The 116,333-nt window shown below is 39.5% G+C and overlaps 2 protein-coding genes across 11 annotated transcripts; one reads left to right on the top strand and one right to left on the bottom strand.

Annotated features, from left to right (window-relative positions):
• The first annotated feature begins 6,163 nt into the window (after window positions 1-6,163).
• Window positions 6,164-63,235, top strand: NFKB1 (nuclear factor kappa B subunit 1). Of its 2 annotated transcripts, none has more exons than XM_088057154.1 (24): window positions 6,164-6,354; window positions 17,643-17,695; window positions 18,815-18,899; window positions 25,819-25,856; window positions 28,266-28,364; window positions 35,340-35,488; window positions 37,028-37,191; window positions 37,982-38,140; window positions 39,734-39,838; window positions 41,683-41,774; window positions 42,375-42,513; window positions 44,948-45,070; window positions 45,995-46,084; window positions 46,962-47,159; window positions 50,265-50,406; window positions 53,590-53,704; window positions 54,999-55,200; window positions 56,874-57,043; window positions 57,871-57,973; window positions 58,869-58,984; window positions 59,835-59,901; window positions 60,223-60,395; window positions 60,530-60,704; window positions 62,366-63,235. In XM_088057154.1, exons 2-24 carry the CDS (start codon window positions 17,651-17,653, stop codon window positions 62,551-62,553), a joined length of 2,937 nt encoding a protein of 978 aa, XP_087913280.1. In that variant the 5' UTR covers window positions 6,164-6,354; window positions 17,643-17,650; the 3' UTR covers window positions 62,554-63,235. The 2 variants fall into 2 exon arrangements, with proteins under 2 accessions (XP_087913280.1, XP_014117319.1); XM_014261844.2 differs by having other exon boundaries at window positions 25,816-25,856.
• Window positions 60,711-113,196, bottom strand: MANBA (mannosidase beta). 9 transcript variants are annotated; one of them, XM_088057157.1, is made up of 20 exons: window positions 112,989-113,196; window positions 104,581-104,675; window positions 103,904-104,009; window positions 101,787-101,957; window positions 99,084-99,207; window positions 96,505-96,680; window positions 93,809-93,919; window positions 88,558-88,709; window positions 87,336-87,453; window positions 85,151-85,237; window positions 84,489-84,656; window positions 82,358-82,576; window positions 81,020-81,184; window positions 79,112-79,256; window positions 72,828-72,970; window positions 70,833-71,090; window positions 65,094-68,657; window positions 63,580-63,818; window positions 61,824-61,956; window positions 60,711-61,354 (listed from the first exon to the last, which is right to left on the bottom strand). In XM_088057157.1, the coding sequence occupies exons 1-17, from the start codon at window positions 113,169-113,171 to the stop codon at window positions 68,433-68,435; spliced, it is 2,646 nt and encodes an 881-aa protein (XP_087913283.1). In that variant the 5' UTR covers window positions 113,172-113,196; the 3' UTR covers window positions 60,711-61,354; window positions 61,824-61,956; window positions 63,580-63,818; window positions 65,094-68,432. The 9 variants fall into 9 exon arrangements, with proteins under 9 accessions (XP_087913283.1, XP_087913282.1, XP_087913284.1 ...); XM_088057156.1 differs by having other exon boundaries at window positions 60,711-61,351; XM_088057158.1 differs by lacking the exon at window positions 60,711-61,354 and having other exon boundaries at window positions 61,556-61,956; window positions 65,094-65,193; window positions 65,903-68,657.
• Between the last annotated feature and the right edge of the window lie 3,137 nt (window positions 113,197-116,333).

The raw sequence follows: 116,333 nt of genomic DNA, 5'->3' as shown, positions 1-116,333 counted from the left end.
CTGCCTTGCTTTCCATCAGCCTGTTGCATTTTAACACAACCTTAGGTAGTGCCTGTATTGCTTCTGGTGTTGCAGCTTTAAGTCTGGAATACATTGCTAAAAAACAGTTCAAACCCTCATAGCTTTTGAACAATGGTTAAAAAACATGAACTTCTGACAAATCAAATCTAGGAGATAACCTGCCTTTTTTAGTTGAGGGGCAGGTGCAGGGGAGTTAATTTAGCAGACTTAAATAAAAGAACCTCCAAATTATCCTTTTATAATCTTGTATTTTTTGGAAGGCTTGATCCATTACACTAATGATTTGTCTCAGTTCACCACTGACTGTTATTAATGCCCCATCATTACAAAATTATAAAGTCCTCTAAACCCACAGGATTTGCCTAAAGAGAATCACATCAGTTTAAAAAATACCTTTTGAACATTGACACTTTTGACTTTTTAAAACATAAGGCTTAAGTTTTCATCAAAAACTGAGAAAAAACTAGCCATATCCAGATATTCCAGGGCTGGACTTTCAAGAAGAATATCACCAGTTGTGGTAAAAGCTTAAAACTTGAAACAGAAACAGTTTGGGAAATCAGAACTTGCTTCTGCCAACAATTTAGCAGAAGACTTAAATTAATAACTGCATGAGTTCAAACCTTAGTGAATGTCACTTTGAGTTTCCATAATCTATTTCTCATTATATATTTAGATCTTCAAATTTCTGTGGAAGAAGAAATCTCTTCCTTATATATTTGTACACTGCTTAGCTATCTGGAATTTTCCTTGAGCTGCAGCAATAAAACAGCAGCAATATAAATCAAGTTAGCTAAATTCCACCTTCTATAATGTGTTAGCATTGGTCCTACTCAGTACACCTGACCCAAAATGACCTCATAAATTGAACTGAGCATGTATTTAATGAAAGGGGCAAAAGAAAGTGACAAAGACAGCAAACAGCTGCTTTTGTTTGCATTAGCTAACTCAGTGAAACATTGCTGAGGCTCTAAAGCCATAGCTATGTAATGGAAAGAACATATGTCCCTTGGGAAAACAACTGGGTCCCTGAACTGGGTTCTGATGGATGTAATCAGATAGAAGTTAAAAGTACATATCATTCAGATACGCAAAATACTATGAAGAGAAGTCATCTACTAAATACTGACTATGGCATAGGATATTAATCATAAAACGGGGACGTGGGAAGAAAAGGGGGTGAATGCAGTGGCCTTGTAAGAACCTGCTGCCTCTGAACTCAAATGGCAAAAACCCTTCCCTTTAGCTTCAGTGGCAGATCAAGGTGTTATATAGCCGAGTGACAGATGAGTGAATCACTCACAATCTGAATTAGGCCCAGATTCTGGAGAACTGACTGGTAGTTCATTAGATTTATTGCCAGACAGCACAACTCTTGACTGTAACACCACTTGCTGGAGCAGTTTGCTTTGGGCTCTAAGCTGCCCTAACTCCACACTGCTACAGTGCTTCACTAATGGTTCTCTAAACAGTTTCTACAAACACAACCATTTCTATTCTGTCAATACACACACATACTTTTGTACAGTGTTACACTGCTCGGCCACTAAACCTGGGCTGCTAAGTAGGACCAGCCTAGGCAACACTTTTGGAACAGAATGTATGTTCTGCATCAAGCAGCTTCAAGGCTCTGAGGAGCTGGTCAGCTCACAATTCCTCACAGTGGTCTGGGTAGCTCCACTGAGATCAGCTACTTTGCAGCAAGTTCACAGAAAATCTATAAACCATTTTTGTGTGAGGTTTGCTTTGAAACTCTCCTTACTATCTGCCAGTGTAAAAAAAAAGAAGGAAGAAGGCCTAGCATTACACAGACAAACTGAAGGGAGTTCAGCTGTGTATTCCAAAAATTATATACATCCAAAAATGATACACATCAAATTGCCTTCTCTGGTTGGTTCTTTCAATGTCTTTTAGGAAGTGATACACTATACCATATCACAGCTATAAGTAAATGTTAGGCAGTGTTCCCTTTCTGGTTTACTTCTAGGTCTCTCTAAAGGTTCTCCTTTCTCTATTAATTAGACACATAATGTGGTTCTCTTATTTAAGTCTACTAAATTAACTCTCTTGCACTCACCCCCAACAGTTATTTGCTACTGAAAATTCCTGCTTCAGCTCTGGTACTCTTAGCCAAAACACCAAAAATTCAATCTTTCAGCAAAGTTACATGCCTGAGCCACAGTGGAGGAAACATGAGATGCCATGTCTGATTTGTGGCTCTGGAGGAAGCAAGCAAGAGGTGCATTTGGGATGTGACCTGTATAACTACAGGAGACACCACACTGTTTGCAGCTTTGCAGGGTGTTGCTGTGTCCATCTAAGTCTGATGAAATAAATGTTGAATTGAGTCCAGTTCATCCTCCACCAAAAATGACAGAGATGACAGAAAGTACTTCTTGTGAATTCTGCAACCTGAGGATTCAGCAGCGTGGTTGAACTCTATACCCTGCTAGCTGCAGTTAAAATGGTTGGCTTTGCACATGTACTTTGGCTATTTAGAATGTTTTTTAAAATATGGTTTCTATGGTCAACTTCATTAGGGCTTCATACATATTCTCATAATGACAACACCATCTTAAAAATACCACTTTTTTTTTTTTTTTTAACATATTATCTTCCTGTGTTACTGGTGGATTCAAGGTTTAGGAGACAATGGCAATGACAACAGCAAATATTGTCTAAACACTGACAACATCTATGAGACTGGAGGGTATTAAGATGATCACAGGCAAATCAGTTTTTAAGTTACAACTTCTGGATTATCTGGATGTGAAAGAAATAAAGGATTGACCAGAAATAGATTTGGATAATATGGCATAGTAGTTAAATTAAGATGGGCAGTTGAAAGCTTTAAAAGGAAGAGTCTCTCAGTAGCTATTTTAGACTTTCTGTCTTGGTTTGAAAGACTGGTGTCTGCTAAGGAAGGCAGGAGCCTTCCTTGAAATGGAAAATGTAAACCCCCTCCTTCTGAGTTATTATAATTTTCAAATGAAGGGGTTCTCAGGCAAAGATATGGGAGTAGAAATAACAGTTCTTTACTAGGAAAGTTAAGATAAAAATGCACTAGTACAAAGAAACCCACTGACAGAGTCAGAATACACCCTGTTGGTCAGGGTGTTGGTAGCAGTCTGACTAAATGGTGGCTGCAGCCCTCCTGCAGTGACAGACGTGTTTCTGTTGAAGCAATGATCAGTTTTCCTCTGAAGGTCCAGTGGTGGCAGAGAATGGTCTGGCCTTCCTCTGGGAATCCAGTGGAGAAAGGCTGCCTGTGGTGTTCCGAGTCTCAGATTATATCCAGGTAGGAATGCTTGGCTCCTCCCCCTGGGTGGAGCATCTCACAATGGGATGATGTAATTTTATCAGTCATGTAGTGAGACTCAAAGGACCATTTACAGAAGATCTCCCCCTGGAGGGGGGATGGGTCATGGAAGAGATAAAGAACACTGCCCCACCTGGTTTTAACAGCTGGTAAAATGTATGTATGGTATACAAACTTTTGGTTACGTCTTGCATTGCTACCTAAGACACTTACCCTTATCTTTTCCTGCTTCAGCATCAAACCTACTACATCAAAAGGGATGAAAAGAGCCTATCCTGGTTCCAATACTTACCTCAGAAACAGAAGAAAAATAATGTAAGAATCTTTCATGATTTTTTCCAATCCAGGCTTGTCAATTAAAGATTGTTATTTTAAAAAATATCTGCTTGTCTTACATGTTTATCTATCATTAATTACAGGATTTAAAAGGAAATAGAAAAGGAATAAAAAAAAAGATGTGTATTCTCAGAGCAAACCTAGCAGGAAACAGGCTCAGCTTCTAAATTGCACCCGCATATCAGGAAATTTAAATGTACCCCACCTGACTGAGGTGGAACGGACTGGTTAAGTGTACAGCTAGAAAGCCTTTCCTTCAGTTTACCTGTCCAGCTACCAGAGACCCGACTACAACCATTCCACAGTGCTCCCCTCAGCTCAGCAGCAGGCATTTGTTCCTTTGGGTTCAGGTCTGATCACCTGCTCTTCATCTCTGGGCTGATATTGTCCAGGTACTGAAGTAACTTGATGGTAACAGTGGAAACCAGTGTTATTCAGGAAATAGGCAGCACTTCAACACTGCAAACCACTAAGCCTGTATTATCTGCTTGATTTCCGCAGTGGTTGGAACAGGATTATTTGCCTCTTCAAATGGGAATCCTGTGCTATAAAGCAGTTCATTTATCTAGAGTGTCCTGTGAAGATAATTTTATCAAAGTATAAAATTATAGCCTGGCACCACTGTGGGTTTTCAGTAGAAATAACATTTCAGTTGTAGTATTAAGCTCTAGAAAAGGCAAATTTATGCTTTAAATATAATTGAGAAGAGGATTTTATTGTAAAACCTAGATCTTTGTGGGAGCTGCTTAAGATTTCACAGGGAAAACTAAGCCTGTGTACTTGAGTATGTGTCCTTTTAAAATAAATCCACCAGGTAAGTCTCCTTAAGTTTTGGAATTTATCCACGGCGTCTGATTTCCTGGTACTTGTTCATACAGGTTTTGCCCTGTGAGCACACCTTTGATTAGCTGTGACATGGCACCTTTCCTTTCAAATTAATCTTATTTTGAAACTTCTTTGTATTTAAAATCGATCTAGACTTCCTCCTTCAAGGGCTTTGGGACACAATTCTTTCCTCACTTCTCCTATTCATTCAGTGTATTTTCTTCCATTTAAAAAAAAAAATAATATTGGGTCTTGAATGTCTGGGAATATCACCATATAATAAGGAAAATATGTTTTACTTGGAAATGCTGAGTCATTCTCAACTCCCAGTTTTTACTGAGAAGAGGACGGGGGAGTGCATTTTTAGAATTGCATCACAGAGCATGAGTGGCAATCCAAAAAAAAGGGAATTACTCTCTCTTCATACATATACATGTGTAACATGTAGGAAATTTCACTTCTCAAGAAAGCAGAGAAAATCCTTTGCATTTCCAAGCTCTCTTCTGCACTCTCAGCACTCATTTTAAATAGTTTCTCTCTGTTCCAACCCAGAGATGTGGCACGAAATGTAACATCTGAATCTACTCTTTTTACTGGTAAAAATACCCCTTTCATTTGTTGCAGTCAACAGGTGGCTTATGATTTGACTCTATTCCTTTTGAACATATTTTTGCTCTAGGTTACAATTCCTTGCTTCAACAGAAAAAAAAGCAACAGTCATATACTTTGGTTCCTTTATATGTTTGGGGTTTTTTAAATCCTTCTTTTAAATTATGATTTTTCTTAGTCTCATTCATGAAGCCCCACGTCATGTGGTCTTAGCACAACAAAATTCCCCAGAGGTGTGCTGCTGACTTTCTGTGCCAGTGAGCTACACTGGATGCTCATTTGAGGCACTCTTCCCCCTTAGCAAACCAGACCTTTAAGATTCAGCACAAAGATACTTGAACTTGTTTTACATAGCATTTGTGCCAATTAAACGTGGCACTAGTGACTCGCTTCAGCCTTGGTTCAGTGTGTCTGGGAGACTTGGTTTTTGTGTTGCAAACCTGGATTCTGGTATTAAGAAGTGCATTATTGATGCTTTTGCACTGTTTAACAGAAGTCAAGTTGCCTGGGAGCCTGCTCTGTCAGAAACGGTGTAAATCTCTAAAGAATGGTGCTGTGCAGCCTGTACTCCCTGCTCAGCGATGTTTTCAGGCATCGGGCTGTGATCAGTGGGTAACTCTGCCTCATTGAAGTGCCTGGGAAAGCCAGCCAGCAGCCAGGCACTGCGCGAGGGGGTTTAAATTCACTCTATGCAGAGTCCCTCTCCCCTTCCAAACTCTTTTATTTAGAGGTCAAAATAAACCTCGGCAGCCACCGGGTCGGGCCCGTCTCCACAGAGGCGTCGTCGTGGGCCAAGGAACGTGGACAAGGACAGGATTATTCTTGACTGCCCCGGGATGAAAGGACCTGCGTTTCACCCGGCCGGGAGGGCCTGTCCCCGGCTCAGGGATTTCGTGGCCAGCGGGTGGCTCGGTGGCAGGCACTCCCCGGCCCTTTCCCCGCCGCCTCCGCGGGAGCGCGCCCGGGGCGCCGCGGCCGCGCCTCCTCCTCCAGCCCCGCCCCGCCCGCGCGGCGCTCCGCGCTGCCGGAGCGTCAGCGGGAATTTCCAGCCAGGAAGTGCGGCGGGCCGGGGGCAGGGGCGGAGGCTGCGCGGGCCGGTGCCGGGTGAGTGCCCTCGCCGGTGGAGCGGCAAGGAGGGGGAAAGTCCGAGCGGAGCCGGCACGCCGGGGTACATGGCGCGGCGCTGAGGGACCGCCGGCGGCACAGCGCGACCAGGAGGAGGAGCCCCCGCCAGCTCTGCCCCGGTGAGCCCCAGGCGGCCCGGCCCCTGGCCCGCCGCTCGCTGCCTTCTTCCACCCCTGCCTCGGTGTCCTCACCGCGGCGCCCGCCTGGCTGCGCTCCCTGAGTCCCGCGGGAGCGGGGATTTGGCTGGGCCGGGCTGGGGCAGCCCCCGGAGCCCCGCAGCCCCCGGAGCCCCGCAGGTTTGCCGAGGGAGGCTGTGCCCGGCTCCAGCCCCGCGCCTGTGAGCTCGGCCCGGGCGCGGAGCTCCCGCTGGAGCGCCGGGAGGGATTGCCGCGGGATTCGCCCGCAGCCAGCCGGGGGAGCGGGCGGGATGCCGGGGACGGCTTTGCTGCTGCTGCTGCTGTGTTACAGGGGTCTTCCCAGCCAGGGAAGGGGCGTCCGTGACAGCAAAGTGAACAGCAAAGAGAAAAAAATTTGCAAGCCCGGCTTCTGCCGCTCGCATAGCGGGTGCTCGTAGGCAAAGGAGGCGCTGCTTTTGTCGCTTTTGGTTTCGAAGGTGACACACGCACTGAGTGAGACACGGCCGGGGCACACCCGCCGGCCGGGCTCGGGAGTGCAGGTGGTCACCACGAAAACGTGGGTTGATGCTGGCAGCTCTGGGTGTCCTCGTCCTGGGTGCAGCCCGAGAGTGCCGCAGACTGTATTGGAAGGTACGAAGTAGTGAGGTTTTTAAAGGTAATTTAGTTTTTAGTGATGAAACCGAAAAGTTCTCGTCGCGAAGAGGAGTATTACTGCACTGGTTGCTCGGTTACATTTGGCCTTGAAACCCAAGAGTATCGAACTTCTCATCATCACAATTATTTTCTTAATCTGTTGGTGCGTTCTGCTTTGATGGTAACTTCGGTGAAGGAGTGCTACTAACTTACTTCACGTGAATGTGAATCGGAGTATTGTTTCTGTGACATGAGCTATGTGCTCTTGAGCCATTATCATCGCGTGTGTACTGCTGCGTATTTTCATTCAAGTAAGTAAATCTGAGTGCCTGTGAGCATTTGGAGGCAAGGGACCATCTGCTGCATTCAACTTCCTCTCTTAAAATGCTCAAAATATTTGCTTAAAAATAACATTTTAAAGGAAATACAGATTATTGTTATAATTATGTTTTTAAATGGTTTTGAAGTGCTGATTATATTTTGCGCTTCAGAAATCCTCACTTTGTTCACAGAGAAAAGTGGATGAATTCTTTGCTCTGTCGCCTTGTGCCTTACATGCTGCAGGGTGCTAGCAGCAGCATTGTCAAACTCGCAGAACAGGGCTGAAAATAGAGCACTTCGATTTTATTGACCCCCGGAGTCTCTCAGCTATGTACTCTGTAGTATCAACTTTTGAAATAGTATTTCAGTCAAAGTATTTGTGTGCTTTCATGAAAGAAGTAGCTGCCTGTTCTAGGAAAGCGTTAACCAAAACGTCATTCTAAGAGAGCATCCTGTCTGCAATGTTTTGTAATCTACAGCAATTACTACAGCTCATGAGAAAAATGAAAGAGAAAAAAGCAGCCTGTAACCATCCAGAAGCAGATGCTCTGTTTTGTCATTTTCCCTGCCCTGAGAATTTAACTAACAGTTATGCTGAAATACTATTGGCAGGATGTGCCATGGAGTGGGGAGAGTTCAGGGAATCTCAGTGCTGAAACCTCTGTTAAAGAGTCTAATTTGAAGTACTAAACAGAAGGGAAAAAAATCTTTTTTTCTCTCCACCCTTTGTCCCCTTTATAAAGAAAGAAATGTCAGTCAGTGGTAGAGTCATCAAAAAATGTAGTTATTTTCTCATGAGAGAAATGAATACATTTAGAATTAAGGTTGTAAAACAGAACAGTTTTATATCACTTTGCATTGTGTTGGAGCAGATAAATTTCCTATCTACTCACTTTGTTCCAGCAACAGCTTGTTGATGTTTTTGTTGTATTTATTTTGAAATCAGAGAAGTTTGCTGGATAAAAGTACTGGGATAGAGAAAAGGGCTGTCTTGGAAGAGGGAGAGAGGGTGGAAAGCAGACAGTGGTGTTCCATTTATGTGCACATTTGAAAATTTCCTGCTTCATTTGTTGAAAAATAGCAGTTCTGGTTGGTTCTCTGTTACTATGTATTTTACTTTTGAAAATTAATTTCAGTAATAAATGTAAGTTTACTTTAAAATTTTACTTCTAGAAAGTCAATAAATTTAATTTAATTTGTTTCCTTGAGGTGGCATTACATGACTTCAGTAATAGATATCTACAGATTCGTCTATTGATTATGAATTAATAGATAATGAATTAATTATTAATCTATTAATTAATAGATTTTTGAGTTTCTTTTTCATTGTTGCCTTTTCCAAAACCTTCCCATGCCACTTTCTCATGAATACATGCAAATTCCAGAAATATGTTCAGTTAGGAATTCGTATTATTGTGCAGATCGCTGTCTCTGGAAGGACAGGAATTAAGTTTGAAGGACTCTGAGTCTTCTTTACTATCGAAAGTGCTAGTAATGCAAAATAGATGTTCATTTTTGAAGTTGCAAAGATACAGTGAAAGACAATGTATCTTTAATTAACTTGCAGTTGGCTTTCTGATATAGCTTGTGTTGAGAAAATTCACCTGTGGTCTTCAGAGATGCTGGTTAATTCTCCTGTGTTTTCACAGATTGCTTCAAACTTGTACTTGCTAAAATACTTTCACCTTTCAGTGCTGTGTTTGCCAACTCTAAGTTCAAAAGTATCAGTCATAAAGAAAATTGTTACTCGTTTATGTAAGCAACTAATGAAAACTCTACAATTAGTTTAAAATACTTTTTTCAACATGCTGATAGCTTTACTTTGGTTTTCTGACAAAGTAGCACAGCTGTTGTAAAATAAAGAGAAGATAATGAATGTTTCATGCAGGTAATGAAAAAAGCAGTTCCTGGGTTTGGTCATTTTTAGCTCTAACAGAGGCATTTTAGAAGTGGAAGTTGTAATTTGATGTCCTTTAAATAAGCTGTGAACATTTTATGAAGTTCTATGTTGATAAGAGCATAATTATGGTTGTCGTTAACTGTGCCCTTAGGTCAGTCAGGCACTAAGTTTGCATCTAACTTTGAGCATAGAAATCATTTGGTGAATCTTCTTCAGTGTTTTCATTTAAACTTGTATTTTGATGAAGCACTGTTGACAGTTTCAAAAGTAAGGCCTTAGAAGATGTTTCAAGTTATTATAGTCTCAAGGTAAAATCCTTTGTTTAGCATTTAGGTGGAGCTGACAGATCATGTGTGGGGAGGAAGCCACTACTGCTACTCCAAGCATTATTTCCCTCTTTCAACTTCAGTGTTCTTTTGAAAAGCAGTGACAGATAGATACACTTTTTTTCTCCTTCATTTAAAATACTAAACTGAAATACCCCCTTGCTTCGTTGTGCCCTCCCAGCAAACTTGGAGGTCAAGAGCAAAGTCAATCTGAGCTGTGGGGTTTGGATTTGTTTGGGGTTTTTTTGCTTGGGTTTGGCCTTATTTTTTTGTTCCTTCTAGAGATCATGTTTCCATCCGCCTAAACACAGACAGCTTTAACACACAAATAAAGTGTAAACAGAGGAAGCAGGTGGGTTTTTTGGTCTTGTTGGTTTAGTCCATGTGAGTTTTGTTGTGCCATAGGTTACTGTACAACACTGAGACTGAAGGAGCTTTACAGTTTCTTTGGAACAAGCAAAAAATTAAACCTTAGTTAGCCACTTCACAGCTGTAGATTTGAAAACTGGCTATAACTGTGATGGTACTGGACTCAGATCTACCTGTTTGGTTCCTCTTACTGGTGCTATTTAAGCATTTGTTTCTGTCATGTTACAATTTCAGTGGCTGCTTAGGAGCAAAAGGACACTGAGAATGCCTTAGCTCAGCTTTATGATTGCAGTGGTAACAGCCCTTGGTATTCTCTGTTCATGTAGTGAGGGACTGTGTCTTCAGGAGGAGCCCAGAGCCTGTGTGACTGTACCTGGTGATACAGCAGACCTTGTGTGAACTGAACTTCTGCAGTCTGGGGGTTATGTGTTACTTGACTTCTCAGAAACACTGTTCTTCCTGTGCCCCCTTTGCCCCTGCCAAAAACAAAACAAAACAAACTTTGCAGTCTAATATTAATGATTCATTACACCTCTGGCTTATGAAATGGGTGTGTGTGGCTTCTTCAGTTAAAATTTTACTTCAATGAACAGCTTTTATATGAACTAGAGCTATTTGTAAAGAACATTCAGTGACTCATCTTAATCTGGAGGAAAAAGTAACAGCATTTTAACATCATATTCAGGTTAGTTCAAGTAACATTAGCACCCCACATGGCTAAAATAAACTGTAGTTACTACAGCTGTTTTTCTGTGTTGAACCTCAGTATTTTTACATCTACTTAGCATTATACATGTACCAGAATATGTTTGCCATATATTTGAATACTGTTTATTCCTTTGGTTTAAGTTGCTTTGAATGTGTTTTAACAAAAACATTCTTTATTCCAACAATATCATGGAAAAACAGTTTATATGTTTATGGCATTTTAGTATTTCCTCTTGACATATTAGTTTACTACTTTGATACTTGGGAAAGGAATAAAACAAAAAATTCTGTTTGCAAACATAGTTAATAGAACATCTTTTAGGTAGTCCAGTTACCCTTTGCCAAGGAAATTTTCTTATGCTATGATTTATTTTTTTTTCCCCCTCGGATTTAGTAGTTCCCTGCTGTAATAAATTTGGTTTTAGAGTTCATCAAATAATTATGCAGCCAACAATTCTGATTTAGAGCACCACACTTGTGAAATCTCAAGTACTTGAGATTGATTTAAGTTCCTAAATATTCTGTAGTTTTTATGCTGTAGTCAAGTAATGCATCTGCTCGTGACTGAAAATACTTGAAAATCTTAACTTCAGCAATTTTGAAATTTTAAAAATACATAAACACAACTGTCAGGTCCCACCCAACAGGAAATAATAAGAAGGCTTAATTAGTCACAAGAGGAGACAATTTAGGTTGTTATATTAGGAAAACAAGCAGTGTCGTTTAGGGCTATGTAGTGTTATTGCAGCTGCAACAGTGTGCGGATGACAAAAACTCCGTGGAGGACATTAGAATCTTTGATCAAAATGTCTCTCTGCACAAACTTTTTCACACTTGATTACTGAGAAATTGCACTCAAATCTTTATTGAGAGATTACACATCTTTGAAGTGCCAGAAGGAATGTGAAAAATACAACTTCCTTATATGCTGCTTTTTCGGAAATTGAGTGTTGTTTCCTTAAAACAGCTCCCTACACCCCCGGGTATTGAAGTTATAGTTGGGAGAAGAAATAGTAAACATTTCAACATTTGAAGGCAAATATCAAATTATTTCATTTCTGACTTAAAATCCCTTCAAAATAACATAGTTGATGGGGCTTTGTGTCAACATGAGTGAGTTAACAATCGCGTCTTGATGTTTTTCTTTTCTATTTGTCCTCAAGACATCTATGCCAATATTGTGGGTGAAAGTATGCATGATGTTCCCTTAATATTTGAGTTCTATTTACTTTGTATATTACAGAATACATTAGCTGTTTATCATCTCTTACTTTGAATTAAAAGTTTTGTGCTCTGGAGCTGTACTTCTGGCACTCTGGGCAGAGTACCTGGGTTCCAAGGGAAATGAATTGCTGGTTGAAGTCGAGAGGTGGCCAGAAGCAAGGTGACAAGGCTGTGCATTGTAAGGGGCAGGCAGCAGCCTGACTTCGAAGGGACTGCAGTGGTGAAGGGTTGAGACTGAACAGCTGGGATCAGTATCTCTGTTCTGGCCTCCAGCCAAAACCATCGCAGCAGTTCTTGTCCTGCTGCCAGCCCTGACCCAGCAACCCAAAGACTCTATTGCACAATACCTTTCCCGGCATCTCTGTTTGGGAAATGCAAATCTCTGAAACAACTGTCCCTGTACAGACACAGATTATGTTTTGCAAAGGGTGGAAGACTGAGGCTCAAGGATGAATAGTTGCCACCTAAAGTTGAGGAAGCAACGGCAGGTAAAACACATTGACCTGTCTGCACAGTACAGCAGTTACTGTTTGTACCTCAGTGCTTCATAGCTGCTACAGGAATTCTGAAAATTTGGTGCTGTTCCTAAAAATATAGTTCTCTGTAATGAGGTCATCTGCCACGCTTTATAGCCCTGATGTAGTAAAAATATACTTATGATATATGTAACAGACTTGCTTCATTTTCATCCTTATTTTTCTCTATTTAGTTAGCAAAATAAACAGGCTGAAAACATAACCACACTGAATTGAATTACCTTCATTCAGTGTCCTGTTAAAGAAGTTTATTTTTAACAGGTAAATTCCAGTGAAAGCCAAGTTAAAGAGAGAAAGTCCCCTGCTGGAAAACTTTCAGGAAGAATTGTTCTCTCAGTTTATCAAGTCAGCTGAAGTATAGTAGTTGAGTTTCCCATTCAGAGGCTTGTGAAACATCTCATGAAGTAAGAGATGGTTGAAATAAATTTCCACATGGAAGAACATCCATCTCACTAATTTCAGTTCTCAAATGCAATGAACTGGGTGATAAAGATCACATTTGTCTGTAGAAAGGTAGCGGGGAGAAGTCCCATTCCAAATTTGTAGGGATTGGATTGGATACTGGTTTCAAAGACAAGAAGAGTTTACCTCATGATTAAAATTCTGGCTGGAAAGTTGAAGATAAGTAAAGGGAAGGATCTGTACCCTTGAAAAAATCAGGGGAGGGCTGAAAACAGTTGGGTAGGGAAAGTTATCTTGCTTTTTTGAAAGGTAAACACAGTGGATGTGGGAGAATAACGAAGAAGAGCTCTGAAATCAAATTATTGAGATAAAGAGAATTGAGAATTCTTGTTTGTGGATTGCAGCATTCCTACATTAATTATGTTGTTTTCACTTTAAATGGCTGTGCCTTTTGAAGCTTTAGAACAAATATTCAGAATGCAATAAATCATGTTATTCCAGCTGTGTCACTTGTTTCTTGTATCATTTGGTTATTAAGGAGGAGCAGTGGTGCAAAGTACCTGCTGTTAGATTTGCTTGGTTGTTTGATGCAACACAGTCATCTCCTATATGTGTATATGTGGCTTCTTAGGTTTTTTTTTTCTCCCAATTTAAGCCTTTTTCACAGTGGCAATTGACCTGCTGTGAGGAGAAAGCAATATGTATGCATATGCACACACATCACACACACTCAGAAGGTGCAGTTTTGTGGGTTTGGGCAAGTTTTAGCTGGATTTTATATTTTCCTCTTGCACTAGGAGCTAAATGAAGTTTCTTTGCTGACCTTTGAATTTTCACACTTACAAATAAATACTGTGAATTGAAAAGGCAAGCTTCCTGTGCCCCATTATCTGAAAAACGTCAGACAGTCTCCAGGGTGGAGACTGCTGTGGTTGATTGTGGTCTGCAGGTGTTGGGGTATCTTTTTATTGTAGATTTTAGTTTGCAGTACGATTTGTGGGAATTGGAGCTTATGCAGGAAGCAGGCATCTATCATAGCATGAACTTCCACAAAACAATTTTAGTCCTGTCATCTTCAAATGCGAGAGGTGGCAATCTCTGACCCACAATGCGGCTCATGTAATGAGAGAATGAACAAAGCTACCCGAGGTAGATGCTAAGCTTTCTATCTGATGTGAATGGGAAAGGTGCTTAGAAACTGGAGCAGTAAGGGAAAAGGCCAATTAAAGGTCACACAGTTATTGTTAGTGTCTATTTTCCCATGTCTTTTTAGGGTTTTAATCATGTTGCTGACTCTGTGGATTTGCATCAATTTTCATGTAAGAGAAAGTGTAGGAATTTGTTAACTTAGTAAGTCCTAAAGAAACAAATTGTTATTTGAAGGTAGGGCTCCCAGAACATTTTTGCTTTCTGTTTGGCTTTGGAGGGGAAAAACATAGTGAAACTGGGACTGTTTTCAGTCATTCAGGGGGTTATTTTAAGCAGCTGGGTTAATCTTTGTCTAGGCCCTGATAAGGCAATTAAGTGTGAGTTTACATGCACAAAGGTATGTTTACACATCTAAATTATAATCTGTTTATAATAAACTGGCTTAACATTCTGGCCAGAGAGAATGTCTTTAACCTCTCCCCCAAGCACTGCAGCCGACCTGAACACAAAAGATCTCAAGTAAGAGGCATCTGCACTTAGGATGTGAGAGAGATTATGTTTAATTCCTGCTTAGACATTCATTACCTTCGTTACTACCTGCAGCTGACTGGGTGGTATGTGGGTAGTTACCTTGCTGCTTCCAAATGTAATGTTCATAGAATATTGGAGTAGTTTGGGTTGGAAGGAACCTCAAAGATCATCTAGTCCCAACCCCCCTACATAACCTGCGTGGAGACACTTTCCACTACCAATGGAATTAGTAGTCCAGATTGTCCAGAACCACATCCAACCTGACCTTGAACTTCCAGGCACAAGGCAGCCCCAGCTTCTCTGGGCAACCTGTTCCAGCACCTTGCCACCCTCACAGTGAAGGATTTCTTCCTTATATCTGATCTAAACGCACCCTCTGTCAGTTTAAAGTCATTCCCCCTCATCCTGTCCCTGCACGTCCTTGTGAAAAGTCCGTCTCCAGCTTTCCTGGAGGCCCTCTTCGGGTACTGGAAGGTGCTTTAAGGTTTCCCTGAAGCCTTTTCTTCTCCAGGCTGAACAGACCCAGCTCTCCCAGCCTGTCTGCAGAGAAGTGCTCCAGCCCTCTGAGCATCTTCAAGGCCTCCTCTGGACTTACTCCAGCAGGTCCGTATGCTCCTTGTGCTGCGGAGCCCAGAGCTGAACGTAGCACTGCAGGGGGAACGTCTTTAAAGGCTGCTGGTTTTGTGTCATGACATTGTTCACTGCATCAGCCAAAAAGCCATAAATTGCTCTTTTCAAAATTTGAAACTGGAGGACTGATTCAGATGGACGTAGGAGGTTTATTTTTTTCTATATTGGTTCTAATTTTTACATCAAAATACTTTAAATGAAAAGTTTTCAGAAGTGATGCCTCGGCTCTATTTTTGCACTTTGTTGGAAACTCATGTATTGTATATGTGACCAGGAAGTGTGTGGCAGCTGTGAGGACACTGTCTTTCACCCCCAGAGTTCTGCTGGAGGGAGAGGGGTCAGTCTGAGGAACTAAAATAGGGCAAAGAAAATTGAACATACTGTTAAATTTGTCCTGTGGCTTACAGAAGCAGCTGTGAGATGCTTTGTTTAAAAGTTAAGTGTACATTGAGCTAACAGGCGAGTGGGCAGATGCCATTCATGTTAGCTCCTCAGAATATTTTATTTTTCTGAACAAGCATGTTGACCATGTCAACTGGAATGTCAGGATTTTGGAACACAATTTTGTATATGTGACTTGTGAAATTGTTAGTGTTTAAATATGAGACATCACAAGACAAGACTTTTAGGACCAGTTTTTATTCTATTTATGCAGAAGAAACCTGGCATTTGCACTCGCAGATACCTAATTAGGGTGTAGCAAGAGGGTGGGTATTTTCTGACACTTTGTAAAAAAATAGCTGGCTGCTGAGGTTTTCAAATTGTCTTCTGTAATATCTTCACCTTTCAGTAAGAAGTGTTTGACAAAAAATGTTACAAGTTATTTCAGTGATTTAAGTAACTTGTCAGTTGTTGATAATGTTATTTTTATTTTTTCTGTGGAACAGAAGTCAAATAAAAACATCTTAGTAGATTTTATTGTATCTTGAAGGTTTCATCATGCCTTGTATGTTGACTTTTTCCATAAAGATGAATAATAACAATGGCAAATGGTTGATGAAAATAATACTTTGCAGAATGTGTCTATGGCATAGTGTGATTGACTGGTGTTTTTTATCTTGCTGAAATCCTGTTGTATTAGGTGATGAAGTACAGCATTGGTGACATTGACTGCTGGTTATATATGTTATTAATTTTTGGCTGAAATCTTATGACCAGTTATTTGATATTTGCACAAATGCTACAAATAAATAGTGCCCAGTAAATATTTCTAAAATAGATTTACAGTGGTGGTGGGTGCTTTTATTTCCTAGGTTAAAAAATAGTTGTATCCACTTAAACATATTTTTCATTGAAGTCATCTGTGTATTAAGTCTTTCCTATTTCTCTGTTTTTAAATTTACATTTTCTGTTTTGTGGGAATGGGTGACTGTGTTGTCTTTGGGGATGAACAAGCAGAGTTGAGCCTCCATCAAGGTGAAGTACCCAAGTATTCCAATTTTCCTTTTGATAATTGCCTTTCTAGTTTCTGTAGAGGGTACATGGTGACTCAGTTTTTCTTTAATGACTTACTGATCTCTTGCACCTCTCTTTGATACTGCAGTAGGTTTTCACAGTTCTCTTTGCTGGAAAAGGTGGCTCACATTCACACTCACTGGAATATGAGGGACAGTGACCTGTTTCTTTGTTCTGATAGTTATTAACCTTATTTAGTGTCTGTTGAATGCAGACATGAGTCTCTTGAAATAGTCCTACTGTTATTTTCAGATAGTCCCTTGGGGAGCTTTATTTAGCAAGCTCAGCATAGGTGAAGTTTAGTTATTTTAGTAACATATACATGAAAGAAAATAATACTAATAACACTATTACTAACATCTTCTAATAAATTCTTCAGAAAATTCACAGGTTCTGCTACTGGCCCATTACTGGTCCCAGTAAAACTAAGCCAAGCTAAACTTCTCCAGTTTCCAGCACTTACATGTAGACCTGTGAGAAAGAGTTGTGATGGATGCTGTGCATCCATAATTGTAATTTTGAGCACAGAGTTGTTGTGTGTGTGCTAAGCACTTGTGGACCTCTAGAAATAAAGGTGTCCAAAATTAGTCAATAATTGATTCCTGGTTTTATTTACTTTTTGTTTTTAAATACTGTCTGTTTGTTCTTGGGCATCTTTTTTGCATTTAGTAATGCTTCATAAGAAAGCCATTAGGGTTCATTCATGAATGTTCATGATGTTCTTTTTATTGGATAGAAATGAGGAGTTTTGCTGTTTCTATGGTAAAGATTTTGCCTAAAGTCTAATGGCAGAATAGTGAGAGCAATGACAGAAACAATTCTTGATTTTAAGAAATTTTGACTTCTGGACTTTGACTGTAATTTTTAATTTCTTGGCAATAAGCAATGGAGAATCTTAGTTGTAGCCTATCTTGTCCTTACATTGCCCCTTCCAGATTCTGAGGAATTTTAGAAGTATTTTAGAAATCATTAATGTTCTGAGTAAAATAAAAAGTGTCAGAGATTGGGCTTTTATGTTTTCCAGGCTTCTCTATTGCTCTACAGTGGAAAAAGAATGGGGGTTCTAATCATGTTTTTGTGTTTCAGGACTTAAAATGGCAGCAGAAGATTCCTATATTATGGGAGTATCTGATCCCCAAGTAAGTGAATTTCTGTGTTTCCAGTATCCCTGTATTCTCTCCTAGCTGTCTATTTAGGCCTTCTCTCACATTGTCCTGTAATTTCCTAGACTTAATAGGGGCGTAGAAAATCATTCTGCATTGGCAGAAATCAGGGCTTTTTTTCCCTAAGCTGGTTTTTATGTGACCTGTAAAGTGCCTTGCCACTGGTCAAATGGCTAAAATGAGAAGAAAGGTAGGCCTGCTGAATTAAGCAGTTGAAAAAAATAGTTATTTTTATGCCCTGCATGCCTGTGACACAGTCTCTGAAATTTCTTCTGTGGTGGACATTGGAGTCTTTCTGAAAATAAAGTCCCTTATGTCCTAGAAGACCCTTTCGTGTACATTATTGTGATTGCATTGACAATGATGACTAAGATGTTCCTTCACTTGCCCAGATCCATAAGCCTAGCTCTTCAGGAGGTCTTTCTGATCTTCTTAGATAATTTCATAAATTACTTGAACTGTGAGAAGGGTGCTTGGGTGAAAAGTTTCAATGAAGAACAGATGGTTCCTACTCACCTTAATTTTCAAAAGGCAACTATTTTCTCCTTTATGCTTGGTCCACCTTGGAAGAAGATAGATTTATACCTGACAACAGTTAGAGTAAGTTAAGACATGTCAGAGTTTAAAAAAAATAAAATTGAACTTTAACCTGGATGTACTGTTTTCTTGCACTAGAGCTTGTAAATATATTTACATAAGGAATGTAGTCTGGTGGGGTTTAATCAGAGAAGTGGAAATGAAAACTCGCAGGTTCTTAGCAAGGCCTTGTCAAGACATCTATGGTCAGATTTTCAGAATTTACTGTATAAGCTCTTTAGAATTTATAGTTGTTAGTGCATGTAAGCAAAATAGGTGTTTAGAAACTGCGCTGAGGTTGGTGCGGTCTCCTGATTCTGGTGAAACTTGGGTCGGTGCTGTCAGCTCTGCTTGCAGTGCAGTTGCCAGGAAAAATAAAATAACTATAAAATGTTTATGTAATTCAACGAGGTGTTTGCAGTCTCAATATTTGCAGAGAACTTTGAAGTTCTTTGCTGATAGATGTTTTATGCAACTATGTGTATATGTAATAATGAAGAGTATTTTCTTTCAATATAGATGTTTGCAGTGGATCAGTTCATGGGAATGAATGCTTTATTTAATAGTACAAATTACATCACTTCAGACTTACCACTACGAACAGGTAGGAACCCTTAGTATTTGATGGTGCTATTGTCCTGCTGATTCTTCCTGTTTCTTCTGAGAAGTTCTTTTCAGAGCCCTTTGTTGTTTATCAACTTGTGTGTCATAATAGTAGATTGCAAAGTAGTCAACTAGATTTTTTTATTACTCCTTTTTGCATATTTCTTCCCCTCATGAAACTTTCAGCAGTGAGGCAAATCGGATTTTCTTGTGGCTTGTACAGAAACTGAAAGTTTCAGCAGTTTCCCAGGTGAAACAAGGACAGTGACCAAAGAGCTTTGAGTGACCCAATTTTATAAATTACTTTGTTGAGGTTTTTTTTCTGAATTTGAACCTTCAGAGAGTTAACATGTTTCTATTGCCAGTTTGCAGACTGCAACATGTGCTTCTTTTCCTTTTGAATGCTGTTGCATTTGTTGTAGTAGTTCTTAAGGTGCTTGTTTTTTAGTAATAAAATGTAGAGAATATTGACTTCCTGTACCATTCAAATGTGGTTTTTTCTTCTCGCTGTCTTCTCTGTTTCCTGTGAAGTGGCAGTGTGGTATTAGAAGCACCTGACAATTTCCTGAACAATAACACTAGTTTGAAAGCACAGACAAATTTTGCAACCACTGAAAATAAGCAAATAGTACTCTGCAAAGGTCTGATAAGCAGTTCTTACAGTATGCTTCCAGAGCAGTAAGAACAAGTACAAGTCTTTTATAGCTCAGTCAGTATCAGATGCTTGATCAACCTTGGTTCTGCTTATTAAATATTTTTATAAATACTACTTCTTACATGAAGTAGTATTGTTTTCTCCTGCTTAGTCTATTAGAACAACTGATACAAAAGGAAGAAGGAAATAAAATTTTATTTCACCTTGGGAATTTTTTCTCAAAATATAGCTCCGATACAGCTCTTTTACCATGACAGCTTTCTCTTGTTATCTGTTTGACTCTGTTGTATCAGGATGTAGCTGGTATCTTAGGTATTGCAAATCACTTTCTTTGGTTGAAAGTGCAAACCACTTCTGCTTCCAATATTTGATACACTTCACAGCAGTGAAGGTGTTAAGGGTAAAATTAAGTCAGCATTTAACGTTTTCCGTCATAGGTAAAATTACACCCTAAAGTAACAGTAAATATAGAATATTTACTGCTGCTTATAGAATAAAAATTAAAGCAGGCTTACTGTTTCAGTGTTTCCTTGTTTTCTTAAAAGAGTAGTAGCAAGAAGGGATTGAAAAACACATGGTACAGATAATTTTGTTTCAAGATAAAATGTTCTCATGAGCAAAGCTCTTGACAAATAAGGAAAAAACATTCGACAAATTAGTGTTGTAATAATTTGTTTACAGCATATTTTTATTAAGGCAGATAAAATTATTCAGTAAGATTCATCTGTGTAGGATTAAAGGTCTTGTGCATTGTAGACCAAGGGGTTTTTATTCCCAGTTTCTGTTGAAGAAATAAGGTTATTGAAATTTCCCTGTAATGAGCTCTTTTATGTGTACCTTTTAAGCTTACTCTGTATTCTTCATGCCAGGCTCATTCCATACAGATTATTCAGATATATAAAACTAATTTTCAGATAACTATGTCTCATCTAAAGTAGAAAACAGCTGCTTTCAAAACCATGTCAGGGAGTCAAGGATTCACTGAGTGCTGCAGCCACAGAAAACTCTTACTGGGCTAATTTGCAAAATTGATTTGAAAAAAGCCTTTCTTTCATAAGTTCCACTGCTCTTATCAACTGCTGCACTATAGGTGAAAAGTTCACTATGCACAAAATGGGATTCAATAAAGGATCGTGGATTTCAGGTTATTGCAAACAAAAAGTTAATCAAAAATTTTCAGAAAAGGTTGATCGTTTCAGCAGCATCTGATGATGCCACGGTTGGTTTGTTTCTTAAACAGTATCCCAGTAATGCTTACTTGCTCCCCTTCTTGAAAATATACTGCATTGTTAGTATGGACTGGCTCTTCAGTTATAAGATAATATAATAATTTTTATATTCTACTTTCGTGGTTTTCAAGCAGGGACTAATGATTTCTTTCTACTCAGCAAGGTCAATTAAAAAAGTCATGTGGGATTTTCCAGAAGTACTTTCAGCTGAGATATGCAGAGAGTGAAATAAAAGGATTTTTCTCAAGGACAGATGGATGATTAAGGCAGAAAGAACGAAAGACATTAATTGTTCCTCATGATCTGGCTGCGGTGCATACATCTTTCAGTCTGTGCATCCATAAATGCACAGTGTCAGACCTGTTACATCGGCAGACAGGTTTAATGTATAACCATGGATTGCCATGTTGTGCCAGCGTGGCTGAATCAACAAGTAGCTGGGGAATTTGGGGACTTCCTGGTGATAGATGTTCTGCTGTTACATTAATCTTTACAGAAACAGTAGAAAACCTTTGAGACGTTGGGACATGTATTTTCTCAACATCATTGCCACTGCTCAAGTGTCTTTGCGTGCATCTTTTTCTCTCTCATACGTCTGTTTTAAATAAAAATTAGGCTTTTTTCTTACTTTGGCTCTAAAGCTGTAGTAGTTAACATGGTTCAAGTTTTACCAGCAGAAGGGGCAGTACCTCATGAAGTCAGCCTCTTCTCTGGCTTGCTGGGAAGGATGCTGCCTTTGATTAGGCAGGTTAGGTACTGATCCTTAGTGGCACTGGGGATGGAGGGAGCATTACCCACAACATGTATTTAGCCAGAGAAGAAGCAGGTGCACATCAGTGGGACGTCCACTGTGTAGTCCAAAGTAATGGCCTACATTGGAGAGGAAATGGGCAGAGCTCTGAGCTAAACACTTTGTAATTTTGGATGTTTTGTACTCCCTCATGATGATCCAAAGCCATCTACAACCATGCAACGTGCCCCAGTTAGAGGTGGGTTTTGGAGCTGCGTAGTTGTTTTGGCTTTGAGAGGCTCTGGCCTAACTAGCTCTTGGCATTAAGGTGGTGTTTTTTAAAACTTTGACGTTGAAGCAGAGCCATCAGGAGCTGAACAGTATTGCCTGGAGGCTGTGAAAATTAATTTTCTGCTGTTTCTTTAACCTCCTCTGTCCAACCCTGTGTGACACTTGCTGTGAAAAATGAGAAGGTTCTAGAGGGAAAAAGAAGGCACTTAAGTTTTTTCATTTTCATATTTTTTCAGAGAGAGACAATGTTAGAGGTTCAAGAAAACCTGACCACCACCAAAAATGAGATGAGTGTTAATTTTCCCTGTTCCACAGTAGTGGCCCTAAATCTTGGGAGCCTGGGCAGACTTGCATACAGTTTCTTGTGTTCTTTTTAGATATTCTGCGCTCTTGTTTGAAAGAGTGAACCAAGGGAAGAAGTTAAGCAAAGTCTCATGTGCCATTTGCTTTAAACATCATGCTTTGAACACTGAAGAGCTGGGTTGCCAGGCTTGCAGGGATATCCCTGCAAGCCTGGCAACCTGTTTTTCCTTGATTTTGCTATGGTGGGAAGAAGGAATCAAGGGGGAGCCTAAGATGGGTGCTCCTTGGAAGTGTGCATGTGTGTGTGTGTGTGTATGTGTAGGGTGAGGCCTGTCAAGAGGAAGAAAGAATGCAAGTTGTAGGAGTATCAAGGGGCAGGAGGGCCTCTGACTCAGGCAGGAAGGAAAATGAAGAAACTTGGCAGTTGAAGAAGACGTGGGGAAGTGGGACTGTGACTCAGACTGGAGTGGCTTGCGAGTCAGTCTGTGGCAACCGAGGCGAGAAGACAGAAAAAGAAGCCCTGAAGCATGGCCAGGATGTGGCAGTCTGCATCAAAGCCCCTCCAGGCTGGAGGATCGCATGTTGTAGTTGCAGTTCTTGGCCTCCCAGCTGTAGCAGTGCCAGGCAAAGTGTGAGGAGTGCTCCTGTCAAAACCTGGCTCTTGGCACCATGAGAGCCATGCCTGTGTAGAGGCAGCTCCATGACTGTGTCCTCCAGGCTCTCTGCAGGCAAAAGTAGAACGTAAGTTATGCATTAAGTCCTTCTTGTGGCTGTTTAGCATTCAAAAAGGGGTTCCTCCTTAAACGAGGACTTGAAGCAAGCACCTTCCAGGTGGGAACAAAGGATCATCACAAACCTCCTTATTGTTAGTTCCTCTTACAAGGTGTTCATCTGCAGGTTCTTGCTCTTTGTCTGCTTAGACAAAGACATGCCTACTAATAGAAACAAAATATTAAAAACTTCTGTGTGCAAAACACTAAATGTGTTTTCCCCATGGGAAAGGATAAGAGAAAGAATGAACCACACATAGCCAATGTTAGGCTGTGTAATGTGCCTCTGGGAAGTATTTAGAGTTCAGTAAAAACAGCTATATGAGATCTTTCACTAAGTAAAATCCTTTTTATAATCAAAATAATATGCCATTTATGTCTGGATGTTTTCTTGAACATTGCTGGTTTATTTTTAAGTAGCATTTCAGATATTTTTATGTGCTTTGCCTTAGAATGCCCTTCTCTGTACTGTTATTTCAGTCTGGTTCAGATGCTGTACCAGAGAATTACTTAGTCACTGTTAAAGAAAAAAAGGAAAATCTTCAGTCATGGAACCCAAAGGTTAAAGTAAGACCTCAAAAAACTGTTCTAAATGCATTGCTATATGATTTGTATAATGTGGGTTAATGATAACAGATATCTAATTTAGCTTTGTACTTTTACACTTCATCTTTTCTGCACTTTACTAGTGATGATGTATAAAACATTTTGATTTTTTTATCAGCATATTTGTATGCTTTTTAGAAACTTTTTTTCCAAGAGGTCAGAATAACCACAGTCCTAAGTTTTCAATTTTCCTGGGTTTTCACAAATGCCATGCAAGGTGGTATGCCATTTCAAATGCCATTTCAGTGGTATGAAGCATTTTCCTTTAGTTTTTCAGTGCATATCTATTCCTCTCTTAGGAGTTTGAATTTCCTTGTGCTGAGGAAAAGCTGGAACTTGGGTCTGATGTGTCCTGGGGAACTTTTCCAACCATTTAGCCATTGGATAAAAACGCTTCCTTTTCTGGCTAATGTTTGAGAGAAAGCAGTAGTATTTTATGCTAACCCAACACACATGTCTTGAAAATGAATTCCTAAGAGGAGAAGAGCCAAAGAAAGTTGTTTGGTAGATCATGCCCTGGAGGCTTGGTTGAAAGTTGAACTACACACTGTTGTATTATTTCAGGTGCATTATTTCTGCCAATGCCCAGAAAACACATGGCTTCTGGATTGTTAAAGTATAAATTTTCAGGTGTCTAAAGCATGAGGAGGATTAGAGGTCTGTGAAGAGAGGTCTTAAATTTAAGTGCTGATGTATTGCTTTAACTCAACTCACCTCATCTTGACTCTCTTACAGACAAAAACTGAAACACAAGGCCAAAGCTAAATTTTACTCTACATCTTTTAAAGTTTCTGAAATCCAAACTGGTTTTCCTGCTTTGTAATGCAAGATGATGTGGTCTTGAGGCAATAATTTTTCATGAGTTCAAGTAGCACTTACTTTTAAAGAAAAGTACAATTGATGGACTTGGGAAATAATTTATCTTTAAATGTGAAATTGTTGTGACTGACATTTGCAATATAACTTCAAGATGAAGTTAGTTCAGTTGCTGAGTCAGCTAACTGCAGCAGCAGAATACTAATTTCATCTATTGTGTATTTATTAAAACTTCCATGTTGAGAGACGCTTGTTCAGTAAAGACCTGTGCTTGATTCCTTAGCATTAATACCTGTAATGGAGTAGAAGTGATGTTACAGAATTCCAACAGGAATATGGCTGGAAAAATATTATGTAGGTCTTCCCAGTGAAGCTGTCATTTGGGGTCTACTTTGAAAGCAACTGATCTTTTAGCATTGAAATACAAATCATCCTGACTGCTTAGGAAGAGAGGAGGAATAAATCATAGCTCTTGGAATGGTCATTTTGAGAGTGGCTTGCATTTTAAGAGGTATTTCACAGCCATCCACCCAGAGAGTTTTCCTTTTTAATGCAAATAATCTAAATTATCAGAGTTAGAGCTAAGCTTTGATCAGGTGATGAATGCTTAACTCTGGCGGCACTGAATTCTCATTGGATTTGGGGCCTACTCAAAAGCTATATAAACTGGTGAATTTTGCCTGAGGTTTGTAATAGGAAGTTAGCCACTGTACAAGACTGAAAGTTGTTTAATGAAGCCTTCTTTGAAAGATACAAATAGAATTTTAATAGAACATAATCCTATGTATTGGCACCGTGCTCAAGATGGATCAATATAGTCTGTATTTGTAGTCAAATTGAGTGTATTCAGTGTTTTTAGATGCTCAGCTGTATTTAAAATGTACTTTAAAATGTTCATTTTAAAATGAACACTGTATTTAAAAATGTACCTGCAATTACTAAAAGAATGTAAATTGTTTAGTCTTCTCAATTCCAGGATTTTTTTAAAAGCAGTTCTGACTGTTTGGGCATGTTGAGACAGCTTGAATTCCTTCTGTATTCCCATGCCTCAGAGCTTCCCATTGGCTGTTCCTTGACTTTCAAAAGCACCTATTCCGTAGGAAGCCCTAGGACCAAAAGTTGGTAGTATAGTCTCTAGAGCCCAAGGGGTTTAAATACAAAAGTTAACCTTAGCTCAAGAAACCAGACTGCTGTCAGTGGCAAGGGGAAGATCCTGTTCTTATTCACCATTGCAAGTTTTAACTGAGTGATCAGTTGCCCATTTAGACTCTCTGAGCTAAAATTAACTTTTTTGACTTAATCTTTCTATTCTTATTCCACTGGTCTTTAGTTGGGAATGACAGACTGCCAAGTGATTAAATAATTTATTGAAATTTAAGTTCTGAAGAGACTTAGATGCTTTCAAAAATTTTATCTCAAGTCATTCAAGAACATAATCTTACCCCTACAACTGATATATTAATTATAGTAATAGAAATAGTTTCTATTAATACTTTTCTTTCTTTATTTTATGTTAGCAGATGGACCATATCTTCAAATCATAGAACAGCCAAAACAGGTAAGTACAAGATTACATTTTGAAAATGTCTGAGGTAGCTATATTACTGCATTCAGCTTTGAATAAACTTATTACTTAAATAAAAAAGAGCACAGAAAACTCTGACCTCTCAGAACAAATGCAGCACTTGAACATGAGGAGTTTTAACTCTTACTCTTGTAAGCATTTCCTGTTTTATTCAGGAAAATATTTATAAAGTTTTCGTCTTTATCTCTCTCTGGAAGTGTCATAATACAAAAAACCCTAAGGGTTTTAAAAAATATGCCTTTCTAGTATACATGTATACAGTATACATGAAGTATACATGAAGTACACAGTCTTCATCTTAGAAGTGATTGTCACAGTACCCCAGTATTTGGAAACATAAACTAGTAGATCAAATATGGAAGATTTTTAGGATTTGTTTCATAGTTTCTGAAACACAAGAAGTTAAAAGTAAAAACACTTAATTCCCAAGTTACAGGAACTTCTGACTTGTGTTTTGTTGTTGTAAAGAAACGCAGCTGTCCTTTGAGATTCTTTTTGTTATGGTTGTCTGTTTTGAATAATCAAGGAAAAATGAAGATAAGTACTTGAATGAAACTTCTTTTTCTGTTATGTAGCAAACACTGACCTATGCTCCTCTGACAGCAGAGAAGTCATTTCAGTGCAGTGGTTAGTTTTCATGCAAGTGATGTACAAAGTAATTGCTGGGTAAAGATTGCACTGAAGTGTGCCTGGGTATTGTTCCCCTTTGACTGGTGGCACCAGCAGTTACAAGGATTCTTCCTGAAGCTGTTACAGTATGGAGGTGCCTTTCCTGTCTGTCCCAGTGAATTGCATAAAATCCTACTTTACAGAGCTGTTCAGTAAACAGGGGAAGACAGTGGCTAAAAGCTGTCCTATCCTCCTCTTGGTCTTCTGCAGAAGCATACTGCAATCCAGTCTTCCTGGCAGGAGGCGGTGGAGAACATTGGTTTCAATCACACACCAAAGACATTTTTGTGCTTGAGCATCCCTCCAGGAATAGGACTCTTCATCGCATCTAAGTGAAACAGCAGGGTACTGTGAACTCTTGGAAGAATATGCTGTATCTTCCTCATTGTTTTAAGTTCATCCCAAATCAGGCCATGTCTTTGCATGGTGGGGCCTGCAGTGCACAGTCGCTAAGGAGAAACCATTGTTTCCATGTGTGACTTCTCAGCAAGTGGCTCCTCTCGTGGTGTATCCATGTGGCAAGCTGGGCAGGGGTTTACAGCAGGGTGATGAGGGTGATCCATCAGCAGAGCGATGTGTCCTGACTGCAGAGGTTGATTTGCCTTTTGATCAGCTTGAGTTCAAGCTCATCATAGCTGGGCACTTCACGCACAGTACTCTGGGTCACCCAGTTCACCTTAGGAAGGCAATGGGTCAGGTCAGAATAAAAGTCATAAAAGTTTACATTTGCTTGGTAAACAAGTTCTTAGCCTGAAAAGTCTCTGGTGAGATAGGTATTGAAGCTACTGCTTATGGAGTAATTTTAAGGCATGTTGTTCACTTTCAGCTAATACAGACTTTGAATTCAGAGTTGTCTACTACTAGAAAGAAGCTGAATGATTCTTGGAAAAGCTACAACACTAACTGGTGCTATTGGGAGCCCTATATAAAATGGGGATTTTGTCAGAAATTGGAGGACTGGAGAGTAGGTCTGAAAGCAAGATTGAGGACCACATATTATATATTATTAAGTAGAATTTGAGTTACCAGACACCTTTGCTTCAGAGTTGCATCTTTCGTGCTTTATGGATCGCCGTGTAAAATAAAGGGGATGTTCATCAATGGAGTCAATGGAGAGCTGTGCTCTGGACTGGTTTTCAATATGCTGCAGTTGTCTGAAGTATATTTAGATGTCTATTTATGTAGCTGAGATGAAAATCAGCCAGAGTCCCCTGAAGCTTTTGTGCTGTTTCTGGATTTCACTCAGAGATACAGCTTTCATGCATTTTTCCCAGAAGGGGGAAGTGTTTCTGTTTCATCCCTCTACTTTCCTTTATGCTTTGGACTTCCTTATTATTTGTTTCATTTTGTCTACTTAGCAGCAGTCTTGGGAGAGGGTATCTGCTCTTGCATTCTCATGAGAATTTTTATCCTATTTTAAGTGTATAAATAGTTCGCTGTTTGAAAATATCTTAACAATAAAAAAAAAAAAGATGAGATTGCTGCTGTGTGTTAAAGTGAGAATAGGACAGGTTCTCCCACCTACAAGTTCAATAGGCTACAGTTCAGTGATGCTTTGTTAACCAGCACTAAGCATTTCACAGATGAACAATTGTAACTTTTCCATTTGGGTGAGTCTTGTTTGTGGGTGTGCATGCTCATCTTCATGTGTGCTATTTCTCTTTTAGTTTTGTTTCTGTACAGCTTTCAAGTTTCTTTTCCTTTATTCTACAGAGGGGATTTCGTTTCCGATACGTATGTGAAGGGCCTTCGCATGGTGGACTTCCTGGTGCTTCTAGTGAAAAGAACAAAAAATCATACCCTCAGGTCAAAGTAAGGACTTTACTTAATAAAGCATTAATTTTATGAAGTCACTGCAAGTGTCATCATATGTATGTGAATAGCACCTTACTGCATAGCAACATAAATTTGTATGAAGTTGCTCAGGACAGGCTACATTTCAATCCCAATGTTCAAATTGATTTTGAAAATAAAATGTCCTAAGATACGTGGGTTTGTTTTGTCACCTTTTTTATCTGCCAGCAGTTGAGCAGTAACTTATCTGTACCTCCTACCTCACTGGCATTGTGCAGACTAATGGAGCTCTTCCTTAAGATGCACTTTTAGTGAGGCTTCAGCTGCTCAGTTGCTCCATTTCCATTGCAAAGCATGAGTCTGCTTAGTTATTCCACTTCACTCTAGGATCCTATTTACCAAGTTTTCCTTTGTTTGCTGTTCATACTACTCTTTATTCAATATCTCTTGGGTACTCCATTCCTAGGAACATAATTCCTTTAAAGTCAATGTAGAACTTCTCATTTTAATAGGAACAGTGTTATGTTCAGGTGTTCACTGAACTTTTTTTGTGGGTTATTTTTTCCCCCCTGGAAAAAATTTCAAATATGGTAATCAAAGAAATGTTCTATGGAGGCACGGTATGCAGATTAGAAAAGTGATTAATCATTCTGGGATTGGAGAGCTGTCTTTGCCTATGGTTCTTGCAGCAATTTTTTTTTTTTCCTGTGGAGTCTGGAAAAGCTACTCTGTGTCTTTTCAGTATTCTTTTTAACTTAAATACAAGCCTTGGTCTTGTTATTGCATTACATCTTTGAACTGTTGCACTGCAAATTCTCATGAGGAACAGGGTTAATGTATTCTAATTCTTAATGTATTCTAATTCTGGTGCTCTCTTACTCCTTTATGGGGAAAGAAGGGGAGGGAAAAGTGGCAAGCAATAAACCTCTGCCTTGGTGTGTGCCACTCCTGGTCGTTCTCCTCAGTCTGTGTGTAGTTCATCTTGGGAAAGGCTAGAGTTTGGAACAGTTACATCTCCTAATGAATCAGTATAAGCATAACATAATGGAAAATAATCAGCACTGACTGAGGTAGCCTAGGCTGTTAGCTTTGTGAATTGAGAAGCCACTGGGAAAGCTGATTTCATATAGCCTTGCAAAACCCTTAGGAAAACTTTCTAGCCCAGGCAAATAATCTCCTTACTTTTCTGTTTCCTATTTTGACAGTAATGATGAACCAATTAATGAAATTTCACTGGTATGTTCAGATATAAAATAATTCACTTCGGTTGAGCCAGGTCTTTGGATTCCAATTCAATCTGTAATGATGATAACACAAATGATACTTAATAAAGGTGTAGTAGGTCACACAATAGCATGACAAGGAGTTATACAGGAAATGGAATTTCTCCTTGGGTAAACTAGAAAGCAGAATGATCTTTGGCTTTCCATTAAATGTTCTAATTTCATTGATCATCACTTTTTAATTTCATCTAGAGCTTACATATACACACACACACATCCCTTCCCTTCCCTGCCATCCTACTGTGTGCATCTGGGCTTTCTTTCCTAGTACAAATCCCCACATGGCAGCACCTGCTGGGAGAGGCTGGCAAGGGAATACAAGTAAATTCCTCAAGGCCATTGCTTGTTAGTGCCTGTTCTTGATTCAAGTGGTGCCAGTAAAGAGAGAAGTGTTTCACACGTTTTCCTGTAAGTCTTCTGTGTTTTGTCAGAATGTGCTCAGCTTTGTCATAACTGAGGGGAGCACAATTGAAAACTGCAATTTTTTGTTGTGTTGGGGGCTTTTTTTCTGTTTTGTTTTGATTTTTTGGTGGATTTTTTTCCTACTCTTGTGACTGTTTTCATTATAAAACCTACATTAGTTATCACAGTGTAGTGAAAGGACAGTGGCATGAGCTTTGGCTATACTGAAAAAAAAGGAAGTTTTGTGACAGATCTTAAAACTCTTGGCCATGGTGTGGTCACTGCAGCTCACATTGGGATCTGCTTCAAGCTTGGCCAACTGTCTCAAAATTTACTAGTAGCTACAATGGGATGCCCTGAAAAATAGACATCCTCAGTGCACAAAAAGCCATTGCAGTCTCCCTATTCTGTTTCCATAGGATTACATATTGGAGGCCAAAAGAAAACACATTTATGGGGTGTGACCTCTTGCATAATGTGGACTATTCCATTTTACCCTTCTTTTTTTTCCTCCCTGCACTTTCACTAATTTGTAATTTAGCTGAAACACTTCAAGGCATATCTCTCACATAAAGGCTGGAGTGTTGAAGACATTGCTATGTCTCTAAGTAAAATGTTTTGGTGTTTAATTACATGTTTAACCTCTTCTTGTATAGTGTATTAGTAGATGGTGTAGGTCAGGAGTTATTGTAGCAGTTCTGCAATGCCAGTCGTTACACTTGAAACAAATCTGCACTGGCCAGCAAGGTGGAATTGATGTAAAACCTTTAACAGAACAGTCCTGACTAAGGGAGTCTAGAGCACAGTGTATATTTTTCTATAATATCAAAAATGGGATTAATTTATCTTAATGATATGTGGAATTATGTTCCTTTGTTTAGCCCTGTCTTTGCTAATCCTAATATGTAGAAAACATCTTGCATATTCAAAGGATTCTACATAACTTTGCATGTCATTATAGAGAGCAGAGAAGTTGTAGGTAATAAATGTTACAATGAAGTTATGTTTCATGATTGCAACCTAAAATTCTTCATTTAAATTTCATTTTCATCCACTTAGTGTAAGTAACACAACGCTGAAAGATTTTACTGTCTAGAACAATTCAAATCAAAACTGCTGAGCTGCTTATACATCATTACTATTTTGTCCAGGGGAAAAAGCAATCAGTAGTATAAAAAGAAAGGATAAAACAGCAAAGTCTGTATCAATCACCAGCATATTTAACTATCTAAATTTTTTTATTTGTAATTTGAAATTCTGAATTTGAAAAGCTGAAAAAACTCACGCAGAAAATTTCCACTGGCTTTACACGTTTGTGTGTCCTGATCTGTTAGTGTGGGCAGATCTGTTTTACGCTGAAGTGCTTGATCCAGTTTTAGGTGTGACAAGAACTCGCTGAAAACAGTGGAGTGAAGGAAATGTCCTGAATTTTCATTTCCTTGGGGGCAAATCTATGTGGGTGGCTGCAATCTCTAGTTCAGTGTTCTTTGTGAGCTGGATGTAAATGAGCTCCAGCCTGGAGTTCAGAGGTGTGCCTGAGCTAAGGAGCACCATCTCTTTGCACAAGAGTTTGGGCATGGAACACTTTGGCTTGTTGATTGAAGCAGCACACCAGTTAGCCCTGAGCCCAGGCACAGCGACAGGACTGCCCAGCCAGTTGTGTCCGGGGGCTATCCCAAGTTATACCTTGGTTTGGGGATAAGAGTTCTTGAAATCAAGGATTTCAGCATGTTTACTTTGAGTTCAGGAGGAGAATTTCTGGAAAATTAGTCAAGTTACTTTGCTGATAAGCCTTGGTGACAAAAGGAACATATTTATTTGCTTTCCCCCATGTCCCCCCATAGGAATTAAAAGTTAAAAAATTACCTATCAGCTGAATTAAGGAATAAACATGAGACAAGGATTAAGCAGACTTTTTGGTATAAATCTTTATCCCTCTTAAAATCTGTACTGAATCAAATTCAGCCAAAACTAAATTCTGTGAGATCTGAGTTTTTTACTGGTAAGGTTGATTTGGCTGAGTAGGAGGCACTGAATCGCTTTAGTTGGGCTTGTAAAGCAAAGCACCTAGCTCCGTATTTTTGTCATTAGAGTGACCTCACAGTCAGAGGATCAGATCTTCAGCTCCCATTGGTTTAAATTACTTAATTTTCTTAAGACTACTAAGTAAGAATTCAGTTGCCTACACAATTTGTACCACATCAGAAATATTTTGTCTTTAATTACCAACTGAAAAAGAGATAGTGCTTTGTAAAAACAGGCTGTTTATAAAGAGTCAGTGATACCTGATCTTTGGAACACTTCTTGTTCATGTGTATTGAGGACAGCAGTAGTCACACTCTAAAGGATAGGCAGGGCTGCAGTTGCTCTAGCAAAGGGATTGGAAAGAAAACTAGGTGCTTTTGTAATGCTGGTGTTGTAGGTTTGACATGGTCTTTTCCATCATTTGCTCCTTTGTTGACCAATTGGTTTCGTTTCTTGCTCAGTAAGAGTAACTGGAAAAAACATCTTTGAAGTATGAAAATGTTCTTATAAAGTTTTTGTAAGGTTTTGGAACTTATAAAAATTGGCTGGGATCTGGATTGCAGGACATGAAATAACTGAAAAAACTTTCTACTCTTGTTTTGAAATTGACTCAATTTCAAGTTCACAGGGTCTTTTTAATCTTTCAGGAAAATTTCTCAAACAGAGCAGATAAATGTAAACCTGAAGCCTTTTAACTTTATCAGATCAGTTGATTGCCGCTTCAGTACAGGATGTAATCAAGTGTTACAGCTATACTCTGCCCAGGAACTCCTTTTCTTTTTAACCTTCAATTTTAATTTGAAGTTCAGTTGCTATTTTTTGGATCACAGCTCTGATTTTGAGCCATACAGCACCCACATGCTATCTCTCCCTCATGCTGAGTCTATTTGTGTGTTAAAACCATAATCCCTATTCAGCATTGTAACATGCCTTCTACCTTTTCAGGCCTTTGACAGGTTTTCCTAAGTTCCTGTGAAAAGCTGATAGTTACTTGTATACTTTAGTGCCAGAATTAATTCAAAGTTGTTCTGAAATTGTGGCATCATTCAAGAACACTGAAAAGTTACTTCAGACTTAATTTATGGTACATAAGGATATTTAACCACTCTGTTTTCTTAGGTACCAAGTTACCCTGAATGACTCAAAATCAAGTAGGAAAGTCTGTCTATAAGAAATAAAGGTAGAAGACAGTTCAGAGACATTCTGTTCCCTTTGCAGCATAGGACATCAGCCTGGATGACAAAAGTAGTCCTTTCTTGCCTTATGACCTACATAAGGTATTTTAAAATTTTAAAAGTCCTTTTGTTCTTCCCCTGAGAAAGAGAGACTGCGAAGATCATGCTGAGCTGAGTAACAGGGGTAGATTGAAATCTGGTTACCACTGCAGTTGTGTTCTGCTTTCAGAGGCTGGAAAGTCCTTGACGTGCAGCAGTCCTGCCTCCAGTTTCACTGTGGTTTTTACAGCTGATGAAGGATTGTCTTGAACTTTTCTGATGTGATTCTAGAACATTGATGTTATTCATAGTGAATATAGCACTGCAGGTATGCTGGGAACTTTGTAGTAAGGAAAAGCTTATTGAGTGAGGCGTAAAATGAAAATAATTTTTTTGAAGCTACCTTTTTGAAAAGTTAATTGTAGCAGTGATGGTGACACCAAATGTAGTCGTTTTTATTTTCAAATGACTTAGTGAAAGGTACATAGGAATTTTCTCCCTGCTGGTAAATGACAGAAATAGTCCAGCAGTGATTATTCTGCATCTCTGTACTGTTTCGGTCCAGGTTTCAATGTGGAAATAGGAGGGAACCATGAAAACCCTATGTCTTGTGTTTTAGAAAATGCTACTCGTAAAACACACATTATGCAGTATTATGCAGTTAACTATCAGGAGAGGGCTTTTGCACACCTGCTTTTTCTGGAACAACTTTTTCATAGTTGGGATTTTTTTTGCTTTCAGCAGTGAATAGGAAGGCAGGGAGGGCACGCATTGTACATATGCAAAGTGTTTCAGCTGTGATGGAATGGGTTCAAGAAAGGGGTTAACTGGAGTGAAGGAAGCTAGCAGGACTCAGTAATGTGGTGAAATCGAGGCAATCCCTCACTATCAGCATTTTATCAACAATATAACCTTAAATATTCAGTTCATCACTGATTCATCACTTTAATGTTTATCGTGATCCTTTAATACCTTGGTTGATTAGATCTGTAAGCTGCTGTAATACAAAGAACTTGGCCCAAGGCAAATTAGAAGAAAAATTAGAGGAGGAGGGGGAAAAGCCCAACATTGATAAAAGGGTTAATTAAGTGAATTGGAAGAGAAGGTAATGTTTGCTTTTTAAAAAGTGGGGTAATTTTATGTTCAGCTTAATTTGAAAGTGGTGCATAACCCATAACTGCCTTGGAGTATTGCTGCCTTGGAGTGAGGAAAGAAAATAAAGTTCTGAATAATATATGTAAAGCAAATAACTTAGCAGTATGTTATGTTATTAGTAATTTTAGATGTGTTTTTGAGGCATTGTTTTTTATTTAAAAGCTGTTAAAAATGTATGGTGGTTAGAAACTGTGGCAAGAGGAAAAAAAGGCTTTGTAGGCTTTCAGAATTGGGTATGTGAAAGAAGGCACACAGTTTATCATAGTTCTAGTCCAGTAAAATCTTAGGTGGGAATTTTACACATACCCTTGTGTACACTTAAGGGAGGTATTTACTGGACTGGGTAGTATGTGTTGATGAAGTACACTGAACTAACAAAATGCCTATTAATATAGAATTTATTCACTGTAAAAATCTCTACCTGAAGAGTCATTGTAATGTAGCCAAAATGTTTTATAACAATCATAATGTTTAAAAATAATTTTAAAAGTCTTTCTGGATTGGGCAAAACAATGCAGAGTTTTTAGTTTAGTACGTACATTTTCTCTATGCTTCTTAATGGGTAACAGTGTTTATTGTGAATTCAATATACTGAATGAAACTTAAGGAGAGCAATGTGGACTGAATGGGCAGAATGTAAAACTGAGATTCATGTTTTAAGAAACAGATGAGGCTTTCCTTTAGCTTTTTTGGTCAGTACTTCTGCCATTTGCATGTCAGGTTTAATTGCAAAAGAAAGTGATGATCTGGTACAGTTAGTTTGCCATTTGTATTTCTTGAAGAAATGCACACACATTTCTCCTATGTAAACTTGATTATACTTAACTGACAGAAAATACTCACCTGGAATCATTACTTATTCCATTTTAAAAATAGTAAGCAAACTATCCCACATTTTTTATATTTATTTACAGATCTGCAATTATGTTGGACCTGCAAAAGTAATTGTCCAGTTAGTAACTAATGGGAAATATGTCCACTTACACGCTCACAGCTTGGTGGGAAAATTCTGCGAAGACGGAGTGTGCACGGTTAACGCAGGACCTAAGGACATGGTTGTAGGGTAAGTCAGGGGACTACTCTGGAAACCTGAGCTGTGGGGGAAGCATCAAGACTATAAAAAGCAATACAGAAATACTACTAAGAGGCAACTCTGTGGAGCACTTGTCTCTGTGCTCTGATCTCTTGTTCTTTTGTATCATAAATAGAAAACTTACTGGTTTCTGTTCACCTTTGTAGAATTTGCTTTAAGCAAGCTAAATAAATTTAAGTAACTAATTTTTATTTAGAATATGTACAGTTTTAATCTCTTGGTGTGCAGTCCAAATTTGTATTGTAAATCCATGGTAAGTCCATTCTTTAAAATGCAAGTAAAAGTAATTTTGATCAGAGAAGGGATTAAAATTAGTGTTACCATTTTGTTACCTCTTCGGTCAATATTTTCTTTTTACTGAAACCTGTAAATAGAAATGGAATGAAAAGCAGTAAGAAAATATGATTAGTAAATTTGAAATTAATGCAGGACAGGTATAAACGTGAAAATACTGTATAAGTCAAACTTCTAAAGTTTAAAGCAGAAAGGTTGTAGTGAAATTGTAGTTGGCCTGTTCTTGTTTAATTTGAAATAATAATTGTTTATATCAGTAAATGGAGCTGAAGCTCCCAACCATGTTTTGAAGTTTAGATCAGGTTTCATGCTGGCTGTGAGTTTTAGTTCTGTGATCTCAAGAATGTCTTTGTTGGTGAAGATGATGAAGTTTAAAAAGCTGAGAAGGTTGGGAGAGAGAGATTTTTTTTAAACTGTAACTTTTGATGTCCAAGCCCAGTGCACTGACTTTACCGGGTACATCAATTTAAATAGCTTTATTTCAAATACTCCTTTTCATCTTGAAAAGTTTGGCTCATTTTCTAACCTGTCTTGTTTTTCATGAGATGTTTAGAACCAGCTTTCCTGTCCTCACTTGACCCACATGAAAATTGAGTTATTGTCATGTTTTTATACTTACAAATCTAATTGATTTTTAAATGTGCCAGCAGCTTTTTACAAAAGCACACCTTGTATTATGGAAATTTTCATTCAAAAAGACACCCAAAGTGTCTTGCAGAATAACCAGAACCTTGCTTAAAACATTTTATTTGGAAAATACTGCACTGTTTTCAGCTTCTTAGCTCGCTCTCCAAAGCATTTTCAACAGATGGAGCAGACTCTGATCAGTTGCTCTGCTTAACAAACATACATAATGACATACTGATGTCATTGCCAACACACAGCAAACAAAGTGTGACTAACAGATTTTCCAGTGTTTTGTAAGTTGCTTTCCCAGTGGAAGTCTGAAACCTCACAGATGACTACTTATGCCATATGAAAGTGCACCCATACGATTGCTGTCATATAATGGTGCACGTTTTACCCATTTTGTGATCTTGACTGAATTTTCCTTGGTGGAAAATTCTCCCTCAAACACTAATAGGGCCTAAGTAAGCCTGTAGAGTCCTTCTGTAGACTTGGGTTGTGTAGCTGCCTCTGGTAAGAGGAAGGCTGCCTGCTGCAGGTCTGGCCTAAAGCATTAAGAAAATACTTCTCCCAATCAAAATTTGGCAGATTTGCAAATCTTGGAATACTTCATGTCACGAAGAAGAAAGTGTTTGAAACTCTGGAAACACGCATGATAGATGCTTGCAAGAAGGGATACAACCCAGGACTCCTGGTGCATCCGGAACTGGGCTATCTGCAGGCAGAAGGATGTGGAGACAGACAGCTAACTGGTATGTGGAAATGATGGTCTGGTTTTAAAGGGTCTTTTATTAAAAACAGGCTGAGCTTCTGAAAACATAGATTCCTAGCTAGGAAAAGGCCTTATGAAGGACAACAGCCATGTCTATGGGCTTTTAAGAGGTGGTGCATTGTTACCATGCTTAGGGAATCTGAAAGGAGTCTGCTGTCAATGCATACGTGAGAATGGAGAAGCTTCCTTCCACAGCTGCCTGTACCAACCTCTGCACCTGTATTCCACTGCTCTTATGCTGTTTAATAAGATCTTAAATAGAGTAATTTTGCGTTATTGCAGCAAGACATGATATCCTTAATTAACTTAGGAACCTTCTTTTGAGAACACAGTTTTGTTCAGCTGCATTTCACCCATATTGCTGTGAAACCTGTGGTCTATGTTGCTTTTACATACTGTATAGAGGGGCCAGCTGTCTTCTTACCACTCTTAACACCAGGAATTCTGGTGTCCTTAGGGGTGGCCTTCATCCTTTTCACAACCTTTATAAATTGAGAGCAGAAAATAATAATTTTCTGTCTGTCTTTTAATTATATAACTTAAATAAGATCTGATGCACAAACTGCAAGATGAATGCAGTATAATTTGAACACCTGCTCCACTTAGAAAGGGAACAGCAGCTTTCCACTTAGAAAGGGAAAACCCAGTGGATGCTAAATGTAACAGAAGACATTTCCTCACTATCCAGGCCTTTGGATGTTTGTTTGTTCTCTCTGTTTTGTTAAGGATGCCCTACCCTTTGTGTTAATTCCACTGTCTGTCAATTCCAGAACGGGAGAGAGAAATCATCCGCCAGGCAGCCATACAGCAGACCAAGGAAATGGATCTCAGTGTGGTGCGGCTCATGTTCACAGCCTTTCTTCCCGACAGCAACGGCAGCTTCACACGGAAACTTGATCCCGTTATATCAGATGCGATATATGACAGCAGTAAGTATATTTGGCTTTAATTACTTTTTTAATAAGGGACAGGCTATTGTACACACAGAAATGACAGGTAGATACAGACTTACCTAGTCCTGCCTGCCTGGTATTTGATGAATAGCAAGTAAGTAGCCCATGGATGATTAGCCCCATGTCTGTCCAAGTACATACAGTATCATTCTGGTTTTAATAGATGGTGGATGTAAGCCATAGAGGAAGATTTTATTTTGCTGTTAGCATGTTTTATCCTGCCACTTTTATTATAAGGATTTTGTAAGATCTTGTTATATCCATAAGAAGGGCTTGAATTTTACAGTTTTCAGTTGCTCTCTGTGACAAAGCGTTGTTACACGAGGTGTGAGGAAAAAACTTACTTTGCCTCTATCTTTGTTGAGAATTTGACACCTTTCAGTTTTGCAGACCATCCGCTTATCCGTATTTTAAACAATAACACAGCCAGAGTTCTCAATCCATTTCCTTTAGATCTGTCAGTATTTTTTAGAGCATTCCTGTGTCTTTTTTCTAAGAGAATTTTTTCACTTTGTGTTTTCCCCTGTACTTTTAAATTATACTGACTCATCTTATTTGAACCCTTTCTGCTGCCTGAGTTTTCCTTTCCAAGGCTGTGGATTCCCATGTTCTTGATAGTCATTCTGTAATGACTCAGAAAAAGTACCTTTTTTTTTCCATTTGTGCACCAGTCATGTCTATATTATTGCTTTTTAAGGACAAAGTCTAGATCAAAAGGTATTAAATGCAACTGTTCTGCTATAGTCTGTGCCTTGCTGTTAGCTGGCAAATGTAATGAGGTCAAAAATTTTGTCCTAAACTAAAGAGACAAACAAAGGGGGCATTTTGTATGCATGTTTCTGTCAGTTACTAGTTCCTGATCTCCCAAGGCGAATTCTTGATTGCTAATTTCAGAAGATTTTTCTTGGGTTTTGTTTGGGGTTTTTCTGGAATACTTCATTGGCACCATTCAAGCCTTCGCAGGACAGACATAACTTGGGGTGGCATAACTTACCTGTCACAGCTGCTTTCACTTCCCAGATGAGAGTTCTGTGTTGAGGACCAATAGTTGTCTATTGATGTCTCTACTAGGATCTGTGGAGGTGGGCTTTTTTATCACCGTCCAGTACACTGGCCAAAACCTGTCATGCTTTCAAGTAAGCCACATTGTAAAGCAAAGCACTGAAGATAGAGACAAATAGGAAACAGCTCTCAAGAGTGAGTGTCACTCTGTCAGAAACCAGGGAGGAAAAAATTACATTCTTTTGTATGGCCCTGTTGTCATAAAATGAGTACTAGTACAGGGTGCTGGATGCAGTTTGCTGCTGGGTTACCTTGCTAGTGAAGTAATTATGCTGCAATGACTGGGACCTTCTTTTGTAGTTCAGTCAGTGCTTAGAAGATATGATTGTCTTTCATATGAAAAGCCCTTGATTTGCTTATGTTTTAAAAAACGCAGACAAATTCAGGTAGGTTGTATTGGAAGCTTGTCTTTCTATTGCATTTCTGTGTGTTGTTCTTGATTTGGTTAAAGTCCTAAATCTGTTACCAAAAGTAAGTAAGTTTTTTTTTCATCTTCCCTTTCAATAGAAGCTCCCAATGCCTCCAACCTAAAAATTGTAAGAATGGACAGAACAGCAGGGTGCGTGACGGGAGGGGAAGAAATTTACCTGCTCTGTGACAAGGTTCAGAAAGGTAAGAGTCACGAGTATTGTAAGGCACACCAGGGTGTTCATCTGGAGTACACATGAAGCCTGCTGTGCTGTTGTTAGTGTTATCCCACTCTGATAGTGCAGCAGGATTTGTAAGCACTCAGGCTTTCTGGAAGTCAAAGAAGCAGTCCAGAGATTTAACAAGTCAAAAGTCTATTGCAAAGCAAATTCAGCTTCTCTTGCCTCCAGAGAGACCATGTGATCACCTTTGTTTTTTTTCAAGTTGCTACCCTTCTTCTTCTGGAATTTTGGGGAGTGGGGAGTACTGGGTGATGTTTGACTCCATTAACTAACACCTGCTCTGAATTATTCTAAAATTTCTGATTTATTATTAATTTCCTGATTGTAGAGAGTAAGTATGAGTATTCTCTGTTAACCATGGATGGGAGCTTAATGTGTTCAGCACTGCTGCTAATAACTTTATTTTTATGTATGTGCTTATGGTAGAGGTTACTCAGTGTAAACAGATACTTCTCACAGGTTCATTTTCAATCTCTGTTCATGGCTTTGAATGTGTGAGAATTCAGCAGTGTGGATTAGGATACTTTTGGTTTTTTATTGGAAGATAATGGCTAACTGTGGTTGGTTATATGTAGGTTAAGTAAAAAGAAAAAAGATGGGAGTGATGGGAGTCCTTTGTATTTTTCAGCTACAAGTACTTGGGACACCCTGGTGTAGATCACATGGTAGAGTGGGTGCCCTGTTCTCATCTGTTTGGAATCGGTCTCTGCACATGTTGTTAAAACCACTGACATTTTCTGTTGGTGCAGGCTGTCCTTTTCCATCTCTCTTTCTTGTAAATGCCCTTTGACCACTTAGGGAAGAGATAAAGCTATGGGGGCTTTTTGGGACTTTGAAAGAACTAATTTCCTTTAATAGTGCATCTACGCTCTGCCATCAGGAGGACTGAGATAAAACATAACTCTTATGCACAAAATAAATAAATAAATGTCTGACTCAGTGGAAGCCCTGAGGTGGGGTTTCCCCTCAGCCAGATTGGGGTTTCCCCTGACCTCACTGCCTTCAGAAATCTCCTGCCTGAAGGAACTTGAGCATGCAGGACAGCAGGACTGGAAGTGATGGTTCACAGTCTTGAGACTAGCAGGTGGGGGGCCAGGGGAAGCAGTCTGTCTACCACAGAGGCCTGTCCTGCATCAGTCGGCTTTTTCTACTTTTTCTAGCTGGGAGTGCTGTGGAAGAATTTACTAGTGGGATGCTTTTCCTAAAAATATAAATAAATAAATACAAAGAGAATGAAAGAAAATTTGTTTAGAGGAGCAGAAGCCAAATGCCGTGTTTCTGTGCCATTTGGAGGGTTAAGGATCCCTGCTGACATGCTGCTGGCTCACACCCCGGACATCTCTGAGCCGCAGCTCCACCATGGCACTCTGCCAGCAGCAAGCGGAACTTGAACTGTGGCACTTCAGGTTTTGCTACAGTTTTTTGAACTGAAACTGTTTGAGGAGTGAGGGTGGTTTCTACATTTCACGCTTCAAGTTCTCCCCTCCTTACATGTTTGTTCCAAATAAGGCTCCTCGGGAATGTTTTACAACCCTAGAATTAGGAAGATGATGTGAACCTAGTTCTCTTTTTACAGCTCGGTAAATAGCAACTGCAGTGAACTCATTTGGATTAGGCTGATGTAAACTTGATGTTGAAAATGAGTTATTTCTGCTGTTTTCACAAAACAGATAAAGGTAATTGATGTATTGTGTAGTATTTACATCCAGGCAAAAAGTAACCATGGTGATTTTTATCTGAAATAATCATAGCCAAAGGTTAAACGAATGCACAAACATCCCAGAGTGTTTATTTCATCCTTTGCAGATGATATTCAAATACGTTTCTATGAAGAGGATGAGAATGGTGGTATGTGGGAAGGCTTTGGAGATTTTTCTCCTACGGATGTACACAGACAGGTAAGTAACAGAGCACAGTAACAAAACAGAGTAACAGAATCATTTGTTAATGATTCTCCCATTTCTGTAAACTAGGATTATATTATAGTCTGTAAATTATGTAAAAGCATCTGTATCCTGTGCTGACCTCCTCTTTGGTTCGTTGCTGCCTAATAATAATAAAAACTTAAGTGTTCCTTAAAGACATCTGTTAAGTAACTAGGAATACAGTGCAAGGAAATTAGGAGAAGGCCCCATTGCTTTAACATGCACCCCCTGTAAACTGGGATAGGATATATAAACAGCTCTGAGAGCTTTTGTGAACACACTGAGAAACCCACAGAAGAGATGCTAAAGGATGAGGAGACAAATAGTGCAGTCACATATGGGATATGGTGGCACTTAGCATGTCTTTCCTGTCTTTCCCCAAAGGCTTTAGGAATCAGCCTCTGAAATGAAACTGAAAACTAAAATGGAAATTTACTGTTGTAACAGTCCTTTGCTCTGAACTTTTGCAACCCAATCCCTAAACCAATGCCTTCAAAATAGCTCATATGTAAAAGCCAAGTTGTCAAAAGCCATGCTCTGTGATAGATATGCTTATCTTTGTTTCCCTCACAGTTTGCTATTGTGTTCAAAACACCCAAGTACCGAGATGTCAATATCACAAAGCCAGCATCTGTATTTGTACAACTGCGTAGGAAATCTGATCTAGAAACAAGCGAACCAAAGCCTTTTCTCTACTATCCAGAAATCAAAGGTAACTCATTAAACCCATTTTATAGATTGGGAGTGGAAACTGTAGGGTCCCTAGGAATGTTTTTAATAAGATAGAACTGGTTGGGTGAGGAATTTTTTGTTTCAGTTGTTATTTTTAGAAAATATATTTGCCTCCTTGTTTTGGGCAGAGTCAATATGCAATGTGGTAGGTTTATAGTGGGTTTTTGTAGGTGGTGATGTAGGACTGATAGGCAGTAAATCCATGTGTGTTTTCCGAGAGAGGCTTGTTCCTTGCAGATTCCCTATATGTATGCATGCCTGTCCATACAGTAGATGGCACTCTTCCTCTGAGTTTCTGCCAAATAATAACTGAAGAGATTTTACTGTTAGTACTTTCAGATGAAACCCTAAACCAAAACCTCTTTGGTGCCTGGTGGAAAAGGTTCATATTTGCAGTTCTTACCTTTTAAGATTGTGCCAATGTCACTGATGTTTCCAAATTTTCCAATTGCCTGTACTAGTTAAGTAAGCTCAAGACATTTCTTGTGAGAGCAGGGAAAGTGCTGTTTCAGTCTCTTGTTTAAAATTTTAGTTGCTTAGCAGAAGTAGAATAGTTAGTATTGGACCTGCTTCCTAAATTATCAGTGAAAAGAAGTCTAATCAGCAGATCTGTACCCTTTGAAGCCTGCATTTGAAAGGTTTGATGGGAATGGCATTGGCAGTCATGGTTTTAAATACCAATAATGTTGATGATATGGAAATGCCTTGAGGCTCAAGTCATAATTGGTGTTTAATTGTATTAAGATTATCTTTCTACTTAGCAGCTTACCTGCCTGCAGGTTATACTAGTGAATTCTAATCTTGAATGTTTTCTGTGCCTAAGGTAGAGCTGTATTGAAATAAATTCCCTGTCAAAATTTCTAAAATAAATGTGTATTAGTGGTGAGAGACTCAGGACAGCTGAGGAGATAGTGGTCCAAGTGAGTCTACTTCACAACTGTTGAAATAAAATAACAGAAAGCATCAATTCACAAAAGCTTCCAGAGCTGCCAGAGGATTTCTTCTTGGTAATGATTTCAGGAACCTCTTGCACAAGTGTTAAGGGAAGTGTTCAGCTGCAGAGCCAAGTTGCCAGATTTGAAGCAAGCCTCTTTTATGTGCCTCTTAATCAAGTAAAATTCATTCAACATCATGTGCATTTTCAGATTCCCTATACAACCTCATCATAAAATTACCATTTAGGAACTATATTTTTCCCTGGTTGCAAATGTTCCCACAAATTTAGACATATGTATGGATTTTTTTGTGTTTCTCTGACTAGATTGCTCTCTAGAGTTTTCTCTCCTCGTCAGTGTGAGTATGCCTGATGTGTGCATGCATACATACTTACACATCATGTGTACCTGGAAACAATGCACGTGGCTTTGTCAGTGTACTGTCTCATGTATTCAGCTGTCTCATCTGATGCACTGACTGATGTGCCTGTGCATGAAATTTTTTTGTCTTATGGCTGTTGAAAACTACTAGATGGTTTAATCAACAAATGATATTTTGTTCTTTTCTAAACAGTTCTACTGGATTTTAACCCACATAATGTTTGTATCCCTATTTTTGTAGCTCTTGTCATGACATTTCACTTTCCCTAGTCATTGGGATAGTCCTTTTAAATCTTTGTATTTTGCTTTCCAGGAGGACTAAGTCTTATTTTGTAGTTACACTATAAAATAAATCTAGGCTTTTTTTTTTTTTTCCCCTCCTGCTACCCAGCATGGTTTGACAGTAATATGTCCCTGCCTGAAAAAAGTTGTCTTTGTTCTAGTGGCTGTTACGGTATTTTAAGTAAATCATTTCAAGAAAGCATGGTTTTCACCATTTCTTGCCATGTCTTAAACAAAAGTTCAAAGGGTACTGCAGGTACTCTCGCTGTTGAAACTCCTAAGTGCCTTGTGATCCTCTGATAAGGCTCCATTTCTGAAGTAGATTTGCTTGGAAGAAGAGCCTGTACTTATATTCCCCGAAGTCAAATTTTCTTCAACAAATGTGGGGTTTGGAGCACTTTTGCTGATTCATGACTTAACTTAGACATTGAAGAATTTCAGGACCGCTGATCTCCAGGGCTCTAAGTACATGAGACACTACTGAAGGAAGCTCTGAGTCCCCCAAGACATCTCCGCATGTGTCCCCTGACTCTGAGCAAAGGCAGTGATGTCACTGAAGAGGCCAAGCAGGTCCAAGCGATGCTGCTGGTCTGACTGGGGACTTGGCACTGGCTTGTTTCTCAGAGGAATTCTCTCTGCTCCAATATATACAAAGATTTTCTGCTATTTAGAGCTTGAGTAAAGTTGTCTTCTACCACATTCTGCATTTTCTTTTATGAACTAGTAACTGTAGTGACACTTTCTGTATGAAAACCCTGCGCTGTGCCTGGCCACCAGCAGACTGACTCCCTATTCTCTCTGTTCCTTCTATCCCAGATAAGGAAGAAGTGCAAAGGAAGCGACAGAAGCTCATGCCAAACTTCTCTGATGGCTATGGTGGAGGCAGTGGCACTGGAGGTGGTGGCATGTATGGAGGGGCAGGTGGTGGTGCTGGCTCTGGTAAGGCAGCAGTTCTGGGCAAAGAGAGAAAAGGGTTCTACTTTGAGAGCAGGATGGATGTTTATGCTGAGTTTTAAAATGTAAAGAGGATTTTGTCTCCTAGGCTTATTCTGTTGCCTTTATTCTACTGTTACTAAATTCAATCAAGCATCTCCTCATTCTAAACACTTCATCATCCAATTTGCCTTCCCGCTTTGGAAGCTTTGTTGCCTCCTAGGGCCTTGGAGGCACTGAAATTCATGAGACAGCTCAGTTAACTATCATTTTGTGTGTCTGAAATTAAACAGGTTCTGAATTGTTTCTTGGACCATGAGTGGAATTTGGAAAATTGATCCTGTTAGTGCAAAGAACTGTTAAAAAATTGGAGATAGTCCTTAGTAAATTTTCTGCTGTGCTCTGTTGAAGTCAGAGTATATCTGATATGCAGGATGATGAGAGCATTGCTTTGATTCTTGCAGTGGAGCATTAAAAACCTACAGGTCAGCAAATGTCGCCTGAACCACAGCCCTTTTTTTAGAGCAGGGAATAGAGCAGCAGTTTTCAAATTGCTACATGTGTTGCTGGCAGCACATGTATAGCATAACACCAGAATACAAATGTGTTGTAATCACAAAGATTCAAAAGCACAGAGGCACCTTGTGATGTCTCAGTTGATTTTTAGAGGAAAGATATAACGATACTACATTTGCATGGTGTTATGGATGTTGGGATAGAGTGTCACTAGCCAACCAGCTAGAATTTCTTTGGATTTTTGAAGGGGTAGAGGAGAGCTCACCTTTAGCCTGGAAAATTAATTGGATGGAATAAAGCCGAAGGTATGCAGAAAACAAAAACTCAGTTCATTAAGTTCAGTGTTCTTCTGGATGATGTTCTCATTGTTTAAGGATGTAATTTATTAATTATTAATCTTTTTCCTTTCTTTAGGGTTCAGTTTTCCTTCATATGGATACTCTGCTTTTGGAGGGATGCATTTCCATCCTGGCACAACAAAGTCCAATGCTGGCATGAAACATGGTAACACCATAAATGTCTTTCTTCCAACAGTTGAATTGAGTTTGACCTGTATTTTCTTCTACAGTATGAGCCAAAGTGTCAGGCAGGTCAGTGGATGGCAGGTCACAGCATGCTGGAGAGGGCCTTTTCTTGAACCTATGGCAGCAGAAGGGTTTGTGTAGCTTATACTTCCCTGCTTCTCTTTTTTCCTCTGTAAGTGTACTTCCTTCTTACTGTGCAGTCCTGAGAAGCAGTCACCAAAACCCCTCCATGTGCTTCTATATTTAGTGTATTGTTTCAAGCAACATCCCTCTTTCTTGCTTGAATGCGCTGATTACAGATGACCCAAGGACTGGACCACAGAAAATATATCTTCCTTTGTTGTTGCCACAGTCTGGTACTACCCTATAGCCCAGAGAAATCAATGGAAAATATTAAGTTAATAATAAGGACACTCTTGGCTTCCTAAAATAGGAAGGTAATTTCAGATGTATGTGTTGATTACTCTGTAGATATTTCCAGAGTCTCAGGGATGAATCTGCTGTTAGGGAAAAAAAAAAAAAGTGTCTGAGTAACTCTGCTAGATTTTGTGTGAGTACATCAGACTTACATTCTGGTACCATGAAAAAAGAGGTAAATCTGTTGTTATATATAAAAGTTTATTTCTAAAATAGAGGCTGTCAAAAACTTAACATCACTTTAGAGCAAGTCACATCACTGTGTCTGTCCATGTGTGTTAGCATCTGGAATATTATAATTCATGAGTTTAGTGATAACTTTTACAGGGAAGTAAATTTTTGTATTCATTTTTCAGCGTTTGGTTTTGTCTAGTTGAGTTTCATAATTTGTATTAAAAAAAGCAACAGTAGTGGACATTAATGATTCTTCTCTTTGTTAGAAGCTCTATCAAACTGCACAGCTGGACAAGACAGAAAGAGCTGTGATAAACAAAGTGACGAATGGGACATGAAAGGTGATGTGAAGGTGGAAACCCTGGAGAGGACTGAGTGCACAGTGTCTGCTGTTAATGAGAAAAAGGAGGATTCTGTTTTTTCCTGTAAAACTGAAGTAAGGGAAGCAGATTGCAGGTGGCAGGGTAAGTGAGCAAGTGAATGTATTTAGGGTAAATCAAATTGCAGTACTGCAGAGCAAACATTAAAGGTTTGGAAACTCCAAAAATGTCTGCTTGCTGTTTTCACAACATGGTAATGCCTCCTGGAGGAAAGAGGAGGGATTCCATTCCCCAAGAGCTAAGGGCCCTCCTCACACCTAGTTCTGTGGATAACCTTCCACCTTTGTACTGCCACTGGACACTTGAGCTCCTGCTTGTCATGCAAGGAGATAAGACAGCTTTGCCTGCTGGGCATGTTTAACACTGCCTTTGAATAAACCGGTGTGAGGAAAGGAACACTGCAAGCAGTGAAGGCACAGGGAATATAACTCAGCAGTTGACTTGGCTTTTTTTATTGATATTTGAGAGACTTTAATGGATGAGTTAATGGATGTTGATATGACATGCAGCAGGTCTTCCCTGCAACTCAGCTGAATTGCATACAAAGTAGCATTAAAAGTTTGAATTTAAAATGGTACCTGTTTCCATTTGGCAAACACACAGTAAAATAACTGCAGTAGCGAAGTGTTACACACCAAACTAACGCCTAGAAATTTGTGCTTTTTATGTATTTTTCATATATTTGTAGCTTTGTAGATCATTAATATGTGGTTATATAGTTCCTGGTATTTTTTCTACCCTTTCTCTTAGATTTTAGAGTAATAAGCTAACCTGCTAACACACTCCTGAAATACTGTTTAGTCTGATTTTCAAGTAGAGGACCTACAAGAATAACATTTTTTTTTCCAATCAGAATCTTAGAAGACATAACAAAAAGTGGGGCAAAGAAGCCTTGGACCACCTCCAGTGGGGCAGTACCTGGGGGAAATATTATCTAACCAACTGCTCTCCTAATTGGACAATGTTTGTTAGATAGAATAATTCATTACATTTACAAAAACTGTCAAAATCTGTCACTGGGTGTGCCCGTAGTCTGTAACTATGGACACACCTCGAAGCTTCTAATAAAGAACTGCTTTTTTATCTTACCTTTTAATATTGTTGCAAGGGGTTTTGTCTTCTTATTTCAGGCAAAAAAACAAAAGGAGGAGGAATGCAAGAGTAGTCAGCAGAACTGGTTTATCAGCAGAGTTCTAGAATATATAAAGACTACGAATCACCCAAAATTTCCCAGACAGCAAGATGTGCATTTGCTGGATTGTTTTTTTTAAAACAGTTGCTGGACACTTTTTAAAGGATTTGAGTAATCATGCTTAGCATAATATAAAAAAAAACAAACAGTACTTGGACCAGAGAGACATGGTAGTGGTAGGAATTGAGCACAAAGGAATTTCTTGGTTCTGGGTTTTACCAAGTGCAACATGATCACTTTTGTTATTCCCTGGTTCAGGGAGAGAGCACATTACCTTGTGTGTGTCAGCCCTGTCTGACACTTGCTATTAACAGTATTAGAAGCTGTGACTTGAGAATCCAAAGTGGCACAGGAAATGGGCTGTAGTAAACACCTCCAAGGTGTAGCTTCTTTGATCTGAGAATGGATGGTGCTCTTGAGAAAAGCTGAAGCAACCTGCTGTTTGACTTTCCAATTGTGCTCAATCCCATGACTGGTTCAGAGAATAAAATCTTGTGCTGATATGAAGAAATAATAATGTCCATTTAGCTGTCACGAAGGAGGTAAACAATTCATGTCTGAATTGCTTACCTGTTTTCCAAGCAATTAATATTGTAGGCAGGAAGTTGACTTTTTTTTCCTGTTGTAATGGTATGAAAGGAGGCAATTTCTAACTCCTGATTATACAAAGAATTGGTGCAGACAAACTGGCTCTATAAAGTAGCTACTGCAGGCTAGATCATTTAGGTATTAGACTTAAATATGCATGTAATATTTTGAAGGGCATCTTTCCCATGTATTTGATATGGAAAACCAGGGAGTTTCAATATCCAGTTCTCTATCTTTGGAAATGTGTATAACGAGAAAAGACTGAATTGCTTAACACCCTTTACCCTGAATATAACACATTTAGTGTTAAGAGGCAAATAGCAAATATAATTCCAAGCACACAGTAGAGCAGCCACAGGGATGTACTGGCCAGAACAATGGATAGCTGATTAAGTCTTTGCCTTACAGCAGTGATGTGTTCGTGTTGATCAGGGATACACTTCTGACCCTGTCTAAATGCCTGGTTTTGTGTAGCTGGAAATCCTGGCTATTGTCTCCCCATGTGTACTTTAAATGACACAGTCTGTTGTACTTGTTTGCACTTTGTAATTCCCAACCTTACGAGGTTTTATAGAAACATGAAATTGTTCAAAATACAGGCTGGTTTCAGATGATACTGCTTCACAGAATGACCCTGTAGTTTCAGAGCTCATGTGTTTCATTTTCACTAGGTTCTTGCTGATACAGAACCACTGCTATTGACAAAGCAGCTCGAGTTACTCTTTTCCACAAATGAGTTTCTTTTCTCCTCTTTCTCCCTTTTTGCCTCCCCACCATGACAACTTCTTTTGAAATCCCATTGGCTGTCCATTTTTATAATTCTAAAATCTATTCTAAATCTATTTGTATCTAAGGATACAAATACTAAGCATTGTAAAAAGTGAAACGTTTTAAACAGGACAGACTGTGCTGCTGCTGTAAAGCAGGCTAGACTGCATGATTTGAGTCAGAGGAGTGTAAAGCCTTGCATTTATTCCACAGTTTTTCTCTGAGCTTCTCTGCAATATTTGATGGGTCCCTTAGGCTTCCTGTGCCTCAGCTTCCTCAAGGCAAAACTACTCGGACCTGCAAGTTCCAGGTCCAAGTTCTGCTCCTTTTGTCTCATTACACATAACTGCACATCTGTGCTGTTAATTCAGTACCAGTCAAAGCAGAGGGAGCTTCCAGATTTGACTGTTCTCAGGGTTCCTGCTGCCTGAATGCTCAGCATGCCCCTAGTTTTCCTTCCCAGGCATTCGTTTCCTCTGTCCTTACCTCTCAGAAGTAATTAGCAACCATCTCAGTGAAGCAGTGAATAATGTTTGGTGGTCTGCACTTTGTTCTTCTGTGACAGCACAAATGCCTGTCAAAAGTAGGTGGTGTTCCAGGGAAAACAATCAAGCTGATGAAAAGGAAACTTTGTGTTGCAGATGCTCTGTTCCTGGAGAAGGCCATGCAGCTTGCCAGGCGCCACTGCAACGCTCTCTTTGATTATGCTGTAACCGGAGATGTGAAGATGCTGTTGGCACCTCAGCGCCATCTCACCGCTGTCCAGGATGATAATGGGGACAAGTGAGTTGACCACACTGCACTTGCTGGGTTGAAACCGATGGGTGTGAAGGCAGAATGGTGTAGTCAATTTGTTCTGTTCCTCATGGGTGCTAATCACTGATGGTACCACTGCTCTAATCAAATAAATATTGCTCTTCTTCTTTCTGCTATCTGGTACAGCTGTGATTTAGATACTTTTGTTTAATTTGCAAAGAAGTCATGTACACCATAAAATTCACAGTACCTGTCAGAAAGTAATCTGGTCATTGAGGGTATGATGAGCATGTTGTGAGTTTGAGTTTCTTTGCCCTTTTTTACTTAAAATCTTGACCGAGTGTGAATTGCTGTGCTTGCATCATGATAAACGGTGTATGGGGATTCTCAGCTTGCTGCTGAAGGAGGGTGCCCTGCATTTTATTCCATGCAAGTCCTTAAGTCTTCACAGGATGCTCCAAGTAAGAGGTTCACCACGAGATGTAGAAACAATAGCTGGAGGGTCCATACTGCATTTCTGCCACTGACACCAGGCTCTTTCCAGAGGACACTATTTTGCTCTTGCTTACAAGTAAGCTTGCAGTACTGTATGCTTACAGTATATTGTACTGTTGTCTTCCAAGGAATTGCACTGATGTTTGAGGCAGACTTGGCTGCTAATATTTGCATACCAGTCCTTCAATAATGTGAGCTGGAGTGGAAATCCACTTTGTTCCTCTGCAGCCATGCAGATTCTGTGGAACTTGGAGTGAAGTAGTGTGAGGAACTAATGATCAGTAGTTACATAAAGTTAAATTCAGCAGAAGGGGCTCTGAACAAATGCAAAGATAATCTCTTGAATAAGCGACACTATCACATCCTCACTTTTTAGCTGGCAGGCCCTGTGCAATCACCTACATTTCCTTCAACTGTAGTGTTTTGAACAGTAGAAGCCAGATAAGTCTCAAGGTGCCCAGCTAGATGGAAAATTTCAAGTGACTGAGACCTGTATCCCACTGTTCAATTACTCTGAGAGAGGTTACTACTTTCACTCCATTTTCAGTGAAAATAGGCCTCAGATTACAGAATCACAGATTCTGTAATTGCATCATCAGAGAGAGCTATTTTACTAGCTTTGCTTTCCAACTGTAAACCTAATGTCTGCTTTGAGACAAGCAGGAATCTGAACAAGGTGGGAGCTAGCAACAAAATCTGCAAGTGCTATGGACAGTACAGATTTTGTGTTAAAAAAAAAGAAGGGGGGTTGTTAGAGCAATATTGAGCAAGTGGGATCTGCATTTAAATATCAAGAAGGTGCTGCTCAGATTTGGACTTGCAGGGCATTTTCACTAAGTTAAGATACTTCTTAGAATGATGATAAATAGTTGTTTTCTTGCTGGATCAAGAAATACCTGCAAGTAGGTGTGGCTTAAGTTCATGCTGCCTTTCTCCTGAGATGGATTTATTGTGAGCATAATATACATCTGTATTACTTCACAATCTTTTAACAAAGCAAAGCTTTGGTGATTGTCTTCCAGGTCTCTTGAGAAGAAAAAGGTCAAAATTAAGTAATAAATTGCCCTGATTTTCACTTTAATTATTAAAATTATATGGCAACTAGGAAGTTTTTGCTTAAGCCTTTCAAAAACCTTTGCTGTAAACAATTTAGGGCTTTGAGACAGAACCCAGCAACCTGTGATTAGTGCATATTTACAGTGGGGAGTGAGTAACAACTCAGTTGTTACTGAGTTGGCTGTGACTGTATTTATACCAGTACCACTGCTCCGTAGATATCTGATGGCTCTACGGTGGTGCTCAAATGCATTTTTTCATGTAGGAATGTTTAAGAAATGGAAGTGACCTTTTGTGGTCTAGTCAGCAGCATCACATCTAATGGAAAGGTAAAATTAAACTAGTTGCTGCTGAAACGAGAACTAAAAGCAGTAGAAGAACAAATGTGTTTCTATAGTGAGATTTGGAAATAAAATGTCAACATGATACAGAGAATAATAAAAAGCATCTATCAGAGCAGAGGAACAGCACTTTTCCAGTAATGGTGGGACTGTTTGCACAGCACAGGGGAGTTGAAGGAGGGAAGGTGCCATGTGGCAGGGGCAGTACAAAGAATCAATAAAAAACACCCTTTAAGGATGAGTTTGGTTTGTAAATTCTTTTTCTCTTTTTTAAAATATCTTCTAGTTTTGACTGCTCTCTGTCTCAATTTCAGGATGATTCCTTGCCCTGAATGGCATGGAATTTCTTTTTATTTTTCTGTCAAAAGGGCAAATCTGAGACTGTTCAGGTATTTCTGGAGTGACGTAACAGACAGACCACATGTCCTGTGACAATATTTTGTGTCAGCAGCAACTTGCTAAAGAGATGAGTCTAGAAGTTGGCCAGCATCTGCCAACAAAGCGCTTGGCAAGATATGAGGATATGTTTCAACACAAAGGGAATGATTTTCAAATGAAGGCCTAAGGTAGCAAGGCAAATGGAGCCCTGTGGGACAGGGATGATGGAATTCACAACCTGGTTTTCCTGGTGCCATGTTGCATATCCAGCCACTCAGGCTGGTGGTGAGGGACCTGCCTCTGGAGAAGAGCACAGGAAGGGCCATTAGACCCAGTAGAAGTGTATTGCTATGCAGTCACTCATGTCTCAAAACAGGTGCTTTTTTGGCATGGCGCCTCTGGGCACTGCTGCAGATCCTGTGGTTGTTAGTCACTGGGCCTGAGTCCTTAGTCATTTTTCTGTTTGAAAACGAAATAAAGAAAAACCCACAGATCTGGGGAAACCCCCAAGGGAAAATCTGCTTTGGTAGCAGAGAGGCTTGTGGAAATTCTGCAGGAAGGTTTTCACAGTAAGAAGTGTTTATCTGCTGCATAATTCAAAATATGAGAAAACAGCAAACCAGAGAATCTGAGGATTTCTGAAACAATTGTTTTGTGACAGACATTTTGTATATTAGCCTAGTAGTAAAGTAATGCTGAGGGCCAACAGAAGCCATCCTGAGTTTGCTTTTGTGATTAAAGGGTTAAACAGTTACCTTCTGACCTGCTTTTTTTATTGATTGGATTCATTTTAGATGTTGGTACTTAGTGCTGGAATCATTACCTCTAATAGTCAAGTGTTTATATCAGAATGCAGTCAGAACGACAGCAAAGCCTTGAAACTTCTGTAATAAATTTGAAAACAGTGTGAATTTGTTAATCTGGTTTTTGTTTGTTTCAGTGTCCTTCATTTAGCAATTATCCACCTTCATACTGAGCTGGTGAAAGACCTCTTGGAAGTGATGCCCAATTTGAATTACAATGATATCATTAACATGAGAAATGACCTCTATCAGGTGAGCAGTTGTGGGGGTGTAAGTGTTGCTGATTGTTCAGCCCATAAAAAAGAAATTGCACAACTTGCTGTCTGTGGGAAGAGATCAGACTGATGGAAGCAAGTTTAGAAACAAGGATATATTGGAGGGTTTTGGAGGAAAGAAAGCATGTTTTCATTGGTTTAGTATGTACCTCTCCTGGATGGTAACAGAAGTGTCTCCATGGGTTAACTGGAACAGGCCAAAAAGAGTAAATTCTGCAGTTCATGGCTTCGGTATTTGGCTTCTCTGTTACTAAGCCAGAGGTATGGATTACAGTGCCAGCTCCAGGCTCCTCTGACCTTTCTGACACTGGTTAACTTGGGATCATGAGTCAGTTCCTGCATCATCAGTTATTTGTAGGCACATATCTGTAGGCACATGTGGAAGCCATAATAACCTATGCCCTTCCTACAGCCTGTTGTAGTGTATCTAAAAATCTTGGTACCTCCCAAGGGTAAAACTCACCTCTGGTTTGTGTAATGTGAGTTCCTACCTGAAAACCTTCTTTCCCTTCCCCCTTCCCATTGGCTGTGACCTCCCTGCATCCCCTAATCACCCCTGCCCCCTGGTATAAGAGATGACACCCAGAGCATTTCGGTCTCTCTCTTGCCCCGGATGGACGACAGACAATAAACCCGGGATTACTCCAGCAAGTTTGAGCCTCCTGTGTCTAGATACTTTGAGTCCGTGTTGTATCCACTCCAGGACCCCCTCCGCCGCCTGTGCCCTGAGATGAGCAGGCTCTCACCACGGGGGGTGGGACAGAGGGGTCCCATCGGGGAGAAGGATTACAACACCCATGGCTGCAAATCTCCGATTCAGGAGCAAAATGAGAGCATGGTTCATTGCTAAAGGATCTGAGTAGGTCCTGGAAAGCACATGTGCTCCCACTGTGGCATGAACTTGGTGATGGGGCAGCTGTGGAAGCTGGTTTGCAGTGTGGGGCACAGGGATTATCTCATTTCCCGAGTCCCTTGCACTGCAATGCTCAAATAGCCAGGTCAGTGCCTTGGCTTATAGAGTAGGCAACATCTTTGTTCCTCCCGAAGTCCAACTGCTGACATTGGCACGGCAGCTTTTATTTCCAGTAAGTAGAAACCCTATTTGTAGTATTCAGTAGAAAAGAAGTTACACCACTCCAAAGCCAACAAACTAAAAGCTGGCATATGTGTACAATCTTCTCATGCTAGGAGCTTTTATGGGTTTCAGAGATTTCTGTACAAGTGACGTAGCTATTGCTTATCTTCTCATGGCTTGCTTCTGTCACTTGCAGACACCCCTGCACCTGGCAGTAATCACAAAGCAGGCAAAGGTGGTGGAAGACTTGCTAAAGGCTGGAGCAGATGTCAGCCTTCTGGATCGCCACGGCAATTCTGTCTTACATTTAGCTGCTACTGAAGGAGATGACAAGATTTTGAGTCTACTCCTCAAGCATGAGAAGGTATCTCCGATGGTCAACCTCCCCAGTGGTGAAGGTATGGAAAGATAATGGCTGTATTTTACACTCCCCTGCTAGAAAAACACACCACAATTCCTGCCAACACTGTGTTGCTACACATGTAGATACAGACCCTGAAAATAACATCTTTCCCCATTTTGCATATGCTGTCCTTGGTTTTTATTTGCCTGCAGGCACAGATGAGAGAACACAGGTGTGTCAGTTTTCTGGTTATACAGAACAGAAAGATTGGTAATGGTCACATGATAGAGTAGGGATTTGAATTTTTGTCACTGTACATTCTCTTCAATGTCACAGAACCTCAAGCACTGTGTTTGTCTTGTTCCTTATGCCACCTTTGGTTTTTAACAAAAATCACCCCAGAAGAAAATGTTTCCTCCTGTCTAGTGAATGAAATTCCCTTAAAAATAGCTTCTGGACTAGTACTGAGTTTCATATCTGGTACTTTGTGACCATACAGAATTAGAGCCTGTGAAATAACCACAAAGAGACAGTTTTTTTTCCCATTTTTCAGTGCACAGGGGACTTCAATTGAGTACACCTCCTCTAATAGATTGTAAAATGTCTGACCTAAAATTGTCATTATGGATTCAGAAAACTGTGTTCAGTTCTTCAGAGAGAGGATTTTTTGGTTGGGTTTTGGTTGGTTTTTAAATAAAAGGCTTTATTATCTTTCTGGTGCAGGTATTCTTGAGGTCACTCACCTTACAGAAAGATCATACCAAAATATACCAGTTAACTCTTCAGACCATTTTCTAGAAGAGGTGATCAGTAGCAGATGGGGCCAGTGTGGGGTATCTACTTGTTAGTACCAAGATCCAGATTTTCTTTTTAAGGCTATTCTCTTGCGGCAAAAAAGATGCTGTAGGTGACCTCTGTAGTTCCTGCCTTTTGTTCCACCTTGTAATCTGATTTTTATTTTTTTTTCTTGCATGGTTTTGACTCTCCAAGTTCCATTTTATGCACAAAGAACATATTTATTAACACCATTAACTTCATCCTGAGCCTCCTCCTGGAGTATTCCCTTGGGGTCAGGGGCTCCCAACATAAATAAGGAGGACATGGGCTTCTTGGAGCAGGGCCAGAGGAGGATGAGAAGATGCTCACAAGGCTATAATACCTCTCCTGTGCAGACAGGCTGGGAGAGCTGGGGCTGCTCAGCCTGGAGAAGAAAAAAGCTCCAAGGAGACCTTACAGCACCTTCTAGTACCTAAAGGGGGCCTAAAGGAAAGCTGGGGAGAGGTGTTTTATGAGGATATGTAGGGATAGGACAAGGGAGAATGGCTTTAAACTGACAAAGGGAGGGTTTAGATTAGATATAAGACAGAAATGCCTCACTGTGAGGATGGAACTGTGAGGATGATGAGACACTGAAACAGGTTGCCCAGACAAGTTGTGGATGTCTCATTCCTAAAAGTAGCTTCAAGGCCAGGCTGGATGCATCTTTAAGCAGCTTGGTCTGATTGAAGGTGTCCCTGCCCACAGTAGGAGTGGGGTGGAACTAGATGATCTTTGAGGTCCTTTCCAACCCAAATAAGTCTATGATTCTGTCATCTTTTATTGTATAAGCAGGCAAAATATGTTATTTCTGCTCATGTAACTACAGTTGCTGTAACTCATTTTACAATTTTCTCACTCTGAATTTTACAAATATTAATGCAGATGATGGACGGGTTTTGTTTTGTGTAGGTCTCAGTGCAATTCACATGGTGGTGATGGCAAATAGCATGTCCTGCCTCAAACAGCTGATTGCTGCTGGAGTTAACGTCAATGCTCAGGAACAAAAATCTGGACGAACTGCATTGCATCTGGCTGTTGAACAAGAGAACATCCCCTTGGCAGGCTGCCTTTTGCTTGAGGTAAGGGCAGAATTTCTTTCTTCCAGGTCTTTTCAATTACATATTTAAAAGCCGTTGACAATCCTTGACTGCTTCAGAAAAACAGAAGGGGGGAGGTTCCTGTTTATTGTCTAGATTACTTGAACTGGTATAATGGCAAAGTTACTGGTAATGTTACTGTTTTGTTCACTGCTGGTGAAGCTTTTGCCTTGAGGCATTTAGAGTTTGTGATCCTAACCTGACTGCATATGCCATGTATAATTTGCACTGACTAATCCTTGCAGGCACTGAAGTTACCATGAACAAGTTCATCCCTTCTTCTGTGTGAAGTACAACATGTATAGAGACGTGGACAGAGATGTAGTTGTGTAATCTATAAATATTTGTCTCATCCTAACACCTTGATCCTGGTATCCTTAATTCTACACCCCCCAGCTGGCTGTGGAGCTTTCTTCTGTGTTCATGCAGGGATGTGCCACCAGCCTGGCTGCTCTTTTGATGAGCAACAGGAGGGCAGGATTCTGTGCACACCACATAGATTTCAAAGGCTACAGGCAATCAGATGGCAGAACTTTTACAGGGGATGCAAAGTGGCTTTTATCTACCTGACCTATTTGGAGATACACACTGTGCATCCTGCTCTAACACTGGAGCACACTACCATCCTGTGCATGCAGACAGTTTTAGTTACTTTCTAATTCCTTCTTTTCAGGCAACAATTAGAGATTTTATGCAACCAGGCATAGAATGGTGCTTATTTGCACAGTAGTTGTGTTTGTGCTGGCATAAGCCTCTGCAGCTGCATTGTACAGATTTCTTTTCTTTTTTGCCATTCAATAATAACTTAGGGTGATGCAGATGTGGACAGCACTACATATGATGGGACAACTCCACTTCACATAGCAGCTGGAAGGGGCTCAACACAATTGGCAGCAGTTCTCAAAGCAGCAGGTATGGAAATAGATCTTTGCTGGAGGCTTTTCTTACACGGTGACAATTCAAGTTAGAAGGCTGCAAGCAGAAAAGAATGTGCCAGTGAACTTGTTTAATGGGTGGAGGAAGTCAGATGTTAAAAGCAAGAAGGCCTGAATTTCCGCAGAAAGTCCTGCTCTGAAGTGCTATACTAATCACTCTTCAGCACCATCTAATGGCTAGAAAGGCAAATTATCTTGGTCAAAAAAAAAAAAATCTCATGAGGACTTTGGGAAATTTTATGAGTATCTCTTGTAGCTGAAGAAGTGGACATTTTTTTTATATATCTGGAATAAGTGTTAGACTGCTTTAGAAGTAAAAACAAAAAAAAATGCCATCAACTGAAGCATGAGCTTATTAGTGTCTCCTACTGCTGTCACTTTGGAAGGATTAGGTTGGAGTATTTATTGGAACATTTTGTCAATTGTATTTAAACCTGATTTTTGTCCTTTGAAACAGAAACTCAAGCCTCCCATTGCTGAGTCTGTCTACCTGGTCATTTAAAAACACCCACACTTTCTCTGACACTCTAAAAAGCAGCACCACACCATCCCTTCATCACATGCATGCTGTGCTGTGTGAGGGGAGATGGGACTGGAAGTCAGTTGATACAAACAGAGCTCTTTCTTTGGGCCCTAAGGCTCAGCTTGCCAGTTTTTTTCCCTCTTTATAATGAGAAGTAGCATTGTACAGAGATGTGATAGCATTTAAATGTAATTGATAAAAAGAGCTACTTGCTAGCTTAATATGAAATATTATTTACCTGGAGTAGCCAAATTAGCTGATTTGCGATTCAGTACATGGATTGCATATTTTAAATATTATTGAGAAGCAACTTGAAGCCCTTCCCCACCCTGCCCAACTTGTTTTTTAGGTGCAAATCCTCATATTGAGAACTTTGAGCCATTGTTTGATCTAGATGATGTGAAAGGTGATGATGAAGGGATTGTGCCTGGAACAACACCACTGGATATGGCAGCCAACAGTGAGGTATGTGGTCTGTTTTCTCTTTTAGTTTTTTGCTGCTTTTTTTTTCTTAATTAAAAGGGATAGTTCAGCTCTCTCAGCCAACTCCTTTCACTGCATCCAAAATTATTTCAATTAATTAGACTAATTTGCCATCAAAAATTAACATTAAAAAATTAAATTATTAAAAATTAATTCAGCCATAAAACTCCCCTGATGAAACAGCACTGGAAGAAAGCTCCACTGAACTGACTAATACTGCTGAACAGAAATGACCGGGCAGTTCTTCAAGTAGCTGCACTACAGTCTTCAGTGTGGGAAAGTATTTAGCTGGGTGGGTAGCTTATGTTTGAAGGCCAGTTCTCCAGTGAGTTTCTTTGCTGAGTGTTCTTCAGAATTACAGCCTGTGTGTGATGGGAAAATTCACTCCTGCATTCTACCCAAGCAGTGATTAAGCTGATTATTGTGCATTTGGCTTGGTGTGAGTGTAAAGGATAAGCAGTCAGCATCTCTAATCATCTGGAGCTGGGGAGTGGTACCAGTCTTAGGTGAAAATCTAACCCAGGCTTTGTTTTAAATGACTAATTTCAGACAGGCAGCAGCTCCTTGCTTAGCCACTGCTACTGCCATTTATTTACTGCCAAGACTTCCTCTGTGTCTTGGAAATAGTTGCCAGATGACACAGCTTAAAATAAAGGGAGCTTAACTTCTCAAAATTTCTCCCTGAAGTTTGGCATAGGCTTTCTATGCTATCCTTAGTCATACTGAGCCTGGGAGAGGAAAAAAATGCTGATGTACAGATGGAATTAGGGCTTTATATAATACTGCAGAAACTTCATGGACACTAGATACTGACTTTATTGTATTCTCTTAGGTGTATGACATACTAAATGGCAAACCCTACGAGTCAGCAGAGGTTTTGGAGGACTTACTCACACAAGGTAACACCTATAAAGACTTGACAATATCCCTCTAGTAATTGAGTACTGAAACCATACTGGCAGAACACACTGCTACAACAGCTTGTAACTGAGCTGGTGAGAGAAGAGAGGTGCCCTCCCACCCCCTCACTGACAGAATGAGCATGATTCCCTTAAGATGTCTCAAGGACAAGGAGTATATTTACAGTATTGCAGCAATACATTTCTAAATGCTGAGATTGGACTCTCAAATCGTTTTCAGTTTGGCTTTGTTTCTGCTTAAAAATGAACTGGTGTACAGTCTGTATAAATAATAAACTAATATGTTTCTCTGTTCCCCAGGACATTTGAGAGAGCTGAATGAGAATTCCAAGATGCAGCTTTACAAACTATTGGAATTGCCTGATCCAACTAAAAACTGGTCCACCCTAGCACAAAAATTGGGTCTTGGCATACTTAATAATGCCTTCAGGTTGAGCCCTTCCCCATCGAAGACTCTGCTGGATAACTATGAGGTAATGTGCTGTAACAGGTGATACAGAACATTCATACACGCAGAGAACCTTGTCCTCCCACACAGTGAGACAGTGCAGCCCTGCAGTTTTAGCCAGCCTGGATGATGCTGAGTATCTGATGTCTGCCCTTTCAGGTTTCTGGCGGTACAGTTCAAGAGCTGATCACTGCTTTGAGACAGATGGATCATACAGAAGCCATAGAAATAATTCAGGAAGCACTATCCATCTCACGCAGACCATCTCCCCTGGAGGACAGTACAGCAAAAGCTCTTCCATCATCACTGCTCACCTTTGCAAACGGAGAGACAGGTAAAATTGACAGCAAAATATAAGGAGCTTTATTTTAGATTTTTTTTCAATTCTCCCTCCCCACTCTATCTAGGACTGCTGATAGATTGCATGCCTTCTTGCACACGCTGCTCCACCTGCTTACTGGTTTCAGAAATATTTTACTACAGTGTGACCCATCTCATCATAGGCATCTGCTAGGTACAGGAGAGGAAAACTGGACCATTTGAATCAGCATGCCTGCAGCACACTATTCATTATACTACTTCCCTTTGCTTAAACCAGACACCTGCCATTTGCTAACGGTAATGCCTTGGATGTACTGGAAATATAGGCAATTATCTCCTAGGTGTGTACAAGTGCCATTAGCTTTTGGCTTCCTCCCCGCCCCCCTCTCCCCATCACTGGATAAACAAAAATATTTTGGGCTCCTAAACTTCTCATTAAGACTTCAGTATTAAACTTCTCCTTCCACAAAGTGTAGCGCTCTAAAACGGCTCAGTGTTCTGTAGGCAAAGAAACTGGGGATAGCTTAGGTTACACAGGACCTTGAGCTGTGCTCAGAGCAGGGCCAGTGGAACATGACATGAGGTTGCCCATGTTATGTCCAGGTGAGTTCTGAGCATCTTCAGTGATGGAGGTCCTGCAGTGGTTTTGGGCAGGAAAATCTACTAAGAGAAAAAGAGATTGTGAGAAGTTTGTCATCAGGGGCTGTTCAGTCATTGCCTGGCTAGGTTTAGTAACAAAAACCTTTGTTTTTTCTTGCTCAAAAAGCGGTAGTGCTGCCTGTAGCCTAATGTGGAAACTTGCACCCTGTGTAAAAATACTGTAGGCTAGTTCTCATAAAAAAAAGAAACTCCACAGTCACTCCATTCCAGTCTAACATTGCCAGTTTATTCTCTATAGAAAACTGTTGATCAGTCATAGAATGAATAAACCTTTCACACCCACGCAAAAATGTGCTTGTACACATATTGCACATATTGAACCTTTAGAGTCATCTTGAAGGGTAAGAGGGGTTCTGCTCCCTATGCAACATGGAGTGCATCACATTGTTTATTTAAGATGCTTGTTTAGAACAACAACACTGAACTGTTAAGATACCACCGCTGTTTTAGTCACACTGATCCCACAGCGTACCTTCAGTTTCAGCTCTTGCAATCAGGCACTCCAGCCATGGATCCTGCACAGGTGATAGATGCTACTGACTTGTTCCTATTCTGGGGTCACTTGCTAGATGAAAACTCTTCAAGTGTTTGTCTCAAAAAGAAATCTGTAAGTTGAAATAACATGAATTGTAAGTTTTAGGAGCCTCAGCCTAGAGCTGTACACTTGCCCAGAGTGTGACTCTGAGAACCAGAGAATCTTTTGCCCTGCAAACACCACAGGTGGGCAGAGTCCTGACCCGAACGTAGCAACAGCATTAGTGTCAGCAGAGCACCAGGCTTCTCATCCCATCCAATCTCCAACTGCAAGCTGACCTCTGCCAGCAGTACATCAGATCCCATGCTTTGGTGGCCTGAAAACATTCAGCACAGCTTTTCCTATTATAATAGCTCATGTCAGAGTTATTTTCCTATAGAAGAGTTTAACCCTGTTGGTTTGTATTCCTTAGGTTTTTCTTAAAGCACCCTTGCTGAAGCCACACCAACGATGATGTTTCCCTTTTCTCTGTCCCTCAGGTGAGCTCTATAATAGCAGATTTCAAGACACCGAAAGTACATGTGACAGCGGTGTGGAGACCTCCTTCCGCAAGCTGAGTTTCACCTACTCAGACTCTCTGAACAGCAAGTCCTCACTAACACTGGGTAAAATGGCCCTGGGCTATGGACATGAAGATTCAGGGCAAAGCAATTATATAGCTGACTAGTGATCTTCAATTAGCAATATGCAGTTACAGGAACAAGTGGGACATTTCAAATTGTATCAGTGTCATCCTGGCCAGAGGGAAGGGAACCCACAACCAAAAGTGCACTGGAAGAATCTCACCTAAATCCAAACAAATGGCAACTGCAGCATGTGACTGCTTCCTTCCTCAAGTACATTTAACTGTGTTCATTTACAAGCTATTTACAATAACCAGGGCTACACTGCTGCATTAATACACAGGACTGGATGCTGAGAAAGACTGTGAACTTTCCTGGTCTGTGAGGATTTTCTTTTACAGATGAAAAAGAAGTTGTTAATGCATAATACAAACTTACTAAAGAGGTTAAGCTCATGAGCAATCAGAAGATACAGTTTCTAGCTGCTCTCTTCATAATTTTTGCAGCACGGTTGTATGAAAACAGCTTATAAAATAGCTGGCAAAGAAAAATCATTACTTTCATCACAGCAGTAACAACTCAGAGAAAAAAGAGAATCCTAAAAGAATCTTGTATATTTCAAATAATGTATTTAAACTTAACTTTGGTGTCTCTTATTCAAAATTTTTTTCAAGTTTGCCATTTTCCTACTTGTAAATAGTTTTTTTATATCTGTTCCTTTTTGAAAAAGTGGGCTTTTTAAATGCTTATTTTTATTTTACTTTTATAATAAAACCCTAAAATTAATTCTCCTGTCTGTGCCTCTTGTGATTATTACATTACTTTTTAAGTAGAGTTATTGAAGATTTAGCATCTCAGGTTTAGGCATTGATACCAGATCATGCTGATTTCCAAGCACTAAAATAAATGAAAGGTTGCAAGCCACCTGTCTGAAAGCTAAAGTATCTTTTATGGAGGGAGAGCAGAACCATCAGCTACTGCTGAGCAGCTGTGCTTTGAGATTAAAGCCTCTGCCGTGTTTTAGTTCTCATCATTATGACAGCAGAGAATCAATTTACACTGAAACCAACTACTTAGTGTCTCAGCAAATCTCTGATGAGACAGCTCTTCTTTGGGCTACCTAGAATCACCTGTAGTAGCTGGGTTCATGAGTGGTGTTTCTTCTTATCTGACATCAGTTCTGAGATGGTGAGTGTCCTGTTTTTGATGCTGGTCCAACTAAACAGAGCAGGCATCAGAGTTCAAGATGAAAAAGCCAAGAGGGGCATTGCACCATTGTCACATCTAGCCAATCTTTGTTGCACAAAGACAGAGTGTTGACAGGGTAGTTGTTGGCTCAGCTCAATCTTCAGTAACCTGGTTGTCACTCCTGGGAAAATGAATCAAGATAAACCTTGAGAATGGTTATGTTTAGAGTGGTAGTTGCTGTAATGAATTAAACTGTGAGTAATGAAAAAAAACTTCTGAATTAATTTTATAATCCAGCTGAATCACTGAGAATATTAATTACTTCCAGTGAAGATGAATAATAGTAGACGTGCCATTCTTTCTTTCAGCTCTTACATGTAAAACCCTCATCTAGGCAGTGTCCAGGCATACAGGGCATAGTCTAAGGCATACAGATTTTTGTTCAATTAATGTACTTCTCCAGCATTCTCTTTATATTCCAGCTCTAATAGAAACAGGCAAAGGTTTTCACATTCCAGGAGTGGAGGGACTTTTTGAGCCCTAGGAGAGCTGCTGTCCAAGTAAAACACACCTTCTGCTTCCACAGAATTTCCAGCACAGCTCGGGGCTGGCAGAGATTTTTACTGAGCTTTTTACAATCCTGCAGGTGACCAGGCCATGCTGGCTGTTATTCACACCTTTTAGCTTTAGTTCTGACCAGCTCTGCTTTTACACCACCAGAAGACACCTGGATCTGTATTTCCTTAAAGCACTTCATGACTAGATGTTGCATAATAGCTGTTTATCAGGTTAGTGATTGTGAACAGCAGGTCCCCTAGGCCCTGTGTACTGAAGTGCTTTACATAGCAGTCTGGCAGCTTCTCAATTTCAGTGTATTTAATAAAAAATGCTTTAATCCTTTTAGGTTTTTTTCATTTGTTTAAGAGATAGAAAAATACTATTGAGAGTCTGTCTACACCTGGCTTATATAGAGAAACCTCCAAACTTATTCTGCAGGTGCAGTGAAATAGAGCTCACTCCGTTATTCTGCTACTCTACCGCAGTAATAAACATCAGAAACTAGTGGAATGCAGCAGAAGTTGTGACAAGATCCCTACAGATCTTCTCTACATTTGATGTAAAATTAATGATTCAGAAAGTTAAACTGCCCTTGAGTTTAGATTGGCTGCAACAGCTCTACGTTTCCTGGCATCATCTTGGCATGTATTTAAAAACTTGGAAATCAATGGTAGTGGGAAGCTCTAGGCAGCATTCTGAGATTCTGTGGACTACAGGAAGAGTAAGACTCTTAGCTACATGTAGTGGTGTATGAACTGTCTTCTCCCTTGCCTGGGAAAGTAAAATGATTTTTTCATGCATTTAAGAAAAAAGAGCCACTGTCCTTGCTTCCCCCAAGTAAAGTGACAGGAATGGTGGTGGCCATTTGCTAGCTCAGGGTGCAGTGGTCAATACTCACCTACCATCCACAGCTTCTGGATGATCATGTCTTGAAATAAAGCACATCTAGAGTAATGGCCAATGGCACAGTCCAAACTTTTGCTGGCTTCAAAAGATTCCTACAGCAAAAGACAACACAAGTTAATTACCAAGGAGTTCATTTTCTCCATTCAGCGTTATGAAGCAGCCTGATGTCCCACTTTGAGCCAGCCTGGAGTATGTTTTTCCAAGGCTACAGCAGTTTCCCATGGCCTCATTTAAATCTAACTGCTATAGGATTTTTCTGCTATGCAGTCACTCTTGCCATATGCACAATGCAGAAGAGCACTAGCTCAGGTACTTACAGGTCTCTACTGACTGACTACTTCTTACAGAGATGGCCTTGTTTCATTTAAATTTTGGTTTTCCATGCTAATTGAACAAATTTGGCCTTTTGTTTTGCTACCTTGTAACTGGATCTGACTGGAAAGCAGAGTTAATAAGCACAACTCTTGAACTGAAACCTATCCTAAAAACCATGTGTTCCTGATTCCCTAAGCAGGTAAGAAAGAAAACAGTGATTTTAACAATGAAAAGGCTGGCTTGTAAGCTTCAAAACCATGCTCTCCTGTACTGAAAGTAAGAAACTTATTGGCCCATTTCTCTCCTCCTGACACTGCTACAAGTCACTGAAATAGACTCTATTACAAAGCTCCAAAACCAAAAGGGAACTAACAGAAGTGAAAATACTTAAGAAAGATGTGCCTCTAGAACAGAAAATCTGTCCAGGCCACAAGGTATGCAAACAGCAGATAAAAGAAAGACTGACAGAGAACTATGAACACTTACTTAGATGGGAACTTCTGCATATATTTGCACACTTCTTTCCTGGAGAAGATGCAGAACTTGAAAATGCTTCCAAGGATATGCTCCAGTATACAGGAGAAAAATAAGTCTTCCTTGTGTGACAGAAAGTATGAACAGGTGCCCTCTAAAGCTCAGAATAGCCTTTGCAAGCTCAGAATGAGGTCAACAGATTAGCCAACACCATACAGTGTTCTTCCCACACCTGCTCTCAAGTTCTGTTCTGGAAGGGCATTTGTCATAGCTGTGGGGCACTCTGGCTGCCACTTTTGCCCTCAGTGGAGAACAGCGCAGAGGGGCTCGGGAGCAAACAAAGGGCACAAGAGAACTCACTGGTCCTCAACAAGACATTGCAAGGCAGCACCTTGAAAGAACACTGACAAGGCCAGGCCCCTCTACTGCTGCCACCAATACTGAGGACAAGCACCATGACACTTACCAAATGCTCCTGCTGCCAGAGCCCCATCAGATAGAACTGGCAGCACAGGTGCTGCTGTAGCTGTAACAACACTCAGCTGGCAAGATGGACATGTCCACAGGAGTGTGGGGGTACCAGTGCTGCCTTCTTATCTCTGCCCTGATCTGAGACAAAGGCAGAACAATGTAACTAAGTATAGCACAGGACACCACTGCGAAACTACCAAGGGGAAATGGTTAACCAAAGCACACTTTACAATCGCTGCTGCATGGCAGGAGAACAGCTTCTATAAATATACATCTATTACAACACCAGGAAACCAAAAGAACATATTGAGGATATTAAAACAATAATGGAAGTCAACCTTCACCTTCAAATTCTGGTTTGAGTTCAAGCATTTGGCTTAAGCAATTACTAATCTTTCATAATGGCACCTAGTGCTGAATTAAAGACTTTCAGTGAAAAAGAATGGATCTACTCCTTAGGGAGCTTCTGACCTTCAAAAACAGTGATAATTTAAAAAATTGTCCAAACCTTGCTATTTCAATCTGGTTATTGCAGAAAGCAACAGGAAAAAAAATAAAAGAATGGTGTTCTATATAACAGTGCTAGTAGACATTCGTTGCATAGCCACTTCATCACTTATTAATCATGTACCACATAACTTCTTTCATAATTTTGCCTAAAAGTTGTGACAGGCTAAACAAAGTCAGAGTTATCCAAATTTGTGGGTTTTTCTTCTAGCAATCCAAAAGCTCTTTTCTACCTATCTCAAACTTCACTCATATGCTGAGATGAACAAATATCACCAACCTCCAGACAGGCCTTGTGATTGTCTTTAAACAAGTGATTCCTCCGAAGTTTTATTTATTTAACACTATTAAGTGCCATTTTGAAATGCTACCTAGATGTTGCTGGAAGAGACATTTCTCCATCAATGTAAAAAAGACATCAACAAACTTGCCCTTTTTGTAATACACTGCAGCAGTACATATTAATCATATTTTCTCCACATTTTTTCATTCTTACCTTATATTGACTTTATTGCTACTTTGATTCCAGAACACAAAAGAAACTGAAGAATTTTTCTGGTATTGCTGGCCCATGATTCCCCTCAGAATAGCTTTTAACTTCCTTTGTCACTGCCTATATTTATGAAGTTGTACTCATGACTGTCATTTTCCCTATTTATTTTACAAAATCTATAAACATTGGCACATACACATCCATATTGTGATTGTTTTAATGTCTTCTTTTAACTAGGACTAGAGTTTTGAATCAGATGCAACTGCAGTTAGTTGTTTTGGTGATCCAATAAAGCATCTGTAAGAAACTCTCATTTACCATTTCCCTTTCTTCTGTAAGTTCTTCCTCTTGCAAAAGACCATGTCAGTTTTGGTTAACACCAAAGTATCAGTCAATATGCTCATCTCTCTGCCCATTAAAACTGTGATCACAACTGAGATTAACCCCCAGCCTGAGTTCTCCAATGGAACACACAGCTGCTCCCCACCATGTGCTCCAGACCCCCACCACCAGCAGCAGCATGTATCGCCCACATGCTGCTTTTACAACACCAATGGACATTAGTGGCAGAGCTTGTTCAAACTCCACTTGCTGTGATGCTGATTCTGCTTTGCAAGAAAATTAATATTGCTTGGGTGGACAGAGTATCTTTGTGGAACGCCAGCAAGATCCCAGCTGCATTTCAAACCGTGTCTGACAGACAAGCCCCATGTTTAGCAACCTGCCCATGAAGTGGCTCAGTGGCCTACTGGCAGTAGTCCCAGCTTCACACCCAATCCCTCCCCCTCATGCCCAGCATACCTTGCTGTTATCCTAAAATGAATTTCCACTTACTGCATAGTGAAGCTAGAAAAAAAATACAGATGTGCTTTCAATACATCACATATATTATATGTAAGCTTTGCAGTTGGTATCTTTACATTGAACCAGCAGTTAAAATTCACATGACAGGAACAGACAGTATGCTCTTCAGCCAGCTCAAAGTGTATGTCACTGCAACTTCAGTCAAATTCTTCTAATTTTTTTTTCTCCTGCTTTTTCACTCTTTATCTGTAAGGAAATGAAGTATTCTCAGACAACATCCAGTAGAGACGTCAAGATTAGTGAACTTTCTAGTTCTTCAACACTGGTAGGTTCCCAAGGATAAAACACAACCATTTTCTTCTTTTCAGTCATGAGGAAACCATTATCGCTAAATCTGCCTTTTATACTCCCTACATCCAGAGTAACAAAAGGAGCAATTGCAGTGGTCTGAAGAACAAATATATAAATATCATCTTGTTGGGATATAGAGGCCTGAAAGAGAAATAAAAAAAATGTATTACTAAAAAGAAGATACATGCTAAAGAAGACCCCAGTTACACCCAAACTGGGAAAGACCTGCATGTCAGTAAAACAGGCTGAACAACCACATTTAATCAAAATTAGTATTCCTCATATGTAAGAATCATGCAAAAACTGCAAATGTTACCAGAGCATTCCTACAGAATTACTACAGATTGTGGGAAAATGCTAAGAAGTATTATCACTTTGCCATCTTCTTATGAGAATAACTGAATAAATGGTAATCTGACTTCTACATAGTACTGGTATTCCATTTTTATTGCAGGGAGATTGGTCCTTTCACCAACACTTCACTCGACTTATCAATTCACGCTTGCCTTTCAATTATATACATAATAGAAACACGCAGAAGCAAAAGAAGGTAAAAATCCCAGTAGGACAGAAAGTCATCTCAATGTATCATGGCAGTGAAGCCCTTATACTTCATTTAGTAAAATACAAAAAAAATAGTAGTAAAATATCAGGTCAAGGTATAATGTTCTATATTAAGTTCTATCAGCACTTAAATCTCAGAGAGACTTAAAATCCCAACCAGGATGCATTTTCATGCAACACTCCCCATTCACCATAATGAAAGACCATGCTACATAACTTTCAAATACCAATTAACATCTATAAAAAGAGGACAAATTGCAGTCAGTGCAGGCATCATGTTCTGGTTACAAGAAAAGCAACGCTATTCATTTTTGAGAAAAAGCACAGATCCTCTATACATTTTGTTTCCTGAAGAAATACTAATGCTTTTGATGCTTTTTAAAAGCAATGCTACAAACAGTAGCTCTTGGATTAGCAATGTATTTGAAAGTCTAGTTAGTTTATTAGTAACTAAGTATAGGCATACCAGCCTCTTGCAAAACATTTTTTAATCCCAGCTGCATTTCTTAAAATGACCGCTTTGCATTTATCCTTGCTAGCTACCCCTATTAATTTGTATTGCAAAGACAACAGTTAAAAGATAAAGTAATGAAATTTTCCAAAAATGCTCCAGTTGCAGAGCTTTTTTAATTTATATCATCCATAAACCAAAAAAACCAAACCAAAACAAAGAAACAAACTCCCCACAGCATGACTCAGACTCCAGATTGTACCACCGGATGAAAAAAAAAATTAAAACAGGCTGATTTCTTTTCTTTGTATACTCAGGAGGCAGGCTGTGCTGCCGTGAAAGAGATAAGAAGGAAAAATCTGGCCCATTTTCTTTTTGTAAAGCAATTACGCTGGTCCAGATTCAAAGAGATTAGACCTCTATTTCCCCCTTGTTCAGTTTAGCACTAAAGAGCAAAGCTGCAGTTTGAAAGCCAAATGTGAGAACACATAGGTCCTCATCCTGCCCATCTGATGATTAAGAATTTTCCAATAAGATGTACATGCTACAAAAGTCAGGCTTAACAAAATGTGTGCGCACATACACACAGGGCATGCATGCTCTCTATATATACAGAAAGCCTGCTAGGAACAGAAGAAATCTAAGAAAAAGCAGCAAATTGACTAAATGACAGTGTTATACAACACTGATGCTTTTTGTGCCTTTTTAGGAGACTGACACGCTTGACAGCTATTAAGAAATAATAACTATTATGCAAATCAGAATCCTTACTGGAGGGCAGGGATTTGAAGGAGGAGGAAAGGAGCATGAAATACTGTGTGTTAGCAATGTTACACTGATCTGAGAGTGTGAGCGCTTCCAGAGGAAATACTGCTGACAATAACGCACTCCACACTCAGCTGAACTAGGATCACCTAACCCTGACATATAGTGCTGTCTTCAAGCCACAACACTTGTCATGATGCTAGCTGCTGTCTAGGGACACAAAGAAAAAAAAGGAGCAATGCTGCAAGGTGGAAGACAATCTAAACAAATGAAAGGGAGACTTCATTATTTTAAACAAAACAAAGCCCAGACAAAAAAACACAAACAAACCAACCCCACCAGTCTTATTTAGACACACATATAGTGACACCAGAAAAAAAAAAATCTGATTTTGAACTCAACCTGGAAGCCAGAATAGCAACAACTAAGGAGAAAGAATATTCAGTGGAATCAGACACACTGCATAGCTGGCAAACAACTCAAAACAGTAAGATTAGCAAAATCAAATACAGTATTTTAGCATGATTGATGCTTACACTAAGCTGGGTCTTTTTTAATCCCACAGCATCCTTGAGTGATGAAAGGAAGTAATGGTTTGTAGGACTCTGGAGCCCATCTTCTCCCACGAGACAGAAAGTTATAATACAGCTTTTCCTGGTACAATTTCTGCATCTTTCCAGAAGGTCACTGATGGATTCCTTGTAGATGGGGACAGCACTCTGAGCTTTAACAGCCACACCTTCTTTAGCAAGGGTGCATACGGGCTCCAAAGAGCTCCAGGCGTGCACGACAACCTATCCCGCACATTGAGAGAGCACAAAGATTAGAAGAAAGGCTACACCTATGAAAACAATGCAGCATCCTAGATTTCAGATTGCTCATTACAACAGATGTTTCTCTGACAGCACCAGCTGATTTCCACCTAGCAAGAAACTACACAGTAGATATGGCATAAAAATTAGAACATTCTAAAAACACAACAAGAGGTCCATTTCGAACAGTCTGGAGCTGCTCTTGATCTGCAAGACTTTTTTGTTTTCTCTAGGCTCCTTGAGAAGAAAAGATTGCCAATTCCTGCCAAGGGACTGCTGGGAAATGGAATTATTGTGTGACTAGTTTGTTGACTCTTTTTCCTCCCTTCCTTGATTAAAAAAACCTCAAACGAAGGATTTTCTTGAGATTGCTCAGCATTATCTGATGTAACCCAACTGGGTATGCTGGAGATTCTGCATAATCAACTCCTACACAGAAGCAAGCTCCATCATCTTGAAAGGGATTATGAAGGTTATATTAATACAGCAAAATACATTCCCAGACATCATCCATGCATTACGAATATACCCTTTTAGATAGGGCATAATTTGAAAATTAAGCACTTAATGAGAGTTACAATATTCTGTACTGTAAGTTTTGAGTTATTTTTTGCCTTAACAGGAGTGTGCAGACCAGAATTGATCTTAACTCCTTTCAAGAGTTAAGTTCCAAATCTTCTTGAAGAGCAATATACAGTATTCATCAGAACTATCCTACTGCCAACAATTCTCTGATGCTATTAGAAAATCAGAATTTATGTCTGTTAGAATAACTCAGACCAGAAATGAACAATTTCATTAAGTGCAGTCCTACTCCAAGAACTGACTTTACAACCATTTTTGTACCATATATTACCCCATATAAGCAACCTTATAAATCTGAAAATTCATGGAAGCCCACCAGACAGAGCAATGATCTAGGAGCTGGCATATTCATACTACTAGTTCCAAAATTACTATTTCCAGATCTCAAGGTCTGCTTTTCCATCCTTCACACTATTTTCACATAGGACACACTTGATGTCAGGAGCTAAATCTCATAGTGGAAAATGATCCCTAAATTCATCTGTTATCTGATGATCTGTTATATGTTGCCATATGATTAACAGCAACAAAATGTAACAAGCTGAAAAAGAAGACTGCTGTCTACAAGAAAACACAGCAGTCCAAACACTGACATAAAAATCCTATCAGTTTCTATAGCATTCTCAGAAAAGAGTTAAGGCATCCATTACAAAACAATGACATGCATAGGTGACCTTCCAATTAAAGATGTGCCATTCATATTTCAAAAAATAATCCAGTCCTTTTTCCCAAAGCCATGTAGTTTGAGTACTGGTAAGCAATGGTACAATCCCTTTTTTCCCCCCTACTTAATCGGGTTATCTAGTTCTAACAGCCAGGGAACAGTTCTGTTAAGTAGTGAGGTACCATTTTTCACACTTTGTTCTATTTAGCCATCAATCCGTTTAAGATTTCAACAGAATAGTTCATTTCAGCCTTATACCCACAGGCTACAAGCCAAAGAACTTCTTCTGTGAAGCACTACACACTACTTTAATAAAGAATAGTGCTGCCCCTAAGATTAAACACTAGAGCTGCATCTCATGGTGGTTGAGCATGGCCTCACTGAAGCTTGTCTGTACAAAGATGTGTTCAATTCAGCTTCTCACATTTTTGCAGGAGGCACACAAGAGTGGTGAGGTAGCTGTCACTTACCCTCAAAGTCAGGTTGTGGTCTTCATGAAGATCTGAGACACCATGAATGTGCAACATCCCTTTGTCTTCATAGGCCACAGGCAGCAGTGGTGCAAAGAAGTTCTGGGCAAAATAATGGAGCAGTTTCCACTTACCACCATACTCTAAAAAGGGTTAAAAAGAAGAAAGACTGAAACTGAATCCAAAATTGCCTCATCATACGTTCTCTGTACGGGCTTTCTGGTCCTGCTATTGGCAATGCAACATCCCCCTCCACTCTTTTTCACCTCTATCAAATGCAAAGAGTGACTGAAGGTACTCTTGCTTCCTTCCAGGCAAGGCTCTGCCCTGGAAAAGATCTGATGCTCTTTCAAACTTTAAGCTTTCCCAAAAGCTTCTATTTTTGTGTCTCTGTCCTATCACTACTATACTGTCATTCAGTTAAAGGAAGCCTTAAACACAAATGACAAAGCTGACACAGTGTACCACACATAAACCAAGTAGCTGGAGCATCTGTGCTGAGAATCCAGACAAACACTGGCATTGCCACAAACTACCACTATTATAAAAAGAGACAAGGTACTTATACAAAATGTTCTCTTCTCCTTTTTCAGTCCTCCTTTCAGTTCTTCCTTAGAGGACATCCATAGAAATAAAGACAAAAATAAATTCCCAAACCAAAGACAACTGTGAGCTTGGCAAAACAAATCTGCCAAGATCTAGAGACAACACCTCCTCCATGGGAGTTAGTATCCATGACAGACAGATGACAAACAGTTCATGCTGCTTCTTTAATGGAAAGCTGTACCTCATTACTTTTAATACTTTGAAAGTCTGCCATTAAACTGGAAAAGCCATCAAACTCTGCATCCTCTCCAAAAAAAGCAATTTTGCTTTTTTGCTTTGCAACACTGCCATGTAATAATTTGGAAAGAGAAGCTGCATCTATTTCCTCCTCTATTAACATTCCATCTAGCATCCACTGTCTGCATTTTAAGTTTGTCTTTGCTCAACCATTATCCAGTCATTGAAATGGCACTAAAAAGAAGTATCAAGTCAGCTGCACCATCTCACAAGGAAAGAAAAGTTAGATAGTGGTTTTCATTCTTGTTTCTGGCTCCTCATTTTATACAAGTTTAAAGCTGATGTATGCTTTATGATGTATGAAGAATATTTTCAGTGAGATGTTTTTCTTGTAACTCTCTTAGTATTTACTCTCTTGGTTTTGGTTCTTGTACAAAGCTCTTAGCACTTTCAAACATCTCATAATTAAAGACTTATCCAGAGTAGTCTTTAAAGGCTTGTTGTGGCTTTCCCAGGGGGACTCGAACATGCTTTGTCTGCACTCCACATAAACATGAATGAACTTTGTGAAGAATAAGTGCATTAACTCCAGCTTAGCACATTACACATCACATTGTTCTCAGCAAGTTCACAACCAGCTAGCTTGGAGAACAAGAGAAGCTCATATCTGCCTGGAAAACCCACACAAGATTGAAGTGTGCTATGAGATCAGTTTGTTGCCAGCAAAAACACCACTGGCATTCAAGTTAACTGCACTGAAGCAAACCAAAGAGATAAGGCTGGATGAAAACTTCAGGAGAGGCAGCTGCATTTCTTCAAAACAGACAGTTGATAAACTGATGAACATACACAGTATACTGATGCCTTTCAGTATAGAACTGTAGAGCTATCTGTGATGGAAAAGACCTCTAGGATCAAGTTCAGCTGTTCACCTCCCAAGTGCACCATTAAACCATGCCCCTAAGTTCCCATGCCACATTTGTACATCTTATAAATGCATCTCAGGGAAGGGTGATTCCACCACTTCCCTGGGCAGCCCACTCCAAAGCTTGACAACACCTTGGCGAAAATTCAATTTAAACCTCCACTGGTACAACTTGATGCCATTTCCTCTTGTCCTGTCACTTGTTAATGGAGAAAAGGGGCCAACCCCCACCTCACTGTGACCTCCATTCAGGTAGTTGAAGCAGGGGGTGTGGAGGTATCTGTGTTTGTGTGTCCCAGCCTCCTTTCCTCCAGGTTAAACACCCCCAGCTCCCTCAGCCGCTCTCTGTAAGCCTTGTGCTCCAGCCCTTCCCCTGCTCCATTGCCCTTTTCTGGACATGCTCCAGCACCTCAGAGTCCTTCTTGCAGCGAAGGGCTCAGAACTGAACACAGAATTTGAGATGCAGCCTCAACAGTGCAGAGTACAGGGGAACAATCCCTTCCCTACTCCTCCTGGCCACAGACACAAGCCAGGATGCCGCTGACCTTCTTGGCCCCCGGGGCACTGCTGGCTCATGTTCAGCCACTGCTGACCAGCAGCCCCAGGTCCATTTCCACTGGGCAGCTTCCCAGCCACTCTGCCCCAGCCCACAGCATTGCCTGGAGTTGTTGTAACCTAAGTGCAGGACTTGGCACTTGACCTTGTTGAACCTCATAAAACTGGCCTCAGTGCATTGATCCAGCCTGTCCAGATCTTTCTGCAGATCCTTACTACCACTCCCACCCAACTTGGTGTTGACTGCAAACTGGATGAGGGTGTACTTGAACCACTTGTTCAGATCCTTTATAAAGATATTAGGTAGGGCTGGCCCCAGTACTGAGCCCTGGGAAATCCCAGTAGTGACCCACTGTCAGCTGGATATGAATCCATTCACCATCACACTCGCCCTGTCCCTCCAGCCAGTTTGTTTTCGTGGTGAATAGTGCACCCATCTGTATCATGAGCAGCCAGTTTCTCCAGGAGAATGTTGTGGGAAATGGCATTAAGGCATTGCTAAAGTCTAGGCAGACAACAACCACAGCCTTTCCTCATTCACCAACTGCATCAACTTGTAACAGGAGATCAAGCTGGTCAAGCAGGACCTGCCTTTCACAAACCTGTGCTGGCTGGGTCTGATCCCCTGTTGATATGAACAAAGGCATGTTCTGGCATTCCAAGGACACTTACTGACAGAAAACACTGGTGCTTTAAAGAACAAGTCTACCAAAAACAGGGGTGCTACAAATTACTCTTCAGTCATTAAACTTGAGAAGATGGGAGATTTGGACTGGGGATGGATTATCTGAAACAGGATAAAGTGGGGGGCAGTATCTGTCCAACAAACAAAAGCTATGGGCCTTGTATGAGAAATGGGCAGGGAGAGTCTGGGAGGGGTTGAAATCTCTAAAGCCCTCAGGACTGCTGCACAACTTCCTGGAACTCTAATTGTCAATTAATTAAATTGCCAGTGCAATAGATGTTGCTCACTGCAGAATCCAGGCAGAGTCCACCACAAGCTCAGACAAGTTACCCATCATGGTCTGAGGTTTCAGTGCCTGTTGACTTAATTTTTTTTTCCTGATCTTAATTCACATCATGAAAATCTAGGCTTCAGCTATCTTATATGTGAAATGAATAACACAATTGATGTAGAGAAGTTTCTGCTACTTAGTGTAATATAAAATCCTGTTTCTTTTTGAATGGGTCCTTCTCTCAATCTCTGCTGTGCCTTGATTTCCAACTGGATTACACAGCCACACTGCAGAGGGAAAGAGAGGAGGTTTGCTACCTAGGCAGCAAAGCTCCTCAGAAAACCTTTACAGCAGAGAACACGACACTCAGTGAACATGGCATTAAACTTCCACAGGGAAACCCAAGCAAACAAAAACCCCAGCCAACAAACAAAATCAAACAAACCACACACTTAGAAGTTTGGACCATTTCAAAACACACTCCACTACTATGATACCCATTGTTTTGGAATGTTTGAAAAATCATTAGTCTGCTTAACTCTGATCAGCTTTTAAGACTGGTATTTCCCTTCCCAAAAATACTACGGCCATTTTGAAGAGCCAAAACTCAGCTGCTGTAGCAGTTTCACACGTGAAGTGTTTTCCAAAGACAGCTTTTCTAGCATCAGGATCTTGATAATACATTTGTCAAAGTAACTTCAGACAGCAGGGAAAACTGAAGCTAATTTAAAAGCCCATATTTTTCAGTTCTTTTGTTGTCTTGATTTCCATAGGACCAGAGCTAGATAGATACCTTTATTTAAAAACAGGCAAGTTGCATTTCAAACACACCATGCACACATGCCCAAAAATGGATGTAAAAAATCTGGAGGTCAGGAAGTTATCATGAGAAACCTCTGGGTTTAAACTTTCCTGTTACAGACATGCATGCCCAAAGGCAACAGTCAAAAGTTATTTAAAATAGCCCTAGGGTGGCTTTCTCCTCCTCTCACCACATTTTAAAAAATTCTTACAGAAATCCATGTTCCTCAATTTTTCCTGACAATAACAAGGGGTTTGCACTCTCTGTAGCATTAAACTTCACAACAGGAAACTAAAGTTAGGTTTGTAATGAGACTCCAGTACCCTTTCATCTGACTCTTCCCTGAAGCCTTCTACACTGATGGCAGGAGTGCAAATAAACAGATCTCCCTGAAATGATTTTAAATTAATCACTTTGCACTATTAAATGCAACCCAAGAAACATGCTGCTAGTTCTTTCCTCGCCTCAGCCTCATGAATTCAGATCAATTATTCTCCATAACAGCCTGTACCAGGGCTTACCAGGGGCACCAAATATTGAATCTGCAATAAAAGCCAGTTATCTTTTCAAGGAAATCTCATGACAACCTTGGGTACCTCAAGGTGACACTTGTCTGGGAGTGTCACAGCACTCCACCAAAACATACTGCAGAGATGTTAAAGCATCCAACATGGCACAGCCAGCTTCACAGTTAGGTGCTAACAGCCAGAACCCAGTTGTGATAAAACCTGTTTACTTCTGAGATGAAGGCAGAAGTACTGTGATACAAGGGCCCTGCTGTGTTTTCATTCAACCCAAGGAAACATCTTAAAGGTAAAAGCTAAAAGGAGAAACATTTGCTACCTTCTTCCTTCCCCACCATGTGGAAACATTTCTGCTTGGTACCGGAAATTATGTAAACCCCTCCATGACTTTCTGCAAAGTAACAGACTTAAATAAAAGCACTCATTGGTGATTGATACTACTGTGCCATCTAACAAGATGCAGAAACATGTTTTTGAAGTGCAAATAAAACTAATTTCTCCGAAGTCTTGCATAATTTCAGATATTAGCATTTCAAAATCCCTCTACCGAACTGCCTAATTAAATGAATATTAAACCTTTCCTCATCTCACTGAGGGAATACAACAAAACAAAGGGACAGCTGTATCTCTGCTGAGCTTCTTTCTTCTAAACCAACTTCAACAACATATGAATAATTCAAGTATTTGATAAATATTCTAAAGTGATGTCATCTCTGTACTCAAAAAGACATTTATGGTCTCCACAACCATTGCATCTATCAATACACCTGTCTTTACAAATGGACACTTCTCCAAGCATCTTTTTCTCTTGAGGCACTTAAAGCCTAAGAGCATCACTCACTGCTAGAATCATAAAAATGAACATTGTGATATTCCATTTCCTAATACAAGTCTAGAAAGTCCAGAAAGATAAGCATCATAGCTGGACCACTGCCTTAATATTTAAATAAATTAGTCTCTTTCTTGTACTGCTTTTTCCTTTGTTGTTGTAGTTATTTTGCTTAGATAAATTAAAAAAAAAAAAAAAAAAAAAAAAAGGAGAGGGATAAACATCTCCCAGAAAAAAAGAGGGAGGATGGCGTGGGCTAATTTTTTCTTAAAAGGAGGCAAAATGGCATTTTGTTCCAAGGACACATCAAGACTGCCCATAGACAGTCTTACTTTTTCTCTTAGCTTTCCCTCATGCCACACATTCCTCATTCCTCTCTACTTCTTACTGCCTAAGTTACTTACCTCTTTATATGTCTGATTATTTTTGTGTTTTAAGAGGAAAAAATAATATGTGTAAATAGCATATTAGCAGAATAATTTAGTCAACAGGAGTGATTCACCCCATCTGACACCAAGCTAGACATCAAATCTCTGCCAGTCACCTTCTATAAAAAGCTTCTCAGAAGCTATGCTGGGTGAGAGATATCTTATGAAGTTCTGTGAAAATCAAATTCATCATGGAGAAGATAATTCTTCTTCCTAGTTCTAAGACAGCTAATGACACAATGAATCACATTTGGAGATAATCATCTCTCCCCCCAACTGACTACAGAAAAAATCTAGATGCTCAATTTTTACATCATAAATCCCATCCTGGAATGAATTTCTAAAGGATGGACAGGAATACGTTTGAAGTTTGTAAAGCTATCCAAGAGACAGGGCAGAGTTATATTTCTTATTCTGATACTTCCAGATGAGGAAAACTCAACTGGTAGCTGGTGCATTTTACCAGATTGTCACAAACTTACCCAAGGAAGCCCATGAAGGAGCCTGCCAAATGTCATTGAGTTGCCAGTACAGAGCTCCCATTGTGTGTCCTTCTCCATTGATTATTTCACTTTGACTAAAACGATAGAATTCAGTTTCTGTCTTTACACACTGAGCCTGCATCACCTTGGTCAGCAAAGAGATAAAAAATATTTTTGGTATATTGAATTTTACTTTTTTTTCAAAACATGTTTGAATATATAGATACACAACACAGACTTCACAGCAACAGCACATAACTTTAAACTTGAGCCCTGAGGAGTATCCACCTGCAGTGCAGTGGATCTCTGCTGGAAGAAGATCTATTCCTAGCAGATCCCAACAGCTTTGCAAGCAGTACCCTTCAAGAATCTCATATGGGGCTACTTCCATTCAGTGAAGATGGTCTTTGAAAGGCAAATCAAAGACAAGGAAAAGAAAATGAAATTTAAAATAAGTATTTTTTTACATTAATTTAAATAACTCCCTCCAGAGTTGCAAAATGATGTTAAGCTGCATTACCTTCGGTATACATTACCTTGGTGTCTAAACCCCTACACTCTGAACTTACATTTTCACTATACAAGTCAAAACTGTACATCAGAAAAGCAACTATTTTTTCAGCTGCACTCCCACTCCTTTTCTGCTTCTCCATGTCATCTAGAAACCACTTCTCAGATTTTTCATTGGCCAAACTCTCAATGGATGCTAAACAGGCTGCATTGTTCTTCACACAGTTTATTACAATCAGGCTGGGGAAATATAAAGAAATTCTTAAAATAAAATGAAAAGCTTTTGGGACAGCCCAGAAGGTAAAGATATTACTTCTAGTTAACCTCTAAAGCAAGTTTTCTTTCTTTAGCCTTTTTGCTATCCTTACTTTGGTATTAAATTGTTTAAGCTGTTAATAAGGCCTTGATAGACCTAGCCTTAAAGAAACTCTCAGAGCTTTTTTGAGTCAGGACCTCATGGTGCAAGCTTTGCTCCTGGTTTCAATTTTATAGCATTATCTATCCTTGTTCTCTTGTAAAGAGTGCCAAAAATTCTCAAGCTATTTTGCTTTTATATAAAACTTGCTGACAGCAGCTCTCAAACATTAGAAACTTAGTGAGTGTGCAGCTATTTCCATCAAGAGTGTTTCAGAAATTCTTGAAACACAACAAAAATTAACAGCACTTTCAATTTGCCTAATAGCATTAGAAAGTTACTTAGCATCTTTTAAAAGTTGCACAGAAATCACAAATAAAGAGGGAAGCATGATGTGGAACTACTATGAATAAAGAGTAAAATATACCCTTCTGCTTTGAAAAAAAACCCCAAAATATATTCTCTAAAACATCAATATTTGAGTCCATAACAAAAAAAAAAAAAAAACAACACAAAAAAAAAAAAACCAAAAAAAGCTAGTACTAACCTAATTAATAGAGAACTACATTCTTTGGAAAAAAACTTGTTTCCAAAGCTTGTGTGCTCCACAAATCAAAGCAGTGAGCCTACAGGGGCCACATGAAGAGCAAAACATCCCCACCCTGGAACAGGGAGTAACATGCAGCACTTGGAATAATCTTGTACCATGAAAGCCCAGCACATGCCTGTATCCTCCCCCAGCTACATGAGCCCTGCTGGGGACAAGGATCAAGGCAGCACATAATGACAGACTTTCTCCCAGTTGAGACAGTTTCTGAGTAATTCCCTGATTATTCCAGTCCTTCTATCATGAAAATTGGATTCTCTCTACAATAAAAGAGAAACATGCTAGCTCCAAATTAAACTGGATTCTCCAGTTCTTCAGTATAGAAACCTTCCATATGATGGAACACTGCCTAAGGGACCAGGTGCAGTTCTAACAGCTGACAGAACTTAATGGAACAAATACTGACAGCTACTTCTATGGAAGACATCACTGTTACCTGAGTGAGGTAGATAATATCTTTCAATTGTTTTACAGGATCTGGGCTCTGGGGAAGCTTGAAATGACGCCTAATCTCTTGAAGCATCTGAATATTGCCACCATCATGGTGCTGCCGATGGAGAGAAAAATTGCTTGTGTAGGACCAGTCCTCAGGGGAGGAAACCTTTCAAAAACCACAAAAGTAAGGTATCTGAATGAAAAGGTAGAATCTACATTTAATGACAGCCAGGATATTGAGGAAAGGATATCCATTACAGCCTAATGACATAATCCAAAACCTTAAAACTGGTAGTTTATTTCTACACTGCCTCATGTAGTTATGCAAGGATTTTGAATCCCTAACACCCTTTGCTGACACTCCTTCTACAAATAAATGAAAACAGACATGGCTGCTGAACCCAGAAGAGCAACTTTTGTCTCAGTGGCTTTTAACTTATTTGTCCTAACGTTTGGGCTGGCCAAGGGACCTGAGTTTTGCTTGTATTCACAGAAAATCAGAAACACACTAGATTTATGTCGAAGAATGTAATCTAGTCAAAAACACCTAGGTATAAAAGTTACGTAAGTTAGTAGGGCTATAAATTCTAATAATATGTGTATATATATCTTCAAAACTTGCCTCTGATAACAAATGATCATAAAATAGCTTTTTTTTCAACTAAAGATAACAACACAATATAACTCATTAAGATATTTTTGCCAAGTTTTCATTGTAATTACTCTCTCTAAACAATCTTATTTAAATTTGTTTCTTTTTACGCTGGATTGAATAATTTTTATTTTTATTCATATAGATGAATGTTCTGATTATGCTTCAGATAATATGCTTTGCCCAGCAAATTGAAAAGAATGTTCCAAACTCCTTTTGGTTGTATGCACAAATATCAACATCGCTCCCTGGACAAATGGATAAACAGGCATGATATGTCTCTGCTCCACTTTGCTAAGTAAGACAGAACATATAATAGCTAAATTTAGCAAAGACAAAACCAAATCCTCTTACATGCAATACATTAAGAAACAAATTATTTAAATGTAAGAAATTGGTTAAATAGATAAAAATCAAAATATTTTAAAAGCCAGCAAAATTCAGCTTTTGTCATGTTTCTTCTCTTTCTCAAATACATGTCCCTAGACGCCACAAAAGTAAACAGATGTAAGTCAATCATTACTGAGCTATACATTAAATAGAATTACTACTAGAAATAACAGTTTCATAACAGTCTCTCATCCAAATGAGGTCCCTCTTGCAACATCAAAGTCTAGACGGGAAGAGACTCATTGCCCTCACTAAATGAGAGCAAAAGGGACAGGAAGGTGTGGAACCCAGCCTCACCTTTTCAATTGTACTGAAGGAAGGCCAGGACTGAAATCCATACTCTGAAGCAAAACGAGTTTTAGGATACACTGTCCAGTTCCAGCAGTCACTGTTGTAGTCATAGAAGTGTGTGTCACCATAATGGGTGTCGTAAGGATCCCGGGAAAGCCAGCCTTCTTTAACTGACTCCAAGCCATTGGTGGGACTGGATGCAACAAAAGGACGACTCTTATCTTCCTGGGATTTTAAAAACAAAACAAAATAAAACTACAACCCTCTTACAAAGTGATTGGCTTTTACCATCTGAATATATAGACCATTTTTTGAAAAGAGGGGTTGGGAGCAGGGAGACCATGCTTCTTCCAAAATTCTGAGTCACCACTTAGGAAACATTCCCTTTTTATGTCCTAACATTCATCATCTTTACTTGCTTAATTAGCTTCTTACTTATGTTCTTGGAGGACAGCTGGGCATGATTCTGCTTGCTCTGCTGTTCTGAGGGATTCTCTCCTCACATCAAGAGATTATCTTTATATGCCTCTAAATTCTTAATGAAGGCTATTTAAAGTGTGCCTTGTGAACTATATACTGAAGGAACATTAATATTTGAGTACTGTGACTTCTTTATGAAAAATTATTACTTTTGCAGTGTTTTTGCAGGAACAAGGCCATGATTTTCTCCTTTCTTATTAAAGAGTCACCTAAATTTAGTCCTAAAAAATCCAAGGTATTCTACTTTTAATGCTTGCATGGTATCATTACAGGTTATTGTCATTTTAGCTGGCTCTGCATGCTAAGACAGATGAGACTACAAGAAGGGTTACATTTCAAATTGCTCAGAGCTGCCTTTATTTATAGCCTCAGTAGACTTAGAATACTAAATCTTTTAAGAGTAGCCTACAAAGTACTGAAGGAATCCTTTTGCAGGTATAATTCATTTAACACCCTACTTCTAGTAAGATAGAGGCCTGAGTTAGTTACCAGTAACAAGTTACTGCAATTGGCTCAAACACATCAATGCACTCAGACGTGCTTCATTTTAAGCAACAGTCCTGCTTCCCCATCTTCGTCTTTTTTCTTCATTTGAGTAAGTAATAATTAACGGAAACAATTTACTGCAGGAAATCCTGGATTCCCTGAAGTCTTCAACTCAAAGGTAGAAGTATTTTCAAGTTACCAAGTCCAGTACTACTAGTAGTTAAAGGCTTCCTCAGTTGGCTTGTATTACACAGGACCTGAAGCTATCTCCCTCCATGGTTCCTTTTTGCACTCAAAATAGTTATTCTATGGATTTAAAATAAAAATGGGTCCGTCTTGGATGGCAATGCTGCACAAGTATCAAGCCCGAACAACTCACTTTGTTGCACACACACAGGCCACCCAACTAATGTTAATCACAAAACCACCACGGCATGCCTCCACAGTACAGAAAGCTAGAATCTCCTAAGAGGAGAAATAAACCTATAAAACCTGTGCAAAATGGGTAGTGCCTAATCACACTAGACTTCATCAAGGACTCCAGGTGTTTGTGGACTGCATACTTGGCATTTAAATTTTAGATCAAAATATTTCGCTTTGCCTGCATATACTGCAGAATACCAATATTTTGTTTACAAAATCAATATAATGACTACATAGCGTGAGTTCAATGTTTAGCATCTCTTTTGCTTTACCTGCTTAGAAGAAAAAATATTCAGTCACATACTGAAGAAATAACATCTTTATAGATTTCTTCAACTGCTATTAAAAGACCTGAGGGTTGTTAAATGCTTTTCACAGTATTCTTCAACAAAATCAGGATAAAGGAAACCTGATCATCTAGATAAATTAACTAATGGGCAAGTTGATTTTTGTCCACTGGAAGTGAAGGCACTTGTGGACATACTAAAAGCAGGAAAGAAAAAAGAAGCAATATCAACTACACTTTCAAGTCTTTACACATCACAAAATGTTAAAGTAATTTTTTTTTTTTTCCTTTGAGAATAACTTTTGAGTTTAGAGAGTTGTTTAGGAGAGCTGGGAAAGGGCAATTTCCCAACATGCTCTTTCTCATGTCTTAAAATTATTAAAAAAAGGAAATCCCAACTTGCTCAAACATTAAAACCTTTTGCCAAGCCATATCCTCCTACAGTTTCTTAAGATTACTTACACTAAGAACTATTTCACGTATGTTGTTCACATAAAGGGTCACGTAGTCTTTGATATAGACTCCTATGTCAGGATAAGGTATGGAGAACCAGTTGCTTGCAATTGCTGCCTCATTTTCATTGTTACCACTCCACAGAATAATTGATGGATGAGATTTTAAGCGTCGTACCTGAAACACAACTTAGTTTCAAAGGTCAAGCAAAATTACTTATCTTAACAATGAATTTTTTTTTCAAAATCACTCTATTATTAGTTGAATTACATGTCCATATGTATATTACATATACTAAGCCTACAATTCCCATTTTTTGACATACGGTTCACTATTCCCTCAGCTTGCCACCAGGCTCAAAGTTTTGTAATATACACTTTCAGAAGGGAAAACCTCTAATATGCTGACATACATCTGCCTTATGCCCATATGTACCATCCACCTCTACTCAGCTATGTGTGAAGGATAAATTCTGCGCAGTCTGCTTGACTGACTACTCCTGAAAGCAGTTAAGAGTTCAAGAAGATTTAGCAAGGTTACATTTTGTGTCTGCTACATAAAGGTACACTAACAAACACTTCCAAACAACCATTTTTGGAAAGCTAACTTATACAGTCAGTCAATGAAAAATAGATAATGTGAAATTGAGCTTTGACACATGGACAAAATACCTGATGAGAAACTTCTGCTCTTACAGATTCTAAGTAATTCTGGTTGGTTGGATACAGCGCACATGCAAACATAAAATCCTGCCAAATCTACAAGGGAAAAGAAAGATTAAAATAAACTGTCAGCAAGTTACTTTACATACTTGAAAAATATATGCTATTGGGATGCACAATCCTTTGTTCAGACAGAAAGCAAATCATATTCACCATGGGGCTCAAGTATGTGCATACTCCACTGTGGTTGTCCTCGATATCAGGGTAATGAAATATTTACCCTCAGGAATGAGATCCTGACAGCCTACATTGAGGAGCAGAATACTGCTCAGTAGAGGAAGTTCCATGAGTTCCAACAGAATAATCAGAAATATGAACATGGAGCAATTTGCAGCTGAACAGAACAATTTCATATTTATTTACTATTTTGCAGGTGAAACATCAAATCCCCATTACTTAATGAGAAGAGACAATTCTTCTGATGTGGTACTGAACACACTTAACAGATGTTAATGTGTACTTGTTAAGAAAACACCTGCACAGAAAATCATCTTAAAACCAGCAAATCCGACCTAAGAGGGGCAGAAACAAACTAGATGCTTTAAAAATAGAGTGGTCTTTCTCTTCAAAGAAAGATCAAGTAGATACAACTAGAGAACAACAATCCTTTCAATTCAAGAACAATGAACTCCATTTGTACCTTACAGGAGAATTAACAAAAAGGGGCAAGAAAGCCCAGTGACATGGATGAGATTTCTTGTTTACCTGTTTTGTTTTTTGAACTGCCATAACCTTGAGGCTCCTTCTAGTCTATCTCAAATGTTAATGAAAAGACCTTTAGAAAGAGCACCTTAATCCAAAGGAGTCTGTAGGAGACTCCACTTTTCTAAACGCTGTGCTACACAGAGAGAGACAGAGACCAGCTCCTCATACAATTGCATTTTCCTTGCTGTGAGAATATGCTTTTCCATGGCTCTTTTCAGCACACATTCCCTAAGGAAACTGAAGATAAAGAATAGGACAGTGGGGGATAATGGAGCCATTAATAATTGTTACGATCCTAACACTGTGAAGAAAAACCAAAGCTATTGCAGCAGAATCACTCATAATCCTTTAGTGACTATCGGTGTCAAAACTCTTCATTGAAAGAAACTTTTTCTCACTATTTCCCTCAGCAAGCTATCACTAGTTTTCCTTAAGCACAGTTTGACTTGAATGCACTTTTAAGCCTTTGCAAGACCATCAGAAGAAACAAAACCAAAAACCTCCCCCATTGCCCCCTCCAGAATAAGGGTCTGATTTTCTGCATTTACTTGCTATTTTGGCTGTTAAACAGGATCTAAATCTTGCACTGAGCACTGTACGGACACAGATCTAAGTGGCCTACTTAAGGTGCCTAGTGTCAAAAATTAAAGAACTGTAAGTGCTCAGAAGCCTTGAAAATCAGGACACTCATTCAGATGACTAAAATAGATTGAATTTTTTTTTTTTTTTTTTGCAAGTACACACATCTGAAAGCAGCGAGGTATGAATTCTGTTTCCCTGCTTCTTATGGTGTTGACTAAGACCAAACACTTCTCAGGATTTTTAATACCAAATGTAACTTGGCCTTCATTCATCTAGTCACTACTTCATCAGAACTTATTAATGCATGCCTCCAAGTTTATATAATCAAAGGTACTCATCTAGGATTAGTGATTGCAGCAGGTGTTCACCTTACAGCTACATTTATATTCAATTATAGTTTGTTCAAAATGGCCCCTTGGATAATGCCTTCCATGTTTGTCTTTGGGCCAAATGAAAAGTTTGAACCAAAAACCCCAAACCTTTACAGTTATTGCTAAAAAGAGGAAAATACTTTTAGAAGAAATAAAATCCATTTCCATAACTGAGAAAAGCATGGCTACCTTCTACCTAATGGTGACCTTCTGCTATAAAGTTTCCAAAATATCACAGATTCAACAGACAGCCTCTGTAATCAGAAACCATTCAATTTATAAAGAACTTAAAGAACCCCAACAAGCCAACCAAAAAATCAGGTTAATCTGACCTCTCATGTTGATACTCTACACTGTCCTTCGGAAAGATGGCTAGAACTAATGTATTAATTCTTTTTTTTTTTCATTTAAAGTGGATTTTCATTTACAAGTTCTTGTCAGTTTTTAAGTAAGTATTCTGTGTTTATTGTTTTTACCATTATTCCTATTTCATCACAAATATCGTAAAATTCATCTTGTTCATACACTCCTCCTCCCCAAACCCGAAGGGCATTCATGTTAGCATCTGCTGCAGACTTCAACAGTAGCCTTAGTCTGTCAAATACAAAAAGGAGATATACAAGTTTTGTAAAGTATTAGTTAAGAGTTTCTAAGTTTATACAAAAGAACGAAGAAACTAATGCCCCTACCAAAAAAAAACCCAAATCTAAATCATTAGCAGGCAATCTTAGATTTACAACTCTAATAGAAAGTATCAAAATACTCTGGTTTCTAAACCTGCATGTCTGGACAGAGCTCTCAAAAAAGCAATTTTTTGTGCAGAAAAAGTTGCTCGTTACTGTTAAGAAATAGATGGAGTGACACATGTGTAAATGCTTTTACAGAAGTATTGGCAGGACCAGATTTAGAAATACTATGTTTTATTAATCATGTTGGTCTTTTCTCCCCTGATATTACTTGCTTTGTATCGTAATTACTTGAATTCAAATTCTCTTTAAACACAATCAGGAATGTATATTCCCTTCCTGAGTTCCATAATGAAAAGCAAGAATAGGGGAGTGAGAGGGTGAGGAGAAAGACTGAGACTGGGAATCTCATTTTAAGGGTTTTAGGCTCCAGTCATTTCTCCTTGAATCATACTGGCAGCCTCTAAATTGCATGTGTGTGCACACTGCACCATGCCGTGTTGTTCTGGTTCCCCAATAATCCAGAGCAAAGCTGAGACCAGGTACAGTGGAGCCCCCACCCCACCTGCATCTCCAGGGTGCCATGCACTGAAATCCAAGTAGCCTAGATGAGATCAGGAAAAGGGGAGAGGCTACCATGCACCTCTGTAACCCTACATGGCATGGGTTAGGAGACGGATGAAGCGCACGTCCTCTGACCACCAATGGATGTGCCCAGACAATAAGGTCAAACAGCCTGAGGATCATTCCTAAAAATACCTGAAAGGCCAGTAACTATGAACTGCAAAGAATCACCTTCCCACCAGAAATTGCATCTACATGCCTTGAACATCACTCAAATCTGTTCATGTTAATTTAGCCCTAATTCTGAAGCCTCCAACCCACAACAATTAGTGTCCTACCTTGAAATTTTTACCCATTAAAGCCAACCTCCGATAAAGGGTGGTATAGAGAGAATCAGGAGGAAGAAAACACAATCCTTTATCCTTAAAGAACATCAAATGTGGCTTACGTGTCATAGGTCACTCTGTCCTGGAAAGAATCTGCTGGAATCCAGTTTGAGCCCTTAATAAAAATGGGTCGGCCATTGATTCTGAAGTAGAAACTCAGACCTGGTGAGCCAGGAATAGGCTCCTGAACAAGTTCTACTGTCCGAAAATAAACCTGTGAAGACATGAAACTTAGATTTAAAGGTGACAAAAAAAGGAATTAAAATGCCATAAATAAAGGAAACCATTACAAAAAGGGATTGAACTGAACAATAACAGCTTAGAATTTGTCAAGGAGTCAAAATACATGGTCTCATCTCTAAATTCCTCCTTGCATGAAACACACTTTGGGTCAGTAGCACACTACTAAAAAGAATTCTTTCAATAAGCCTGTTCACTTTCTAAAGTTGTTATCACATTAAGAGAAAGCATGAGCAAACAACTGTACATGTGCACACAAGTATGTAAGGAAGAGATAGATTAAGTTTGATTGTCGCAGAATTCAGTCAGAAGTCCACCGAAGGCCAGAAAGAGGAACATAGTAGTTGCACCAGATCAGAAACACCATGTAATCTGCAATTTTTTCTACCAGGAGACTGCAGCAGCTCAGTTTTAAGTCTTGTCCCTGAATGCCTAGCATCAGATTCAGGTAGTACAAGCAAGATCTCCTCCTTTTACTGCTCTGAAATTATACCTTTTTAATAGGTATTTGCACTTACAGAGCAAAAAATAACCATGCAAACACAAATGCCAGTTTGCAAGTGAAGGGCTCTCTGGCCATCACAGCTGCGTTAGAACAGCACAATCAGCAATAATGTTTCAGAACGATCAGTTCAGCTAAATAAACACCCTGAGTAAAGTACTAAAGATAAAGCACATCTCAAGCAGAAGCCAGACTTTTACAGCTGCTCTTTTAGCCTAATATATGGCACTGTGATGCTGAAACAAGAACACATTCCTTTTTCCTGTTGCAGGTGGATTTAAAGCTTTCAGGAAGTCGTTCCAGACGTTTTCTGGGACTTCACTACAAGCAACAACGCTGCTCTGAGTGGTATCTTGACTGCACTGACACAAACAGCCATGAGGGAGCAGTTAATGCACCTCAACAGCACTGACCCTTTATTTGTACAGATGCCTTTCCCACCTGTCATATCTGCTCCTGCACACCTTCAAACTCTTCCAGAAACCGGCTCTTTCAGGGAGACTTTAAATGTTTTCTCCTGCATCCTTGTTCCAGTTCAATTTCTTTAAGTCAGAAAGAAAACACTTTTCCTTTCTTGTACCTGTTGCTCATTATCATAGGGAGAAAACGGGAAAATTAAATAAAGGGAAGGAAACCCAATAGTAAATTTTAGCCAAAACAGGTTTGGGTCAGGAGGGCAAGAACCTAACTTTTTCTAAACTACTCCTAAGACAGCAACCACTCCTCTCTCAGATGACTATTTGCTTTACCTTTTCAAAAGGTCAGCTTGTAGAGAACAGCCTGTTCTCTCTCTGCCACAAGCTTCAGCTGAGGGAAGTATCTGTCAGTAAATTGGGCTAAAATTAACCTAGTTAAGTGCAAATGATACACCTGTCTTTAAGACAAAATGCAATTCTTTATTTCACACACCAGACATGTCTGTAGTTCAAAAGGGAAATGATTAATCCCACTATGGGACTCCATTTTCTGAAAGTTCAGCTAATCAAAAATCACACATATAGACAGAAAACTATTTCTAGCATAGGGAAGAAAATCACCACTTTTTGCTTCCTCCTTGGTGCTTCAAGTTAACTGGACAATTATTAACCAAATACCTGGATAGAGACGATGCATGTGACAAATCAGATACATTACTGGAGATCACAGATCACTAAGCTCAACCTAAACAGCTCTGCATTATGGCAATGACCATTTCTAGAATTTTGCAGACTTAGTTTAACATGAGAAGTTGAATTTAAATAATAACCAATATTTCATACAGCTTTCACAGTTACTCTAACTCCTGAAGGCTACAAAAGAAATACTACAGTATGAGTACTGCACTAGCAAAAAAGTTCTGACCTTCCTACAGTGAATTCAATTACACTGAGAAAAACTCCTCAGTCTCCACTGCAGCTCTTTTTTTATGGCACAAAGTGGAACAGGACTTGCAGTTGGAGCTGCCAAGGTATTTGGGATGTCATCAGGCAGGTTGGGACTGTCTCAGATTGCATTTGTAACAGAGTATTTATCTTACTAACAGAAGTAATGTGATACTGCTTTATTCATGTTCAAGTAGAACTCATGCAACTGGCCAAACCCAAGGCAATCTGAGAGGCTGAAACACTCAGCCAGGACCACCCAGACAGCAGGAGCAAGAGTAAGAGCTCCTTAGCCTCAGCTCACATTTCCAGGCCTTCAAGATGCAGTGCAACTCCATTGTTCCCCCAGGGCCAGCTGGTAACAGCACATTCCTGTTCCTACTTCAGCTTCCTTTTTCCTTGGGGAGTAAAAGAAGGGCAACCAGCATCTGGCATGTTTGGCTACATGCCCTTCTGGCTACCAAGACCTTGGCCACCTTGAAATCTGTCTGATAGAGCTTGCTGCCTGAGGGCTGAACATTTCTCTCAGTCTCGGGGCATGCACAAGAGGCTCTCTAACTACCACAGACCAATCAGCTGGTTCTGGGCATAATTATGAAACAGGTACCTACCTTTATCAGGCACATACAAAGGTTTTGTATATAGTTAAGTGACCTGTGTATCATATTTGGCATTCCCATATTTAGCAGTAGGAAAAGTAATAAGGATGAAGATGCCTAGAGCTGAAATAAGATCACAGAACAACCCAGCAACCTAACAAATTAGCACACAGCATGAAAGTGGTGTGAAAACTACAAAGCCAGAAAGAAAGACTTCTGGAAGTCATGCTAAAATGCCTGGAAGGAAAAGAGTGTGTAAAGGGATGGAGGGAAAGACAGCTAGAGGCCACAATGTCCAAAGTACAAAAATAGCCTTAAAACCCAAAAAACTCTGCATACAGTGCTAGAGAAATGTGCATACACAAAGATGGGGAAATAAAACTGAAAAGGAAACAAATGATTCAGAGGGCAATGAAAGAGATAATAAATTCCTTGATGTAGGGGACGGCAAGAAACAAGCAACTTATCAGTAACAAACAGGACCCTCCATCAAGAAAACCAATGTCACTGTGAGATATGACTGTTTCACATTATCCTGAGAAACAAACTCTAGAACAAAACATTCAAATGGAAAACCAAACCAAAACCAAACCACATCCCATTCTGGATGTTGGCTTTCATTCTGCTTTGGTTTTCTGCTACTCTGAACAGGAATGAGTAAGTGCTTCTCTGAGCCAAAAGGATTCCTAGCACTGTTGGCTAGAGCTCTATAGAGCTCATGCAAGAACATACTGGAAGGCCACCCAGAAATAGTCCCAAAGGATTAGTTAATGTTTTGAAGACTACTCTAGCATGTCAGAATCCAGAAAGTAGTTCAAGCTTAGAGTAGCCAAATCTGACATAAGATCAAGCTGTGCCTTCTCACATGTACAGTTCTCATGGTTCAGTTTTCTCCTGTCCAAAGTTAAGCAGATACTCATATGGACACAAACCACTTGTGAAATGGGACACAAACCACTTGTGAAATGGTCACCACTGTTTTTTTTCTGGGGGAGCAGGGAAAAAGGGTGGAAATAGGAAATTTATTGTTCTTAAATACAGTCAGTACTACAGAACTGACAACAAAACAACTTTCAGGAACATTAATCACTGATTGTATCTCCTGAAATACTCAAAGTTCTTATTAAGCTATATGAATGTTGCCGTTCAGTCCTGCTGACATGAGAGAAAATTATGCTACAAATGAAAAAACTGCATACAGAGCCTTTTTCCACTCATACAGCTCTGAGTGGGGGGTGATGGGGTGTGTGTGTGCATGTGTGTCAGTCGGAATCTAAGACAGAGATTCACAAAACGCAGGAAGGATGACCAGACTTCACACTGTAAGCTGTAAGGCTTCATATGCTGGTTAATTCACAATGCCCACTACGTGGTGCTTTCACTTTTTTCCCCCCCCCTCTTTCCCCTTAAGGAGAAAAAAATAATAGGCTTCTGTTGTAGACCATCAAGACCCTACGATCATAGGCCACAAAACTCTATGAAATATTCTGATACAAGCACCCAAATGGAAATTATTAGCTTTCCTATCATTGTGCAGTTTTCACACAGTAATAACAGAATTTTCCTTTTTAGAGGCTTTATAGTCGTATTTCCTACAACCAGTTTTTCCAGCTATAAAAGCTGTTGTAAAAAAAACACACCATGTGTTAACTTGGTGTGGTGTTTTTTACTGTTTCAAAATTAGAACACTAATAATAGCAAAGAATTATTATTATGACTTCATAATCAAACCAGGGGCTAGTCCTATAAAGAGTACAACACCAGAATCTAGTAGTTTTTCGTAAGTTTTTTTCACATGAACAAATGTTACAGCAAAAAGCAGTTTAGATGCCTGGTGACTAGATTAGTTTTTTTAGTAAAGCAATACACACCAGAAACATCTAATAAATGCATACATTTATGTGGTTGTTTCCACATGCTCATAGCACAAGGAAGCCAGTCTAATATCTATGATTTTTCTTTTTAATAGACAATTGGAAATTACCCCTTCTAGGCTTCTTAGTAAAATCAAACAGATAATTAAACAGCCACTGTGTTAGGGGAACCCTTATGCAAAAAACCCAAATATTATTTCTATGGTCGTATTTAAGACCTTACCTTTTCTTAAGCCTGAAGCACATCTACCACATTCTAATAAATGTATGTTAGGTTTTTAGGAATGTGTTTATCCCATAAATTTTTACAAACTGAATTAGCAAGAAAAATCTCAGTAATAAATCTTTCCATGATCTTATAAAAATCTAAAAGGGGTTTTCAATGTATGATACAAAACCAAAAGCATGGTATATCAAGTTTAGAAGTGCTGTTTCCTTTTCATAAGCTAGAAAACTTAAGAAGTAAACATCTTTTCTCTTCTGAGATTTCTGGTTAACTGTAAGCCATGTTGCAGCCACAATATAAGCAAAGGCATCCATACAAGCTAAGACTACCAGAAAACAGGTAGCCATATGTTCTGACATTAAAAACACTCATTTCTCATTAGCATTTTCACATGCATATTACAGCTGAGCAAAACATGTAAGAGCTCTAGATACCTGCTATGCAGAGCTGATGCACTGCTAACCTTACACTAACAGTGCAATGCCAGATATAATTAAAATTTAGGGCTCACCTTTGAAAACTTCTCAATCTGGCATCCTGCCTCCATCATGAAAGTTGTTGTCATGTTGTATCCAGTTTGCTTTCCATGTCCATTTGGCCACCAAGCCTCCACTGCAGCACCCTTGAACATACAAGGGAGAAAGTCTGAGCAGCATGTATAACAAGAGGTATCAAATGCACCTGGAGCTCAGATATCTTTGTGTGAATTACCACAAGCCTAACGAGGTTTTGTGCTTCAGCTGAGACATGCTAACTCTCTGTCAAGCTGCAGCTCTGAGGTGAAAATCATTTAAAGAGAGAACTGTGATTTCTTCTGCTGAAGCCCAGGCTGTCACTTCATTTTGTGAACACTACAGGCCATGAGCACACCTGGACATGCATGCACACATCTAGCCGCTACTCCTCAGCTGAGGTACACTGACACACTATTCCTCCAAACCCCAAATATCTATGTCAGGAGGAGCAGCCATTTTTCACTGAGCTCTGTATCCTACACCTCCTCTCATTGATTCTTTTATCTATCCCATGGACTATTCAACATACAGCAGTAACACTTTTCAGCTGTGACTCTGGTGATACATGCCCATACTTATGTCAAGCTTTTAAGCCAAATTCTTTTGTTCATTCCGTGTTTTTTTGCTTTGTCTCTCTATGCTTCCTAATCACATAATTAGTACTCCATCATTTTTACAAACATGAAATACAATTGCTAAGATGACAGAATATTTATCTTTACTCTAACAGCCTACTTCTGCCACTCATTCCCATTGCCAGCATTTGCCAGTTGAGTGCATAACACAGAAATTGTGGAAAGCAAGCAAAAATGCATGCAACCAAACAATGGAGGAGTGAATATAGTCATGCAAGGAGTGCCTCAACCATTTCAAACAAATTAAGGCCAGAAAGCAGCCCAACAATATGTTTTGCTGTAGCTATACTTAGACACAACCATGAACATATCATGAATATATCTTCCAGTTTCTCTGATTCAGAATTATCACAACTGCTTGTGAGGAAGGACTGATCTCTGTGCTGCAAGGATACAAACAGAAGCACACACTCAGAGTGTGCCTCGACAACAAGGGAGTGTTCGCAGCTGCCTGGAACGACTAGATGTCTCATTGGCCACTAATGATGTCACCCTTCTGCTCACCACTAGCTGATAAGCAAAATGCTGTCATGTTGGCAGCACAGCACTTTTGTGTGGCAACTGTAGGAAGGCTGATACACATCTCAGAGATATGCACCACTCAAACACCTACTGACTCCACAATATAATCTGCAATAAGCTCTTAACTAGAAATAAATTTCTGGTGAGGTCTCAGTATCAAACATGCACCACACAAGACTGTGTACAGAGTAAGAGCTCTGTTAGTCTCATCGATACATGAGAACGCATTTCAGGGCTTCTCATAAAATCAGCTGACGTGAATTCACGCAGCTAAGCCTTTTGTGCACAAAGCATAATGAAACCCTGCTGCCTCTGCTCTGAAGGAAGTGCTTCCTTCCAGACTTGCAGTTGCACTATACTAACAGATCTCTTTTGAGGCTGGGGTGAGACAACTAAACAAGAAAAATAATTTTTTGATTTTGCAGTGCCAGTGTAATGTAATCCATTAAAAAGCGAAGCAGACACTAATAGTTGTTTTAAATGAAACTGGGTATTGGTAATTGCTCAAGTAGCTTGCATGTCAGATGACAACAGTAACAAAAACTGCATGTTTCTATGCTTCTGTGTCAAAATAAAACAAAGCATCTAAGTACACAAGCCACAGAGTGTGCTGGAACATAAATACCCCACTCTCTCTCCATGCAAACAACTGACAAGTGAACTCAAGAACACACACAGGCAATGCAGTCAAACTGGGAAAACAGATGCAGCATTACACAGCAATGCAGAAAATCAGCAGAGCCAGTAAAATATAGAAGAGCTTGAAGGCAGACCATCTAATGCTATTAACTGCCATTGTCAGCTGTCAGAAGCCCCAAGTTCCTGCTCAAAGCACATCACACACCCACAAATGTGTGTCCTGCAGCAGTGAAGCTTCCATGGAGAACTCCATCAGATGTGGCTTCTGCTGCACCTGCCAGGGTTCCCATGCTCCTGGAGCCTGATTCTTTATTTAAGTTCACTCCTCATTTGAGCACCTTCTACCAGTCAAAAATTCCTCCTGAGATTTGCCTATTCAAAGCACTATAAGCAAATGTAAGGAGTAGTACTCCACAAAATTTTCTTTGGCTTTTATTTACCTGAAAGAGTATCTACTGAGAGGTTTGAGGAGTGTTTCCTCTCTCTCCTGGGAGAATCATATGTACTGTAGTATATTCTAATCCCAGTCAGTCCAGTGAACAGCAGCATGTGAGAAACCTGCTGCCAGTTAAGTGAAGTGACACAGGGTATCCAAAGGTTATTTACCTAAATAACTCAAGAAAGGCCATTTAACAGTGGTCAGTGATTACATGATCCTTTCCTAAGGCTTCATCGACTTTTTGGCAATGAGCTACATAGCTCCCCAGACATCAGATTATAGAAAGGAAAAGAACTGTTCTCCTACCCTGTAAGGGACACAGAACTGTTGTTAAAAAGCCAGGAACACAGTAAGGAATGGAAGGAAGGCCTAAAACTGGCACGGAGGCAGAAAGTCACGCTGGAAACCAGGGGAAACATTTTGTAGCTGAACTAGCTTTCCACACATACCTCCTTACCTTGTTGATGTTTACAGGCAGCACAATGCTGCCTTCTCCAGGTTGAAGCTTCACACTGAATGTTTGCTGCGTTTGTAACTTGGGAATGTTCACAGTCACAAGACCTGCAATTGGCTTAAAGCTGACTACATCAAAAATAGACTCGACTTCAAGACACCACTGCTGAGCACTCTTTACTAAGTGAAGGGGGAGAAAAAAAAAGGAATTTAAGAATGATGTTTATATAGCTACTAGTTAACATGATCTTTTATTAAAGAAAAAATTCCAACTCTTAAGATTAAATTTAACAATTTTCAGGCTGTGCCTGAACCAGCCTATATAGTAAATCTGCTTATTTAGTGTGTTTTGACATCTAAGTCCAATGGAAGAGAAAAATGCAATATGATTTATGTTTCTTAATTCTTTTTTTAATTCAAAGCCATCCAAGCTTTTTTTTCTCAGAGTTCTGTACAAAAGTCAGAGACCTTGACACCAGTCACTTCATTAGGAAGGAATTTTTTCCCACCAATTCCTATAGACATTGTATTTGCTTTTAGTCAGCACTCATATGAACATGGTACTCTTTGGGAAAGATTGTAATCACAAGCCAGTACAATCACTTTTGTCAATGAAACAAAAACAGTATTAACAGAAAACGAGCTGAATTCATCCCAGACTCACTGGACAAAATGAATGGAGCTACGCTGGGGATGAATTGGGCCTACTGTGTCTAGACTTGATGGGCTATATCTTTATTTCCCTTCTCCCACCCATGTGTCGCGAAAGAAACAAGTTAATGACTTCTCTGAGATCTCTCTGAAGTTACCACACAGCATCCTCTCTTTTACAGAGCTTACTGTATAAGGAGAGCCAGGGTCAAGGGTACTCAAGATCTATGTGTAAATTTCCCACTAACTTCAGCAATTGAATTGCCTAGCTACTAACATAGCCTGGCTAATCCTATACTTCAAATATTACAGATTAACATATAAGCAAAAGCAAATAAAGCAGAAAACAAGGAGAACTAGAACTAATGCACATTTTGTATACTCAAACTACTAATAACTTACTTGCTTTTTTCATTTACGTAGTCTTGTTATATAGTCTAGCTCTCCTTCCTCCACAAGAGAAAGAAAGCTTACTCCAAAAAAACAAAGAGTTGCATTCAGCTCTGGTGTGATTTTCACTGTTTTCATAGAATGAAGAGCAATGATTGAGTTCCCAAGTTTACATTACACCCAACATTACCCAGTGAAGACCAATTGTCTGAAATGTGGAAATGGTTAAAAAGTACCCACCCTACAACAGACATTACAGTGCATTTTTCCTCCCTTACAAAAGCATATAGAAATTACAACCCATTCTTAACTGCATGAACTGTGGGGTCTAGGCAGAGAAACCAAGAACAATTAATCTTTTACAGACTCAGTGTCCAAAGGCTATGACGCTAAATCTGATGAACAATAAAAGTACATATGCAGCTTAAATTTAGGTTGTTCATTTACTCTTTCAAATGTTATTAAGTCTGAATACTAATAAGCTCATGCTCTGGTTCCAAGCCACTCTGCTGAATGAAAGAAGTTTGCTCTCTCCACTTATCCAGAGGGCAAGACTTTACCTACTAGAAGGTGGAATTGTGGGAATGTGGGAGGGACCAGAAAAGATTTTTACTGTAACTAAATTTTAGAAAGCACACGGTTTGTGCTGGGGCTTCTCATGGAAATTCCAGTCACGTTAATTCTAGCTAAGACCTGCAGCTACTTCAGGATGCTTTAAAAGCAGCCGTAGCATGATGTCTTCCTCTTTTATTCATACACAACAAATCACCCAAGTGCAGAGGACCCACGTGCTAGCCTTTACTTCACTGAAGACTGGGATCAACAGGCAATGGAAAAAAAGCATGTGGGTGGTCTGCAACAGGGCATGTCACCATTTGCAGAAAGTTTCAAGGGAAAATTAACTGCTTTTGCACAGCTGCAATGATCTTCAGGACAAAGGAGAGGATAATCAGAGACTACTGCAAGAGAGGAAACCGGTTTGGCAAGTTAGGTAGCAAGAATGCAGGAGGTTATCCTCTCCAATAGCAGCTTTAACAATTATCCTTGCATAGCACAAGTGTTTTTCTCTCTCAGACTGCATGTTGTGTCCTGAGAAGTCAGCAGTCTTCAAACTCTGCTCTCTGTGCATTTCTCCTTCCAACACAAAACCAAATTCCCATAGCAGCTTTGCCTTCATTTTAAATGAAAGTGAGACAAAAGTAAGACATATTTACAAGGAGTCTTAGTGAAAACACATGCCAATAGAAAGGAAATTTTCCAAAACCGGAGAACAGGTGCTAATCTCAATTATACTACATTTATTTTTGCAGCTATTCGGGGATTTTAAGCAAAAAGGATTCTGAATTCTAACATTTTCAACAGGTATTGTTTGTACTGAAGTACTGTTTCAATACATAATAAAGGTGTGCTGTGGAAAGTGCTACACATGAAGTCATAAAAAGCCCATAGAGCATTTTCTAAACTGACAGGTAATTTGGCTTAACAATAAATGGTTTGTATTCTAAAGGTGAAACCAATAAAAAGAAGAAACAAGATACTTACCAAAGAAAGGAGTGACAGAAAAGTAAATCAGGTGATAATAGTTATAGGCCTCAATCCTAACATCTTTCCAGATTCCTTGAGTGGGAAAAGAAGGGCCCCAATCCCAACTAAATGAACATTGCTCCTAAAAAACAGAATGATTATGTTACAACTGCCTGTTTTTCACACATTGATGCTGTGCCAGAAATAAAAGACATTTGCTATCTGGGAATAAAATATTGACAATCCACTGAAAGAATTTTTCCAGTTTCCATAAACCCAGAAGAGCCTACAGTATTTTTTTCTTACTTCTCAACCAAAACTTTGCTGCTACTCCTTGTATTATATTAAAAATTTAATTTTGTATTAAACATCCATGCACATAGAAATTTTGTATTACTGAAAGAGCAAAACAACACTTAGCATACCACTTTAAAAAATGCCAACAAAACCCCAAACAGTAAAAATCAAAAAAAAAAAAATCCAGGAGATTACTCTCAATTCAGCTGTGAATTATCTTACTTTGTAATGTCAGGATTTAATTGTATACCTAAATGTCAAACTAAGCAGAAAACTGACAGTTAGGAATGCTACAGCATTCTAGAAGAACAGTATCAAATTAAAAATCATATATGAAACAGTTTGTCTCCTATTTTTAGTTTTAACAGCACAGAGTAATTAATACAAGGAAATAAATGGATATGTGTATTTGTGTAGTTCAGTCATGTTCACTGTTCCTCCCCTTTTTATGGTTCTCTTATACAAAAACAAAGGGAACAAAAACATGGTTGAGAAGTAGCTTAGTTCTGGTACTAACATCAGAATAACTGTCAGAATTATAAAATGCTGGTCAGGCAGAGATCAGTACACTAATTTCCATTTAGCTGTTTCCAAACCTGGTCAGACCTCTACTTAACAAATCCCTTGACAACATCTATTCAGCTGCCCTCCAAGTTTCACACAGCCCCAGCCCCCAAAGCAAATACAATAGATCTCCTCAAGTCTTGTACAGTGACACACAGTTCTAAATTTAGAGACTAATAACTTACAGCCAAGGCATACTAATTTGGGCAAACCACATTGCACAAGCCTGGCCTATCCCTTGCGTTGCCAGTCAGCCTCCCTTTCTATCAAATTGCAAAAGAGCCTTCCAGGAAGCAAACACTGCACCTATTTCAAACAGAAAACCAGGGATAACGTATTCTTAGAAAACATGTCCAATTGAAAGTCATTTTGCCTTTATAAAAATAAATTAATCACTGACAGATTGGCAGGTTTCACTAAAGATACTGCAGAAACTGCTATCAGAAACAGTATGTCACAAGGACAATATGCCTGTATCACTGGAGTTCATTAGCAGTGACAGGTTTGTGTTGTGCCACAAACTCCTACTCAGATTTAGATAAGTTTACTGCACTTAATACTGCACCTGAAATGTGTAAACAGCTCTCCATTACTTTCAGATGGGAAGCAGCCAGTTTATAGCAATGTCCTAGCACGTTTGTTTACTTTTAAATGTGACATAGCTGCTGTTGCCATATACTTGAAACTCAAAATGTTTCTGGAAATTTCTGGAGCAGCTTCCAAGTACAGTCAAAAAACTCATTTGAGGAAAAAGCACTATTTTCCTACAAATTTAAAGGTATAGTTCAGTGAAGCATAAAATCATTTCATGTCTTTTCCAAGCCTCTCCTTGCACTGATTTCTGAGAAACACAGTGCACTCAGAAGAATGAATAAACTTTCTAAAATGTAAAGAAAATAAAATTAGCAGCGAGCAGAAATAAAGACAGCATCTTAATTCTAAAGGATCCTTCCAGGACAACATGGAATCCATGTTTACATTAATGAATTTTAAAGGAAATTACACCCAGGTTTAAATTTACAAGATCCTAGTCATTTTTTGAGGTGCCTCTAGAAGGACTTTATCAGAAAGTTTGCAAATAATTAACAAGAAAGGCATTTAAGTGGAGGCAAATGTGTAAAAACACCCAAAAAAAGAAATTAGAAAATAAGATCATCTAGACATTGCTTCTATCTGCTGCAAAGCTATCAGAAATACACGAGAAGCTACTCAAATGATAGCTTGTCCTGAGTTAAGTTTTAACAGCAAAGAAGACATATCTTAAATCAAAGTTCCTGAGTTTCACTCACCTATATTTCTCTGGTGTTTTCATTGAATATGTACATATATGTCACACTTCACAACACTAATAAGATGAGAACAGGTCCCCTATTAGATAACTAACACTTCTTGGGACATGCCAGAGCTGCCCAGTATAAATAGCACAGCACATGAGCAACAGCAAACACAAAGCTACTTGGATGAGATTTTTACAGCCTTGGCAATACAGACTGGTATTTGCAACAGTGAACTCTATTGTCTGCATACATTGCTAAACCCACCCAGTGGATCAAAATGTAATGATTACACATTTCCCAGTGCTATCTTGCCCTCTTAGTAGCAAGTCTCCTTGCTGACTCTTTGATGAAAACAGCCTTTTAAACATTCTTATCACTTAGATATGACGCCTGGCCTTCTCATGCCTCTTGTAGTGTCAACATACAAGATTATGGGTTTCTAGGGGGATGGGAGAAGGAAGCTGCAATGAAAAATATGCCCTACTTATAAAACAACATTGCAGGTTTCAGAATACAACTGTAAGGACAGCTTGTGGTGCATTCCTCTTTCCAAGCCTGAAGCCAGAGACAGTTCTGCCCCTACCTTTCTGATGAAATTAACATGGCACTCTCCTTTCTGCACAGGTGGAGGGCACGCCGGGGGGATGCTGTGTGCTTTGTGACATCTGCTCTGCTCTGCTGCATATAAAATGGCTGACAAGAAACGGACTTCAACAAAATTGACCTCCTGGATCACACTGGTAATATCAAAGCTCTAGGACAAAACACAGAACAAAACCATTACAGTGCTGACATTTATATATGAGATTTATAATCACTATTACATGGGGATTTTAAGACCATACATATATTATTCAAAAGCTTTTGAAATACAGTCTCAGCGTGCTATGATTTTGAAGGAAAAGAAAAGCTACTTTGTAAACTGAAAATACACAGAAATGTTACACAGGAATGTTCAAGATGGGAGGAGATGTTTCTGGGCAAACCACTCTCCTCACACCAAGCTCTCATTGCAGGCTGCAGCACTCTGCTTGCACACAGGACTGCTTTAAGGACAAGGACAGCAAGAGAATCCTTACCCTCCCTCCTCATCCAGAACTCATCTGCATCTTTGGGAAGACACTTTATTCTAATTCAGAAAGCTGCTCCATACAGGAGTGCCTCCAGCTCACACTGTGCTGCCAGCTCATCTACCTACCACAAGGCACTGAGCTGCCTTGTCCATGAATGTTGCAAAACTGTAGTTCATCCCCCAAAATTAAATTAAATCCTCATCCCCCAAATGTACAGACACACATTCTATGCCAGCTCCAAATGAAGTATTTGGGGGCTTCCTCACCAGGTCACAAAATCCCCTTCAGTGTGGCTGGACAAAAGGAGAAATGTTCCATTTCAGAATTATTCTGTGCTATCAAGTCATGGTTCCAATGGCTAATACTCATTTATTCCTCAGAGCGCACATTTGTGAAAAGCCAAGTCTTGGCAATTTTTTCTAGTTTGGGAGCAGCCCAGCTAGAATCACTTGTTTCTGTAGCATACAGCAGGAAATTAGAAAGCAAATAGCATTCCCCAATCCAGAGCCTTCAGAGAGTCCTTCCTGCAGATGTTGCCATGTGGAACAGGTGAACAAGGCACGAGTCTGAGTCACAGTAATCCCAGACTCGATTTAATGCAGTACATTCTGGTTTCACAGTGAAGGCCATTTCATGAATTGTTACAATCTGATACAAAATGAAGTTGCAGAAATATGGACAAAATAATACCACTTCCTAACTTCACAGAGCTCGCTATTGACAAAACTTTAGATACTCTCCAAACAGTAAATAATTACAATTTCATAAAAGCTCTACAAAATTTTTTTATTTTGCTGATAGTTAAGCTAAGTCAAAGAGAAACTAAGTGGTTTGTCCTAGGTCACACAGACCCAGGTGGCAGAATGTCTTATGTTTCAGTCCAGTGCCTCTGCAATAAAACCTGCCAGAATGGTAAATGCTGAGATATGGAGACACCAGATTTCATTTGTAATTCAGTTATTCCAGTATCATTCTTCCTTTAACTCTTCAGGTTTTTTGATTCTTTTAAGGTGAAAGCAAGGATTGTCCCTTATGTTAACAGCAGAGTAATTTTGTATTTTAAAGCTATAAAATGAGTTTTAATGTTTTTGCCACTCTCAAGATCATTCTGTAATGAATACTCTCACACTGACATAAGCAAAGCTCAAAAATGCAAGACAATGTTACCCAAATTACCATGTTAAAAATAAACCACCCTCTTTAAAAACCAAAAGCATGAAAACACACAGGCTTTACAACACGTGCATTTTCATTGCAGTATTGGCATGCAAACCATTCTAATACCAATTAGGAAGCAGATTTACAGCTAATAAAACAGATTTAAGCTTACGGAGCTGGGACAGATCCCAAGAAGCAAGACATATTATTAGCTGAATTGATCCTCTTGCATTGGTCCTCTCATTTAGGACAAGGCACATTCACCTCTACATATGACCCCGACGCTAGTGAAAAGGTAAGCACACTTCCCTTTCTAACATTTACCTGCATCCACATGCAGTCCTCAGGTCAACACTTTCTGCATGCAAGCACCTACTTTTGTGGGTACTTGAATGCACTGGAAGTACTCAGAACAAAAGGGCTTTGAAGAAAACACAGAAGCACCTTCAGAAATAAACACATTACTTACGTATCTGTTGAACATGTTGTCTGTTGTCCCGAGAGTGACATTGTTCAGCAGGATCTGTGCTACTGTATCTACTCCCTCAAAAACCAAATTCACTTTCTGCCACTTTCTACAGAAGAAAACATATGTGTGAAAAACTGTCAGAATACCTAGAGTTAAAAACACAGACAGGAGACAGACAATGTAATTTTTTTAAAAATAATTCATTAAATTAAATAATTTTAAAATAATTTATTTTTAAAATATATTACTTAATTATATTAATTATTATAACAGCAGTTGCCTCAGCTATCTGCAAAAACATTTGACTCAGTGTAGCTACATTTTACCTTTAAACAGTCAAATTAAGATGAGAGCTGAAGTAGTTCAAGTCAGCATGTTCAAGAAAACAGCAGGTTCACATACCCACCAGATATTAAATGGGCTAGCTTTCAATTAGCCTAAGTATTTATTTTTTACTCAGCTGACAATTCATAAGTAATTTTTAACAATCAATTTAAAAAAAAAGAAAAAAGCAACAATTGAAGTGTTCTGTAGCAACAACTTTGCATCTGCACACAATTGTATAATTTGTTTTATCAGATACAAAAGTATTAAGAAGATTTTGAAACGATGGATTAACTTGCAATTCTGCATGAAAGATTGCACAGAACTATTTCAGACATATTGTTACTGCATACCTGACGTCAAAAGGAGTTTTGAATGTCCTGCTGTAAGTCCAGTTATCTAGCGAGATCCATCTGTACATCACATCATTAAATCTATAGTATGGATCCTAGCAACAGACCAACAAAAAGAAAATTACAAGATTTATTTAGTAATAGTGTTACTATATAAAAAGCATCACAATATCCATTAGATGAACACTTCTTATTTCAGTCAGTCTGCAAATGAAATATATACCTTAGTTAGCTAGTCCTGATACTCCTTTTCACCCTTGAAATTTTATGTGAAAGCAAAGCTTTTTTTATTTGACTTTATTTATATAGGTCAAAACCCTGTCTGCTATAATCACCCAAACTAGAAGTAGCAGGATCTGTTTTTACAGAAGAAATTACTGGTCTGGAAATTAACCAATAAATCCAGAGAGCTTGTGACTTAATGAGAGGAATAGAAACATCATCACCCTCATAATTATGGAGAAAGTAAGACTAATGGGATTTTAAGAGGCAAAGAAATAGTATTTTAGGCCTCTAGTTTAACGTTATTGCAAATAATCCAGTTGTTTCTTGTCAGCTAGACTTGCTGTGGTAAGGATAAATTAAACTGTTGTATGTGGAGGGATGGAGAAAGAGAAGGAGAAGCAACACAATATTGGTTTTGGTAAAAAACTAAATGCCTACTTTTGAGAATAGTATTGCACTTACATCAAATGTGCCTTTCTCCCTTCAAGCACACTGCCTAGAAAGAAGAGAAGGCACAGTTGGTCTAAGCTGCATCTTCGGTTTTTCTGGCATCATGCTGTATTTATTACCTAACAGCAGGTCACCATGTCCCTCACCCAGGTTAAAGGACCTGACACTCCACAGCCTCGCACCTCACACAAAGGCAGCAGAGGGGCACAGTGTCCCACCCGAGGTCAGAGAGCAGAAAGGCAGTGTCCCACCCGAGGTCAGAGAGCAGGTACCCGGGTCCCTGCCTGACAGCCCCGCTCCGGCCGAGCTGCTGCCCCGAAACAAAGACCGATCTCTTCTGGCCTGGATGACTCAACCCCAGCCCAGAGAGGGGCTGCGTTAAGGTTGGCTTTGGTAGGACTGTGATAACAATACCAGCACACTTAACTACCAGCCCTGAATATCCTAAGTCACGCTGAAAAAAATCTGCCCAGCTTTTTTTATTTCACTACTTGCTGGAACTTAATTTTTCTCTCCATTTCAGAAGTCAAGTATGCATAGTAATGACATTTGGGATTTGAAATCTTCTGAAAAAGAAAAAAATATACCTCGTATTTGTTTGACAACTAACAAGGCCAGGCTCTGTAATAAACACATAAGCCTAGTTACATAGCAGAACAAAATCACAATATATAAGTTGCTCTCCTCAGCAGCACAGACCCTTCCAGAGTCCTACTGCAATACAAACATCATTCCTTGGGCTCATACAGAGGGAGAGGTGTCACCTTGCCTCTCTACAGGCTATGCTCTATCAGTCAACTTTCTTACTACAAGGGAAGAGTCAAAAAGGAAAGGTCTTGTCACCTGAGTAAAACTGTGAGCTCTGTAATGATAATACTGTGTATTCTCTGAAAGTTAAATCATTATGTGCTTACAGGACTATTACTGAACTTTAAGACATTCATTCCATTACTTTTGGGGAATATATATCAGACTTTTATTAAGATGCAAAAGTTAAAGCCAAGAAATGCATATTAATATGCAAAATTTAGGCTTATAAAAGAAACTCCACTGAGATCATTGCACTGATATAATGAGAGGCAAGCATCAAATGTCAGAGACCATGAAACCCCACAACATGTACTTTAAAAAGCACATTCTTAACAAGAATTTTGCTTTAACATTATATACCATCTTACATATACATATATATTCGTATTTAACATTACATACTATTTTATTTCACATTATGCTTTGAAAAATTTGCATGTTAAATTTCAATCTTTGTCACTTGTATGTGTGAAATATTTAACAAAAGGTGTGAGGAAAAGTTGCAAATGCACTACCAACAGCAAAGTTAGATGCACAAAAGAAATCTGAACCATTTCTCCCACAAAAGCACAGATACTGAGATGTTAATGAACAAAGTTCTGACTTCTGGAAAGCACAAAACTGGTTGACTAGCAGAAGAAATGCAGGAATATTTTATCAGAGGCAGAAATCATTGCCAAATGGGCTCTTACAGCAGCTTACAGAGTGGCATGCTTAAATCTCAGAGTGTACAAAGATCCTTTCTCCTAAAGGAACTTTCTTCTTTACTAGTGTAAAGCCTTCAAACTTCAAGAAATGCATTGACTACTAAAAGAGGTGTCACAGAAGGTGCTAATCAACCCTTCTGACTCACAGGCACCTACCCATGGAAAGCTCGCAGCTCCGTGTACCTTCACTAAAACTTAACAGTTTACTGATATCATTGCTACTTAACCAAGACAGCTCATACATTACACACAAAAGCTGCTAAATGCTAATAACTGGTCAACCATTTTAACCATCACAAATGTTGATCGTTGTAAAATCAGTCTTGGCAACGTTCAAGCAGTGCTTTTAAAAAAATTGTCAACGTTCAGGAGAAATGCACAATCACAACGAAGTCCTCTAAGGAAGCAGAATTACTTTGCCAATACACTTGTCAGGTTATTGACTTTTTCATTATTAAATACAACTGTTCTGAGGGCTGGAAGATATAACCATGCAAGTCAAATTGTTTGGATTTCTCTGAAACAATTTCATCCCACGTTGAATCATTTCACATCAAAATTTAAGGCTTAGCTCAGAAAAGTGCTTGCAAAAAAAGGACACATTTAAAGCACTTAAAGGCACAGGGAGAAACTGAAAGATGGAGGAAATAGAGTGCACATCTATTAAATACACTTCATGTTCAATAGCTCAACAGCTCAGTGTGTTCCTGGAAGCAATTCATAAAGGGGTGGAGTAAACTATAGCTATTTTTAGATCCCACCGAACATAACAGCCTTGCATTTTCCTGCTCCCTGCAATTTGGGAGAAAAATCTGAAGCATTCAAGCTGCCTGCCTGTTTGTTCCCTGCTCCCAACCTCAATGCTGTAAGCAAGCAGCGAATCACCTCCTAAGAGGAGGTTAAAAGCCCTGCTACAGATCATCAGAAGGAAGCAATTTCCAGGTCGGCTGGCAGGACACCAGCAGGACTCCAAAAGCACTGGCAGCACTACAATGACGGAACTGCCAGCGCCCAGATGGAAGCTTCTCCTTGCAATGATTTTAAGGGGATATTGAAAAGCTACGGTGATACAAGCTCAGAGCTTCTCCTGTTAGGCAGGAAATGGATGAGACATGGACACATGAGAGTGAGGCTCCAAGCCCAAGTGACCGAGTGAGTGGCACCAGGCACACCCTGGCCCAGTGAAGGGACACCTCCTGGTTCCTGCACGCTCCAGGAGCTCTGAGGGGCATGGCACAAACACCTGAATGATACCAGACACAGTCAGCTGTACCCAGGTGGAAGATCTGCATGTAATAAAACAAAATCTAATAAAGATATTTTTTTTTTGCCTTACCCTGCTTTTGTTATGGTCTAATTTGAAGTCACCTTGCATGATCTTGTCTCATAAATTAACTCTGCTGATCTTTTATCATGTACACCGTAAGAAAATTCTGATGGTGTAACAGATTACTAAATAAAATTTGCAAGTGATATTTCATGATATACAGTTTAATGATTCTGCTCTGGGCAACTTCAGACTGAAGCTAAATAGTTAACATATACTTATCTATACTCACGTGTTCCTTGACATCACAAGTGATGGCAGTCAGAACATTTATATAATTCTCACAGCTTGAAGTCAGGCTGAACTAACAGTAGTTAGACGAATGATCATATTCTCAGAGCATGAGTTTTGGAAGTTCCTCCTAAAGTAATAAATTTCAGTAGCTGCTCTCAGAAAGCAGTAAACAGAATGTCACTGACAATGTTCAGGATGTGTCACAGCAGAACACTAGGTTAAATATGACTAAAGGGTTAACACAGTAATACCCACTGCTTAATATTACTTGAATACTCTGATGTATTCAACAGACCACTATAAATCTTACCTCTTTTAACATCACAAGCTTTTGAAAGAAAAACTTAAGTGTCCTTTAATATTTATGCTAAGTTTTACTAAGGCTTTTGAATGTTTGCACGTATGTTCTCACAGTTGAGCAGAGCACCTGTATTTCAGTGGAAAAAATATAATAATCAACTATTCCAACAGTGAATGCCATCTAACCTGAAGAGAACCATAGGATACCAAATGGAGTTGTTACCTGACTTGTTCCAAAAAATCTGAGTTGTGATAAAGTGTCAGAAAATAAACAACAGCATATTTTATACAAATGTAGAACAAGCTACAGAAAACCACAATACTTCCCAGAAATGTACAACTATCAGTTGGGGTACATAAACCTCTGTCTCTTCTAATAAATTCTGATATCCAAGTATGAACAAGAGGACTGTTAGCTTCTCTGCCAAGTGCATGCCCTTGTCTAATAGGCCAGAAAATGCAGTGTTACCCAGCCCCTGTTATCAGCATCACACTTTCAGACCTCTCATAATACTCTATACAAGTCTAAGTGGCAACTAGTAAGACAAAACAGCTTTATGTATAAAAGCAAATGGTTGGCATATGAGAAAATCCAGCCATATTCCTCTGAATTGTAAATGTACAGGAGTCACCTGCTAGCAAGAAACTGCATTGTGCAGAACCTGGACAGTATGTGGTAGAGGATGCCTATTTCCAGCACACAGGCTTAATAAGCAAGTCACCTGTGGGTGCATATAGCTTACCAGAACAGTGCCTGAAAGAAAATACTACACTGACAGTGGTCAAAAACGAAACCTTCAGACAAAACGGTTTTGGCAAATCTTTTTCCAGAGCTGCAGGGTTAGCAACAGATTCACTGTAAGTTTTTAAGCTTTGCTCTAACTTTATGCAAGTGACTATTACCCTTCTCCATGTGCATGTCTCATGTGGATTTTTTAATTTTACATGTAAATAGTAGTAAGAGATATAGTACCTTAATGAAATGTTATTAAAACTATCAGGCCAAACACATACTCTGATGCACTCTCTTGGCCCTAAAGCTTTTATCATAGTTAATCCAGCATTTGAACTATGCTGATTGAACATGAAAGAAAATAATACTTTGGTAGGAAACTTGAGTGTCTTCACCAAGAGCCTTTTTTGAGACACGTGCATTTGGCACATTCAGAAAGACATGTCCCTCCAAGGTATATTTTATGAGCCAGAGTAAAGATATCTCTAGAACAAATGTTAAGAGGATCCAGAGATGTGTAATGAACCCTCAGCATCAGAGAGATGTTTTTCAATTCAAGTGTATGGCCTGCACAGCAGATTAAAGTAAGGCTACAGACACGCAATCAGCCAGAGCATCCCTGTGCAAAACCAGTCTGTGAGTCGACCTAAATTTGAAATGAAACACACAATGATAAATAAATTGCGTGCAGCCTAGTCTTGCAATCTAAGCCACATTCTGAAGGCTTAATATTTATCAGCTTACCCCTGCTGCCCCCCTTCCCCTCCTTGTGAGATGCCCACTAAGCTACATTGCTGGAATAGGTCCTTTCCTTTTGCTTTAAATTTGTTTCGGTTGCTAACCCATTGAAAATCTGACGGTTACAAAAGCAAAGGATGCAGTGCTATTTGCCACTTGCAAATCACACAGAAAAACAGCATGTAGATTTCACCAGGTCATTGAAGGAAGGGGGTCCTGCTATTCAGAATGATTTTGTTCCCACTAGCTTTGTTCTCCTCTTTCCTGGTACAGCTTTTCAGATCAATCTCCACTTTTGATGACAAGGGTTATCGATCTAGTGACATCCTCTGTAAGATGAATAAAGATCATATATTCTATTGCAAAGAGCAAAAGGAGCAAATTAAAAAATACTTCAGACCAAAGCTTGTATTTAGGTGTCTATAATAAATCTCCTGCTTCTATACTTGACACAACATGAAATAGGGCTGATTACCAGAGATAATGAACTCTGAAAAAATGGAGCAACCAGTGCTCTATGCCTCTACAGTTAGGGCAGTGTGCATACTTTTGTACAAATAGCAATATAGGAACATGATTTTAGGCAGCTGCACTTGAAAACCTTTGGTCACATTGACCACAGTGAAGAAACCTCAGGACAAACACCTGAGTCCCTCTCTGGAGTACAAAGCCTCACATTGCAATAATGAATGATGTCACTGACTCCCTCCAACCAACCCAGGCTTGCTGCTTTGCAGAATGCAACAACTGTGGGTGACACAGATTGAGTACATTTAACACCATCTGCAATAGCCTTCAGTTCTGCTACGGTTGCTCCCTGTTTTGGTATGGTCTGCGTTCCACCTTTTAAACAAAAAAGTGATTTTAAAACAATTTAGATATCCTGGTGCAAATTTGTGTGAATGTTTCTTTCTGTAAACTGAGCTTTGCTAAACTGAGTAAGAATGAGTTTAAGCTGGCCTTGAGCTACCTGTACACACCTATACATAGAAACAGGTTATCTGATTCTGAGCTTGGAACTAGCCAGACACCAGCTGGGTCCAGCCCAGAGGTCAAGCAACACTAGTGAACCATTTCGGTTAACTCAGCACTTCAACAGCAACTCCACCAGCAGGTTCATATCCAGCTGTACCAGCACGTGTTTGGAGCAAGTTCTTACTTGTATTCAAGTAAACATGTTCTAAGTGACCACAACCAACCATCATCGATTTAATTAGCCAAGCACCCACTGCTGCCCAGCTGGCTAAGCTCTCATGCCTCTGTGCAGGCTTGGGATTCTGCCCAGGCACATGAGAGTTCATGATCCTCATTTCCAAATATACTGCTAAATTACAAGTCAGTTTGCAGCAATGCATTTAAATTAGCAATCACATATTCTCACTTCGTAAGTGTACTTTGTGTGAGTGTTAAATGTGACTCTTTCTTCACATCACTGCCTTGTGTGCCTGAGTCAGTGCACTGGTCAGTTTCCCCTGAACGATTATTCACCCTTCTTGCAGCAACACCTCCCAGCACAACCAAGCACCCCAGACATTCAATTCACCTTGGACACTTTTGCATCAGAGAAACCAGCACAGCTGCCATCACCAATCTGCCAGATAAAGCCTCCCTGCCCCTTGCACGTTTGAAAACTATAAAAAAGCCCTTCTGAAATCTTAATTCTCAATGTCCAAGATGTCACATCACTTAGCACACAGATGTTAAAACATATGATCATAATATCTCTGCCTATCGCTTCATAGCATATTTCTTTTTCCAATGTTGATGCTTTGTATCTGGCAGTGACACTCTTTGGAATCTATTATTAGTCCCGGGATTCCCAACCTGTGCCAACACAGAAAATGCTAAAATTATCCTGCCCAAAGGGTGTCACTTTCTCCTTTTACCTAACTTTAAACAGAGTAATAAGCTGAAGGATAAAACCCAAGAAATAGCAAATATAAAATGCGTACATCCAGAATGCATTTTTTAAATAAATGATGCACAGGAACTGCACCACTGGGCCCACAATAAAGGAGTGATAATATAATATACTTACAGCATACAACAGTATATTTTCCAGCACAAAACTGTGTTTATCACCTTTATAGATTACTGTGTTAACTTCACTGTGTTTTATTTCTTTCCTTGTTCCAGGTACACGTTTCATTCTCCTTGTTTCCTTTTAAAAAGACGTCTTATTTCAACAACCATCCGGTTACTGCCACTTTTCTTGCCAGGTCTGAGTCACAGGCACCTTATGCTAGTATTAGAATACTTTGTTACCCATCTGCCATGGCAGTTTTGAAAATTTGTGCAAGAAAGTGGTTGCTGTGTTTCTTTAAATTTAAAAATTTAACAGAGGCAAGTGCAAACAGAAGCACAAAAGCTTCTTCAAAGTTTTAAGACAGGAGTCAGTCCTTTAAATTTAACTTCTTCTGTTTCAGACTGTACTTTCCTTAGGCAGAATGAGTATACATGTAATCGCCACTATTCTGATATTCCCTGCAAGTTCTAAAGGAGCTTTTTAATGGCCTGAAATCCCTAAGCTTATTGCATCAACAAGTCAAACTTTATGAGGGTAGGTTTAACTCTTAATTCTTTTGAGGGACCAGTGTAGGTAAGCATGACTTTCATGCTGTGAGGGTATTACAGGTATCCGGTGTCAACACCCTGGCTACGTGTCAAAATCACAATCTCACGTACAAAAAAGCTTCCATTTGTATCCTCGGCCTGGGACCGAGGACAGTGCAGCCACCAAACGAAGCCTGGCTGCTGCCCCGGCGATGCCAACCAAGCCCGCAGCGGACGGAGCTGTGTTTTGGGGGGCCGGGTTCTCCGCTCCGAGGCGGGCTGGCCACGGCGGGAAGGGCTGCTCCAGGGCCCGGCTCTCGGAGTACCGTACCTGGATGAGGCCCCGGCGGAGCAGCGCGGTGTGAACGCAGCCCGGCACCTCCGCTCGGAGCGACACCGACCCGTTCCCGCTGCGGAGCCGCCAGCTCCCCCGCAGGCTGCGCACCTCCGGGCCGCCCGCGGCCATCGCCAGCGGCAACAGCAGCACCGCCAGCAGCAGCGCAGCAGAGCCCATGGCGACAGCGCCGAGAGCAGCGAGCTGGGGCGGTGCTTCCAAGGACGGAAGGGAGGGAAGGGGAGGGAGGACGCCGGCGCTCCTGAGGGCGATGCAGCGCGGCTGCGCGCGGGGCCTGAGGCCGGCCGGGCCCAGCGCTGAACGCGGCCGCGGAGCGCGAGGGGGAACGGGCGGGGAGCGCTGCCGGCCGCTGCACACCCCTGCCCGAGCACGTCGGCAAAGGGGAGGGTGGGTTTTCTTTTTGCCTCCAAGAGACAGGGCGGAACAGTGATAGAAGAAGCTCTAATACGGTTACGAATCTTTCAGGTGCAGCAAATGCACTCGGAGCTCTAGAAAACGGCAGGGAGGCGGGAAGGGATGAGGAAGAGTTGTGACAAGACCGCAGTGGGTTCTGTCAGTATTGGTTCCCTCGAGTCTTGAGGCTTTTATATGGCCTCAGACTTACACATTCTTTTTTTCCATAAAATTACAGAGGCATATAAAACCATAACAAACGTCACGGACAGCTCAAAGTACTGTGGTTTCCTCATAAAGCAGGGCTGTGGCTTTTGTTTATAAAAATTCAGTAAATTCATCTGCGAAAGGACAAACATCAGCGCTCCCGAGGAAGAACGTACAAGAAGTACGGTTTTCAAATCACACTGTAGCTTTCCTATGTGCCATTGCTAGGTTAATCCCTTCATTCACAGCCCAAAAGCAGCAATTAAAGCAACAAATTTTTAAACAGCTCTGTGGAAGACTTTAGCTACTCTCCAGATGTAACACACATGGTACTTCATGCTCTGTTTAAAAAGTACACAATCCAACCACAAGTCATTATTTTCACCTCTGAGATCACAAGAGGGGGTGCAGTTCTGAGAAATACTGACTCAAAGACAGTAGCTGATATTTTCTTCTCTTAAAAAAATTCTGCAGTCAGCTTCAAAAAGGGATAGCTGGGACCCACAGTGTTGGGCAGCAGAAGGCCATGCAGAAATTTAGCTGTTAAAAGTTACCGTGTGTGTGTAATTTTAAGACAGAATAAGCCACATTCAATACACTTGACTAACTGAAATGCCGTTCCCATTTCAGTTCAACTCTCAGCTGTCTTTTAGTGAGATTGCCAAAAAAGGCTATCATCCAAGACTGAGTTACCCCAACTGGCTTTGCATGCTGAATTCAGTCAAAATTAGTATCTTGTCTCTTTTAATAGTGCAGAGTATAAAATTATTATACATTAATAGTAGAAAGCCTTACTCTGTTTCTGTCCTCATCTGTTGATGAGTAATGCTTCAAGGGCAATCAAACATTTCATTGTTCTTTGCTTAAATTCACTGATACAACACTAAAACCATTTAAACATTGTAGTGCTGCTTGAGAGATCTTACAGGGTATTATTTCTCAAGAAGCAGATTTACAGCTATCAAAAAACAATTGCAATTTTTCTTTTTTAAAGAAATCTTTTCCAGCAAGTCACATGATAGGTTCCCAGTAAGAAGGAAACTGCATTTCAAAATGTTTACTGCACTTCCCCGTGTTTTGCCTTTTATTCTTTCTGCTTAAAACTGACTGGAGCAACACACACATCAAAAAACCTCAACCTAAAAACAATGCTCTAATTAAGTATTCTGAGAACATGCTGTTTCCTTGTTCAAGGCTTATAATTAAGTTAAATCATGTCTCATTTTCATGTCCCACTTTTTAGGGTTTGTTTTTCGTTTGTTTGAGGGTATTTTTAAACAAATGACATTTTTGCTGTTCCAAGATACGAATTTTAAAGGCTGTGGTTTAATCTTTTCAAATCTTAAGGCACAAAACAAGATAAACCGAGTACTTTCTTTTACTATGTACTGTATTAACCCTCCTTCTGAAATACCACAAATTTAGGAGGCTATTACAATTCTTACTTTACAATACTGCAAGCAGATATTCTTCATCAACTAAGACAAAAAGCTGAAGGCAAAACCATGCCTTTGGCTCTATTAGAATAAATTCAGAGCAGTTCCACTGTACCTGCCCAAATTCTGCCATGTTAATCCAGAAGTCCTTTGTTCCCAAATGCTATGCAATCTCTGTCATTACAACAGGCTGATGCTACTTTCAAATCCATGTTCCATGAGTTCATGTAAAGGTTTTAAACAAAGAGGTTCTCACAGATCTAGATGCAGTACTTCAAGATGTTACTGCCCCCACCTGTCCAGCCTGTACCATTCTTCTGCTGAAGGTAAACACCTCTGAAGCCAAACAGGACATGCGTTCACAGCAGTCCATATCAGGGCATGCTCCCTCTCTCTTCTGGTAACTGTGTGCTGCTGCAGATACCACCACCACAGACCATTTGTCAAAGATGCAAAGCAACTAAAGGATCATCTAACTTAGGGAATTTTCTACAGATGCAGCAATATCAGTGTATGCATGTCTGTATGTGTAAATACATTCAGACAGCACAGAATATCCATAAGAAGGCCCCACAGTTCCTCAACGTAACTCCAAACCTCTGTTTTCTGACTGCATCTGCAGAACAGAACCACTGTGCAGAACAGTTACTCTCCATGCTGGAGTAAAGACAATATGATGCAGGGAGCTCTCCAGCTATGGATTTCTAAAGAAAATGATTCTAAACATTCTATCTAAATATTATAAAAAATACGATACCTAAATTATTTCTAAAGAAAATTATTATGTACTTATCTTGAGCTCCATCCAAAAGGATATTAAAAATAAAATGAGGAAATAAATTAAGATAGCTTTTAGATGAGGAAACTATTAATGCATCACTAGAAGAGAATTTTGTACTAGGTTATCATGAGCAAAATACAAAGTGAAAATCTGAATGGTACGCCTGAAGTTTCTTTTGTAATTATGGCAAAGTCTGCAGGCCACTGCAAGGGGATTTCCTTAGCAAACAAAATTACCCAATACTTAACAATCATGAGTAATTAAAAATAACTATGTAGAAAGGAAGCTACTATTGTGGACAAATGCTGTAATGGAAGGGGAAAAGCAAAAAATACGTAATAATTTTTAAATTTCATAAACAGGAAAACAGGTGATGTCTTGAGTATTACCTTCATCAGGCATGCTGGGGCAAAAGCCTGTATTTGTATCTCTGCATAACATCTTGCTTTAAGATGCACTTAAACCAAAGGATTTAGGTGTCGGGTCACCACTTCCATAGAACAG

The sequence above is a fragment of the Pseudopodoces humilis genome, chromosome 6 (assembly GCF_049639895.1).
Source record: "Pseudopodoces humilis isolate 2021_Gansu_Grassland_sample_001 chromosome 6, ASM4963989v1, whole genome shotgun sequence".
NCBI lineage: Eukaryota > Metazoa > Chordata > Aves > Passeriformes > Paridae > Pseudopodoces > Pseudopodoces humilis.
The sequence above is the reverse complement of the archived record's forward strand: the minus strand, read 5'-3'. Positions and strand labels throughout refer to the sequence as shown.

What these genes read in the sequence shown, in the direction of transcription:
- NFKB1 (XM_014261844.2), top strand. Translation starts at nt 17,651, where the DNA reads ATGGCAGCAGAAGATTCCTATATTATGGGAGTATCTGATCCCCAA. An exon ending in TCATAGAACAGCCAAAACAG is followed by an intron (nt 25,857 to 28,265) that starts GTAAGTACAAGA and finishes TTTATTCTACAG; the next exon opens with AGGGGATTTCGTTTCCGATA. An exon ending in TGAGAAATGACCTCTATCAG is followed by an intron (nt 53,705 to 54,998) that starts GTGAGCAGTTGT and finishes TGTCACTTGCAG; the next exon opens with ACACCCCTGCACCTGGCAGT.
- MANBA (XM_088057157.1), bottom strand. Translation starts at nt 113,171, where the DNA reads ATGGGCTCTGCTGCGCTGCTGCTGGCGGTGCTGCTGTTGCCGCTGGCG. An exon ending in ACAACATGTTCAACAGATAC is followed by an intron (nt 101,958 to 103,903) that starts GTAAGTAATGTG and finishes GTTTTGTCCTAG; the next exon opens with AGCTTTGATATTACCAGTGT. An exon ending in AGATTGAGAAGTTTTCAAAG is followed by an intron (nt 88,710 to 93,808) that starts GTGAGCCCTAAA and finishes ATGTCTTCACAG; the next exon opens with GTTTATTTTCGGACAGTAGA.